At 39.6% G+C, this 144,179-nt stretch overlaps 1 protein-coding gene across 1 annotated transcript; it reads left to right on the top strand.

Moving 5' to 3' along the window:
* Positions 1-56,704: 56,704 nt before the first annotated feature.
* RAB30 (RAB30, member RAS oncogene family) lies at positions 56,705-132,650 on the top strand. The gene is made up of 5 exons (XM_033119523.1): positions 56,705-56,911; positions 111,431-111,531; positions 114,567-114,650; positions 120,198-120,381; positions 125,489-132,650. Exons 2-5 carry the CDS (start codon positions 111,439-111,441, stop codon positions 125,737-125,739), a joined length of 612 nt encoding a protein of 203 aa, XP_032975414.1. The 5' UTR covers positions 56,705-56,911; positions 111,431-111,438; the 3' UTR covers positions 125,740-132,650.
* The last annotated feature ends 11,529 nt before the right edge of the window (positions 132,651-144,179 follow it).

Below are 144,179 nucleotides of genomic sequence, written 5' to 3'. Positions count from 1 at the left end.
TGAGACTCAAAAGACAAGGGAAAAAAATGAGTGTTATCCTGTCTTTTACTGAAAAGGCCCAATTTTGAGAGGCTGAGGGGAGGGGTCGTCCACATGCTGGAGCCATTTAGCTCAGGTTTCAAGCACAAGGAGGCCTGAGATTCTGGCTGCTCTTTAGTGTTGGATTTGCAGGGGCCAGGGAAAAGCCTTGTCATAAATATGAATCCTAAATGAAACATATGCATCCCTAGGACAAACTACATCAGAAGAAGACCGATTCAAAACGAGGGGCCTCAAAATGTGAAAGCTGCCCCAGCTCATGGAGGCTCTTCTAGGTCTAAGAATAAAGAGAAGAGACGTAAACTACAGTATAGAGATATCTTCGTGCCTAGAGGACTGAGAGGAGAATATTCTAGGGATTACTGTTGTCTTTCAAAGGATAAACTCCATACTTAGGTAACTTGAGTTTGTTGTTGTCTGAAGCTTACCGGTTTGTTTACAAAGAGCTTTCATGCATAATCATTGACCTAATCACAACAACCCTGTGGGGTTTTTATGTCCCAGTTTATAGATGAGGGTTTAGATGTTCAAAGAGGTTAAAAATATTTAAAGTCACCTATAAGAAGTTCCAGGATTGGGACCAGAATCCAGGTTGTCCTTCACCTGGTCCAGTACAGTACTTTTTTTTCCAACTAAACCAGTAATCCCAAAGTGTCATTATGGTTTTTATTCCCACTAGAATAATCAAATCACAGCCTCAGCTCTGTTATCTTGCTAATAACTCAGAAAACATATGCTGAGTCTGACCGTGACACAGGCTTAGGCTAGATGCTGGGAATAAAGAGATAAATGAGTTACAGACTTTACCCTCAGGGCCCCCAAGTCTAATCGAACAAGCAGTCAGGTAAAACATGCAATGTAGGGCGGGAAGTGCTATAATTCAACTAAGAATTGGAAATAGAGGATTAAAGAAAGATTAAGAATATTTGAGATCTTGCTCCCCAGCACATATCATTAATTGGGCTCAAATAAACTCTTACAAACCACAAAAAAAAGCAAAGAAAAAAAAGAAAGTAAAGAGAAAGATCAACTCTATTTGCAGTGACTGGAGGATGGTATCCCAGAAAAAGTGATGATTAAGTTGAAACTTGACATATAAGTAGGAGTGTATTTTGTGGACAAGGGGAAATAGCATTCCTGGCAGAATGAACAGCTGGTCTAAAGGCATGGAGATGTGAAACAACAAGACTTCAGTGTAATCATTATATGCTAATGAGTACAAGAGTTACACTTCCTAGTGTAGCTCCTTCCATCAGTAGCGCCCACCTCAGCAGTTTGCATCAGATTCCATTCATTCTTTTCATTCATTTAGCAAATATTTGTTGAGCCCCTACTATACAGTGAACTCTGTTCTAGGGGCTGGAGATATAACAAAATAAGCAAAATCCCTGCCCCTAAGGAGCCTACATTCTAGTGAGAAGAAACAGGCAATAAAAAAATAATGTGTTAGGAGGTGACAAGTGTTATGTAAACTGATAGCTACCATAGCATAAAATCTCAGTTTCAAAAATACATTATTTAGGACTTGTTTGGTTACATGTAACAGAAAAAACAACAACAGTAATATAACAGAGACTTGCACAATATAAAGTTTATTTCTCATGTAAAAGAGATAGGTGGTCCAGGGCTGTTATAGCAAGTTATCAAGTTGTCAGAGACCCAAGACTCTTCTAACATTCTATCCCACTATTTCTACAGTGTGGATCTAATCCTCATGCACTAGGACAGATGCTGGATCTCCAAGAATCACATCATCATCTACTGTGTTTCGCCCAAAATAAGACCTATCCTAAAAATAAGCCCCAGTTAAGATCGTCAGCCAGATGGACTCATTTAGTATGTTACAACGATGTTCTAGAAGAAGACGACATGATTGTATTTGAATAAATGTAGATTGTTGTACATGAAAAAATAAGACATCCCCTGAAAATACGCCCTAATGCATCTTTTGGAGCAAAAATTCATATAAGACCCAGTCTTATTTTCAGGGAAACACGGTAGACAGCAGGAAGGAGGAATAGAGAAGGGTGGGCCCTCTTCCGTCTAGAGAGATATATCAAGTACCATACATCATTTCTACTGCTGTGGCCCTGCCTAGCTACAAGAGGAACTTGCAAAATAGTTTTTTAGCTATGTAGTAAAGAATTCAGGCAAAAATGAGCACTCTGCTTTCAAAAGGGGGAAATAAATATTAGGAAGTATAATAGTCAAGATCCCAATGATAAACAAACAGCTGGTACTTCCAAAACTAAGGAAGGCTTATTTACAAAGGGACTATTATAAAAGTAAAGATCAGGGTCCCAAAAGGCACAGTGCAGTAACCTGGGGGTTAGCAGTAGCTATGTTTTTACCAACCCAAGGTCCAAACGGACAAGGGGAGTGATAGGTTTCAGAACCCAGAATGAAAGAGGAATGTGTAGATTTGGTGCCCTCAAGAGGAACCATGACTTTGTTTGAGGGACTCAGCCAGCCTGAAATGGCCCTGCAAGGAGGAAGCCAAGAGAATAAACAGCCTGTCCTCCCTCCACCCTCAGGCCAGGGCTTTCCTTTATCCTAACCTAACCGAAAGCTGGAAGGCACTGAAGCCCTAGGCATGGAGTGGGGAAGGAAAGTGAAAGTGGATCTAAGAGGCAAACAGGAAATATTAAGCACAAGAAGTGGTGTCAGTCACAGGGACAAATCTGGAAACACCAGACTCCCTTTCCACCTTGAGTTTTGTATCCAGTCCTAATTCTCACAGGTCTTCTTTTTCTCTATTCTCTCTCTCATGATCCTTAGGCCTCCTCCCTGCCTGCACCTAATCATGCTATTTTGACTTTTTCTGATTATGGTTCTACCTTTCCAACCCTTGATTAGGTCACTTCCAACATCTTGATCCAGAACTTGTGAAAATTAATAAAGGAAACCTCAACTAACACTGGAGTCGGGAAGGCCTGTACAGGGAACTGCCAGGTTCTACCACTTCCAGTGTCAATTACCCTAAACAGGAAGACCACGTCAATTACAGCCTCAGTTAATTCAGTTACAGACTCCAAAAGTAAGAGACTACCTTGCACTCCCAAATAAGAAGTGCAGATACTTACTGGTACAGAAGGAGGGAAGAAGATTTTTCTGTTGCCCAGCAACAAGCCCAGCCAATGGAAACGCTGTAGCTTAGCCAATAAGATGTCATTGTCACCTGAACTCTTACTTTGCTCCAATTAACTTTTATTTTTCTCTTACTGATGACTTCCTTGTCCTACCCTCTTTTCTATAAAAGCGTTCCATCTTGTATAACCCCCTCAGAGTATTTTTCCTACTTGCTAGATGAAATGCTTCCTGGTTCATGAATCATTTAATAAATCCAATTATTATAGATCTTCAAATTTATGCAGTTAAATTTTGTTTATCGACACACTAAATACTCTCTTTTCAGATATTATTCTCATAGGGTGTGCTCCCACTTCAATCAATGCCTATCCCAAGAATAAGAATAGTCCAAGCTTCTTAAGATGTTATAAAATCTGAAATACAGAGAGTTCATGAACAATGATGCAAATTCGCTTTATGGATCAGCACTCCAAAAACATGAATAATTCAAAATTTTAGTCATCCATTTTGCACCTACCATTTTATTCCTAATCTGCTATCAACTGGAATGTTCAACTGGTCTCTTTCTTTGTGCTAGTTTAATTCCAGGGGTCTGCTAATAATAGAAAACATAAATACTTCCTCAAACTCAACGATTACTATCTTGATGTTCTCTGTTGAAGATACTGATAATCAATTTAATAAATAAACCCTGGGAACAGGGCAGTCAACCAAGGCACAATATCTTAGTATCAGATGAACATTCAGGCAAATCGGGTAACCACAAATCCTGGGAGAAAAAACTTGGATGTTAAGCAAGGATTGAACATTTCTGAGAGTTTCTTTTTTCGTGGTGTTTTGTTTTATTTGGTTTTGTGGGGTTTTTTTGTTTAGTTTTGTGGGGTTTTTTTGTGGGCAGTCTATGCTTTAGTAAGTACAGCCTCCACCACCAAAGTTGTTTCTTTTTCCTAAAAACAACAAAATGAGTTTTAAAATGTTTAAGCAAACTCTGAGATCATAACTATTCTGTTCCTATAGAGAAACCACTATTAAAACTTCTGTATTAATTTACTCACAACAGAATTAGTAGAATTGGTTTCAATACAGTCCCAACCACTTTGTGTGTGACTTCAGCTCCTAAGCTTCAGATTCATCATCCGTAAATTAGAGATAAAAGCACCCACCTTTCCGAAGGGTGTAAGGATTAAGTGAGATAAAGTTTTTAAACCTTGAATCACAATGCTTAGCATTTAGTAAGCACTCAAAAAATATCTGTTTTTCCCTTTGTCTTTCATTAAATTATCATTTGATGTAAATTCTCTAATTATAACGCATCCCCTTCCAAACGGGTCTGGACAGATAGACTTTGAAGTCCTGAAACAAACTATTGGCAAACAATAATATGAAGTTTAAATTTTCCATTATTATATGTCAATTATACCTCAACAAAAAAAGATTCCCCCGGACATTCTTTCTCTTTATTAGCATAGTGCCTAGCAATAATAGGTGCTCAAAAAATGTCTGTTGAATGAAAGAATGCATGATTAACCAAATTCTCTCTTTCCTCTTTATTTTGGGGCTGGGGTGTAATGTTGAGTGTTACCTCCCACTTTTATTTATTTATTTTTGATATTCAATATTATTTTATATTAATTTCAGGTGTACAGCATAGTGGTTAGACATTTATATAATTTAAGATCCTCCTGACTAGTCTAGTCCCCACCTGGCACTATACATAGTTATTACCATATTATTGACTATATTCCCTATGCTCTACTTTACATGGCCTTGACTATTTTGTAACTACCAATTTGTACTTCTCAATCCCTTCACCTTTTTCATCCTGCCCCCAACCCCCTCCCATCTATCACCTGATACATCTAGTACCCATCTGACACCATACATAGTTATCACAATATTATTGACTATATTTCTTATGCTATAACCTACTAGTAGTACCCATGACTACTTTGTTAAACAAATTTGTACTTCTTAATCTCTTCCCCTTTTTTGCGCACGCCCCCAACCCTTCTCCCATCTGGCAACCATCAAATTAGTCTCTGTATCTATGAATTTGTTTCTGTTTCGTTTTTTGTTTGTTTTGGTCTTTAGATTCCACATATAAGCAAAATCACATTGCATCTGTCTTTCTCTGTCTGATGTACTCCACTCAGCAAAATACCCTCCAGGGCCATCCATGCCCCACAGATGGCAAGAACCCATTCCCTTCCATGCCTGAGCAATATTCCATTGTATATATGTACTACCTACTGTATCAATGCATTCATCAATGAACACCCAGGCTGCCTCCACATCTTGGCCATTGTAAACAATGCTGCAATGAACATAGAGATGCACAGGTCCCCTCTAGGTAACATTTTCAGTTTCTTCAAATAAGTACCCAGAAGTGGGATTACTGGGTCCTTCTTGCCTCTTGTTATAGCCTTTGTTTTAAAGTCTATTTTGTCTGGTATAAGAATTGCTACCACAGCTTTTTGTTGTTGTTGTTTCTATTTCCATGAAACATCTTTTTCCATCCCTTTACTTACACTCAGTATGTGTCTTTCAATCTGAAGGGAGTCCCCTGTAGGCAGCAAATATAAGGGTCTTGTTGTCTTATCCATTCAGCCACCCTATCTTTTGATAGGAGCATTTAATCCATTTACATTTAAAGTAATTGCTGATAGATATGTAGTTATTGCCATTTTATTATTCATATTTTTGGTCTTTTTTCTCCTCCTTCTCCTCTTCTTCTTCTACTTCTTCTTTGAGAAGGCCCTCTAAGATTCCTTGTAATACTGGTTTGGTGGTGATGAACTCCTTTTAGTTTTTTCTTGTCTGGGAAGCTCTTTATCTGTCCTTCGATTCTAAATGACAGCCTTGCTGGGTAGAGTAATCTTGGTTGTGAGTCTTTGCTTTTTATCACTTTGAATACTTCCTGCCAAACGCTTCTGGCCTGCAAAGTTCTATTAAGAAAACACCTGACAGTCTTATGGAAGCTCCCTTGTAGGTAACTAACTGCTTTTCTCTTGCTGCTTTTAAGATTCTCTCTGTGTCTTTAATCTTTGCCATTTTAATTTTGATGTGTCTTACTGTGGGCCTCTTTGGGTTCATCTTGTTCTGGACTCTCTGTGCTTTCCAGGCTTGTATTTCTATTTCCTTCACCAGGTTAGGGAAGTTTTCAGTCATTATTTCTTCAAATAGTTTCTCAATTCCTTGCTCTCTCTCTTCTCCTTCTGATACCCATATGATGTGAATGTTGATATGTTTGATGTTAGCTTCTTATATTCTCCTCATTTTTTTTTTGGATCCTTTTTTCTTTTTGCTATTCTGATTGGGTGTTTTCTGCTACCTTATCTTCTAAATTACTGATTCAATCCTCTGCTTCATCTAGATTAGAATCAACAGATTGTTGATTCCCTCTAATGTATTCTTCATGTCAGTTATTATGTACTTTATCTCTGACTGGTTCTTTTTTATGTTTTCTGTCTCCATTTTTTATGTTTCCTACCTCTTTGTTAAAGTTCTCCCTGAGATCACTGAGCATCCTTATAACCAGTGTTTGGAACTCTGCATCTGATAGATTACTTATCTCCATTTTGTTTAGTTCTTTTTCTGGCACTTTGTTCTGTTCTTTTATTTGGGATATGGTTCTTTGTCTCCACATTTTGGCTGCCTCCCTGTGTTTGTTGCTATGTATTAGGTAGGGCTGCTATGCCTCCTGGTCTTAGTAGAGTGGCCTAATGTAGTAGGTGTCTTGTGGAGTCAGTGCCCAGTAGTTCAGTTTCCCTGGTCACCTCAACCAGGTGCTCTAGGTGTCCCTTTTGTGGGTTGTGTGTGCTTTCTTATTGTAATTGAGCCTTGGTTGCTATTTGCACATAAATGGGAGGGATTGACCCTCAGGCTGATTGGTTGTGAGGACTGGCCATGACTACACTGGAGGAGCTGTTGTGCAGGGGCTAACCCTACAGAGTAGGATTCACTTTAATAGAGCTCTGGTGCCTGCCCTATCTGCCGTTTGGGTGTATCATCCTTGGAGGCAGCCAGGTGATGCTCCCGCTTGGTCCAAAGCTAGCCACCAGGTGTGCCAGCACTGGGGCCTCCTGGGAAAGGCCCCATTGCAGGCCTACTTCAGCTGCAGCTTGTGTTCTGCCCAGGGTCACCTGGATGAGCCACATAGCAATCTGCAGATGGTTGCCACCCACACTGGGCTTGGAGGTGCCTCAAGAGACCCAGGGGCCAACTGAGGCTGCTCACTCAGAGGTATGGGACATACCGAAGCCAGATACTGCTTCTTTGGGTTTTGTGAACCGTTGAGATATTTTAGGAAAGTCCACAGCATGAGCCAAGACAGGCTTTTTGAATAGAAAAGCCACTGGAATCAAGTTGGGTGGGCCACATGTTGGGTAAGGTGGGGCCTCAGGGAATCACCTCAGTGGGGCAAAAAAAGGGTGTTAGTTAGATTGATGGAAACACAGATAAGGTGGCCACCTGCATCTGCACACCAAGAAGGGGGAGGGCTCAACAAAGAAACAATGGCATCTGCCAGCTCCTCGTCCAGCAGAAAGCTGCCCCTCCAGCCTTCATCCCAACGATAATGCAGTTCCCCACCATATGTCCCTGCAGCCTCTCCAGCTGCTGCCCCAGCACTGGAGCTCAGAGCAATTGAGTCTGTCAGAAAGTATGTCCATATATAGGTCCTTTAAGAGAAGTGCCTGGGAGTGCAGCTGCCCCACATATCACTCAGCCCCAATCTCTGCTGGTTTTCACAGCCAGAAGTTATGGGGACTTCTCTCCCTAGCACTGAAACCTTGGACTAGGGTTCCTGGTGTGGGGCTGGGACCCCTCACTTCTCCAGGAGGACCTCCATAGCTGAGATATTCCTCCCAATTTTTAATGGCCACATACAGGTGTGGGACCAGTCCGTTCTTCATCTCTGCCTCTCCTACCAGTCTCAGGGTGGCTTCTTCGGCATGTCCTTACTTGTAGGGCTTTGGTTCAGCTAGACTTCAGGTGATTCTCAATGATGGTTGTTTTGTAGTTTAGTTGTAATTTTGATGTGGTCATGACAGGAGGTAAGCACAGCATTTTCCTGCTATACCATCTTGACCAGAAATTTTCCAGAATTCTCTCTTCTTTGAAGCTCTACATAATGTTATTTGTGTTACTTTCTCATTTTTAAAAATAGACTTTATTTTTCAGAGCAGTTTTATGTTCATAAAAAAACTGAGAGGAGGGTGCCAAGATTTCCCATACACTCATGGCCTCCACACATGCACAGCCTCCCCAGTATCAATATTCTCCACCAGAGTGGTACATTTGTTACAGTGGTGAACCTACATTGATACAAAATTATCACCCAAAGTCCATAGTTCACATTAGGGTTCACTCTTGGTGTTGTACATACTATCAATTTAGACAAATATATAATGACATATATCCACCATTACAGTATCATACGAAGTAATTTCATTGTCTTAAAAGTCCTCTGTGCTCTTCCTACTCATCCTCATTTCCCCTTAACCCCTAGAAACAACTGATTTTTCTCATGTATCCATTGTTTTGCCTTTTCCAGAATCACATAGTTGAAATCATACAGTATGTAGCCTTTCCAAAATGGTTTCTTTCACTTAGTAATATGCATTTAGGACTCCTCCATGTCTTTTGATGACTTGATAGCTCTTTCTTTTTAGTGATGAATAATATTTCATTGTCTAGATGTACTACAGTTTATTTATCCATTCACCTACTGAGGGACATCTTGGTTGTTTCCAAGTTTTAGCAATTATAAATAAAATTGCTATAAACATAGGTGTACAGGTTTTTGTGAGGACACATCTTTTGAAGTCCTTTGAGTAAATGCCAAGAAGCATGATTGCTGGATTGTATGGTAAAATTATGTTAAGAAACTGCTAAATGGTTTTTCAACGTGCTGTACCATTTTGCATTCCCACCAGCATTTGTATTCAGCCGCTGTTACTCCACATCCTCACCAGCATTTAGTATTGTCAGTGTTCTGGGTTTTGGCCATTCTAATAGATGTGCAGTGGAATCTCATTGTTGTTATAATTTGCATTTTCCTGATGACATATGATGTGGAGTATCTTTTCGTATACTTTGTGTTTCTCTTTTGACACATTGTTTTACATTTTATTTTAATGATATTTATGTATTTCCTTTATCCTTGCTATTAGCTTCACCCCCTGTGACGTATCCCCTGAAGTTAAGGATACTTCAACTTAATATATAGTGTTAGAAGTCATTTGTCCAAAATCTGCCAGGATTATTTCAGTTTTATTCTTTTTCATAAAAGTAACATGTTATTTTTCTACTACTATAATACTTTTCACATACATTCCCAAGTCTAAAGAATAGTAATAGTAATAGTAATAGTATCCTGTATCAGATGTATTTCAATTTTTTATGCAGATGAGTTCCATAGTTATACTGAACCAAAATATGTTTATTTTTTTAAAGCTAATAAATCCAAATGACAAAAAACAATAAAGGAGTGTAAAGCCAAATTACCTTAGCAAGATAACTCATCAAGAACCACAGTGTATGTTTTACAATCAATTTATCTTTAATTAAACATTACACAGGTACTTTGCCCACGTTAACTAGTCTTCACTGGGACAGTGGTTCATCTGGCATGCTGGTTAAAGATACACATTTCTAGGTTTAATCCTAGATAGTGTCATTCAGTTGGTTGAGGGTAAAACCATGGAATCTATTTTTTAAAAAGTATCCCAAACAGGAATAAAACTTTTCTGGGGTGACTTTTAAAAATGATTTTGCTTTATAGCTTTGTTTTGTTTTCTAATTTTTCTACATTGATTGTGTGTTGCTTTTTTAAAAAGGAAAATAAAATAATACTTTACTTTTATTAAAAATAAATCTTCCAGTCTATGTCCTGGGAGAATAGCTTTGGGCTATGTCCCAGCATAGAGTTTGGAAGTTTAACTGACTCATTCCCTTGGATGCTGAGGCAGACTTAGAGTTAATTCTTGAAAAGAATCTGTAGTCCTGTTTTGGGGTATACTTGTGGCCTACTCCCCTTTTAGATTACTCACAATAAATTGACAGGTTTCACATTATTTTATGAAAGTTTCAAGCCAATATCAAGATTCAGGCCCTCATAGGTGATTCCACAATTAACCTAAAAGCTTTAATTGAAGGAGGTGGGTCTGAACTAGATGAAATAGGGAAAAGGCAGTGGTGTTAAGGACCTTGACTAAATGAAACAGGTAAGAATAATATAGAAATGTGTATAGATTGGTGTGTTCTAAAATACTTGCTTAGAAATCATGATCTAACTTTTTAATTTTAAAAATTTTATGTAGTTACAATGATAAATTAATGCATGCTCATTAAATACAATTTTGAAAATACATAAAAGGATAAAATGATTAATTGCCCATAGATTACAAATGAAAAACAGCCACTGTTTTATTTCAGTTATTTCTATCCAGGTTCTTTTTTTGTAGTATACATGAACTATACTGTATTTTAAACGTCACTCTGTGGTTTGGCTGATTTTTATTAATTTATACACTAAGACAGTAATGCTAAAACTTTTCACCATCAAGGACTTTTTTGTGTTGTTGTTTGTACACAGACTCCACCTTCCTGCCATCATGAATTCCACATTTTGAAAAATGTTGTTAACCACACTGTTGGTTTATGTTGGTTTCCCCGTCATAAAATTGCAGTTATAATAGTACTGTCATGAGGGTTAAATGAAGTAATGTTTGCAAAGCGCTTATACTCAATTAACTCATAACAAATTAACTCATAATAATTATTTGTTTCATTATTTTTAAATAGTCAAAATCATCTGTGACTGCCCACCAGAGCTGATCTGTCACACTGAGTTGATCATTACAACCCAATATTTAATATGTGAGTTGGTCTAATGGGTCTCACTTGAGGCTGAAAGCTGTTCTGGAACCTCCATTACCACTTTCATAGACCCTTTAAGTATCCAGAAACCCCACATTATGAGTTAGCCTTATGAAGAAAGTGTTTGTTAAGCTAAGGTAAATTTACTGTAATGCCAGTCAAAATTATCATCAAGTCTAAATAGGTGGTATCTAGATTAATGGGAGTTCAGAATCCATTTGTTTTATGTTAAGACCTTGGAACTAGAATAATTTTCTCATTAAAAACTTTCCTTGAGATGGAGATTCATTTTGGATTTTTTTTTAATAGAGAATATGTTCTGCTTAAAAATATAAACCTGTGGAACTTCTAGTAGTTACAGTTACATTGTTTACTTCAAGAAAAGTCGGTGTCCATAACGATTTCAATAAGAAATATTATATCAGAGGTATCAACCATATTCTTAGCCACATCCTCAAATGTCTTAAACAGCCACTCATAGCAAAACCTACCAAGCAAGATGAAATGATAACGTTACTGAATCAGAGTTAAATACAATTGAAGTCCAGGGCTTTTACAATGAGTCTTTCTGTATAGTGAGTCTGCACCTTCAGAGTATTTTGGTACCATTAATTTAATGGATAGAACCACAGACTGTCTAGAACAAAATGCTGTCTGTCCCTTATCATGGCTTTAAATCAGAGCTACCAACTTGGTGTTCTGAAGAGTTATTCTAAATGTTCTGTTTTAAGAGAAAATGTTATTGCCAAAGATACCCCTTTATTGTTGACAGAGAACACAGAGTGCTTTCAAATGTTCCTAAAGATAGATTCATACTCCTTCACAGTACACCTGGGTTCACACAAGTTGTCAGAACTCAGTGTGCAGCTGAGGTGTGTAGGCCCAGTGGTGATAAGGGAAAGATTTCCAGCCCAGCCATCTCTAAGAGTAGGATAATGGAAACCTCGGTGACTTTGGATAGTCCAAAGTTCATAGTCCTATGTCACTTCCTGGGTAGGATGACCTTGGGGGAACTGAACATTTAGGAGCCCCAGTTTCTCAGTATAAATTAGGTCTATAAATGATACTTCATAAAGCAGTTGTAAGAATTAAACAAATATAAAAGAAAACAAATATAAAAGGGGTTTGCCAAGTGAAGTCTCTAGGAAACAGACTATCGAGTCCAAAGGGACCTTTAAAAAATGTCATCCGCTTCACACACGGGTGTTTGTTATTACAGAGTCACTAGTCCTGAGGGAACCAGACCCTGGCAGTAAAAGATGCCTCAGTTTTCCCCTGGTTCCTTTGCATCATATTGGGTTGAAATTTAAGCCTATGTGCAAAGCAGCCAACTGTTTTGATCAAAGAATAGGTAAGGGATACTTTTCTGGGGAAGTGTGGTAGTTTTTTTCTGCTTTGGTCAAAGGGGTTAGAAAGAGAGACTTGAAGATATTTCTTCAGTTCCTGCTATGTGCCAACTATGGGTGAGAACAGTATGATGCAGCGGATATGAGCATAGACACTGGTACCAGATTGCCTGGGCTACACCTTTTACTGTGAGACCTATAGGGATGTTGGTTTCCCCATCATAAAATTGCAGTTATAATACTACTGTCATGAGGGTTAAATGAAGTAATGTTTGCAAAGCGCTTATAGTCAGTGCTACGTGTTTGATAAATTCATTTTGATTGTGTTTAGTGTTCATTTCATCTATGTAGGTCTTGTTTTTTCCACTTGATTATAAATCCCCATAGAGTAAATCAATCTTGAAGAGGGAAGGGGAAATTCACATTTTCCCTTGTGTTAGGAAGTGTCCCTATACCCACTCTGAGTTAGATTGTGTTTTATATGCTTTACACACATTTCATTCTTGCATTTTGAGATAGATGTTATTATCTTTTTACAGTCAAAGGTGTAACAGTTCAGCGAATACAATATTGGAGACAGAATTCAAATCCGGTCTAATGGCAAACTCCATACTCATATACTTTAATAGTTATGAGGATATACAGGGGAGAATCCAGTGCTTATTGCATGATCACATTCTGCTATTATTATATCTCTTTTTCTTAATTTTTAAAAAAAATTTTATTGGGGAATATTGGGGAACACTGTGTTTTTCCAGCTCCAAGTCAAGTCATTGTTTTCACTCTAGTTGTGGAGGGTGCAGCTCACCGGTCCATGTGGGAATTGAACTGGAGACCTGGGTGTTATGAACACTGCACTCTAACCAACTGAGCCAACCAGCTGCCCCTGTTACTATCTCTTATCAGTCACCCTAAAATGTTTAGTGTATGTTTCTGAAGTAATATGAGGACATATAGTCAATACCATACCTATGGATCATAGGCACAGAAGCATTCATCCTACTTCCCAAAGTAAATACAAATTTATGTCAGAGAAAAAGAAAAGAATAATTAACAATTATATTCCCAGGTGGAGAGTAAAGGAATGGAAGAGATGAAAAGGAGGAAGAAGAGGAAGGGAAGGGAAGGTATTGTGCTGACTAGTAAATGTTATAAATTTAATTTACAAGACTGATGAACACAAACATGAAAATGCAATAAACTAATTTACAAGACTGATGAACACAAATATACAAGAAGCAGCCCAAGAAACATAGAATTAACTTCTGCCTGGAGGAAAGAAATGGCCAGCAGACAAATATGTCATGGGTCATCAGGAAGCACCCATGTGAACAGACTCAGGTGCACCCCCAAGGACAGATGAGTTTCAAGTCATGTATTAATAAAATGAGTGAGGAGAACACGGGGACCCATTGTTATTGCTTCTGAGCTTCGGGTAAGGCTGACAAAGCAGTGGCTTTTGGAGTTGATTTTTGAAAAATGCTGTTCAGAATACTTGTGAAAGATTGTTCCATAAGACAATAAGTAATGAGAAGGAGAAAGGGGATGGATAGGACAGATATTGAATAAGCAGGAGAAAATGAAAAGGGAAAGAGACAATAGAGTCAGTAGAGAAGAATATTAAAGGCACAGGTTTTAAAAAAAAAAATCACACCATCAGTCAGATATTTTAATTTAGCCCCTACTACATGCAGAACACTGAAACGATATGCTGAGACTACAACAGAATAATAATAGATACTATCATTTTTTGAATGTTTACAAAGTGTCAGGTAGTATGATAACAGGTTACATACTTTTTTTCTGTTTTAATCTTAACAATAGCTCTCAGAAGTGAGGATTCTAGCCTTCAAAGTTTAATCACAGCTAGTTAGTGGCAATCAGGGATTTCTAAACCAGGTCAATCTAAATTAAGATAATGTACTTTCCATCTATGAGATACAACAAAAGCAGTCATAAGAGGAAAATTCATAGCAATGTCAACCTACCTCAAGAAACAAACAAACAAACATCTCAAATAAACAATCTAATTTTACACTTAAAGGAACTAGAAAGAGAACAGCAAACAAAGCCCAAAGTGAGTAGAAGGAAGCAAAGAATAAAAATCAGAGTGGAAATAAACAAAATAGAGTCTAAAAAACAATACAAAACATCAATGAAACAAAGAGCTGGTTTTTTGAACAGATAAACAAAATTGATAAACCTTTAACCTGACTCACCAAGAAAAGACAGAGAGCACCCAAATAATAAAATCAGAAATGAAAGAGGAGAAGTGACAACTGACATCACAGAAATACAAAGAATTATAAGAAAATACTAGGAACAATTATATGCTGACAAATTCAACCATGTGGAAAAAATGGATAAATTCCTAGAAACATACAATCTCCCAAGACTGAATCCACAAGAAACAGGAAATCTAAACAGACCAATTAGTAGTAATGAAATCAAATCAATAATCAAAAAACTCCCCAAAAACTAAAGTCCTGGACCAAATGACTTCATAGGTGAATTTTACCAAACATTCAAAAGAGAATTAACACCTATCCCTCTGAAGCTATTCCAAAAAATTCAAGAGGTTGGAAGGCTCCCAACCTTATTTTACGAGGTCACCATTACCCTGATTCCAAAGCCAGACAAAGACATTACAAAAGAAAAGAAAATTGTAGGCCGATATCACTGATGAACATAGATGCAAAAGTCCTCAACAAAATATTAGCAAACCAAATTCAACAACACATTAAAAATATACACCATGATCAAATGGGATTTATTTCTGGGATGCAAGTTTGGTTCAATATCCATAAATCAATTAATGTGATACATCACACAAACAAAATGAAGGATAAAAATCATATGGTCACAGCAATAAATGCAGAAAAAGCATTCGACAAAATCCAGCATTCATTTATGACAAAAACTGTCAGCAAAGTGGGAATAGAGGGAACATACCACGACATAATAAAGGTCATATATGACAAACCCACAATTAACATCATATTCAATGGTGAAAAGTTAGAATTGTTTTCCTTAAGATCAAGAAGAAGACAAGGATGTCCACTTTCACCTTTTTTATTCAACATAGTATTGGTGTTCCTGGCCACAGCAATCAGACAACAAAAAGAAATAAAAGGCATCCAAATTGGAAAGGAAGAAATAAAACTGTCATTATTTGCCGATGATATGATACTATACATAGAGAACCCCAAAGTTTCCACCAAAAAAGTATTAGAACTGATAAGTGAATTTAGTAAAGTAGCAGGATACAAAATTAATATTCAGAAATTGGTTGCACTTTTATTCACCAATAACAAACTACCAGAAAGAGAAATTAAAACAAACCCATTTAAAATTGCACCAAAAAATAAATTTATAAAATACCTAGGAAGAAATTTAACCAAGGAAGTAAAAGAACTATACTCAGAAAATTATAAGACATTGAAGAAAGAAATGTAAGATGATACAAATAAATGGAAGCATATACTGTGCTCATGGATAGGAAGAATTAACATCATTAAAATGTCCATAGTACTCAAAGCAATGTATAGATTCAATGCCACCCCTATCAAAATACCAATAGCATTTTTCACAGAACTAGAACAAATAATCCTAAAATTTATATGGAACCATAAAAGACCCCAAATAGCCACAGCTGGAGTTGGAGATATCACAATACCTGATATCAAACTATATTACAAGCCTAGAATAATCAAAATAGCATGGTACTGGCATAGAAACAGACACATAGATCAATGGAACAGAATTGAGAGCCCAAAAATAAAACCATGCCTTTATGGTTAATTAATCTATGACAAATGAGGCAATGGAGTAAAGACAGTCTAGTCAATAAATGGCATTGGGAAAAGTGGACAGATACACGCAAAAAAATGAAACCAGGATCTCATATACAAGAATAAACTCATAATGGATTAAAGACTTAAATATAAGACCTGAAACCATAAAACTCCTGGAAGAAAACATAGGCAGTAAACTCTTTTACATTGCTCATAGTAATATTTTTTTCTGATATGTCACCTCAGGCAAGGGAAACAATAGAAAAAAATAAACAAATTGGACTACATGAAACTAAAAAGTTTTTGCCCAGCAAAGGAAACCATCAATAAAATGGAAAGACAATCTACTGAATGGGAGAAGATACTCGCCAATGTACATCTAATAAGGGGTTAATATTCAAAATTTATAAAGAATTCATGCAACTTAACATCAAAAAAACTAAAAATCCCCAGTATGGATACTCCTCACCGTGGCAGTCTCAGAGCTGAAGCCAGCAACATGGAAACACCATCAGCTACAGACAAAAATAAGCCTCAACAAACACCAGCCAGTCTGCTGTCTTGCCCTGTGCAATGTGAGCTCAAGACTGAAACATCAACTCATGCCTGAACTTCTAGTCTGCTCCAGCGTGCCCTGCAAATGTTGGACTTATGAGCCCCCACAATGTCACTGAAGTAAATTGCTCTGTCCTTATACAAAACAAAACGAAACAAAACAAAAACCTAACAATCCAATTAAAAAATGGGCACAGGACCTGAATAGACATTTCTCCAAAGAGGACATACAGATGGCCAATAGACATATGAAAAGATACTCAACATCACTAATAACCCAAGAAATGCAAATTAAAATCACAATGAGATATCATCTCACACCTGTCAGGATGGTTATCATCAATAAATCATAAAACAAGTGTTGGTGAGCATGTTGAGAAAAGGGAACCCTCATGTACTGTTGATGGGATTGCAAATTGGTGCGACCACTATGGAAAACGGTTTGGAGGTTCTTCAAAAAATTAAGAATAGAACTACTTTATGACCCAGCAATTCCACTTTTGAGTATTTATTCAAAGAAATCCAAAACACTAATTCGAAAGGATATATGCACCCCTATGTTTAATGCAGCGCTATTTACAATAGCCAAGATATGGAAGCAACCTAAGTGTCCATCAATAGATGAATCGTATAAAGAAGAGGTGGTACATACAGAGAGTACCAAAACAAAGTATACACATTTTAAGAAAGGGAAAAGCTGTATTAAAATTGTAATACTCAATATATACTGATAACAAAAGACGAATACAATTCAAATGTATACCTTTTTTTGGCACCCCTGTATATACAATGAAATATTACTCGACCATAAAACAGAATGAAATTTTACCATCTGCAACAACACGGATGGTCCTGGAGGTATGACAGTAAGTGAAATAAGTCAGACAGAGAAAGACAAATACCATATGATCTCACTTACATATAGAATCTTAACAAAATAAATAAACAAACAAAACAGAAACAGACTCATAGATGCAGGAAATAAGTTGATGGTTGCCAGATGGGAAGCAGCATGAAGTGAAAGAGGCGAAGGGATTAAGAAGTACAAATTGGTAGTTACCAAATAGTCATGGGCACATAAAGTAAAGCATAGGGAATATAGTCAATAATATGGTCATAACTATGTATAGTGCCAGGTGGGATCTAGACTCGTCATGGGGATCATTTCTGAAATTATATAAATGTCTAACCATATGCTGTACACTTGAAACTAATATAAAACAATATTGAATGACAACTGTAATTGAAAAATTTAAAAAGGGGGGGAAGGGTGAGGGGGAATTAAAGGTTCAAAACTCCAGGTATAAAACAAGTAAGTCATGGGGATGTAATGTACAGCATAGGGAATACAGTCAATAATATTGTGATCGTGTGGTACAGTGTCAGATGGTTGCTGGACTTACCATGGTGATCACTTCTTTAGGTATATAAATGTTGAATAACTATGGTGTACACCTGACACTAATATAGTATTCTATGTTAGCTATATACTAATAAAAATCTTTAAAAAAAAATAATGTATTTTCCTTCTCATCCCTCCTCATCTTCCCTTTAATTTTTAAAGGATTTTAAACAATACATTTACGCCTATTGTTAGCTATAAAAAGATTACATATTTATTGTAGAAAAATTGGAAAACCCTGTTAATAAGATAAAAAAAAATAAGATTTTCCAAATATATACTATTTTAAAGAAGTACAAGAAAGACCATCCTGAAACTGATACTGAACATGTTTGGACGATCCTGTTCTTGCTCTCACATCAACAGTGTCATCCTTTTAAAAAAATGCCAGTTTGATAAAGGGAAAGGGAAGCTTTGTTATTTTAATTTGCATTTCTCTAATACTATTGAGGTTTCATGGTCTTTCATGTTTTTGGCCTCTTCTACTTTGTGTGTCAGACACTAATATCTTTTCTTCAGTTTCTTTGGAATGTCTGTTTCTTACTGATTTGTCAAATTATATTTAGAATATTAACTTTGTCTACTATATATAGTAAACATTTTTTCTAGTTCCTCTTGCTTTGTTTATAGTACGTTTTGACATAAAGAAGCTTTTCATTCTTACGCAGTCAAATCTACTAAACAATTCCTTTATGTTTTCCTCTTTTGCTTTCTTCCCTTTGGAAAGACCTTCTCCACCCCAAGACTGGCTTTAATCTTCCAATGGGCTGGGTTTTGAAGGAGGCAAGGGGTGTGGATTGACTCAGAGGAGGAGGAATGATTTAGGGACTCAAAGTGAATGCAGTGATGAGGCTGATGCAGCCGGAAGTACAGATGAGGCCCAGGGATTTGCATGAAATTGGATTGCATGAGTCCCTAGAAGGCAGACACAGACAGGACAATATATAGGCTTGAGGCCCTGAAACCTGGACTGTAGAGCCTGGTATTGATTCGTTAAACAGGAAATAGAGACTCATGCCAACTTTTCCCCAAGGGGAATCCCAGGTGGGAAAAGGACATTATGTAAGGAACAATTTGGTAGAAATTGCACAGATACAGGGAGCCAGAGGGCTGGGATGCTATTGGCGCAATCCAGGCCCCAGGTGATGACATACTAAATTGGCAGAACTGGCTGGCTGCAGAAGGAGAATGGAAGAAGCAGGTCCAAGAAATGCTTTTTGAGACTTGGCACACTAGGAGATACACAAAAAATAGAGGTTAAAATGTTTCCGGTGTTTGGAGAAGGAGGTGAAGTTTCTGTTTCAATGACAGCAGCAGGGAGATTTGTAAGGATAAACTGGTTTCAGGTACAATGCAGGTGAAACCTAATCATAGTGTTTGGCTGTTCTAATTTCTGGGCGCTGATGGAATATCCACAATCACCTATCCCATGGCAAAGACGAGAGAGCAGATCACTGGTAGAATGAAGAAAGCTTAAGACAAGGCAGGAAACTGGGGGGCTTGACTCTCTTCCCCAACACATTACTCTGAGCAAGGCCTGTGCTTGAAGGAAGATAAAGCAGCTTGCTGTCTCCTTAGGGATGTTTGGAAACTGACTAATTAATGAGCCAGAGCCTAAAGGGTGTAATTTTAAGAAATGACAACTTCCATGTTGGTGTTGGTGCTTGGGGTGAGACCCTCTAAGTAGGGTTGCCAAATAAAACACAGATCTCAGTTACACTGGATTTCAGATAAACAGTGAAAAATAACTTAGTATAAGTATGAACCAATTGTTGTATGGGGGATATTTATAGTAAAAAATTATTCATTGTCTATCTGAAATTCAAATTTACGGTGTCCTGTATTTTTATTTGCTAAATCCAGAAAGCCTGCCTACAAGGGGAGACACCAGAAGTCTCCAAGAATATGGCAGTTTGAACTAGCAATTTGTGACCATTGGAAAACTGAAAACATGGCAGGAAATTTCAACTTCCCAAATAAGATGTAAATCAAGCAGCAGGAAGAGATGACCAATGCATAATAGATGAATTAATCAATATGTGTTTCTTGAGCACCTGCTTTGTACTTTGCTGGGTACTTTGGGGGCTTCATCAGGAGTTTTAAATTAATTCCTTTAGTCATTCATTTAACAAGTATGTATTGAGAACCTACTATGTGCTGGTCCAGGCGTTGACACTAAATTCTCAAATGAAGAAGACAATGTTGGAGTTCACAACAGTAGGGGAGACTAGAGTAACTCAGTCTAGTCTCCAAAAAATATTTGGAGACCAATTCAAGATGGAATGGAATTGGGAATTAAAACTGGTTTGTAAAAGCACAGGGTGAGCTATCTTTATGGCTTAGTTAGCTTCAAGAAGCGGCTGTAGTGCAAAGGAAGTAGTGATCAGCTAAAGGTCACACATTAATTAAAGGATAGGTGCTTTGAGCCAAGCCTTGAGTCATTCTAGAACTCTTTCTATAATACCACACTGCTGCTTCTAAGAAGAGCTCATAAAATATGCCAGTTGTTTTCATTGATATGAAGATGAAAAAGTCTGTACTCATTGAACGAATATTTTCTGAAAAGAAAGTGCTGAGCAAGAACTTTCTTCCTGCAGCCTCCCCCTTTCCTCCAAGTTCCTGAACCCTTTGGAAGAGGGATTTCTTCTGTGAGAAAGTTGAAAGTGCAGGTGAATTTTCCTGATGAGGATAAAATATGGTGAAGGGTTTCTTGCTTGACAGATCTGGGAAAGCTGACCTAGAACTTCCAACGTCAGGGCTCTCCTTTACCTCTCCTTCTACCCTGCAGTGTTGGTGGCTCAGCATCTGATACAAGATTGGCTGTGAGCTCATGAGATCTCTGCAGCCCAACTGATGGGAAACCTAGCACCTCACTAACAGCATTGTATCTCTGTTCTTAGGGCACAAGTAGTACAAGGCCAAAGACAATAGGACTCACTGGTATTTTTAAGAGTACTTCACAATTTATAAAGAGCTATAATCCACCTATTTCTCTTGTTGTTCGGAAAAATCCTGGGAATTATTTTTCGATGGAGAACCCAAATCTCAGAGATGATAGGTGATTAGTCCAAAGTTACATTGCCTAAAAATGTTAGGGTCAGGAACAGGGGCCACGGTTCTTCTCGTCTCATATCTCACACTCTGTTCATATCATTCATAGTCATTGTCTTCTAGGAAATTCCTTGGAAACATACAAATAAAACCCTGCTTCTGGGGACCATCTTCTGAGGACTTGAGCACTTAGATAAGAGAACTTAATTATAAAGGGATTTGGCCTTAATTCTAGCCCTTCTTATTTCATAATAAAAACTACCATTTACTGAGCACATCCTGTGTACCATGCATCATTGTGCCAAGCAGTTGACAGTCCCATCTATTTCATCTTCTCCACAGTCATATGTATGTATGTATACATATATGTATATACACACATATATGTGTATATATATGGCTTATTCAGCCCCATGTGCTAGTAATTGATTGGGCCAGAACGCTAGCATTCGAGCCTACGAGATAAGCTGCTGTTATCTACTTTAATATTCCCCTTTCTAGACTGGTGTTCCTATCTTTGAAATGCACAAAGTGACATGCTTTCATTTTTAAAATTTCAAAGTTCTTTCCTACATGTTTGTTCTGTCACAGACATAAGAAGAAGAAAACAAACTATGATCCCCAAAAGGAGACTCAAATTTGGAATTAATTTCACTAGTTGACCAAGAACAATCATATGTGGATCATGTTTATGTTTCTGTTGTACGTTAAACTAAGCTCCCCAAAGCTTTAATTATTGACTTATTTAGGCTTTAAATATGTTCCTTTTCAAAACAACATGAGTCCTGTTCATCCCGAACAATGTTATAGCCTTTCTACTGCCTCCCTTTAATAAGGACTCTACCATGCCTCAATGAGGTGTGAATAGCTCCATTTTTGATCTTTGGGTGAAATGTGCAGGGTTGACATCTCAAGAAAGGCTCAGTTATTTTGCTTAAGACATACATCCTCTGACCTTTCAGGGAGAAGTGCTCGGGGTTGATTTTCCTGAAGGTTTGAGATGAGGAAAAAAGTCACAGTGAAAAGGGGGACCTGCAGCAGGCATGGGAGCTGGCATAGCTCCTGCCAGGGAAGATCCAGTACAGAGTCCCTGCATTCTCACCCACTCCACGGTCGTTGATTAGCAAATATTTACTAAGCACCTACAATGCCTATGTGCTAGCTGTATGGGACTCTGGCACATGGGAGTAGACAGGCAAGTGAATAGATTATTTCAGTTTCCTCTTTCTATACAAAATGCCTGCAGAGTATAAAGGGTCAGTACCCAGCTTGAAGTTCTAGTCATAGGTCCTAATCTGCAGGTAGGGGATCAGTTTTTTGTTTTTTTTTAAGCTCACATATTTTGAGTGAACTTTTTTTTTAAGTTCTTTTTTTTTTTAAGTTCACATACCATTTGCCTGCTGATATGCTAAATATTTTTTATATTCATCATCCAAGGCTCTGATTCCTTGTCTCTGAAATAGAGGCAATAATGGTAGCTACCTGGTGGGGTTATGATGATAAAATGGCTACAATTTATTGAGAGTGAACCCTGTGCCAAAGACCATAACAAGCATAGTAATTATTTCATTCAACACTTACAAAAACCACGAGGTGGGTTCTCTTTTTAGCCACATTTCACAGATAAGCACACTGAGGCTCAGACTAGTTAATTGCCAAACTCACAAAGAAAAATAAGTAACAAAGTTTGGACTCTAATCTAGGTTGGTCAAAGGTTAAAGCTATGTGCTCAACTACTGATCCATGGTGCCTTCATAATCAAAGTATAAGAAGATTCTGATGCACCGTTTGGTAATGGTTGCCCTCTGTTGGTTGTTTCTAATCCATCTTGCAACACTGTAGATAAACAGTTTTAAAAATTAAAAATTTTCTCTGCTAAACCACATTGGACAGATTTATTTTTGACCAAACAAATAGAAACACAAGGTCATCCCTTGGGGGCTTAGAAGCTAAAATGAATACATTTCTACTGTATGCTCTCTTTTTGCCTTAATTATTATTTTTATTTCAGGCTTTGGTGACATTTGGGAGCAATCTTGAAGGGCAAAATTTACCAAAGGGAACACATAGCCTGAACTAAAAGTGAGAGGGTGGAGAGTGGAAAGAAAATTAATATTTATTAAACTCCTCTATATGCCAGTCATCTTAAGTGTGATTCACTTAGTTTGCTCAAAGAAATTTTTGAGTACCTACTGTGTGCCTGAAAATATGCTGATGATGATCTATCAAGTCTTACCATACAATTGCAAAATGAGGACACAAAGCCTCAAAGAAATTAAGTGACTTGACCAAGGTCACACATCCGGTTGTTGACAAAACCTCGTTTTAAACTGTGGTCAGCCTGCATTCATTATATTATATTGAATGTAATTCAATAGAATTATATCTGTTATAGTCTATTGAAGATGTGCTATTTTCATTGTACTTTTCTGCTTTTTCCAGGTGAAACTGGAGAAGGAATTATCTGGGATTCTAAGCTGACAGGTCCGAGATTTAAGCCCCAGGTGATAGACTCAAACTCTATTCTCTGTTCTCCATTGTTGGGCTCCCACTTCCAGAGAAGCTGTGAAATTAGTGGAGACCTATCAAATATTTCTGCAGGAAATCTTTCTTACAGATTCAGGAAATTAAGCATTGCTTTAAGCACTATTTTGGAAAATCCCTGGTAACTTTGAGTTTGATTTTGAGGAAATGCCTTTTAGGGCTGCCTGTTGCTCTAGAAATTCTTTAACTATCACAGTATTTGCACATCTCAGAGGCAGGTCACTAGCGTTGGTGGGGACACATGCTTCTTTACTGACGTGCGATAAAAGTCCAAAGGGAGCTAGAAACAAGAGGCATCTAGTAAAATGTTTCACAGGCTAAATCACAGGGTCAGTCTCACGTTGGCCCCTGTCAGCTGTGTGGAGAGGCCCATATTTGAGAACGTCGTGAACTATGAACTATTCTCCTGTGCATTGGAAAACCAAACATCAAAGAAAACAGCTTGCTCTTGAATTCTGTGGCTGCCATGTCTACCATCACTATCCTGCTTTTCGTTCTTAAATTGTTGGTATGATGAAGACACACATCAAAGTAATTTACATTTTAGAAAAATAAAACAGCAGGTTCTATCTAGCATTTACATTTCATAAATACCTGATTGCTTAAAGAAAATCGTCTAATTCTTTACGTCAATAAATTTTCATTGATGACTTATCATGTGCCAGTCATTGTGATAATAGTTAATCAATAAAGTGATGAATGGCTCCTGTTTTCGAGAAGCTTCCTGGCTAGTGGGGAGACAACACAGATATGCAGAATCCTACTCAGAATACAATGGGGTATTTTTCACAATGTAGGTACTCTCAAGGCAGGCTTTGGGGAGTCGGTGCCAGATATATCCAGGCTCATATCGCTTCTGCTTCTTAATGACACAGGGACCTTAGCCAGATACTCAGCCTCATCAATCATCAGTTTATTAATAGCTATTTGTTAGAAATAGAAAATGCTCTGTTTCGAGCATAGGACATAGGACTGTTTTGAGATGTAGCACAATGCCAGTCTCATATATCATCAAGGTGATTGGCCATAATTTGCTTACCCATTGTTCTGTTAGTTTTGAAAAATAATACATGTGCCTGGTGGGAAAAAAAAGTTCAAATAATACTGAAGAGTATCAAGTGTCACTCTACCAAGTGTCCCTTGTCCCTAGTTAGTCTCCTCCGAGGGGACCACCCCCTTCAATCCTTTGTTTACCACTCCAGAGATAAACTATACTGAATACATATTTTAAATTTTTTATGTATTTTATGCTTTTAAACTTTTATGCAAATGATAGCATCCTACATGTACTGCTCTGCACTTTGCTTTTATTTTAGAGATCTTTCTGTATCAGTATACATAGATTGCATCATTCTTTTTAATGGCTCTGTAGAATGACATTTTATTTATACACTGCAATTTACATAACAATCATCCTATTGATAGACATTTTGGTTATTCTTCACATTTGCTGTTACAATGCTGCAATGAATAGTCTTCACATATAACTGTAGGGTAAATGGGGTGCTGGGTCAAAGTTATGGCCATTTTTGATAGATATTGTCAAATTGTTCTCCAAAAAGATTGTACCAATTTGTATTCCCATCAACAATGTATGAGAATGTTTCCCCGCATCCCAGCCAAAAAATGTAATGTCAACTTTTTTGATCTTTGCCAAACTGATGAAAATATCTTACTTAGTTTTGTTTTTCAGATCTTATTTTAAATCAAGTTGAACATCTTTATCATATGTTTAAAAGCCACTTATAGATCTTTTTTGTTCAGAAAGTTTGCCATCACCTAATCCAATCACAGAAAATTAAAGAAGCTCATAGAAGAGGGTGGTTAACATAGAATACCCTATTTGACATTGAGACAAAAGATGAAGACAAGATCTGGGCAATAAAGATTGGTCAATAGGGGCGGCCAGATGGCTCAGTGGTTACAGCATGGCACTCATAACACCAAGGTGGCCAGTTGGATTCCCACATGCACCAGTGAAAGGCAAAGGATTGAGCTTGGAGCTTGGTGGCTGGTTGTATCAGTGGTTGGAGCGCAATGTTCATAACACCAGTTCGAGTCCTACATGGGCCAGTGACCTGTACCCTCCACAACTAGAGTGAAAAACAACAACTTAACTTGGAGCTGAGCTGCACCCCCCACAAACAGCAACTTGACATCCTGGAAAAACACACTATTCCCAAATTGAAAAAAAAGAAAACAGAGATAAAAGGAATATTCCCCCAAGAAGTAAGAAAATTAAACCTTATTAAAAAAAAAAAAGATTGGTCATTAAAAATATTTAGGCAGGAGAAGTTGAGTCATAATCAGAACTGTGTTTTGAGAAGTGTTTAGACAGTATGGCACATGGCTTGGAAGTGGCAAGACAGGAGGGAGGGAAATAAATCTGTTAAAAAGTTGTTGCAATAATCTAGTCAAGAGACAAAGTATTCTGAACTAAGCCATTGCCAGAAACAATGGTGATGATGAATACAATTTGGAAAGTATTTTAGAAACAGAATCAACAGAACTTGATGATCCAATAAATGTCTGATACGAAAGAAAGAAGTACTTTAGGCAAATGAATGGATTGAAAAGAAAGGGAACACATGGTAGGGAATTGGCCTCTAACATTACTATACACCTGCTAAAAGTAAGGGTTTTTGTTACATATATATAGGTTGGTGCAAAAGTAATTGCGGTTTAAAAGGTTAAAAAAAGGTGAAAATTGAATAAATGAAAATGATACACATACACAGGTTGCATTCATTCAATTTCATAGTAACCTTAATAGGGGAATATTATAATCTATTTAAATATTAATGAATCAAATTAGAAAAGTTAAGTAACATGTGCAAAATTGAAAAAGCCATTGAGTTGTCCTGATTCAGATCAGAATTCAAAATTAGACATATCTGACTGCAAAACCAATGCTCTTTATACTATTCCAAGTTACCCAGGATTAAAGAGAAGGTTTAGGGAGAAAAAATTATCTTACATCATGCAGGAAAGCAAACTGCCCACAACACTTGCAAAGCACCAGGAATTAGTCCCTGAGCTACCGTATCGTCAGTGTAGTTGAAATATGACCATTCTCAGAGGAACACATTATAACTCACAGCTGTCTCCATTCTGAATTGACCAGGATCACCCTCTTTACAGAATAAAACCTCTTCCTTTCCCCCCTGTCATTTCTCTGCAACTCATTTGGGAAAACATGTCAAATTGTATTAAGACTTTTAACACTGCAAATATAGTCATATTCAAATGTTACGCAAAAATGTCTCACCAAGAAGATAACATCTTCATTAAACATATTGACTGTTAAATTGGATTGGGATTGTGAACACATAATTAACATAACTACTTTGGAAGAGTAATGGGCTGTTGTGAAAAAAATTAAAAAGTCTGCTTATTTAAAACCGGATGTTATGTAGTATCTGCCGAAGGAGACTGTATCATTGTTTCTCCTGGAGAAATCATGTATTTATATTTCACTCAACACTAATCAACTCCTAGCTTCTTTCCATATGCATTATTATTTTATTTTCAGTCTTTTCATTGAATAAATGCTTTTATTACTGTAACCAGGTAGTGTTTGCTAAGCCTAGCAAGGTAATTGATTGGACAGCTGTTTAGTCTTTTGTTCCCAGAGCTAATTATACACTTCCTGTACTAAGTCCTTAATGAAGAGAGTAAAAAAGTAAGAACTAAGCCAAAATAAAAAATATGAACAATAATACCTACCTATAAATAAATGAACATCAATTCCCCAGGTATTAAATTATGGAGTAAAGGTAGAGAATTGACATAATAACTCTTCAGAAAATAACACAAAAATACAAGTTTCAAGTTTCTCAAATTTGGACCTGGATTAAGAGTGAACTTGGTGTCAGATCAGGCGAAAACAAAACAATGCAAAACAAAGGACAAGAAGGTAGTGGAGATTAGAAACCCCAAAGGCTATGATCACCTTGACAAATATCTGAAGAGTGAGCAGCGTAAGAAGGGAGATCAGCCTTGTTCTATATGAGAATACAGACAAAAAACTAGAGGGCGTATCTGCCAGGAAAGAGACTTTCTAAGAGCTGTCCCTTTGTTTAAGCTTCCCAAGAGAGGGGAGTGAATCTTGATTATCCATGTTTCTTAGGGCCCTACCCAGTACTTGACAAAGAGCAGGGTTCGTGGATTGAATTGAAGATATGAAATGGAGTGCTAGTGGAGATAATGAGTTCTTTATCACTGGATGTGGTTAGAAAGTTGGAGTGAACCTGATAAAAGATAGCTTTAGAGTAACACTTGATCATATTTGTGGTCCTTTCTAACCATGATTCTTATATTCTAAGATTTCCAAGAAGTTTGCAAATCTTTAACACAATATGATCAACCTGTTCTCTACCACATATTTTACCTTCAAAATGTATTTCCAGTATATCCACTTCTGTCCATGTCTTCCGCCATTCTCTTAGCCCAAGCCACCATCTTTTGGAATCTGGACTATTGTACTGAACTCCTAAAAAGTTTCTTTGGTTCTACTTTTGCAGCCAATGGAATCTTTAACATCATAATCAGATTAGACAGCCCTCCTGCTTATAACTCCTTACTGGAAAAAAATGAGAGAAATAAAAAGTAGAAAGGGGAAAGGTATTTAGGTATTAATTTTTTTAAAGTTTCAAATACTTAGGAACAAATTCATGCCAAAAAAAAATGTGCAAGATCTCTACACAGAAAACTATAAAATTTATTGAGAGAAATTAAAGAATTAAATAAAGAGAAGTTTATACTATGTTCATAGATTGGAAGACTCAATGATTTTAAAGATGACAATTCACCCCTATTATCTGTAGGTTCAATGCAATTTCAATCCAAATCCCAAAAAGACTTGTTTTGTTTCATTTATGAAACTCCATGCTGATTCTAAACTTTATAGGGACATGGAAAGAACAAGTAAATACGAGCCAACATACTTTTGAAAAATAAGTAAAAAAATATAAAGAAAAAGAACAAGGTAGGAGTAATTGCTCTCTCAGATATCAAGACTTATTATGAAGCTATAGTAATTAAGTCAATATGGTAATGCTGCAAGGAAAGAAAAAGGACCACTGGAATAGAACACAAAATCCAGAAACACACTGCTACAATAACACTTGATTTATAACAAAGGTGGCACTTCAAAACAGTGGGGAAAGGACAGTTTTTCAATAAGTGATGCTGGGTCATTAGATATCCATTAGCTATAAAAAAGAAAGACAACATACAAAACTCAACACCAGGTAGATTGTAGCTGTAAATATGAAAAGCAGAACAATACAACTTGTAGGAGATACATAGGAGAGTATGTACTTTGAGGTAGATGAATAGTTCCTAAACAGAACCCCCAAAAAAGCACAATACAGGAAAAGACTGAACAGTTGACTACATTAAAATGAAGAACTTATATTTATCCAGAGATAGCATTTGAAAAATGAAAAGACAAAACACAGATTGAGAGAAGATATGTGCAACACATATAATTTACTAGGACTTTTATCTAGTTATTTAGGGATAACACTTCCAAATCAGTAACAAAAAGTCAAACAAAATCCAATTTTATAAATGGACAAAAATCTTCGACAGGCACTTCATATAAAAGGATATCTAAATGGCCAATAAACATCAGTATTCAGGGAAATGTTAATTAAAACCATAACGATCTACTACAACATACCACTGAAATTTTAAGTATTAAAAAAGAAAAGAAGGAAAATGTTGTGGACAGTTCATACATTGCTGAAGAGAGTGTAAATTGGTTCAACCCATGAGGAAAACTCTTTGGTATTAGTTATAGAAGTAAGGGGCATATACACATACCTATGACCCAGCAATTCTGCTCCTAGGAACGTACCCAATAGAAACACATGCATACCTGTGCAAACATGTTCATAGCAGCATGCAGCATTATTCATAAGAGCAAAAAACTGGAAATAGTATGACCATAAACAGTGCAATGAATAATAAATGGCATATTTTAATTACAGAATACTATACAATGAAGAAATAAACACATAGCCTATTGAGACAAAGAAGTCAGATATAAAAGAATGTCACTGGAGCATTCCATCCTCGAAGCTCAAAAACAAGCACAAACTAGAGTGTTTAGGAATTCATTAGTATACAGTAAAACTATAAAAGAAAGCACGAAGGCATACTATGAAAATTCAGGATGGTGGTGACTTTTGAGAGGTGGTTACTTTTTGGGAGGGAGGAGGCCAAGGGACTTTGGGGATGCCCGCAGGCTCTATTTCTTGGTATTGGTGGTGGTTACGTGAGTGTTTCCTTTGTGATCATTCACTAAATGACACATTTTGTTTCGTGGACTTTTCTGTGTGTCATGCAGGGTGGCATGTGGGGTCTCTAGTCCCGCTCCCCTTCTAAGAACGCAGGATATGGTGAGGCCAAAAAGGAACACCCACAGAGCCATAGATAGGGGAGTCATACCAGAATATTCTCGCTGGCGGCTGGGTTGGAGACACAGGAAGCAGGAACCACACTATTCGTCACAATCCGCCGTCATCTTCTCTGCCAACCAACCTCACTTGCTAGCTGCAATCCGCCGTGCTAACTGCAATCCGAGCTTGCTAGCTCAGCCACCATCTTCTTGCTAGCCCCCATTTTCTGCTAGCATAGCCATGGCAGTTATATTAGTGGCCAATGGCTCACTGGTTACAGCTGACAGCCAACTGGCCACAGCTGATGGCCATCCAATCACAGTTGATGGCCATTTACTACCCGAGTGAGCACCTCTTCACATGAGGGCGAGATCCTGGAAACTGCACTCCTGGCTCTGTCCCCACAATGTGTATGCATTATATTTCACATTTTGAAGAAAAGGTTTACAAAAAAACCCCTCTGCTCTGGAGGGAAAGCAAATACGGCAAAATGTCAATAATTGTTGCAATCAAGTGAAGGATGTATGGGTATCATGCTATTTGTTCAACTTTTCTGTAGGTTTGAACATTTAAAACAAGTTACAGGAAAAACTCTCTTTTGCTCTAACTTCCCCTGTGGCCATTGCCCCATGTCGTCCCCTTACCTTATGTCAAAGCTTCTTGAAAGTGGTGTCTACTTTCAGGGTCTCCAGTTCCCTTCCTCCAACTCTCTCCTGAACAAACTCCCACCAGGGTTTTGCTTCCACTACAGCAGTGAAACTATTCTTCTCAAGGTGACTAATGATCTCTATGTTACAAAGTCCAATCATCCTGCCTCAGTCCTCAGCTTTACTTACCATCTGTAGCATTTCACACTTTTGGGCTCTCTTCTGCCTGACACATTTCCCAGTTTTCTCTTGCTTTTCTCTTCCTTTTCCAGATGCTTCTCGTCATTCCCCTTTCCTGGTGCTTTTCATCTTCCCCGACCTCTAAATATTGAAGTGGCCCAGGGCTCTGTCCCTGGAGAGCACATGGACACTTCAAATCTTTACTTCAATGTAGTTTTTTTTTCAGGGAGGCCTTATTCAGCCACTCTTATCTAAAACAGCAACCCAACACTTCTTAACGCCTTTTTCAGTTTGTTAAAATATGCTCCTTAGCACTATCTAAAAATGCTATTTTACATATTTATTTTATCTACTGCCTGTCTTCCTGCTACAATGTAACTTTGTCCAGAGCTCAGAATAGTGCCTGGCACATATTAGGCACTCAATCTGTGTTTGTTGAATACTTAATGAATTGCACTTAAAGTAAAATCCATAGTCCAACCTTACGAAACTCTGCTTAATATGTCTTCTGTCAGCCTCTCCACTCTCATTTCATACCCCTTTAATTTCTCTACACATACCAAGCCCTTCTCCCACTTGGAGGCCTCTGCTGAAAAAGATTTTTCCTGGCTCTTTGCATATTTGGTATCTCAGGCTCAATTTAAATATAACCTCCTCAGAAAGGCCCACTCTGACCACTCAGCTTGCCTTCCATCCTACCCAATTACTTTTTTATCAATAGCCAAGACATGGAAACAACCGAAATGCCCATTGGTAGACGACTGGATTGGTAGAAACTGTGGTACATTTATACAATGGAATATTATGCAGCCATAAAGAAGAATGAAATTTTACCATTTGCAACAATATGGATAGACCTAGAGAACATTACATTAAGTGAAATAAGTCAGACAGAGAAAGACAAATACCATATGATCTCACTTATATGTGGAATCTAAAGAAAATAATAAATGAATGAACTAACCTTATTGTTCTTATACATCACAATTTTCTTGTTCATTTATTTATTTATTTATTTATTTATTTTTAAAGATTTTATTGGGGAGGGGGAACAGGACTTTATTGGGGAACAGTGTGTACTTCCAGGACTTTTTTTTCCAAGTCAAGTTGTTGTCCTTTCAGTCTTAGTTGTGGAGGGCGCAGCTCAGCTCCAGGTCTAGTTGCCGTTACTAGTTGCAGGGGGCACAACCCACCATCCCTTGCGGGAGTCGAGGAATCGAACTGGCAACCTTGTGGTTGAGAGCCCGCTGGCCCATGTGGGAATCGAACCGGCAGCCTTCAGAGTTAGGAGCATGGAGCTCTAACCGCCTGAGCCACCGGGCCGGCCCTCTTATTCATTTATTTGATGACATATATATGTGTTTATATACAGAGGGTACCAAAAAAATGTGTACACATTTTAAGAAAGAAAAACTGTATTAAAATTGTAATACTCAATATACAGTAGTACCTCAGTTTTCGAACATAATCCGTTCCAGAAGACTGTTCAAATTCTGAAACGATCAAAAACTGAGGCACAATTTCCCATAGAAAGTAATGCAAAATGGATTAATCCGTTTCAGTCCTTTACAATCAACCCCTAAAACAGCAATTTAGCATGAATTTTACTATCTAATGATACCATAGATCCTTGTGCTCGCTTCGGCAGCACGTATACTAAAATGATACCATAGATCCATAAAATGATACACAAGGAAAGCAATAAACACAATATAGTGTACTGTAAAGGCAATAATAAATAAACAAAATGTAAAAACAGTACTGCAGATGATAAAAATGAAAATGTAATTTTTTCTTACCTGCAATGATGATAGTCATAGTTTGGATGGTGGGTCCCCTTCAATAATCACAATAGGTGACTGTTCTTCAGGTGTTCTGTAGCCCTCTTCCATAATCACAATAGGCGAGTGTTGCTCAGGTGTTCTGTAGCCCTCTTCCATAATCACTGTAGGTGACTCCTTTCCTGCCATTCCTCCCCTTGATTTTTTTACACCACTGACACCTGGTTTAAACTCACTGGATCTTCTCCTCACTAAAAATTTTTCAACTGACATTTGCTTTTTCCGATGTTTTAAAATTTGCTAACGTGAGACTTAGCATTATCATCGAAAGTGTTAGTGGCATGACTTACAGCTGCCTTATCAGGGTGATATTTTTCAACAAAAATTTGCACTTCAACCCATTTTGTACACATTGCTTTGATCAGTGCAGTAGAAATACTTTTTCTTCCCTCCTCCTCCGAAGACAATTCCTCAGCGGCCGCCTGTTGCTGCTCCTTCAGAATGTGTTGAAGTTCTCCTGTGGTGAGTGCAGTCTTGTGGTCCTCCACTAACTCTTCCACATCATCACTGCTCACTTCCAAGACCATGGACTTTCCCAGAGACACAATTTCCTTCTTCACCTCTATTGTTGTTCTGTTAATGATTCTCTCGGCTTTGAAGCTTTTATCCATTCCTCACAGCAAGGGGTGATTGGCAGAGGGCTCCTGAGATGACATGAACACAGATTGATTGCACACAGTCACAAAAACAAATTTGCAAGAGGGCTACTTAGATTAGATGAACACAGATTGATGCATTGAGTTCCACACAGTCACAAAAACAAATTGGTTGCAAGAGAGCTCCTGAGATGAGTTGAGCACAGATTGATTGCACACAGTCACCAAACAAGCCCAAATATCATCTCGTGTTGCGCGGGTGCTCAGGACTCAACAACCGACAGCTAGGCCTCAGGAGCTTGCACTCAGCAGAAGCCATGTGACATGTTCAACTTCCGAGGCGTGTTCAAAAACTGAAGCATTTACTTCCGGGTTTATGGCCTTCGTAAACCAAAATGTTCGTCAACAGAGACGTTTGAAAACTGAGGTACTACTGTATACTGGTAAGAAAAGATGAATACAAATCACATTTGACTTCTGCAATTACAAGAAGTGCTCAAAGTGGTTACCATCAGCGTCCAGACACTTCTGATTACATTGAACTACTGCTTGAGTAATGTTGACCAAAGTGTCCACTTGTATAAATTTTTTTTGCACCTCAGTGTGTATATTGTTGAGAGGTGGTGTCTACCTACCCTGGTGGGACGTAAGCTTCATGAGGATAGGGACCTAGTCTATCTGTCTTTCCCACGGATATTTCCCCAAGATCTAGCACAGCCCTGAAACATAGCTGCTGGTCAAATGAATGTCTACAGAATGATGAATGAATAAACAATTAAGCAAATAAATGAAGAAGACAAATTTCTTAGTGTTTAGAGCAGGATTCAAATAGACACAAAGAAGCAATGCCATCACTATCCAGGAGAGGACAAAGGACATTTGTCTTGATGCATCAGGAGCCCAAGAATGACATACTCAACATTCCTTCAGAGTCAACTTCCTTATGAGATCCTTTTTCCCTCTGAAGAGTCTGACCACTTACTGAGAGATAAAGAGCAAAAGTGGAAATAGTCCACCTGCACCAAATGTGCTCCTTTTGATGTGCTAAGAAGAGATGGCCTGAAATGCTTGGTTATGGACAGTTAAGGACGACTGGCCTTTGAGATCTAGTGCCATAGTCTGTGCTTGAAACAATGATGCTGTGTGGGAAGGAGTGAGAGGGTGGCTTCCTGGTTGGGGGCAAAGTACACTGTGTGTCCTACCCACTTCTCCATTTATTTTATTACCATTATATGTTTGAGAGCAGATTTTACAGCAAAATTAAGGTCAGGTTTAAAGGGAAAAAGAAAACACAAAAGAGAAAAAAATGCAACTTTTCATGGGGAAGTTAGAGGAGCAGAGGGCCAGATCATTTTTCTGAGAAGGATGAGCCACTAAGGGCCAGGCATTTCACATAAATGACACCACTAAGTTTTCATAACAACTCTTCATGGTAAGTATATCATTCCCATTTAACAGGAGGTTTAGAGATACGAAGGATTTGGTCAAGCTCATGTAGAAAGTAAGCAGCATCCTGATTGAAACTTCAGTCCCTCTGATGCCAAAGCTCATACGTTTCCCACCATACCTGGTAGTCGGCCCCCCCCCTTCCTCCAAATGAATAGTCCTGGATCCCCAGAGCTGTGAGGCCTCAGATAATCAGCACAGAGTTCCATGTGATGTTCGAGGTCTGACAATTAAGTTCGCAAACTTGTTGCAATGATGTTGCTAACCTTTTTTGATATCTGAGGGATTATTCATTATGAATTTGTATCAACTGGACAAACAGTTAACCAAGTTTACTATTTGGAAGTGCTGAAAAGGCTGCGTGAAAAAGTTAAGAAATCTCAACTTTTTGCCAACAATTCATGGCTCTTACATCACAACAATGCACCTCTCACACGGCAGTCTATGAGGGAGTTTTTAGCCAGTAAACAAATAACTGTATTGGAACACCCTCTCTACTCACCTGATCTGGCCCCCAGTGACTTCTTTCTTTTCCGGAAGATCAAGGAAATATTGAAAAGAAGACATTTTGATGACATTTAGGATGTCAAAAGTAATACGATGACAGCTCTGATGGCCGTTCCAGAAAGAGTTCCAAAATTGCTTTCAAGGGTGGACTAGGTGCTGGAATCAGTGCATAGCTTCCCAAGGGGAGTACTTCGAAGGTGACCATAGTTATATTCAGCAGTGAGGTATGTAGCACTTTTTCCAGAATGAGTTCGCAAACTTAATTGTCAGACGTCATATTTCTCTCCATTTTCGGTGACTAGTATAGTGCCTGGTACATAGCTGGCTCTTCAGTAAAGGTCTATTGGATAAAAAAGAATGAACAAAGGAGATGTCTGAAACAACATAGCTTCCCTTGTGAATTCCATGCTGAGAACCAAAAACACTTAGAGCGCTCCTGAGGGTCTTCTTCCCCACTGTAGTTCTCCAGGGAAAGGATGTCTCTTCAAGAACAACGCAAAAGACCTCGCAAAAAGAGGCTGCCGTCAGTCTGGTGTTGTGCTTCCTCTGCCCTGATCTGGGAGATGCTCTGTTTCGTTGTAAAGCCCCTAGGATTATCCTCTGCTGGTGTAGTAGTTGCCAGTAACCATAACTAGCATTTATTGAGCAAATAGATACTCTGTGCTAGACACGGTGCTAAGCCTCTTTCATATTTTACTTTAGTTAATCCTCAAAAGCTGGGAGAGAGAAATCTGTCATCTCACTTTACAGATAAAGGAAAGGAAGTTTAGGCTGGTCTACAAAAATCAACTAACAATTTGTGTGGCGAATACTGTAAAGTCCCTTCCTTTCTCTCTTCTTTCTTCTGACCTTCTCTTTCCTTGGTAAGATGTAAAAATATAATGCTGACAGACTCTCAGTTGTTAGAGTATCAGGAAAAGATTTGCCTAGTCAAAAGACTCAAGAATCCATCAGACAGTGCATGTGTCCTGATGAATGTGGTAGGACAGGGCTGCTCTCAAAAATATACTGTTTTTATGGAAGAGAATGTTTTTAGTTTGATGTCAAAAGCCCTGGGTTTGAGTCCCGTCTCCATGACTGTCATTAACCTTGAAGAGCCTCAGCTTTCTCACATGTTGTCACGAGTGACTGCTAGGCTCACAGTCTGTGCTGCAGTCTCTTTCTGCAAGTCAGGAGGACTAACCCTCGAGAGATTCTCAGACCCCTAGGATCTACCTGGCACTGACTGAAGCCTCCGCTGTAGCCATGACACAAAGGAAGAACAGAGCACGCAAGATCTTAAATGCCTTTCAATATGCTCCTTACTCAAACATCAACCTTCAACACACCAAACAGTGAAGCACACACCGTAATACAATAATTGGGTAAAACAGAGTAACGAACCAGTCCCAAAGTCAGAGTCCTGCTGGAGTGAAGAAGGGTGACTGGTCCTGGAGGTCGGTCCAGCAGAGAGAGATTCAGTCCAAACGGAGCGGAGCAGAGTGGCAGCATTGTCACCTCTCAGTTGAGACCAACTCTCTGAGCTGCAAAAGTCCTCAGTTCTTATGCAGCTCTGAGTGCCTTCCTGACGTCACCTTATTGGGGCAGCCAGCCGGCAACCCTGACATCTTCGTATCTTCAGTAGCAGACCTTCGGGGTATAGCGGATTACACCCAATTACCAGGGCAACCAGGTGGCTCCCTGGGCATTGTGTGCTAAGTTCTTTGTGCATGTCCAAAATGGAATTACTCTTGCTCACACAAAACTCATTCTAAGAGATTCCAGGGGCACTGTACCATGTTTCCCCAAAAATAAGACCTATCCCGTAAATAAGCCACAGTTAAGATCATCAGCCAGACGGACACATTTAGTGTGTTATGACAATGTTTCAGAAGAAGATGACCTGACTATATTTGAATAAATGTAGATTGTTGTACATGAAAAAATAAGACATCCCCTGAAAATAAGCCCTAATGGAGCAAAAATTAATATAAGATCTGGTCTTATTTTCGGGGAAACATGGTATGAAATGGGGTAATACAAACCTTTTCTGGATGGGCTTGTAGTAAGGGTCAAAAAAAGGAATGTGATTTGAATACAGTAACCTTTCTATAAACGCTTATTATTCTTCATTTTGGAGATGAGCTGGGCTTCCCTAGAACACTCAAAGATCAGAGTCCACCATGCAGCCCCAGTAGAGTGTTCCTTGCCATCAGAGCTGGCGACAGTGAGCTTGTGTCCCAGATTGGACACGACAGTGTGGAGACTATCAGGACTATTCCTATGCAGAGTTTCAGTTCTTCCTTTTTATACAGACATTTGTTTACAGTAACAAAGAACTGGAGGCCAGAGGGTTTCTGAGGCACCGAGACTTGGGTTCCAGAGCAGTAAGAAGCGGGGTGAAGGAGACAGTCTGAACATGGAATATTTCTCCGTTTATTTACGTCTTCTTTGATATCTCTGAATAGAGTTTTAGTCTTCTTCCTGGAGATAGTCTCATCCTTTGTTACAGTTTTCCTAGGTACTTGATATTTTCAATGCTATTATAAGTTGTCTATTTCAGATACCTTAAGAAACGATTTATGGCTGGTATATAAAAATGCAATTGCTTTTGTACATTAGTCTTGTACTCAATAAACTTTCTAAGCTCTTATTATATCTAAGAATTTATATGTAGTTGTTTTGGGATTTTCTTTCTTCCTTTCAAATCCTTAATACGTTTTATTTATATATTTTTCTTGCTTTACTGAGCTGGCAAGGACCTCCAGGACAATGGTGAATAATATAAGCCTTATTCTCGATCTCAAAGAGATATTTTCCATCTTTTAACAATTTAGTATACTTTTAAGTTATCCTTTATCAACGTAAGAAAGTTTTTGTTTCCATAAGTTTTTAAATAGGTGTCCTATATCAGTTTAAGAAGTTCTCTTCTATTCCCAATTTTTCAAGAGTTTTCTTTTTATGAATGGATGTTGAATTTTATAAAAATATTTCTGCATGTGTTGAAATAACTATATGTGTTTATCTCATCAATCAGTTAATGTATAAATTACATTTTTGATATTTTTAAATATTAAATCAATCTTATATTCCTGATATAAATACATGGTTATGATGTACATTTTAGATTTGGTTTCCTAGTATTTTATTTAAGATTTTTGTATCCATATTCAAAAATGAAATTGGCCTATACATCCCATTTACCTTTGTGAAGTGGGTTTTCTCATCAATCTTACAAAGTGGGTTTTCCTATCTCCATGTTACGGTACTTGTGACTCCTAACAAGTTGAACAGCTGACCAATGTCACATAGAGCTAGTTGGTGGCTATGCCAGGGCTGGAAATCAGGTCTGTCTGAACACAAAGCCTGTTTGTTTCCTCTAAGCCACATAGCTTCTGTGGACATTTTTTCAAGGCTTCAAAACCAATTGCCCCGTTCCTGAATGTTTCAAAAACAAGATTGAGGGGAGGAGCGTGATAAGGGTAACAGCAGCTGGTTTTGAGAGAGGCTGTGCTAATACCCTGATTCACCAAAGTGAACAAGAAATGATTCATCTGCATTTGAGGAGAAAATGTGAAGCCAAGAGGCTAAGCAGCTACTCATGCAATTCCACAGGGAATCAATTTTGCAAATAAGCACGAAAGAGAAAGAGAGGAAAACACGGTAATAGTTGCTAGATAAAAAATATGGCGTGAGATCATTCAGAGACCAAGAGTAATCCAAATGACGGGAATTCAATTTCTCAAGATAAAAATATGGCTGCAGCCAAGTACTGTAATGTCCAGAAAATGTGTTAGAGTGAAGGAAACTCTTGATTATATAGAGACTAACTTGAGAGAGAAATCTAAAGTACACATTTCAGTTCTCAGATTTAAATAAACAGAAACACCTCATCAGGATGGAGGAAGGATTCCCAATGCAGTATAAAAAAAAAGTATTCGTACTTGTTAGGTATTTTTATAAAACTTAGAGAAATGTGTTGACCTGATTTATCAGGCTATAGAGCATGAGGTACAGTGGGGGTGGTATCTCCATTCCTTGAGGTATTCCCAGTGGTGTCTATGAAAAGTTTTGGAAACTGGAGTGTATATCAGTGATTCCTGACATTTTCTCAGACTTTACCTAAAAAACTTTTACAGATATTTGCTTATACGCTATCTCACAAAGTAATTTTTTTCTTAAGTCAATGAGGTTAGTCACCCTTTTTATTGTACATCATGTGTCAGACACTGTAAACAATTTATCTCTCCCTTTTCTAGGTTCTTGTCAAACTTTGTTAGATTAGTCAGGGTACACTTACTGTTAAACAAACAACCCCTATATCTCAATGACAATAAGAGCTTATTTCTAGCTCACATCACAGTCCAATGCAGGTTGGAGGCGCAGGGAGGAAGGGAGAGGCCCTTGCATGTAATGGTTCTGCTGGATCCTCTGACAGATGAGGAAAGAGAACATGGAGAATTTCAAGGGAAAGTTTCATGGGTCAGGTATGGACATGGTGTTGACCACTTCTGCTCGTATTTCATTGGCCAGAACATAGAAATGTGGCTGCAAGGGAGGCCAGGAAATGATCTTTTGTGTGCCCAAGAGGAAAAAGGAAATGTTTTGGTGAACAACTAGTTAGCCTGCACCACACTAGTATATGATGACAATTAAATAGATTTTTGTAAAGAGTTTAGTTCAGCATCTCTGTGCACATAATGAGGGTTCAACAGTATCACGTTAAACTCTTCTTCTCAGTGGGGTAGGTACTGTATCAATCATCCTTATTTCAGAGATGAGAAACAGACTCCAAGAGGTTTCTGCTTCCCCAAAATTGCATCTTAATAAATAGCCGAGCTGGGATTAAATCTAAGTACATCTGACAAGGTCCATTTTCTTAAAAATTAGAATGTGTTTGTTGGAGGCATTCAAAAAATGTAGGTTCTATCTTGGTACAGACAGGCCACACTCTCAAAGGTTCAGCTGCACTCAGCTCTTCTGATTTCCTTGGAAGTCAACTGTACTCTTTCCATTTGTCACTGATAAATGAATCTGGACCAATCATTGCTAAATATGGGATTGGTTATTACCATTTCATCCCTACAGGTTCTGTTGCTTAAGCTACAGATCTCCAAAGTGGAGTGTGCTCACACTAGAGGCATGCAAGACATCCACTGAGGTGTGGTAAGAATTTTTGTAATTTCAATATAGAAAGAAAGAAAATTAACCTCTATTAATATGGATTGAACTTGGCATCCCCACACTGTCCCTATTTGATGATTATTTGTCATGTGAGGTATGAATGGAGGTTTTTTTCACTTTCAGTATTTAGTGACATGTGGCAGTTCAAAAAAGGATTTATGGACTTTTTTTTAAATCTAATTTTCACTAAGCTAAATCTCACAAAATGAGCAACTGGTTTAAAAAGATTGCTGAAAAAAACAACCACCTGTGAATTGAAGGACAAAAAAAAAAGGCAGAACTGATACTTCTACTTAGTATCAGTCACTTTATGAGATTAAATACAATTATGATTTAATCAAATCAGAGAAGCTGAACAACAAAAAAATTCCAGACTATTAAGTAGCCTATTTGAAATATTAATTTATGTCCACTATTAATAACAAACATAGAATCCTAAGTATGTATTTTGCCTTGAGGTGAAATAGTTTATTTCAACTTCATTTCATCTCTTAGAATTCTTGATTTTACCTACATTTCAAAATGGGCATCATATACTAGTAATCTCTCTCTCTCTCTCTGGCATATACACTCTCTGTGTGTGTATATGTATATATACACAACACACACATACATATACACACATATATATAGTTGTCCACAGGAGATATAGCCCAAGACCCCAGCTGATGACTAAAACTGCAAATGGTACTGAATCCTATATATATATATTATGTTTCTTTCCTATGCATACATAAAGTATAAAATTTAATTTATAAATTAGGCAAAGTAAGAGATTAACAACAATAACCAATAATAAAATAGAATACTTATAACAATATACTGTAATAGTTATGTGAATGTGGTCTATCTCAGAATATCTTATTGTACTGTAGTTATCCTTTTTGTGATGATGTGAGATGATACAATGCCTTGTGATGAGATGAAGTGAAGTAAATGATGTAGGCATCGTGACATAGCGTTAGGTTACTACAAGGGTTACTTGAACAGAAGCACTGCGATACTGGGACAGTAGATCTGATAACAAAGCCGGCTACTAAGCAGCTAATGAGGGTGTAGTGTATACAGCATGGATACGCTGGACAACGGGATGATTCACATCCCCAGCAGGATGGAGCAGAAAGGAGCGAGATTTTATCATACGACTCAGAGTGGCGCACAGTTTAAAACTTATGAATTGTTTATTTCTGGAATTTTCCATTTAATATTTTCAGACCACAGTTAACAGCAAGCAACTGAAACCATGGAAAGTGAAACCATGAATAAGGGGGTTACTGATGTACTGACTTAGACAAAGCCGTTCCTCTATCTCCAGCTAAGGGTTCTGGCCTCTGAACACAGCTGTGACTAGTACATAATGACCCTGCAATGAGTTAGTTGCTATTACTATATTAGGTTCAGTCCCAAAGCCCAAGAAGGTACAGATGATTCTGATGTAGAGAGACATTATTTATATAATAACCCCCACCATCTCACCTTAAGTAAACAACATAATCTGGTCTCTGTGGAGACAGTTTCTTTGCTACTATAACATTTGCTGCAATTATAATGCTAGATCTAAAAGACAGTCATATCGACTTGAGGAATTCCAGAAAGCCCTTCTTCTAATCCCTGTCTTTCAGTGTGACTTGAGGAAACCCAGAAAGACCTCTTTTAACTCCTTTACCAGCAAAAGCCCCTACCTCATTCCCGCCTGAAGCCCCACTATTAACATTCATTTCTGGGAAGGGGACTACATTTACCACCTCCCCCCACCCCGAGTTTACCTTCCCTGCTCTGTGCTCTCAAGCACCTAGTGTAAACCTCAATAACAGTATTTTGAATGTAGATTTGTGTTTACGTGTCTGCTTGCCTGCTGAATAACATGCTCTGGTGGGGATAAAGGCTATCTTATTCACAGGCTTTGGAATTAGTGCTGACTATATGATCTTAGGCATGTAACTAAATCTCTCTCAACCTAGGGTCTCATCTATAAAGTGGGAAAATACTTCATAGGGTTTCTGTGAACAGTAAATGAAACAACATATTTTAAACAATATTTGGCTCACCACTATTGTGCCCCGATTCCAAACCCACACTCCTTAGCTTAAGCCATTTCTCTAATAGTTCTTAGGAATGACAGAGCAAAATGCTATTCACAAAGACATCTGCCCCTGAGTTCCTGCCTATACTACATGTAAGTTTGGTGTTTGAAGAATAAAAATCAATTTCCTGAAAGAACTCAGTGGGGGAAAAAAGAAAAAAAATATATATATATGTCAAAAAATTGTATACACATTTTAACAGATGTTATCAATGCTCAAGCAGTAGTTCACTATAATCAGAAGTGTCTGGACGCTGATGGTAACTACTTTGAGCACCTCTTGTAATTGCAGAAGTCAATCGTGACTTGTATTCATCTTTTGTTATCAGTATATATTATTACAAGTAATTCAGTTTTTTCCTTTCTTAAAATGTCTATACATTCTTTTGGCACCCTCTGTACATACCGGGGGTGCCAAAAATATATATATACAAATGGACACTTGGTCAACGTTGCTCAAACAGTAGTTCGCTGTAATCAGAAGTGTCTGGATATTGATATATATACAGAGGGTGCCAAAAAAAATGTATACACATTTTTAGAAAGAAAAAACTGTATTAAAATTGTAATACTCTTGGGGCCGGCCCGGTGGCTCAGGCGGTTAGAGCTCCATGCTCCTTACTCCGAAGGCTGCCGGTTCGATTCCCACATGGGCCAGTGGGCTCTCAACCGCAAGGTTGCCAGTTCGATTCCTCGACTCCCGCAAGGGATGGTGGGCTCTGCCCCCTGCAACTAAGATTGAACACGGCACCTTGAGCTGAGCTGCTGCTGAGCTCCCGGATGGCTCAGTTGGTTGGAGTGCATCCTCTCAACCACAAGGTTGCCGGTTCAACTGCCGCAAGGGATGGTGGGATGTGCCCCCTGCAACTAGCAACGGCAACTGGATCTGGAGCTGAGCTGCGCCCGACACAACTAAGACTGAAAGGACAACAACTTGAAGCTGAACGGCACCCTCCACAACTAAGATTGAAAGGACAACAACTTGACTTGGAAAAGAGGCCTGGAAGTACTGTTCCCCAATAAAGTCCTGTTCCCCTTCCCCAATAAAATCTAAAAAAAAAAAAAAAAAAAAAATTGTAATACTCAATGTACACTGATAACAAAAGATGAATAAAAGTCACGTTTGACTTCTGTAATTACAAAAGGTGCTCAAAGTGGTTACCATCAGCATAATTTTAATACAGTTTTTTCCTTTCTTAAAATGTGTATACATTTTTTTGGCACCCTCTGTATATATACATATATATATGGCTCATTTTAGGTGTTCAATGGAAGTTATACTGTTTTCTCCATCCCTCCCACCCAGCACAATAATACCTTTTCAGTGTATATTAACTGAAAGAATGATGAACCAATTAATTTATTTTGTTTAAGCCCTGGGATTCTCTTATAAAATGTGAGTTTTCATAGAATAATAATGAGTAACTTTTCAAGTGTTTACTATGCCTCAGGTAGTATGGTATACATGCTTTATATATGTTTAATCTTCACAACAATATGAAGTAGGTACTACCTTAATTCCCATTTCACACATGAGAAAACTGAGGCCTAGTTATCCACAGTTGAGTGGTAGAGCCAAGATTAGAATCTGACTCTCAGGCCTATATTCTTAACCGCCGTATTTACTGCAGAGGAATACTTAGAGTGTAGGACTAGATTTTCAGTCATGCTTAGGACTAGAACAAAGCTGTATGTATTTGGATTTAGAGTAAACACTGCCTTGCCTAGGTCTTTCGCAAACACTTCATGGAGACCATCCTGTTCCCTCATCTGGAAGACTGCGCCCTCTGAAAAGCAATGTGCATAGCAGTGCCAGGAATCAGATTCTTTGAAGTATACAACCCATGAAATCAACCTGCCTGGGCTCTGGCCCATCTGCCCACTCTGAGTCAGCTGGCAGGCAAAAGGGCCAGAGGCTCAGATGTAATCAGTTCCTGAACAGGCTCAACCACGCCACCTCCACCTTCCTCAGCTTTCTTTATCCTTCCAACCTGATTTCACAGAAAACTTGTTTGCAGGGAAAGGCACCACTGTTCTCAAAAATGGCCCAGTAACTCCCCTTAATCTCTCTCTTAGTAACTCCTCTCCAGGGACAGTCACTTACTGTGCAGAAAACAATGATTAAGGATAATTAATGCTAGAAGCTTTGGTAGCATATTGGAATGAAGTACAGACTTTGGAGTAAAATCAGCCAGAGTTGGACAAATCGTCTGATCTCTTTACATTTCCATTTTCTTATTGATAAATTAGGGATGACAGTATTAACAGTATTTTATGGAGTTGTTATAAATATTGAGAAACTTCTGAATAAAACTTTGCTTATAGGAAGAGATCAAATGTTAGCTATAACTGTGTAGCCTGGGGTAAGTGAAAAATGGAGACTCTCTCACTTGCCACCCAGAAAGCTTTTGTGTAAATTAAAAAGCCCCTGGCACAGAGGAAATGCTCAAAACATTACTCCATTTGATCAACAACTCCGTTTTCCAGTTTAATAACAATAATAGTAAACAACTGGAGTTTCTTCCATCACAAGCCTGGTGAGATGCAGTCTTGCTGTCATGTATAAAAGGGACACTATTGGAGAAGAGGGAAGTTTCTAGTTTTTAGGATTATATTAGTTCCTAAGGATTTTATATCAAGGTAAAGGTAGAGTTTTCACATTTACTTTTCCTTTAACCAGTTTGACCCTCAAAACTTCATGGGGGTAGTTCTCATGTCATATTTGGAATTATTTAAAATACAGTTGAAACTTGAACAATGCGGGTCCACGTTATATGCAGATTTTTTCCAATTGACCTGCACAGTTCAAACCCGTTTTTCAAGGGTCAACTCCCCGGTTGGGAATCCCTGTGTGTGGAGAGCCAACTGTAGTTATACTTGGATTTTACTCCGCGCAGGAAGTCGACACCCCTGCCCGGCATTGTTCAAGGGTCAACTGTATTTGTTTTACATGTCATTCCCCTCCACTCTGAGACAAGAACAATTTTTCATCATCTTTGTCTACCCAGAAAAAAATTCACTGATGAGGACACTGGCCTAACAGTATTTTAAGCGGGTTTCTGAATGGGGAGAGGTAAAAATAGAAATAAAAATCATTCCATCTAGAAAGCTAGAGATATATTACATAAGCTAAGCTTTGGGACAAATCTTAATTTCTTCATCTGTAAAATTGCGTAATTCCTCCTTCAAAAACCTTAAAAAGATAAAGTATGTGATATTGATCCTTTGGTTGTAGCACATTAATGAACCTAAAACATGTTGAATACAATCTCTGCTCATAAAAAGAAAACTGAACATGACCATTAGTAAATAGGAGGCATAGTGTGATTTTCCATAATCTATAAAGGACCAAAAAAGGATGGTAGCATTGTAAGTTAGTGGAACAATTCTTCTAGGGTGATCAGATACTCAGAAATGTTTCAAGGGCTGAGTTCTTAACCTGGAGGCACATGAAGGGATTGCAGAGGGGCTGAAAACATTCCAAATATAGATGGTTAGGGTGATGAGAGGGACTTGGCTGTTTCTTTTTTGTGTATAATGGAGATGACATCCTAGATGGGTCCATAGCTTTTCTAACATTCTAAGTGGTCCCTGGACCCAAAGAACCACTACTTTAGGGCATGGGAAAAATCCCTATTCATTCGACAAACATCTGCCAAATACTACAGAGAGGTATTAAGTTGTCTGTGCCCTCAGTGGAGAATATGAAAAATAAATATTCTGAATTATTCCAATGATTTATGACATTGACATAATTTTTCTCCTTTTTGCTTTCAAAACCAGCAGGCTCCCTTTGTGATGTCTGTACATATGTTTACCTCAATGACCTGAAGAAGACAGACATATATAAAATGCCTAGCACATAGCAAGCCCTCAAACTTTAGTTCATTTTTCTTCACTTTTCAATTTAACACCACACATATCTTCTTTCTTCCCCTCTTTAGCGATACTTTTAACATGCACTGAAATGAGATCTTGCTGTAGGAATATGTATGCTCCGCAGGATGGGAGTAGGAGGCATGGTGTGATTTTCCCTTCGCTACATCCATTATGACGGCACTATAAAAGTCCTTAAATGATGTAGGTCAAGAACCCTATGTTAAAAGTTCTGGCACATAGAAGGTACTAAATGAAAAGTAGCTAATAAATAACAACAAACAAAATCAAAATCAGAACAACAGGTGCACACCCAGAGGAAGTGAGAGTAGAAGTAACACTGGTTAAGTTTTAATAGGTTTCAGTCATAAAATGTGAGAACTACAAGGAACATTAGCATATATACAGTCATTCTATAAATGAGAAGGCTGATCATCAGAGATCTGTCATCACCGGAGCCCAGTTCAGATCAGCCTTCACTTTGCAACTTCTCACATCAAATTACATGAAATTTTAAAAACTCATAATGCTAGCTAGAGTTTGGTTATTGTTATCTACATGTGTGTATGTCCAGTGAAAGCTAGAGGGCAGAAACTCAGGACACACACACAGACACACACACAGGTTTCACCTCTAGTTGGAGAACACTGAAGTGGACTTTAGAGTATACTCAATCCAACCTTATTTTTTATAAGTGATGAAATTGAGGCCCAGAAAGGGGAAGTGACTTTTCAAGACAAGTTACTGGCAGAGTCAGTACTAGAATCCCAGTTCTGTAGCACCAGATAAAGACAGATAAAATTTTACATGAAGGGCATCCCTCTTCAGGGCTTATATACTTTCTTTGGTGCCCCGTTATCTTTGAGAACTCAGGGCCCTTAATACTACTCAAAACACAACATACTACCCATACCTATCCTTGCATCTCCATCTGCTGACTTCCTCCTCTTTCTAAACACAAACACACACACACAGCCTACATACACACCACAGGCACTCTTTACTTTTCAACAGCCCGATCTACAAACTAAGATACAGATGACTGACAATGGTGTAATGATTTAGCCCCTCTTTGGATATCAGTATTTCTAGAGGCTTATTGGAAAAGGTACTGTCCCAAATACCTGTTTTGGATAAAGAAGTTATACACGGAACATTCAAACATGACTTTCTGAAAAATAAAATTATTTACCACACACACACACACAAAGAGGACAGCACAAGGACATTTTTGAGGTGATGGAGCTGTTCTATACTGATTGTGCTGATGATTACCTGACTCTATGCATTTGTCAAAACTCACAGAATTACGTACCAGAGAGTGAATCTTGCTGTATAAGAACTTTAAAATTAACAAAAAAATTTAAAGGGGGGAAAAAAGTAATTTCATTACCCATTAATACCCCTTTGCTTTCTTGCACAGAGGCAGCCACAACACAGTAGAGGTCTTATAAAGAATGACTTTCTAATGGTGAAGATTTAATCGCTGAGGTAGACTTCATTGGGGAGATATTTTTGGAAATGATGGTTTTTAGTCTTCTTAAACCAGGAAATCTCCTATCCACTCCAATATATTATACTGAAGCTTTTCTGGCTTACGGATCTATTTTCCACCTTTCCCCCATAAGACTGTTATGGGAGTCTGTGTTTAGTTATCTTGGTGTCTCCAGAATCTAATATCTGACATCTAGTGGATACTCAGTGAATATTTGCTGAAGAAATGAAAGTCCTGTTTTAAGCACAGAAGATGTGAAAATAAATGTTATAGTTCCTGCTCTCAAAGGAACTTAACTAAGTGATCATGTACTCGCAATGTAGGTAGTAGTACAGGAACATAACGGAAGTAAAAGGGGGCAGAAGGGAGGGAAAAGATTGAGTGTAGGCTGGTTATGGAAGCCTAGAAGCCTTCAACCTACCTTATTACGAACATCAGTGGTGTAGTGGGAACAGGAGACCCTTTAACGTCCCTTCATAGAACTGTGGCTGATGATGAGAAACCTTACTGGGTGACAGGAAAACAGACTGGATGGAGGTAGTCTATCTGAAAATGTGTTACCTAATTGCAGTTTTTTTGAAAAAACAAATTGAGGATGGAACAGCTTTTGATACACTTGCATCATCTTAGAATCTGTTACATAATCAAGTTCCTTCAGAAATTGGTTAAGATGTTAAATTTTGTTATGTATATTTTACAATAAAAAAATTTAAAAAAAGAAACAAAAAATCAGGTCCCAAAGGAAAACTAATTAATGTCACCAAAAACAAAGTCGTTCTGGAGTCATTTGACAGTCTTCCTTTAGAAGATACACCTAAGTGTTACAGTAATGGTTTTACGGTCATGGTATTAAACACAGGACATAAAGCCCAGCTATCAATATTTTATTCTCAAATATCATGGTCCTCTCTGCACTGGCAATCAAGGATTCCAATTTAGTCCCCTGTCCAGGCCTTACAGGATTTCTTCAAGCAATGTTCTATTTTCTTCATTGTCTGGGAACAGTCCACTTCATTAGCCCAATATATCACAAAAGAATCATGTGCTGAGGGGTGGGATAAGCCTATTATTATTACGTAAGACTAAGCAATCCATTCAAGTTTTATAATAATTTGACAACATGCATGCCTACTGTGTATTTGCCAGGCAAAAGAGTGTATGACCTACAGGTAATAACATCTGGCTGCCAAAGGCAGCTTACTCAATCACGAGCCAGTCATTTTGCAGCTTTGTGCTAAAGGGAATGGAGAATTAGAAGGTAGAATCAAGTTGTTCCCTAGACATCTGTAAGCAGCTTTTGGGAAGCATTGTTTTCAAGGTGGCTTTCTAATTCTCTCCATTGTTCCACAATGTCACTGGTTCTACCTTTTCGGGTCAAGTACTAAATGATGCAGTAGATCCATAATTATTTTCAAATATAAAATTGTCATGTGACATGCACAAGAACTGCAAATTAAAAAATAATACTGGAAATGAAAATTATTCTGTCAAGTCTGGGACACACTGTCACTGTTTGTTTCTAAGTATCAAATTACCTAGATGACTATTGTGGAAAGAACTACAGGTTGACCAACCCTTACCTAAGCCCCTGGGGCTAGGTATGATTCAGCAGAGATCCCTGGTTTACAATGGCAATAAGGTCCATATACTGTGTATTACGGATCATCCCCAGCACGGTCTAGAGCAGCACACTGTAATCAAACAATATTTCTGCAATGAACTGAATGAATCCTCATACCTAGCAGCATGGGTAAAGCCTATAAATGGCTTCAAATCAGCATAGGTCAGGCCACGTTAACTTCCCAAGTACCCCATTTTCTCACCTGTAAAATGAAGTTCTATTAAACTTTTTTATGAATTGACCATGAGTGCTTCTGAGTCAGAACTGAAATATTCTGTATATGTATCACGCACTAATTTAGACATATTGATCTGAGGCTCCCCACGTGGATCAAAAGGGCTTGAAAATACTATTCACTTTAATATTTTCTTAGTCCAATGTTTTTGACTAAACAAGCTACCGTGTTTCCTCGAAAATAAGACCTAGCTGGACAATCCGCTCTAACGCGTCTTTTGGAGCAAAAATTAACATAAGACCCGGTCTAATGTTAGATTAAGACCGAGTCTTATAGTAAAATAAGATCGTGTCAATTTATACTAATTATTGCTCCAAAAGATGTATTAGAACGGATTGTCCAGGTAGGTCTTATTTTCGGGGAAACATGGTATGTGAAAACATACCCACTCGTATTGATGGGGGGAGAAGGGAAACTTAAAAAATCCTTTTAGCTGTAAATTACCACTGCAAACCCCAGAAACCTTGAAATGTTTTTCTTAGAAAGATACCAAGCATGAGCACATTGTGAAGCAGAGAAAATTGCAATATAAACTTCAGCTTATTTAGTGTTAAATGTATTTTCAAACGATTTTTTTAAATGTGCTTTAAATAATTATGGAACTTTCGTTTCACCATATTGCCTTAATTTCATATGGTTATTTTCTCTCTTTGGGAAAGATGGGGCAAAGACCATATTTATAGTTGGCCAAATAAATACTTAGGTTTGGGACATTTACTTCGTTTCCCCTAAAATAGACTAGTAGCAGTTCTTGTGCAGATTTTAAGTCAAACCTGGGCTCTATTTTTAATTCTTCCACTTAATCGGTGACGCTGTGCCTTAATTTAAAAATGGGATTCCTACCCTAAGTGCTGTTGAACGTAAACGGTAGGTAAAATATGTATTTATGGCAGTATTTATTAGTGAATCTATTACGATGTTCTTTCATTCAGTTATTGAGCTCTTACTGTATACCAAGTGTAGTCATATAGACAACCTTGGTACTAAACACTTTCAGACAATAGTAAAGCAGTCTTTCCCTGCCTGCCCCTAACAAGGTAATTTAGTACTTCCTAAAAGTATGCGTCTCCATGAGAAATATGAGCCTTAAATCCACTTTGATAAACTTGACTTTGAATTGTGAGGCAACACACCAAAAGTTTTTCAGTCCTCAGGTCTCTAAGAATCTTAATCAGGCCATCGATATACAACAGTGAAAAAGATCAAGTTCCTATCATTAAAAAACTTAACCAGGGTTCTTTATCAGTTCATAGATAGAATTCAGGGGATCCGTGAACTCAGAACGGGGAAAATTACATCTCCATTTTCAGTAACTTCTGATATAATTTGAATGTAGACAACAGATCATAGTAGTTAGCAGTAAATGTGGCTCACAGTTGGTTTTCATGCCTGTTGCAGATGACTTGAAATATTTGTTCACCACTGTTGAAATTAGGGTCAGTGCTACATCTTGTTAACTGAGTTAATAAAGCTGTACAGTGGTGCCTCGCTTTTCGAACGTCATCCGTTCCAGAAGACTGTTCGAGTTCTGAAACGTTCGAAAACAGCCAACAGCTAGGCCTCAGGATCTTGCACTCAGTGGAAGCCCCGTGACATGTTCGACTTCCAAGTGTGTTCGAAAACCGAAATGTTCGCCAACGGAGACATTTGAAAACCAAGGTAATACTGTGTATTTCTATATCAAAATTTTTAAATTTTAAAAATAATTTCATTGGCTCACTTTGCAATATACTGTACTTTATGCATTAAAAGTTTCTTTTGAAAAGTGATCCATAGACTTCAATAGATTGACAAAGGGGTCCACGACACTAAAAAGGTTGAGTCGAATGGTGTCCATAGTCATAGTCACCATTGCACCACCAGGGCCTTGTACTTGGAACTCAATACAAACTTACAGAATGAAATGACTTCAACTGGTTGAAACTCTGCCCCCCAAATATTGATACTTTGGATATCCATGTCTAGAGTACTGTATTTTTTTTAAAATATTTTTTTAATCAAATGCTTTAGATGAAGACATGGATCATGTAACTTCCCTAAGAAAACTTTATTATACCTTACTTAAGCAATACTTGTTCATGTGGTTGAATTATTCTTCACTGAATATACGTACACGGAAACACTAAAAAGTTTTGGCACCTGTCTTAGAACTGTATCAAGAGATACTGTACACAATGGAAAGACTGAAGTAGGAACACAAGATAGAGGCCTGTATTTACAGGTCTAACTTTGGCAAATTATTTCACCTTGGTACTTCCAAGTAAAATTAGCTGGAGAGGAATCACCCAGTGAGTTTATTAAATGGCTATATTCACAATATTTATTAGATTGGTGCAAAAGTAACTGCGGCTTAAAAGGTTAAAAACTGCAAAAACTGCAATTACTTTTGCACCAACCTAATATTAATATATTTGATTAAGTTCATCTTCATGTAGTTATTCTTGTAAAGAAATATTTTCTAGTGAGACTTTAATTATCCAAACCTATAAAAATTGAAAAATAAAAATCAAAGGATGAAGAGGGCAGACTCTTCTAGTTAATCATTAACTACGGACACCTGGATTTCAAATCTTGACCTTGGGATATTTACTGCATTCATCTTTAGTAGCATATTAAAGCCAGCAGCTAAAAGTATGCCAATTTGTTATAAACACAACAGTGGTTAAGTAAACAGTACCAAAAACATATTTTTGTTGCCTGAATATTAACTCAAATTTTTAAAATATGAAATATTAAAGTTTCCAGAATGAGTTAAAGATGTTCCTTAGGGTAATTACAACTACTGAACCTTGTATGGCAGGCTCTTCTATGTCCAAGTACAGAAATGTACATTGTAGCAAACTAAATGTTATTTAACTCAATCTAAGGTGAGGCTTGAAAACATTTGTTGCTAAAATGTTTTTCTTTTTCCCTCTTAAGTTTGCTTGTCTCAACTCTGTGATGAGGTTAGAATAATTTTTAATGTAACTGCTGGATCTATGTCACCTTTGGGTTGCTGGCATTTCATTTCTGAGACAGGTAAGAAAATTGATTCTATTTTGGAAGAGATATAGAAAGGCAGACAGAGTTGTTCTCTCAAATTTCACAGCTTGGAATATAAAAGCATTACGTTAGAACTTTGTAAGGCATGAAACAGTGCTAAGTTTTTTCATAATTTATATCATTTTTAGAGGATTAACTAGTGACCCTGAATTAAGACAAGGCCTGATTTTCATAATCAACTGTGAGGCTTTTCCAAGCTACACAGGTACACAAGCAAAATCTATTATTATATATGTATTTTTTACTTTCTACCACTCCAGGCACTATCATAATCTCTTAGTAACATAACTCAACAACAGGAATTTTTCGTTCCTTAGGTGGTAAGGGCTGAAAACGACGGTTGCCGCCCTGTATCAAACTATATTTTGGTAAGAACTTAGTCATACAAGTTTGACTTAACAAAGTGTTGAAAGAGTACATCTGAGGTAATCTGTCCTTGGGGTCCTAACTATTCTTGGGGTTACTTTCTAAAATCTTAAATAAAAACCCCACCACAAACTTACCTCTTCCAAAGCTCTCTGCTAAGTGCTTTATATAGTTTAATCCTCTCCCACACCCCTATGAGGCTAGTATCACTGAGGTTTAGAATGTTACTAATTTCTGTGATACTGTCCAAGAAACTCAAGATAGATTTCAAACTAAAACAGCAGGAATTCAGAAGCCACTGATATTCTGCAAAACACTTGATAAAGCCAGTCTTCATCAATAATCTCTAAGAGGACGTCGCTCCTTTAAAATTTTCAAATGCTTCTTTCGGGTTGTCTTTATTCTTAAGCAGATATGGATGAAAGCATGTTAGAATTTTGAATAAAAACCCCCAATTTAGTAACTGCGTCAAATTTGGAGCTAAAAAAGATACTCTATTACATGTCATACATCCAAATATTCAATACCAAGATATATCAATACTTTTAAAAATTCAGAATTTAGGAAAAGGCGTTATTAAACTTATTCTCAGAAAATTCTAGTATCTGGTTGCCTGTCTAGAGACTTTTTTTAAAACTATCTGAATAGCTTTACCATAATTTTGTCATAGCATTGAGCTCTTACTGGGTGTCTCCTATCGTCACTTTCTTAGTATTAGACTAAGCCCTCACTGTAAGAACTATCCAGCTAAGTCATTGTGGTATTCCTAAGGCTAAAATGGATTTTCTTTTTCCCCCTAACCACTCTGTATAAATTGATCTGTAGGTGATTTCCTCATTTACACATTTTCAGAACACATTTATGAGTATAATTAGTAATAAACCTAAAATCTTTGCCAAAACTTATTACTAGTGTTACACACCACAAAAAAACAAATACAGGATGTGAAGGACTACTCTACCTTACCCATGTAGTCACCAATAATTTAAAAAATAAACAACAGCTGGTTCAATTCAGCAAGGATGGGTGGGCAATAGCTATGTTTATAGTTCTATAGGTGATCCTGACACTTAACCCTGTTGAAAAAAACCCTTGCTCTAACAGCAACCGACAAAATAATATTCTTTAATGAGCTACCTATAATTACAATAAAAATCAATGTCCAATTCTCTTGAGAGATGAAAAAAGTAGTTTTCTTTAGCTACCTAAGGCATTCCTAATTCCACATTTCAGTTTTCTTAATCCAGTGTTTTCTCTGGGACACTGAGGTTATTCTTTCAGAAGCTGACATCAACTCCTGAAATATTAATTTTGTAAATGAAACTTCTAAAGCACAGAATTTTTTTTTCTAAAAGGGTTAAATCAGAGTCTTTTTGTAGATATTAGCTACATCTGTTTCATTTCTGTATTGTTAGATGTCCATTAGATATAAGGCTGGAAAAACTTCAAATTACCCAAACAGATGACAAATTACAGAAATCACTGCATTACACAGCTCTCACTTCTCACAAGATTTCTGAGAAATCTGTTGGGATCTCCCTCACCCCACATACAAATCGGTCTTCCATAGTAACTCAAACGAAGGAGGTTACTGCTTATATAAAGAAGTATCTTATAAAATGAACAAGATTCACTATAATTTTGTATAAGACACAAGAACACCCTGAATAACCAACCCCTAAAAATAAAGAGTTTGAAACTAAGCCTAAATGTAAAACTGTCTATTCTACTAAGCTTAAAACACTTCTATAGCTATATTAACAGTCAGAATGAAAATAGTAAACATTTTGTTCCTTTTCCCATACTTACCATTACTTCCAAAGGTGTTTTTGAATAACAGATTTGCATGAGCCCTTCCCATTGTTGTGTTCATGAATAAATGAGACCAATCCGATTCGCTTTGTTTAAAAATGAAACAAACCTATTCACCTTGTGACTTGTTCACAGAAACATGATATACAAGATCATTCTTCATAAAACTGTTTTTTGCAGTTATCATCTGCATACATCTGAGACTGTTTCTACCATGTTTTTATCATTTGAAATCATTGTGCCTAGCCTTTCTTTCATAGGAGAATCCATTTATCAGCTATAAGTTTATTAACTCCTAACAGGTGAAGCGCATACTTACTGACCCAAAGTAACTAGTTAATTTTGTTTTCGGAATAAGGTGCAAAAGGGAGAAAGAAAAACAGGACAAAATATATCAGCATTTTTAACCCTTCAGACACTCTCAGGAGAAAAAGAAATCCCCCATCTTTCCAGTGTAGACAGACTCTGAAAAACAACAAAGACACAGCATTGTTTTAGTAACATAATTAGAAAAAAAAAAAATACAGTTCATATGCAATACTGGGCCAAATAACATAAAGACCAATGATTTCAGTTTTAGTTAGTTAAAAAAACATTATTTCTTAAAGTAGTCGTAAATATAGAGTACCACAAATTAAAACACTAAATGTATTTTTTAAGTAAGTTGGCGATCCATCCCAATGAACATCCTGTCTGCAGTATTTTAGCACACGCTAGGTGTATCCAAGAACCCCTGCTACTCCAGAACCGATCGCTAGCCATCAACAGGCCTATTATCAGTAATATCCCCCTTCAACATGTCCCTGCTTTCGCTGGTATGAAGATGTCGTTTTAAACCGGGCGTGTTACTCCTTTAGGCCTCTCCTTAACTGCGGGGCCAAAGCACCGTCCGTCCCTTTTGAGGTTTGGTTACCTTCCATCATCGATTTCTTTGGCTCCTTTTGCAAATCATTCTGCATGAAAAACCAGTGAGGGTCCTAAACCTTGGGGAGGGGTAAGGTAGGATGGAAAATAAATTCAGGTAAAAATAAATTTGGGAGAGACAGCACAACTCGGTGGGTAAAAAACATCTCCGACCAAAGGCGAGAAGGTCGCTGCCCGGGGTCCCTGCACCTTTACAAAGTGGCCAATCTACCCGACCGCCCTGTTAGAGGGTCTGAATGTGCTCAGAGCCCAGATGTAAATAGACTCCCTCAAAACCTTACTTAGAAAATGGACCAAGAAGTGTAGGGGGCCACAGCAACCCCTGCAGGATCGTAAGGCCGAGGCCCACTCGGCCTCCTGCTGCCGCCTCCAGCCAGACCCGCCCTACGTCTGTCCCCAAATGCCGCCTCCACCCTCCGGTTCCCAGGTTCGGGCCGTCGGCTCCCCGACGGGCTTGTCCTCCACCTCACCGTCCCCAATGCACCACCACTCGGCTCCCGTGTACCCTAAAAACCTCAGCCCGGCTCCGCGGAATCGTCCCAGCACTCCTAACATGGCGGCCGAGCTTCCCTCACTCCTTTTGCTCGTTCTGGGCGCGTCCGACCTCGGTGCATTTTGGGCATTGTAGTTCCGGCAATAGCCTCAGGGTCCCGCCAGGCTCTAAGAAGACTACAATTCCCAGAATGCAGAGCTCCTGAGCATGGCTATTGGGGCCTTTTGGACAGAGGAATGATGTCATTGCAAAAACCCCACTGCATTCATTGTGCTACGGTTTATCCACCCCCCTGCTGCTGCTGGGCTTGCGATTGCCGCTCGCTCCAGCTGAGCTAAGAGTAGCAGCGGCACCAGGGCAGGGACTGATTCCAGCCCTTGGACTTAGGACATCGCAACACCTTCCGTTACGTGCGTGACTCATTCGCACATCATTTCTGTTTATGCCTGGGGTGGGGAGAAAAATCCCAAACCAGGTGAGTTGAAGTGATTTATTCAAATGATTCTACCAAGTTATTCCTCCCGCTTAATTCTCAAGGCTTTCTTTTGGGAAGATGGGGGACGGGAGGATTCGGGGGGTGCTCGCAAGCTCTGCTAAGCGAAAAGCTCTGGGCAATTTGGGTCACTGCAAAGAACAACTCGAGCAACCTTCCCCCGCCAGAGGACCGATTCCTGCCAATTCTCCAGTCGCAACTCCCCTCAACCTTTCGGAGGCTGAGAGAGGGGGCTGGGCTGGGGAGGATGTTGGGAAGTGCTTTTGGAAAATCAGAAGAAGGCAGAGGGGGGGAACTGCAGTCCTGTCACAGACGGCCCGAGTGCTGAGGTTTGAGTGGGAAAGGGTGATGCGTGGGGAGAAATGGAGACAGTGATTTGATGTGGTCACACTACTTTAGAACATTTCTGTGTCTCCTGGGCGAACACTCACTATTCATTTTTCAGATGAGCGTGCTTCTGAGTAGGTTAGTTTTGTGGAGCTCTATTTTGTGTGTGTGTGTGTGTGTGTGTGTGTGTGTGTGTCGTTTGTCTCGCCTTTTCTGCTGATTTGAGGTGACAGTGTCCTTTAATGGTGCACTCCGTGCCAGTCAGAAACATTTCACGTGTCTAGAGAAGCTTCTCTCAGGCTGCTGGAGGCAGCATTTTCGTTTAGTGTTCTCCCGACTGCAGGATTTCAGGATTGTTTGGAAGTGGAGCCGACAGATTTGTGCTTGTATGAGTGTTTTAAATTACATTGCAATAGGCTCCTTGCCGCTGGCAGCGGTACCATAATGAGCTGCTGTTTCCTGAGGCACAGTCACCAATCACAAATAACGGTTTGGAGAAGGGATCATTAAGGAAACCTGGGTTCATTTTTCCCTGCATTAGGGAAAGTTAGAAGCACTGTTAACCTTCATTTGCCATTACTGACGGGTACCCACGGAAGAGTGATCCTGGCCAGGGAAATCAAGGAGCATCGCAGTGGTTTTTTGGTTTTTGTTTTTAAACAAAGTGGCACGTTTAACTGGACAGAAAGCATTCTGACTTGTATGATGTTGGCTCTTCTTGCAAGTTATTAGGATGATAGTGCAATGAATATGTTACTTTGAGATAAACAGCTGGCTGATTCAAGAACAGATGGGGCCAGTCTTAGCTGAGAGATCTACAACCTGGGAAATGAATGGACCTGGGGTCAACCACACCCCCTCTTGGAACGTCAAAAGAAGGAAAAATGCTGTGTATTTTACACTTAAATTTAAAATAACAAACCATTTTATAGCCAAGTTAGGCATTGGGGGAAAGTCATCACTGGTTGTCTTCTGCTGCTGAACAAATTTTGTTCATTTTTAATTCAGACACTTAGACCTCCAAAGTTGCAGCTGGGTGATGCTTGGTTTAATGCTGCTTGTTACTGAATGCAAAGGACCGTCCATTGTATGGGCTTTGTAGTAGAGTGATTTATTGGAACTCGATGAGCAGCTTTTGGATTTGGGGGAAAATGGACTGCCTGGCTTTGCCTCTCCCTATGTCTCTCTGTTGCTTACTGTCTGCTCTTTTGGGCACCTTACCCTTTTACTCTGTACCTTCCTTTCCCCAACCCTCTATGTCTCTTGAAGTTCTTTCAGTTTATTTCCCTGTTTCTCCATTTACAATTCTCATTTTTCCTCTGTGTTTCAAAATCTTCCTCTCATCACCAGTAGATCACATCTCTTTCTCTAAGCCTCTTCCCAATCCCTGAATATCCTCCTCACCCCTTCTTTACCTCACCTAGAAACTCCAGGCTGTGTGTAGACTGTGTGGGTATTTAATTGACAGACTCCTCTTTGAGGAGGCTTTGTTTTCTTTTTCTTGCAGGTGGTTTTTGACAGGATGGGCAGCAATGAGCCTGACCCCTTGGCCTGGTTTGTGGCTTGTGTGACAGACGAAACTTGGCCCTGGAAACATATGGACAATGAAATGTTGCAGTTGAGCTCATGCGAATCGTATTGTTAAGAACTGTATTAAGAACTGCCAGTGGGATAGCAAAGTTTTTAAGTGCTTTATATGAAATGGTCTCATGATTCCCAAAGAATAAGTAGACTTCCAATGGTTTCTGCCTCATTTCATACTTTATTTTTCTTATCCCTGCTCCAGTGAGCGGTGGGAAGGCTCTTTCCCCCTCCCTTTTCTGTTGATTTGCAGAGGAACAACCCAGGTGGCCCAACTGCCCATTTGTTTTTTTTAGACAGACTTGCAGTGACAACATCTTTCCCTCCTGTGGTTTCTTCTCCTTCGTGGATGAAAGAAGTTTGTTATTTTATACCCTCCTCTTAAGGAGAAGGGTGTGGTGGTAGTTATGTTTGTTTAACATTAGTGCTTCTCTAGGCATGGAAAGTCTAACTGTTGTCCATCTGGAGGCAACGAGTGTGACAGGCAGATTCAGAAGCTGTCGTCCTAAACCTCTCTCTCACCACCTTCTCATTCCTAATTTTCTTCTTCTAAGATGCTCCCTCTCCCACCCATGCCTTGTAGTGTTTTAGGGAGGAGAAATGATCTGAGCTGTTAGATTTGGCCCCATCACTGCTGTCTCTGTGACCTTGAGTAACTATGCACGTCTTACTGCCTCGGTTTACATATTTGCAAAGGGATAATGCTCCTTGCCCCTTGCTTTACTTGGCAGAATGAAGAAGAATGAGGGTGGAGAGGTGAGCAGAGGCTAGAGAGGGGGCAGTTTTCTGAGCCACAGGTGAATTTTGGCCTTTATCTTAAGGGCGACAGGAACCTAATAAAGGGCTTTAATTAGCTAGATCAATTACAGATGTATTTATTTAAAATTTAAAAATCACTATGGCTGTTAAGTGGAGAAGAGTTCAAGTGGAAAACCAGGTCTCCACTTAATTTTTAAAGACATTGAAAAAATATCTTTACTATAGGAAAATAACCATTGTCAACAGCTCACCCCCATTTTATCTTTTTTTCTAATTTTGCTTATCTTTAAAGTTCAAAAGTCTGAAATGAATTGATTTAGGGAACGCTATCCAATTAAAATTATTTTTGAGGAACTAACTGGAATCAGGGAAGTACAGATCAAAAAGAAACAAGATCTGATATACTTCTAAATTTCCCTAAAAGTCAATTTCCCTTAAGTGAGGAGTGGCCAAAGCAAATGCGTGAAGACCAAACAGCAAGTCATTTTTGTTGTCCCGGTGAGCAATGATGGTGTCTTGAATCTAGGGTGGTGGCAGGCAGCTTGGAGACAAGGGAAGAGACTGGAGAGACACTAAGTTTGAAGATTATAATTGATAAGGTTGTTGATTGATTGGATGTGGGGATAGGGAGAAGAGAGAGTCGAGAAGACTTGAGTTTTTCCTTGAGCCATTGGGGATACCATTACAGAGAAAGAGAACACTGGACGGGGACTAGATTTTTGCTTGTTTTTTTTGTTGTTGTTTGTTTGTTTGTTTGTTTTTGTTTTTTGGGGGTTTTTGGGTTTTTTTTTGAGAAGGAGGGAATTTTGGACATGTTGAGTTTGAGGTTCCTGGAAGACATCTAAGATCTTTTTCTCACCCTGTCTGCATGGATGCAGCATGGTAGAATAGAGAGATCTCTGGTGTGGCTTTCTGAGACTGGATACGACTTATTTATTAGCAGTTTGATGTTGGACATATCACATTCTTTTTCTAACCTTCAGTTTCCTCCCCTGAAAAATATATTTATTTCATGAATTTATACTGATCACCAGCTATATGTGCACTGCACTAGGAAGATAGCATTGAATAAGATAGTGTTTGCTTTGGAATAATTTGCTTCAGAGAGGGAGGAAAACATAATCAAATGATCACATACGGAGAGGTATACAGGTCTTGCTAGGAGAGCACCGCCCCAAAGGAGGGTTTCATTTTTCTTTCCTGCGGGGGAGGGGTAGTATCAACAAAGTGGCTGGTGACTTTGACCTGAGACATGAAGGCAAAAAACCTCTCCAGACTGTGTTCCCAGGCACCTAATAGAGTATCTAGCATAAATTAGGGACTCTGAATATTTGTTGATTGAGTGAACTAACCTAAGTCACTAAGGGCCCATTCAAAAGCAGGAATTATCAACACTTTGGAAGAGGGCAATTAGTAATGCAAATGTCAAGTGTAAAATCCTTTAAACACATCCATTAACATGTATTCCTGAGACCTGAAGCCTTTGAGGTGTTTTGTGGGTGACTTTTAGGGAAATTCAGAAATATATCAGATCTGGTTTCTTTTTGGTCTGTACTTCCTTTATTTAAGTTAGTTTCTCAAAAATAATTTTAATTGTTTAGAGTTCCCTAAATCAATGGGTCTCAGACTTTTGAATGTCATAGATAAGTAAAATTGCAAAAATAAAATAAAATAAAACGGGGAGGGGGAGACTGTTGACAATGATTGTTTTCCTAAGGATATTTTTTACATGTACCCCTTCGCTTTTATCTCATAAAATAAAGAGCATTTACTATCAAAACTTGTAGGAAGAGCACAATTTTAAAATTAAAATATATTTAGCTTTATAAAAAATTCTTTACATTGTCTTTATTTTTCTCAGTTTGTTGCAGAATAAAAACAAAAAAGACAAACAATAAAAACACCACAATGTTATAATCACTTATGGAGCCATTATCCTGTTTTCTTGGTTGTGGTGAAAATGTGGCTCATTTCCAAATAAAAACATTTCCAAGTATGGAAGAATTTTGTATGGACCATAGATAATGTAATTTCAGTTTTTTTCCTGTAGGAGTCCAACTATTGAAAACTAGATAGGCCTCTTCAAGATTAGTCTCAGGTAGGGGTTCTGAGCTTATCCCTGGAGGATCCTCAGGGCGACCATGAACCTGAGATTGTATGGTAAAGTGTGTGTGTGTGTTCACACGTGCATGCACATATTTTTATATCGCTGCATGTGTGTCCTTGGGCAACTTAGTTAACCTCTTTGAAGATTGTTTCTTTGCCAGATTGTGGTGAGGTTTAAACGAAATAATATATTTTAAATGTCTGGCACTATGCCTGGTATAGCTGGTGCTCATGGTAGCTGTTTTTATGTATTGTTTTAAATATTTTATTTACTGGCTGATGCTTGCTTAGTACGCATAGCTACAAAATGAATAAAAAGATAACAATGTAACTAGATAACTGATGGAATGGAAAGCACACGACATCACCAATGTAAAATTTTTGCCAGAAATGTTTAACCGCAATTTAATCAGGAGGAAATAATCAGGCAAATCCACATTGTGGGACATACTGCAAAACAGCTGGCCTGTGATCTTTGAAAATGTCAATGTCATGAAAGACAAACAAAACAAAATAAAACAAAACGTATGGGTGATTGATCTAGATTAAAGAAAAGTAAAGAATTGTGACAACCAAATGCAACATGTAACCCTTGATTGGATCCTGGACTTTAAAAAAAGCAATCAAGGACATCTTGGGGACAATTGGGGAAATTGTAATGGGAGCTGCATATTAGAGCATCAGTAACAATGTTAGTTTTCTTGAAAGTGATAAGTATTCCGACTGCTTAACCTGCCATATTGTGGATATTGGTGTCTAGATCAGTTGCTGTTTCTGAATGTCATCTTTAGAGATGTCACCTTTAGGAATGTCACAGCAAAGCTAGAAGACATGGAGGGCTGCTGCAGAAGGTAGTGATTTTCTTGGTCACTGCAGGTATTTAATCAGTCTGTGGGCTGGAATAGCCTTTGTTGGGGATATTGCGAGTGTTCTTTGTGTCCTTTCTAAACAGGATCCTGTCTATTCTATACAGGTGCAAACTTCTACAGATGGCGCTCTATCTAGCTTTGGTATCTAGCTAGCTTTGGTATCACTAGAGGTAGTGATGCAGGTGGAGCTGCAACCTAGCTGGAGTGAAGAGGAAAGGGCACATAAATGTATACCTTAAATTTATTTTTTGATTCTAGACTTATTCCAGAAACATACAATGAACTATGTAGGAAAAATTCCCCTTAATTCCACCCCACAAAGATAATCAGCTGTTGAGATTTTGATGTGTATTCCTTGTCATTTTTTTCCCCGCATACATACTAATGATATGATTATGATACACATTGTTTTGCTCACTTTCTTTAACTTAATATATTTTGGGCATTTGTCCCATGTATTAGCATGTTGCTCTGACTTATCCAATTTAATGGCTATTGGGCAGTGCTGCAGTGAGCATTTGAAAGGATGATAGATTTGTGGGAATATTTCTGTAGGATACATTCTAGGGGTAGAAATGCTGGCTCAAATGGCACGAACAGTTTTCCTTTAATTGCCCCCTGATTTAAATTCTTATCAACAGTCATTTCTACACACCTTTGCCAAGTCCATTAGCCACTTGAGCTAAACTCACTAAGGGAAGGAAGTTGTGATGGGTGTATAGAAAGTGGACAAAAATGGAATCGCAGAGTTCCCACTGGTTTTTGTGATGGCTGAAATAAAGGTTGTTATGTAGATAACATGGAGACCTCTGGAAGAGACATATAAAGTGCATCATCCATGCCTGCAACACAGCATGATGTTTAAAAAGCGAACTGAAACAATAAAGCAGCCAAGAGTTTTCCCCAGAAAATTCGGCAGAAAAATTTTCTTTTTGAGTTATGGTTAAGTTCACTAAAATGCGGACACCATCAACCTGGAGATGAAAATAACCTCTTCTGTTCACTTCCTCTCCATGTCAGTCACACAACCACAGTAGAAAGGGTAATTTAAACTCCACTTTTTAGATATGTGAAGCAGGTAGTTAAAAGGCCTGATTGTTCATCTTTCTGAATATCACTAGAAGCAAGCCCAGGGCAGATTTTTGGCATTTTTCTATAGAAAAAGTGTGAGTTTAGCAGTGGCCATTAGTGACTCATACTGCCCCAGCAGAGACCCCCCAGGAAGAAATTGTAAAGGATCAGGAGCTGTGAATTATTTCCATTCTTTTAACCAATTATTTCCATTCTTTTGTGACCAGGTGGAGCAAACACAAATTTGAATTGTGCTAAGTGGGTAATTTATCTTTTCAAGGTGCAGTTTCATCATCTATGAAATGGGGATTATTAAGAGGCTCAATTGAGACTATTATATATATATATATATATATATATATATATATATATATATATATATATATACATATATATATATATATACACACATGGGCTTTGGCAAATTTAGCTGCTCATGAGTATGTGCTGTTGTGAAGGTGCTGCTGCTTCTGACTGAGCCAACTCACATTAATCTTTCCTTTAATCCCAATGGCATTTGTAGCCCAAAAGACATTGTCTCGTAATGCCTTATTGTTACTTCTTCAGCCCATATTTGTGAGCATAAACTAAATGCAAGGTGCTGTGCTGGGTGTTCCGATAGGGAAACAAAGATGGAACCTTCCAGGAATTTTCCTTCTTCCCCGCTTTTGTTCTAGGAGACAAATATCTTATAAAGAGCGTCTTCAACACAAGATGCCTCACAAAGGTGCTGTATGTGTGCTGCCTTATTCTCTCAGTCTACCTAGGTGGTAGATTTTAGCTCAGTTTTTCCATATAAATAAGGAAACAGTTCTTAGTGAGGTTAAGTAACTTGTTTTGTTTCTAAAAGTTACCTAGCTTAAATTTTTTTTTTGCAGATGGAGGCCCTAGGTAGATTTTCTGGAACCAAAACCACAGTGCTTCTCCAGCTACTTCCTGTTTTTGCTTTGTCTTCTGATCAAAAGTATAAGCTTCATGAGGGCAGGACTGGCTGGCGGCCTTTACTTCCAGGCGATACATTTTACCCACAGACATGGGGGAAGAGCTTTCTGTAGATGTACTGAGTTAGATGAAGATCTGATGTGAAATATCATGCACCTATGGGCGCCAGGTGGTTTACATGTTTTATTTGATTTTTCCCCCCAACATATTTTTAAAAATTTCAAGCATGTAGAAAAATTGCAGAAATGTTGCAGTGAACACGCCATATACCTTTCATCTAGATTCATTTGCTTTTTCTACACACACATGCACACACACACACACACACACACACACACACACACTTTCCCCCCCTAAACTACTTGTAACTCAGTTGCAGACATTGCAACATTTTATCTCTAAGCATTAGAGCATGTATCTCTTAATAACAAGGACATTCTCCAGTGTAACCACAATACCATTACATTGAAACAGTAATATTTTCAGATTTTCCCAGATTGTTACAATGTTGTTTATAACTCTGTTTTATAGGACCCAAGATCTAATCAAGGACTACGCAAGGTTAGTTGTGTCTCTTTAGTTTCCTTTAATGTAGCACAGTGCCTTTCTTGTTGTTGTTGTTTTTTTTATGACATTGGAATTTTGAAGATTCCAAGGTTGCTGCCTCGTAGACTGTAAAATGGATTTGTCTGATTGTGATGTCATTATGAGACTCAGGTTAAATATTTGTATTAAGAATTCCCCATCGGCAATGTTATTTCCCTCCCCTTGTATCATAGTATGACACCTAATGTCAATTTCTTATATCACTGGTGATGTGAGGTTTGATCAGTTGGATGAGGTGGTATTGCCAGATCTCTGCATTGTAAAGGCACTCTTTTCTCTTTGTAATTAATAGAATCTGTGGGGTGATCTTCTGAGATTGTTTGGATATCCTGTTCCTCAACAATTTATATCCAATTGTTTTAATATCTATTGATAATCCTAGTCTAGGTCAATTGGTATCTATACAAGGATGATTTTTCTATTTCCTTCCTTCTGTATTTATTACCTGGCGTTTTTGTTGTTGTTGTTGTTTTTAATTTTTATCGGGGAATATTGGGGAACAGTGTGTTTTTCCAGGACCCATCAGCTCCAAGTCAAATCGTCATTCTCAATCCAGTTGTGGAGGGCGCAGCTCACTGGCCCATGTGGGAATCGAACCAGCCACCCTGGTGCTGTGAGCACTCCGCTCCAACCAACTGAGCCAACTGGCCGCCCCTACCTGACGTTTTTCTGATAAATTAGCTTTCAGTACCCCTTCTTGGTTTTTTAAATTTTGTTTTGTTTTATTAGGGTGTTTTGTGTGGTGTGTGTTTGTGTGTGTGTGTGTGTGTGGGGGTGTTGGTATCACTTAGACTCCTGAGTTCTTCTTTTCCACCCGGTGTGTTATAATCCATTACCAAACTTCTGCCTTTTTTTTCAACCTTATGCTTTATGATACATAAAGTGTCCCAAATTTGACCACAGGGTTTCTGTCTTATGTTCCTTAACCCTTGCAGCATCCTGACAAAGTAGATGGGATTTTACCCACTTTATAATTGAGGAAATTAAGTCCCGGAAAACATAAGTAACTTTCCCAGAGTCACTTGGCTAGTTAGCAGATGAGGTCAGAGACAAACCCAGTTCTGACTCAGTCTAAAGTTGTTCCTGCTACTCGTGCTGCTTCCTGGCTGTCCAGGAGCAGAATGTCATCGGATGAAACCAAGTTAAAAACATTGCATCATTCTTGGTAATAATAGCAAATGATTGGAAACAACCCTAAGTATGCAACAGTGGGTTAAATAAATGGGTATATTTACAAAAGGGAAAGCTATTAAACTACAAACAAGAATTAGGGTGTTCTTCAAGTAATGGTACGGAAAAATCTCCAAGGATATGTTAAGTGAAAGAAGGAAGGGAGCAGAATAGTGCATATTTATGAAAGAAGTGGGGCTAAACATATTTCAATTTGCACAAAGAATCCTTGGAAGGATATAAAATAACAAAGTGGTTACTGGTACAGGGTAGTAGGAGTGAGCGATGTGTGTGAGTGTGTGTGTGTGTGTGTGTGTGTGTGTGTGTGTGAGATTTCTTAAGATTTACTATTTTATATAAGGCTGACTTTTAAAATACCTTTATTGAGATATGATTCACATGTCACATATCTCACCCATTAAAATGTACAATGCAGTGGTTTCCAGTATGTACACAGAATTGCGCAACCCTCCCCGGAATGAAGTTAGAACATTTTCATCACCCCCAAAAGAAACTCTGTACCCATTAACAGTCATTGGCCATCTCCCTCACCCCAGCACCCAGGCCCCAGGCAACTACTAATCTATTTTCTGTCTCTATATTTGCCTATTACAACATTTAATATATTAATAAATGGTCCTTTGTGATTGGTTTCTTTCATTCACATAATCTTTTCAAGATTCATCCATGTTGTCGTATGTATCAGTACTCCATTCCTGTTTTATTATCAAATAATATTTCATTGTACAGATAAAGCATATTTTATTTATTCATTCATCAATTGATGAACATGTGGGTTTTTCTACTTTGTGGCCATGATGGACAATGCTGCTATAAACATTTGCATACAAGTTTTCAGTGGACATTTGTTTTTATTTAATTTGTATCTATAGCTAGGAGTTCAATTGCTGGGTCACCTGGTCAATCTCTGTTTGAAGTTTTGAAGAACTGCGAAATTGTTTTCCGAAGCAACTACACCATTTTACACCCCCTCCGGCAATTTCTCCACATCCTTACCAACACTTGTTATTATCTGTCTTTTTTATTGTAACCTTTCTAATGGGTATATAACATTCAGTTTTGAACCCCATGAATGTATTAACAAAGTATTATCTATTCCCAAAATAAAATAAATTTAAAGCAAACATTAGAAAGAAACGACAGCTCAAAAAGAAGTTTCAGATTGTCAGCTGAAGGGTCAGGGTGTGGCAAGATGGCCTTGGGTTTGCATTGACAAGGATTTCCTTGTTCAGCCTTGTGTCCTGATGCATAATACGAGTACATCTCCATCTTCTGCTTTTTTGAACCAGCTAACTTTTCCTCCTCCAGTGCTCTCCCAGGTTCATTGCCCAGAGTGAGTATGTGGGAGAGGCTTGAGTATAAAGCGCTGGCTTGGGGATTTTCTGTACTTTTTTTTTAATGAAAGTTTATTGGGGTGACAATTGTTAATAAAGTTGCAAGGTTTCAGGTGTACTTAGAAGTGTCTCTAGAGAGAGTGGCTAGGACCACGTTGCTTCTTATGACCAGGGAGGTGCCATGATTCTATGGGCCCTGATGGCCTCACGTTGGTTTGCCTAGTACACATGGTGAGGGCATTAGACAAGGCTGCGTTAGCCGTTGGTGACTGGTCTAGGAGGCATCCGATGCTTTAGAAGAATCCTAAGAATGGGAGCCTACAAACTGGAGTTTGAATTTGTGTTCTGTCATTTTTAAGCTGTGTGATCCTGGGCAAGCCACCACTTCTCTGAGCCTCAAATTCCTCATCTGTAATAGAGGAGCCTAGTCTAAAGAATCTCCTCAAAAGATACATATTAATTACAAAAGAGGAGAGAGTAGCTTTACAGTGGACAAAGGTAGCAGACACCATTTTTACTGAATGATCAAAGTTAATTCCAGTGATGAGACAAATCAATATCTGAGAAGGACACATCACTTGTGTGACATTCCTGCCAAAAATGCATAACCTGAATCTAATCATGAGGAAATATCAGATAAACCCAAATTGAGAAACATTCTACGAAATAAATGGACTGTACAAATATTTCTCAAAACGTCAAGGTCATGAAAGACAAAGACTGAGGAATTAGTTCTAGATTAAAGGAGACTAAAAGACACAGAAACTGAATACATCACGTGATCCTGAATTGGATTGGACCAGAGAAAATTTTTTCTTTTGTCATAAAGAACATTACCGTGTTTCCCTGAAAATAAGACCTAGCCGGACAATCAGCTCTAATGAGTCTTTTGGAGCAAAAATTAATGTAAGACCCAGTCTTATATTACTATAAGACTTATATTACTATAAGACTGGGTCTTATAATATAATATAATATAATATAATATAATATAATATAATATAATACTATGTCTATAATATTAAGACCAGGTCTCATATTAATTTTTGCTCCAAAAGACACATTAGAGCTAATTGTCTGGCTAGGTCTTATTTTCAGGGAAACAAGGTATTTGGTCGACTGGCAAAATTTAAATAAGGATTGCGATAAGGGTATAGTGTAATACCAATATTAATTTTCTGACTTTGTTCATCATGCTGTGAAAATATAAGAGAATGTCCTTATTTTAAAGGAACCACTAAGTATTTAGTATTATTTATTTACAGAGAGAGACTACTTACAGAGAGAGAGAGAGAGAGAGAGAGAGAGAGAGAGAGAGAGAGAGAGAGAGACTGATAAAGCCAATGTGGTAAAATATTAACACTTAGGAATCTGGATGAAGGGTATATGTAAATTCGTAGTAATTTTCTTACATTCTTTTTGGTAAGTCTGAAGTTAATTCAAAACAAAAAGGTGAGAAAGGAGGGTGGGGAAAGGACAATACCTGGGACGTAGGGTTGTTGTGAGGATGAAACAGGCCCTGTGTGTCCAGTCTCAGCATGGCGTCTGCACGTGGTGAGCTCTGGACTGAACGTGAGCATCCTGGTGGGCCGGGCAGCGGGCGCTCTTAGCCGTTATTTGGGAGCCCAATTACAGCTGATGCATGGTGTAGGGTAACAGTATTATTCTGAATCCGAAATTGGGAATCATGGTCTGGCAAAGAATTTATTCCTTTATTTGTAAATTCATTTAATTCTGAAGTCTTATAAATACACACACACACACACACATCTCAAATCACATTTAGATATCCATGTAACAAATCATCTCAGTAGAGCATTAAATTTACACAAAGTCATGATTGTCCTGGGAAAATTAGGGGTTTTGGTCACTTAGGGCCATATTTGGGTCAGTATTAGCATTCAGGCAACTTCCTTTTACCTTTTCTTTTTCTTCCCTTCCCTCTCCTCTACCACACAACCAAGTGTCTGATTTTTGTTTCAGCGTACCATTTTAATCAGCCATGTCAAATGTTAGTTCTTCTGGCAGACAACAGAAACTTGAATAAGCTTTTTCTTCTGATACTTAAGAATTCTACTTCCTAAGAGTTAACTTTGAGAGGAATGTTTCTGGTCTGGAAAATTTGGATAGCAACCTCAAAAGGAATTCATGTCCTAGAGGGGAACTGAGAATGGGGTGGGGAGCTCAGTTTCCTTTGAGACAGATTGAAATAAATATTTCTGTCTGAAATAGTAATAAAGATCTATTTATTTCTTTCATCTTTTTGCTAAGAGCTTTAAAATATGAATGATCAAATTCAAAATAAATTTAGCCCAGGCATTAAAAAAACTTCAAGTAATCCTGATTAAGAAACATTTATGAGATCTTGAACAGCCTGCTTTGCTGAGTGAGATGATCCTTAGTATAACATTGAGGTCTGTCCTTTTGAAGTGACATTGCCAACTACTGGAGCTGCAACTCTATAGCTCAAGATTCCACATTCGGTGATACCAAGGTGGAGTCATTATTCCTGTTCTGGTAGTATCTGTTTTGACTGTTACTTGTCCTAAATTGTTTGGTCTCAGAATACTGTATGCTCTTGGCTTTTGAAGGTTTCATGGCCAGGAAGCTAAATGGCCTGTTTACATGTGCAATTAGTTACTTTTGTTAACATAACTTTATAATAATAATATTGGCAAACAGGTTTCGAGTTTATGATGTGCCAAGAGCTGTGCTAACTGCTTTACATAAGTTATACCACGTAACTGTGGCAAAAAAAAAACCATGAGAAAACTGAAACTCTGAGAGTTTAAATACCATGTATGAGATCCTATGATTAGTAAGAGGCGGATCTAGGGCCCGAAATCAAGACTGTCTTACTGCAAGACCTGTGCTTTTCTGCCATTTTTCAATTTGTATGGAAGATGATTACTTTTTCACCTCATGTCTTATTTACTTGATAGGTATTTATTGAGTGTCCATCACCTGTCAGGTACCTTGAGAACAACAGAGATGATTGAGACCTAGTCTCTGTCACGAAGAAATTCACACTCAAGTAGAGGAGATAAAACAGATATACCCCTGTACACCCATGTTCACAGCAGCATTAGTCACAATAGCTAAAAGGTGGAAGCAACCCAAGTGTCCATCAACAGATAAATGGGTAAGCAAAATGTGGTATGTACATGAAGTGGAATGTTATTCCGTCTTGAAAAGGAAGGAGATTCTGATACACGCTACAACATGGATGAACCATGAAGACATTATGCTAATAAACCAGATACAAATGGGCAAATGTCGTATAATTCCTCTTACTGAAGTACCTAGGGTAGTCAAACTCATAGAAACAGTAAAATGGTGGTTGCCAGGGGCTGGGGGGAAGGAGCAATCGGGGAGTTGTATAATGCGTAGAGAGTTTCAGTTTCACTAAATGTAAAAGTTCTGGAGATTGGTTACATAACAATGTGAATATATTTAACATTACTGAACTGTGCACCTAAAAATAGTTATGTGTATTTTACCACAATTAAAAAAAAACAAAACCCAAACAGATACGCCCCTCTACTATGTGATGGAAAGTAATTAGTGAGACAGGAAGAACAGATGAAGTCATAGGGATTAGAGGTGGCTTCCTCGACTGGGTAGATCTGGCTGGGCAATATGGTAGAAGATGGGTAAGATTTGTGTGGCAATAGGAAGGTGGGAAGGGCAACCCAGGTGAAGGGAACAGTGAGCAAAGTGTAGAGGCTACTTGGTGCTGCTTTAAGATCCATTTCTGGCAAGGAACAGATCTCAAAGTATATGGTTCTATAATTAATGGGTGTCCCAGCCACCTTCCACGTGGGCAGACTTAAATGCAAAGTCTAAGCCAAGTGCTTGAGGTCGTGGTATGCTGGACAGGGACTCATTCATGATTCATCAGTAAATATTTATTTAGCACATAGTGCTAGTGCTATGCTAGGCACTTTATGTATGTTGGCAGATGTAGTACCCACAACCCTGAAGTTGTTAATAGTCCCAATTAGCAGATGTAGAAACTGTGACTCAGAGAAGAAGTAACTTGCTCAAAGTCACATGACTGATATAGGTTGCAGGAGCAAGACTTTGCTGTGGAGTCCACAGTGTGTCCTCCATGCTACACTGCCTCCCCTTGGAGGTGAGTGAGAAGTGATGTTTGCCTTTGAACTCAGAGTCAAAATGGCATGTAACTGTCACCACTTGTTGTCTTCTTGCTGCTTTTGGGGCTACCTTGGTTGAGTTATCTTACAGTTCTGAGGCTTCTTCCTTATCTGTGAAATGAAGACCTTGTATTAGAGCAGATTATAATGTTTCCCCCAGATCTAAAAACCTGTTCATCTATCCATCCATCCATCCATCCACCCAACACTAATTTAGTATCTATTATATACCAGGTACTGTGTTGGTGGGTACTGCTAACTGAGATTTTGCAGAACACAGTTCTTGCCTGAAAGGAGATGGTAGGCTAGCGAAGGAGACATAACATAGATATTATTGTACAGTATGGTTCTGGTGCTGGTAGTGGTATGTACAGGAAGACTAGAGCATAGAGGAGAGGCACCTGACCCTGTCTTGGATAAGAGGATGTCAAGAGGAAATGATCCCAAAGCCCGGGAAGAAAAGAAGATCACAAAAGCCTCATCCTTCCTGTTGTCCCGGTGGTCATAAGCACACTACATATTTATTAGCTTTAGTAAAGCTTTGGTGAACTCAGAACTCTTTTTTATTTTAAGTCTTATGGAAAGTTTGCTTGAATTTGACCATTGTCAAGTACAGCTATTTGCAAAATATCTATTAGGTTTGCATTCTCTTTTAGATGGAGAAAGCTTGTAAGGTCAAAGAGAGACCTGAGAGTTTCTTCCTTCCCTCCGTCCCTTCCTCCCTGCCTCCCTCTTTCTCCTTCTTTCTATCTCTTTCTCCCTTTCTTTCTCTCTTTCTTTCTCCTTTCCTTCCCTCCTTCCTTCCTTCTTTCCTTCCTTCCTTCCTTCCTTCCTTCCTTCCTTCCTTCCTTCCTCTTCCTTCCTTCCTTCCTTTCTTTCTTTCTCTTTCTTTCTTTCTTTCTCCCTTTCTCTCTCTCTCTCTCTCTCTCTCTCTCTCTCTCTCTCTCTCTCTCTCTCTCTCTTTCTTTTAAAAAGAATTTAAGAATAATGAAGTAGACTATTAAGAGGCCCAAGAGCCAAGAGTTATCCTGAGATATTCATAACAAAAGTCACAAATGCTTATATTTCAAATAGGCAAGTGAAATGGTCAAGATATTGGATAATATATGTGATTTTCCCAAGATTACTAAGGACCAGTGAATTACTAAGAATTAGAATGTATAAGTATTAGAATTCCAATACTAAGGAATTAAAATGAGGGTTGAGGGGGAAAAGTTAGGAGCTAACATTTATTGAACAGCTACTATGTATCAGGAACGTTTACATTCATAATTTTGTTTTATCCTTCGCACAATCCTATAAAGTAGGTGTTCTTATCCTTTACAGACTAGAAACCGAAGCCGAAGAAGGTCATGACTTGCTTAAGGTCACAGCTAACCAGAGACTGAGCAGTGGTTCAAGCACAGGTCTTTGAAATCAAGGTCTTTGTCCCTTACACTACCCCAGGCTTCTTCAGGACCCTGGATTTTCTATTTCTGGAGGAACTGCACTGGAATACAGGGCCTCCCTCTCATTCTTGGAATCCAGGAAGTAGTCGGAGAGGCCAGCTCTTCATGTTTTCCACTATGTTAAAGGACAGCTCCCCCAGTTTCCTGTGTCTTCCTTCTGATTTGGTGGATCACCAGCTACCAGGGATAAATGGCTCTTACCAAAATGTTCTCCCCCGCCCCCTTTTTGCCTTTCGCAGGTAGTATACAAGTGTTTGATTTTGGCAATTTGTCTCCTAGAAATGGCTCATGAAAATCATCCGAGAATGCTGATTGAGACCAGCTAAGTTTATGTAGCTGATCCCCTCTCCTTCCCCAACAAAGGGTAACTTCAGCTCATTTACCCTAGCGTTTATCTTTGGGGTCCTGAGAGACCTTGTCTTCTGGCTCTTAGAAGCCTCCAACTATAAGATTCTGACAAAATCATGTGGAGTCTCAGCATTTTTAACTGGTGCCTCAGGCTCCCTCCTCCTCTCTCAAGGCCTTACTGTGGGCATAAGCTATGGTGTCTTGTCAGGAAGTGTTTTCCCAGCTGGTTTTGGAGGTAGGCCAGGCATCTATCCCAGGCCCTTTAACCCCCAGGAGAGTTCCCACATATGGCTGCATGAAACAGAAAAACTAACCTCCAACATGGGTTGAGGAATTATGGTACTGGGAAAAAGTCTCCTCCAGTCAGGCCATTTCTCTGCTCTGGTATTCCATAGTTCAGGCTACAGCAAGATGAACAGAGGATCTGGAGTTAGGAGATTGGAGCTCAAGCCTTGGCACAAGTCACAAATCCTGGGGCCGGGAGCACTTGACCTGTCTGAGCCTGTTCTTCTCTGTAAATGAAGGACTGATGACAATCCCAGCTTCATACTGTTGTTCTGAGGGTCAAATAAATAACTCTGTGTTATTACTTACTCAATGTATAGTATAACAGTGCTTTATAAGAAGCCTGTAGAATGTATTACAGATGTCAGTGCTTGTTATAAAACAATTTTGGCTCAATGAGAGACATTTCTGGAAACTGAGCAGGATGTGTGTTCTGTCATCACCGGCCTCCAGTTCCTGGCAGGTTTCTTCATTGCTCAAGTAGGCACTGATGGCATCATTCTCCTGTTTATTTTTGTAATCTTTTCATTTATCGTCCTATAAATACTCCCAGGAGCTTTGGCAATTCTTTAATATTTATCTTCGAAAACTCTGGTCAGGATTGTACACTTAATACCCAGAGCTATTTACCTCAGAGTAATTATTTGAATTCTTGGAGCTGTTTGTTGGTCCATTTCCCAATAAATCCTGAGACAGCGAAGCTGGGTACGTATGAAATTTATCTTGCTTGGTAGGATTCTGTATGTTTGAGAACTCCTGAGGGTACCTGATAGTAGGTAAACCCTAAGGCAAGGCTACTGCAACTTAGTAAATGCTTCTGGTAATGAAATGAGAATGAGGAGAGCTGTAAGTGGTTTATGAGTTTAGAGCCAGTATCCCTTGGAAACTGAAAAGAGTCTTTTGTGTATTGTCATTAGTTTGTTGAAATTATTACTCTGTTCTGAGAAATTTTCTAGGTGTTCCCTTGGGGATTGTTGCTTACTTCTGTCTTCTTGCCACTTCATATGGTTGCAGTTCATTCTTCTTAATTGTGTTCCTCAGAACTCTTTAAGTTGTAAATGAAAGAAACTCAATTCAAACTAAGTTGGGCAAAGAGGGAATTTATGGGAAGAATACTAGGGTATCTCATGGAACCATAGGAAGGATGGGTGCAGCTGGAACCAGGAGACATTAGAACAGGTAATTGCTCTAACAACCCCCAAATTTCAATGCTTACCACAAAGTTTATTTCTTGCTTGTACAGCAATTCAACATGGTGTTTCCTGGTTAGGCCCCCTTCTATGTTTCAGGGACGCAGGCTCCTTCTGTCTTGTGGATTCCTTCTTCTCTGGGTTTCTCAAAGTTCTCTCCTTCCAACTTGCAGATGGAGAAGGAGATTGAAGGATCTCATGTGGGAGATTCTCATGGGCCAGGTCTGGAAGCGGCTTATATCACTTCTGTGCTCATTCCATCAATTACTACTCAGTACATGACTCCACATAACAGTAAAGGAGGCTGAGATAATACGACCTGTTTGCCCAGGAAGAAGAAGAAATAGGTTTGGTAAGCAGGTAGATAATTCGAGCCACACAGAGACTCAAATTATGTTAAGATTCTGTCTCTTGCCTTTCCTTCTCTCCTACATGGCAGGGAGCATGGCCACAGATGGTCCCTGAGCTCTAACCATCACTGTTAACAGCAGAAATGTACACTCTCACTGGCTCCAGGTAAAAATTCTCAAACAGTAATGATTGTCTCAGTTTGAGTCATGTGACCACTCTTGAACCAATCGGTGGTGGGCAGAAGGCAGGGTCATTTAGCATAGACTTGGCCACTGAAAGTTCTACTTGGGCTGCTTTTAGAGGAGGCGGACTCATTGTGAGACAAATAGCCACTCCATTAACCAACCACTAAAAAGGCCTAACCTCTCTTTGTGTTTCTACTCCTGTGGAAAATTCAGTGCAATTGTCCAGTCATCTTTCCAACCCTTCTTACCACAGCTACGTCAAACAATTGTATTTCACTGAATTGATGATACCATCATTTCTAACATGTATAGCTATTCCATAGAACACGGAGGAAGAAAGAAAATAAGGTTCCACATAAACTATGACGCAATGCCAAGATGCCATCCATTTTAAGTGCATCCTAATTTCCAAGCTGTCAAAATGTAAGAGAAAATGTTTTTAGAATTGATAAAAGATGACATTTATTCGTCCACAATCAAGCTCTGTACTTGCATGCCTTAGTACCACTGCTCTTTTGTTTCTTTAATCCACCCATCAATTCAGAAAATGTTTATAGGCCAGGTAACAATGAATAAGACAGATGCAGGTTCTATCCTCTTAATGCTTACTGCCTCTCCCCCTTTGCCATTCTGGTGTTACGAAGTACCTGCTGTGTGCCAGGAAGTCTATTGGGCGCTGAGGACTGAAGAAGGAGTATGATGGGTTCCTGTCCTCAAGGGACTTATAGCCTGGGGTCGTAGAAGCAGTAGGGTGTGGGGAGATAATTATCTAAACAAATGAGTAAATAGGGCGGCTCAGGTTCTGTTATTAAAGTACTTATATGGCCCCAAACTAGAGGAAATGGTCCATTCTGCTTTAAGGAGTGAGAAAGTTTGTGCCGTGTTTACTAAGATGATTGTACACTTAAAAGAATAAACAGTAGTCTGTATTGAGTATTAATATACCATTTTCCTATACTTGATAGTAATAAGTAGGTCAGCATGTTCTCCAACGCCTATTTGAATCACCTCAAACTTCCTATTAAACTTCACATTCAAAAGGCACATGTGGGGCTCTTCTTTGTGCAAATATTAATGACTAGTCTGTGAAGCCTTTTATAATGACAAAGTCACTGGATGGCAGTTTTATCTTATGGTGGAGGCAGTCAGCATTTCTGTCATTAGTCACCTAGACTCCTTCTAGAAATTCTTTTTCGCCGTTTGATGACGTATTGGGCCCCAGTAGATGCTCTGGATCACATGCTCCAGCAGGAGAGGAGCAGGAGCAGCCAAGAAGGGCTGCTGCAGGCTTTCAGGGCCATGCTGGGTCCCCGAAGCAGGTGGGATTTGGAGAAAATGTGGGTGAGGCTGTTTGGACCAGGGATCAGAGAAGAGCCATCAGAGAGTCCCATAATCCAACTATGTATCTCGAAGTGCTAGATCCTTATATTGCAAGCAAGGATGCTATAAGATGATATAAGATTAAACCCATTTGTATTGGTTGAAAAACACATGAAAACAAGACTCTGGGAAATAAACGGTTTTTTTTTTTGAGGCTCATACAGAGGTCAGCAAAGGGCCTGTCTCTTCTGGCTATTAGAAAAAGCTTACCTAATGAATCAGGAAGGCAATCCAAACTTTATTCTTCTCTGGTTTATGAAAAGCCTGGAAGTGAGCATGGAGGTATACACGATTTTTTTTTTTTTAACTTTCCAGGTCATTGTGTCTGGAGCATGGTGATTGGGGTGGGGGTGGGGAGTGAGATGTGTGAATCCACCTCATCATTGGGTATGGGGGGCCTTCGGACCTCTCTGGTCAGCTGAGAAGAAAGAGAGCTCCACGTAGCTTCTTTCAAGGAAAGTGGAGAGGGCAGAATCTCTAGATCGACTTTGCAATTTGTAAGGACAGTCTGACGGAGTATGAGGTTGGGGTGTGCTGTAGTTGGACTGGAGATATTCAATTGAGGGACGGCAGAAAAGCAACCGCAACCCTCTTGAGGAGAACTCCTTGTAGGCATACAGAAAGAGGTAGAGCACAGGGAAGAAAAAAAGAAGAAACGAAACCCATCCCTTGAAATCAGCCAAAGGTATATCCCCAGGAATGATTTATGGGTGTACAGAGAAGGAGCATTACAAGAATAATTGCAGGCTGTTTATTTTGGGAAAGTCTGTGTAGTGAGAGTGGAGGCAGGGCGCTTTATGCTCTCTTTTACCTTGCTCCAACTTCCATTAGCGTTAATAGGATCATATATTCTAGGCTTTCATTGGCTGGCTGCCCTGACATAAATGTTTGCAGTCCTTGTTTTGGTATTATATATTCTTAACAACAGAGGGAAAGAGAAACAGAATGTTACATGCTAAATTATTCTATATGCCTTATTGTGGAGGGGATTTATTCCCTTGGGTCTATGGCTGTTAAGATGATCTGTTCAGATGATCTGTGTTTCTGATAGCTACTTCTAGATAGCTTTATAATTTGCCCTAGGGATTTGTTCAGGGGATGGCCAAATGCGTTTTTTATTTTGTGGAACAAGGTAAGTCTTAATCCTGGTTGTCTGAGCTCTGGGCTGGTACAGGGGCCCCTGTCATCCAAAGGAGCCAGTACCGCTGTGTGTTCCTCTTGTTGTGGCAAGTTGATCCTGGGGGCATTTATTAGGCGGTCATTTGATACGCATTGACCCAATTTACCCTCTTCATGGGGGATTTAGTTCTTAGGGTTACTGCTGCAGAATCCACTTATTCAATTAAACAAATAACAATTGAGCTTCTACTGTGTCTTGAGTATTGTTAGGAATACTCAACACACAGACTTAGGAATATTCTGTGCGAAGAGCCAGAATCAGACCGTTCATGGAAACCTAGCAGAATTAGAATGCTAAAATTTCCGAGTTTGAAGGGAATTTAGAGATAATCTCACCCAGGGCCAGCAAGCTTGTTCTGTAAAGGGCCAGAGAATAAATGTATTCATTTTAGGGGAACACAAACAGTTTCTGACGCATATTATTCTTTGTTTACTTTTACAACCATTTAAAAATGTGAAAATTATTCTAAGCTGGAATAAATTATTCTAGGCTGGATTTGGCCCATGAGCCATAGCTTGCCAACCCCTGATCTAAGCCATTCCCTTCCTTTTTTTCTTTAACTTAAGGGAAACTGAGAGCCAGAGGGTGAAATGATCCCTCCCCCACAAGGTCACACAGCTGGTTCTTGACACTGCTGGATTGGTGACTGAGTAAAGGATCCCCAAACTGCCTAGTCACTTTGCAAATGTATAGTTTTGGTCCTAGTTTTGGGGGAAGTATGAATTTTAATTAATTATTGAATTATTATGTGCCTACCACATTCTAGGCACTGTACATGGAGTTGAGGATGCAAAGTTAGCATGGCAAAGTCCCAGCCCTCAATCAGCTTAGTTGTTGGTGCAGGCAGATAAGATGGCATTGTGGAAAGTGGCACATGGAGACAAGTAGGGGGTGCTGTGGGGCACAGGAAAGCACTCCGCCCTCAGTATGTGGGATGCTTCTGTGGGTGAATGAATGAATCCGTTCATTCATTGAGTCTCCCCCACTTGTGTTTCGGAATCCACTACCGAACCTAAAGGAAGGGGACCGTGGCCTGGCTTCCTCCACACTTGTTTGTTTTTCTCTCTAGGGACTCACACCTCATATACAGCCTATATATGCATGGGTAGATAATGAGATTAAAGGAACTAAAGTGAAAAAATATTCAGATGGCCACCTGAGAAAGATGGTTTATTTGGCAGTTGCTTTGTTGTATCACTTTAAGCAGTGGCACTGAGACACATATGAAATTATATAAGATCAATCATAGAGCCTTTTAATATTCTAGAGTTGGAAGGGATTTTAGAGCTCACTTAGCTGTACCCTTTCATTTAGCAGATAAAGAGCATGAGGCCCAGAGATGTTAAATTTCTTATTCTGGGTCACACAACTAATTAATAGAATCTCAGGGTTATAAAGGATTCTAAAAGATAATCTAGTAGAACCACCCAGATAATAATAAAGAATAATAATCATAGCCAACATTTATTGAAAGCTTATTGACATGTATAGTAATTATGTATTACCTCATTTAATTCTGACAGTAACCCAATGTAATAGGTACAATTGCCATCCCCAGCTAAGGAAATTAATTTTGAACAAATTAGGTAAAATTTGCCTAAAGTCACGGAGCCAGTAAGTGGTAGAGCCAGGAGTCAAGTCCATGCTCAAGTGCTTAACTTGTTCAGAGCCCTTTACTCCAACTTGCCTACGTGTTTGGACTCTGCTTCTCTATTAGTTTATGAGCTCCTTGTGGCCAGGGGCCATATCGTCTTCACGTGTGTTTCCCCATTCTGGGGAATTTGCTCAACGGATGTTTGCACAATGAATGAACTGATGAGTCAATCAACCAACCCATGCTTTAATCAGTTGATACTTTTAGTGATAAATGATTGGGAACTCAGTGGCTGAGCTAGATTCATGCCCAGGTCTGCTGGTGTCTTGTCCTATCGCCAACTGCATGTGGTAATATTATGCAGATGTGGGCCAGGAAAGCCTAGTGCTCTGCAGCTGTCTTTGTGGTGTCACTGAACAGTTTTGAGAATTAATGTGCATAGTAGAATTCTCTTTGAACATCAAAGTTTCCTTAAAGACGTGACAGCCTGATTGGTTTCTCTGAATCTGATGAAGTTTGTGGAGGCAACTGGAAGATTCTCTCTGCATGTGGTACCTTCTTTTTTTTTTTCCACAACCATTTTAATTTAAAATTATAGTTTCAAACCATAGTCTGAGGCATCCTGAAGTTTGTGAGCTAGAGAATTGAGGGATTCTGTAAGGAAGAGAGGGCACGGATTTGGCTTTGAGCAAAATAATGCCTAAAACAAGTATCTTTGCTGCATTATTTTTTGGTTCTGACAGATGAGAACAACTGACACATGAGATGTACAGTACCTTGTGAAGTTTTCTTTCCTTTCTTATACAAGTTGAATGTTTTTCTTACCTGATAATATTAACACATGGGCTCATTTGATTGCAGTTTTTTGACATCAAATACATTTTGACAGATTTGTAGAAATTGTTCTTTAAAAAAATCCCCTCTCTACCTAGATTACTGTGTTTTTTGTTTTGTTTTGTTTTTTTTCCTTTTTAATATAAAGAACAGCACAGGCATTGTTTGCCCTTCACTGTAAGCAGAGTTTCTCTGTATGGCATAGAAAAGCTGAGGGTCTTGGATTTTAGCTCAGAAAACTACATCCTTTGAACCTAGGCCCCTGGGTTGGTTCATATAAGTCAATACACAGCATTAATAATTGCTGCATATCACTTGGAGGAAAATCCAAATTAAATAACGGAGGCTTTCATTAGATTGTGAAAAAACAGATTTAAGCTCTATTGGTAAGAATCTTGAGAGATTTTCGAGGGGAAGAGATGTAATACAAGATATTCTTCTCATTTGTAGGCGTTTGAGAAATCCCTTAAAATAGAAAACACATGAAGATTGTTTTCTAACACAAAATAATTCAAAGACCTGCCCATGTTTCTTGCCAAAGCTTTTTCCTTTTCAACTTTCAGTCAACCCACCCCTAATTTTTTTCTTTCTGATTTTATCAGGGAGAAAAACTCAGTGAATACTTACTATTAATACCAACTTTTAAACATTTCTTATCTATTAATGAATCTTTCTTTTAACTCGTGTCTGCCCCTGGTTTACTGCAGTTTATATCTGTTTCACCTCCCCCTTCAGCAGTAGTAGTTGTTTTTGGTAAAAATGGGTAGGAAGTGGAGGATGGCAAAAAGGGTAAGAAGGATCTGTTCATTACATGTGGCTGCTGTGTTACCAGATAATTATTTGGTGTGTTACCTGATAACTGTGTTCTGGAGATAGGTATGCACTTACTCTTTTTGTTTTGAAAACTTTCAAACGAATAGATTAGTGCAAAGGACACTCAAAAACTCTTAGATTTCCTAATTCTTAACATTTTGCCACATTTGCTTTATCTTTATGCAGATTTATATTTTGTGTGGGGGGGCAGACATCATGATATTTTATCTCTAAATATGTCAGTATTTATCTCCTCGGTATAAGGACATTCTTCTACATAACTACAGTAGCATTATGATGCCCTAGAAGTTTAACATTGATTCCATAATATACAATGTATTTTTACTTCTTGCCTTCAATCACTTACCTTTTGCTGCATAACAAATCATGCCAAAACTTCGTGGTTTAAAAAACAAAACAAAAAACGACCATGATTCTGTGGGTTAACTGGATGGTTCTTCTAATGTGCATGAGCCTCAGCTAAGCTTGACTGGGCCCCCTCAACGTCAGCAGTCAGCTGCTGGATCCACCAGAGGCTGGCTGTTCTAAGTTACCCTTATTTTGGATGGCTTGTCTCTGCTCCAGTGGGTCTCTCATCCTCCAGCAGAATAGACCAGGCTTGTTCCCATGGCATATAGGCAGATGCAAAGAGAGAATGAAAGTGTGCAAAGCCTTTTGAGGCCTAGGCTTGGAGCTCACACAGCATAACTTCTGTTGCAGTCTAGTGGCCAAAGCCCGTCACAAGCTCCTATGATGAGAGGAGCTGTAAAATCATATTGCTCAGGAGCATGGAGACAGTGGCCTGAACAATTGCAACATTTTTGCAAACAATCTATCATACCCCAATTGTTCAAAGAATATTATAATAATGTTACTTTTATAATGTTAATAATGTAATTGTTGGTTTGTTTTTAATCCAAATCCAATCAAGGATTACACATTAAATTTAGTTTTTATGTATCTTTAGTCTCTTTCTAAGTCTCTTGTAATCCATGTTTCCCACTTTTATTTTTGACATTCATATTTTTAGGAGTCCAAGTTGGTTTTCTTAATAATATCTCACAACCTGAATCTGTCTAGTTATTTCTCCATGATTATGTGTGGATGAGACATTTTTGGCAAGAATTTTAAACAGCGGATGTTGTATACTTCCCATTGTTTCACAAGGAGAGGTGCATAATACTAGTTTATTCCATGACTGGTAATGCTCAGCGCAATCACTTGGCTAAGGTGGGGTCTGACAGATTTCACAGTCGTAAAGGTGCCAGTTCCTGGAGATAGTTTTGTATGAAGTCTGGACATTTGGTGCTAAAGTTCTTTAAATCTCGTCAACGTATATTTATTAGATATCTACTGTGTATCTAGTCTTGAATTTAGTACTATGGAGGATGTACAAGAATGGTAAGCAATGTTGCCTGTCTGAAGGAATATATAGTTTTCTTGAGGTTGAGGTACTCTTTTTAAAAACTGAACAAAGAGTATAGGAATGGTGATTCTAAGCTAATGATTGGTTTATAAACATTTTTTATTGAAGTGAACACACCAATGGAAACCTGCACACAGATTAAGAAACAGAACGTAAACACATCTCAATAAGCCTGATTGTTAACTGGATAGAACTTATATCCAAATGATGGTTGTCCTTTTCAATACCAGTTTATGAATGGCTGAAGAAAATCAATATTCTTTTAAGCTCAAATGGTGTTATGTAACGATCCCTCTCTGTATTCATCAAGCTTGAGTCAGGATACCATTCGCTGTGCCCGTATATCACAGTCTCCTGCTGTCACAGTGCAGAAGGTGACTTCTCTTTTCCCAAGGGTAGCCTTTCCCTCTGTATTCCATCCTGTCCCTCTGGACTTACTTCCTTGGGTCTGGTTCTCCTAGTTCTTTCTTGTATCTCCCCTGTCTATCTTCTGTCTTCAGCTTCTTCTCTTCGTTTGGCTCCTGCTCCTCACCTTCTGCACTTAGCAGCAATCCTCCTGCTCTTCATCAGGCTGCTGTTCTCCCCCTCTCCTTTGTATCGCCAAATGTCTTAAAACACTGTGTCCTCTTCGCCTTTACCCATTCACCCAAATGCCCTTTGAGACTTGATGTCCTTTCCCACAATTCTAGTGAAGTTCATCGCAAACTCCTACTTATTACATCGGCCTTTGCTCTCTTAGGTTCTACTCCCTTTGGAAGTCTTCTCATCTTTTCTTTGAGACTGTCTTGTCCCTAGGCTTCCATTTGTGGTGCGCTCTTAGTCTTCTGTCAACTGCTCCGTGCACGGCTCTCACAGTTTGACTTCCCACAGGAAGAACAACAGTAATTCCGACTTCTTTTTCTCTGTCTGTATGAAAATGACATTTCTTAGGACCTTTTTGCATGGACAGTGGGTCATTATGTTGGCACTTTATCTGCAGTTTGAAGATTGTGGTTTTAATGGCAAAATCTCAATTAAATTGATGTAAATCCTCTGCAACCTTAGTTTTTTTATGCTGTGCCTGGTAGGCACTCAATAAATGTTTGTTGGAATCATTTATTCATTCGATTATTCATTTATATGTTCAATAAATATTACTAAATGCCTAGTCAGTGAATTGAATGGTTTATTCAATTTAACAGTAGGTTACATCTTTTTTCAAATTATGTCAACCTGATTTTCCTTGTCTTTTTCTTTCAACCTTTGTTGAAGTTTGTTTATTTGCTTGTGTTTTTCTAATTTGAGCAATGACTGGCTATATGACTCTTGGATAAGTTATACTTAACCTCCAGGAATGTTTCCTAATTTTTAACATAGAGATGGTGATAGTGCCTCCTTTCTGGGTTTTTGTAAGGATTAGATGAAGAAATACATGTAGATCACATAGCCCAGGCTAGCGTATAGTAATGGTTCAATATGTGTTACTTATTATTATTCTTACTATAAGGTGTCACACACTGGAGTCTGGTCCTCAAAGCAATCATCCTGAGCTAGGAATTATTTTTCTCATTTTTCAAAGAAAGAAACCTAGACCCAAAAGATTTACATATGTAACTTGCCAGATATCACAGAGCTAATAAATTGCAGGTTTGGGACATCTGATTCCATAGTTTGTGCCTTTTACCTACTCCAAAAGCCTCACAGCATCATGACACTTAGAAGGCAACTAGGAGTCACTTGATAGTGACTGAAATAAGCAAATTTTCTCATTTGCCTTTTAAAAGGTAGGATTTACCAAGGAAGTTATGCCCTGTTGTGGAAACTCCAGCCCTGAAAGTTAGAGTAATAAAGATTTTATCTTAAAACCACAGAGTTCTAGGGTTGAGGAGGATTTTAGGTTTGGAAGGATTTGCTCACCCTATTACTGAATTCTCTAACCATTTAGCCAAGGGCTCGTCTGGTTTATTCTTTAACTCTTCCAATGACAAGGAAGTCATCAGCACCGGGGGCAGCTCATTCCATTTTCCACAGCTCTGACCAGGCGGCAGGTCTTCCTTACATCAGCTGAAGTCTTCTGTGTCTGCCCTGATGCCTAACTCTTGTGCCCTCCCTGCATGCACCCCTTCTTCCACACGGTAACCAGAATTATCTCTTTAAAGTGCGAATCAGATTATGTCACTCCCCTAATTAAAACTCTTCTTTGATTTCCCATTGCCCTTATGACAAAATCGGAAGTCTTCTGTGGTCAACAAGGCCCTGCCTCATCCCAAACGTTCCTTCGTCCTCGTTGCTCACTTAGTCTTGGTCTTTGGTGGCCTTTCTGCTCTTCAGACGTTCCAAGCCTTTTCCTGCAGACAGCCCTTGCACTTCTTGTTCCTTCTGCCTGTGCTCTCCTTTTCCCAGCTTTGCAAATGGCGGGCTCCTTCTCATCATTCAAGCGTCAGTTCAAATGCCACTTCCTCTGAGAGGTCTTCCCTGATCTCTCATCTAAGGTCCTGATCTCATCACCCTGGACCCATCTCTCAGATCCCCTTGTCTTTTCTCCTCATGAGAGAAGACTGGACGTAGGCTACCATGTTAGCTGTAGTCTCCTCTGCAAAGTGGCACAGTGGCTGCCCATAGAAGATGCTCAATAACTGTCTGAGGAGTAATGAATGGCCTCATGATTGACTGAATGTAAGGGTGTTGGAGTCGTTAAAAATGGATTTGAGTCTGAGTTTTGCCACTTCCTGTGTGACTTTGGGGAGATTACGTTACCTCTCCGGGCTTCAGTTGCATCATCTGTACAATAGCAATCTTATCTAGCCCACAGAATGTTGTGAAGGTTAATTAATAATTGGATATATATGTACCTGCTGTAGTACCTGGCACATATGAGGTGTTCGGTCCATCTCAAAGCCTGGTGCTTAATTCCGAACATATGCAGAAGAGTTCTGATTAATGGAACTGTTTATATAGAGTGCCTGTGTGTACAGGACCTGTAGCCTCGGGGTAAGACACCTGTGACTTCCCTCAGGTAATGCTTGCCTGGCGGGGAAGACAGTGCCAACCCTGGATATCCGTCGTTGCGCTGAGTGGTGCTCAGAGTGATAACCCAGCGGGGCCAAGCCTTTACTGGGCTGCTGAACATTCACTCCAAAAAAAATACATGATCGGACGTGACTTTGTGTGGCCCATCTCTTGTCAAGATGTATTGGGATGCTCTGTCTAGACAGTTGTCTCCCCTGGGAAATCACAGTTGCTCTAAGAGGAGGCACGTGGTCTCCTGTTAAGAATACCAAACGGGCCTGTGAGCTGTTTTGTGGAGAGGGGTGGAGTGCGCTGTGAGGTGTGTGGGCCTGTGAAGCGGAGCCTGCAGGAAGGAGCTGTCAGCTTCTGTACACACATGCATCTCGGGATCATGGTGGGAGACCCCTCCTTCACACAGGCAGTGTCAACGCAGCTCATGGTCCATGGGAAGGAGGACATGTTGCTGTCAGCCTTCCCAGAGCCAGTGATTGTGTGCCTCCCGCTGAGGAGTGCTCCGAGGGATTGAAAGGTAATCCTGAAACATGAATTACCTGCTGGGAAGGGAGGCAGAAGTCTCTATTCAGCTTGCTGCTTGGCATGATGGCCTGGGGGAGGGGGGGTTCCCCCATAGGCTGTTAGGGTGAGTGTTTTAACATAGGGGCTCTAGGATGAGTTAGACTTGGGTTCAAATCCTTGCCATGTCATATCCTTGGCTAAGTTATTTAACATCTAGTCTTAGTTTCCTCATCGAAAATGGGTATAACAATGATCCCGCTCTTATCTGGTGGCTGTGAGGATTACATGACATAGTGCAGGCAAAAATCTTAGCTTTGTTCCAGGCCCATAGCTGATGTTCAGTAAGTGGATGCTTCATTTTATTAGGCCGGACAGGTCAGGATTCTGATGCGCCTCACCCATACTGAACTTTGAGTCTGGGATCCCCACTTGCCAGTTGTTTGCCTTGGACAAGTTATCTAACCTCTCTGAGTCAGGGTTCTTATCTGTTACGTGCAATTGATAATTACCACCTCCAAGTGAAGGTAGAATGAGATCAAAGCTCCTGACTCGTAGTAAGTGCTCAAAGTATTCATTTCCTCCACCTTTGGTTGTGGAGTATCTGAAATACGGCCTCTTTAAGCTTGTTAAGATTCCTCACTAGCCTTGTATACAGCTGTGTTCAGACAGCTTTGGCAGAAGGAAAGAGGCTTTTTTTTTCCCTTTTTTTTAAATGACTGTTTCATAATCTGCTGGCTCAGATCTGCTGCTACCACACCCTGTGTGCCTCTCAGGGTCCCTGGGTCCTATTGCAATTAGCATGTGCCTTGCCTCTCACCTAAATGACCCTGGAAAGTGGCTGCTGTGGAAGGCTACTGCATGCAAAATGGATTCTCCTCCCTCCTCTTTGGGGTGAAGCTGGCTCAGGGATTCTTAGCTGCAGGAGGAGGGGCTGGCAGGCCTGAAATGCAGTTGGACTTAGCAGCCAGGAGTTTTCTGGTTTTCATTAAAATTCTCTGGCTGTCTTTCGGGATTGCTCCATTGGCTATGACTCCGCTGGAGCTGGTTGTGCTGTTCTCTCAGCTACACACACCCATCAAATCACAGTGGCCCTGAAGATGAGAGAAAATTGAAAATGGGAAACAGTCTGGCTAAGGGGTCTCACTCAGCAGTCTTTGTGTAAGGGACCTCCATCCACAGCCGCCTAGTTTGAATTCTGTGAAGTCTTAAATACAGATGGGGAGGCAGACAGAGCTGAGCTGGGAATGGGGAGCAGAGAGAATCCTCTTATAGCTTGCTCTTGATGACAGATTTGTTCTTGAGGGCAGACAGGTTTCCTGGCAGCTGTCAGGGGGTCCCCGAATGTCACATTCATGAGTGAAATCAGTCTGATCTAATCATTTTCTGGGGTGCTGATCCCCTTATATGCCCAAGGGCATCGGGGTTGGGTGGCAGGTCTCTGAAGGTGACAGACCGAATTCAAGTAATGAGGATTCAGTTTTTAAATGTTAGTTTCTAGTACCTGAAGAAATCTTACTTGAGATTAAAACTTGAATCTGAAGATCTAGGTTCAAATTATGACTCTGCTATTGACATGCTTTGTGACCTTGAGCAAGTTACCTCCTTAGGTCTCAGCTTCCCAGCCACGTTGTGACGATTAAATGAGTCTAAATTATGTAAAGCTTTTGGCATATCATATGTTCTCAGTAAATGGAGGGATTGATAGAAATTGCGCTAGATTTGACCTATTACTCCAGCTCACCAAAATATATCCCAATTCTGTCATCCAGAACATTTGTTCTGCCTCCCTCCTAGCTTTGAGTCATTTAAGAATTTGAGGCAGATGTGTTCTGTAGGGCAAGATGAATCTTCTCTCTTTGGAAAAATACATCAAAACCATATTATTATGTTTCCTATAAAAGGCTTACAATGTCAGATATTCCATCTCTGCGTAACTTAGTAGGCAACAAAAAGGATTTTTGATATCATTCTTGATGGATAGATTGTGAGAAAGCCATTTTAGTTGATCTTGGGTATAAATATCTCCTGATGATACTCCCCAAAGAGCATTACTGAGGCTTCCATTTGCCTTGAGTAAACTCTATTTCCAGTCTTTTCTCTTTTCACTCTACTCTTCAGACCCCGTGTTCTAGGCACTGTGGACTACTCATGTAAAAATAAATTAATATGAAACACATCATGCATACCAAAGAGTATGTGAAATATATATTTACAGCTTAAAGAAGAATAATAAAATCAAAATTGTGCATCCACCATCCAATTTATGAGATTGAATATTATTGGTACCTTAGAAGCTGCTTCTGTATTCTCTTCCTCCAAATCACGTCTCCTTATTTCCTCACCAGAAGCAATGATATCCTGAATTTTCGGTTCATCATCCCCTCATTTTTCTTAATTACCCATGTTTATATTACTACACTATTTATTGTTTAGTTTTTAAAAAACAAAGATGCAAGCATAAATCTAGCAAGCTCTGTGAGAAAAGGGTAACATGGCCACTCTTAGATCTGAAAATAAGCTAAACCGACTTGGGATCATAGTCTGGCTTTAGCATTCCTGGAAGTTACAAGAGGTCCTAATGGGAAGTCAGTGTGCAAGGTGTGAGAGAATCCTAGGACATATAGGGCTCACCACTACTGGGGCATCTGACAGGGCTGTAGGATGGGCCAGGCACGGGACATCTGGTATGATATGGTCACAGAGAGTGGACTACTCTGTCTCTTCTACTCCTAGTCTCTCTATGGCCTATCTCCAGCTCTCAGGGAATAGGTCAAAGCAAGAATCATCTGTAGGATGAAGTTAATGCCATCAGCTATCCCAGACAGATAGCGGGGACAAGCAGATCCTTCATTAGCGCATGGTCAAGGCAAACGGAATCAGAAGAGTCTGGACTAAGATTACCTGCCATTGTTTGTCAGGTTAAAAAGAGAGTATATAGTACCACCTATGGAATATTTTTACCCAAAAGTCAACCCCTAAATCCTCTAGAGCTAACTTTGATTTATTGAAAATATGGGGGAAAGTTAAATTATACTCTAAGGAAGCAAACAAATTCATTGTTGGACAACGGATTTGGTTTCTGCAAGAAGTCACTGGCATGAAAAAAATAATAATGTGGTTTAAGAATGATAACCCCATGTAATGTATGAACCTTGTTTTGATTTGTATAATCTATGAATTAGTTTGCTGCAGCTGCCATAATAAAATATCGCAGACTGGGTGGCTTAAACAACAGAAATTTATTTTCTTATAGTTCTGGAGGCAGAAGTCCAAGATCAAGGTTGCTGGCAAGGTTGATTTCCTCTGAGGCCTCTCTCCTTGGCTTTCAAATGGCTATAATCTTCCTACCTCTGTGCATGGTGGTCGCATGGTGGTGCACATGCAGCCCTGGTGTCTCTCTCTGTGTGTCCTAATCTCCTCCTCTTATAAGGACACCAGTAGGGTTGGATTACAGCCCACACTAATGGCCTCATTTTAAGTTAATTACATCTTTAAAGGCCCTGTCTCCAATTGCGGTCACATTCTGAGGTATTGCAGGTTAGGGTTTTTTTGTGCGTGGGGTGGCACACTTTAGCTTATAACAGTCTAATTGTAAAAAAGCATTTTTCGAGATGATGGGAGAATTTTATTATGGACTGATATCAAGGGATTATTGTTATTTTCTAGGTGTGATAGTAATACTGTGATGTTAGAAAATGGGTAATGTATAGAGATGGGTTCTGAAGTGCATAGGGGTGAAACGATATGATGTGGAATTTGTTTTAAAATATTTAAACAAAGAAAAAAATAGAAAAGAAAAGGATAGATCAAGTAGTTACAGGCCAAAATGTTTATAGTTGTTGAATCTGGGTGATGGGTATTGGGGTTCTAATTTTAAGTATGTTAGAAAATTTTATAAACATATGTTTATAATATTTAGAATAACATCACCAAAGAGGGTTTTGGCAGTGGGGTTGCTGGTGATGAGCATCTTCAACGTGTCTGTTCCTGGAGTTATGCTTCTCTGGTCTGGTTGGCTTCTTCGTGTGGAAGTCATCATGGGGTCCTCCATTGCCTGTCTCTACTCGATCCTCTGATTCCTGGATATCACTTGGTGAAAGACATCCTCCAGGAGCTTCTTAAGAAAATGTTCATGGAATGTGAATATCTGAGATCCTATATAGCTGAAAATATCTTTGTTCCATTCTCATACTCAAGCGATAGTTTGACTGGGTATTACATTGTAAGTTGGAAATCATTTTCCTTCAGGATTTTAACGGCGTTGCTCCATTGTCTTGTTTTCCTTGATGCTGTTGAGAAATGGGAAGCATTCTGATTTCTGATTCTTTGTATATAGCCTGGTTGTTTGATTTCCCCCTCTCTGACAGCTTGTAGAATCGTCTCTTTGCAGTTTCTGAAATTCCGCAGTAATTTCACACTGTGCTTGGTGTGCTGAGCCCTTCAACCTGGCAACCTGCACCCCTCAGTTCTTCAAAGTTTTATCAAATTATATTGTTATGATTTTTCTTTTTCTGTTATCCCTTTCTTGGGAATATCTCTTATTCAGATATTGGATCCCTTGTACTGCTCCTCTGGAATATTAACTTCTTTCTCCTGTTTTCCATATCTTTGTCTTTTGATTTTATACTCTAGATTTCCTCAACCTTGTCTTTCAATCCTTTTATTGCATTTTTATTGTTTTTGCTATTAAGTTGTCAATTCCTAAGAGCTCTTTTTTGTTCTCTGAGTATTTCCAGTTCACAGTATCCTATTTTCGCTGCATGGATGCAGTTTTATTTCATTTTTGGTGAGAATATTAATGGTACTACTCCCCTACCCAGTGTGGTATCTGTTTCCTTCAAGTTGCTTTTTTTGTGTTTACTGTGGTCTGTATCTTTATTAGAGGCTTTCCCAAGATGTCACTCTGAATGTGATCCTTGGCTGTGTTGTTCCCGATTAAGGGGGTGGGTAAAAAAAAGCTGTCAAGACCTTGATATTATGGTAAATGAAAGAAGCCACTCACACAAGACCACATAGTGTATGATTTCATTATGTGAAATGTCCAATACTCGTAGACAAATCTATAGGGACAGAAAATAGATTAGTAGTTGCCTGAGGCTGGAGAGTGAGGGAAATACCGAGTGACTGCTAATGGGTATAGGGTTTTCTTTGGCGGGTGATGAGAATGTTCTAAAATTGATTTTGGTGATGGTCGTACAACTCTGTGAATATACTGAACACGACCGAATTGTACACTTTACAAGAGAGAATTGAGTATGTGAATTATATCTTAATAAAGTTTAATATTATATCTTTATAAACCATCCCAGTGGTGATAGTTATATAACTCTGTGCACATACTAAACACCATTGAATTGTACACTTTAAAAAGGTGAATTGATTATGTGAGTTATAGCTTAATAAAGTTGTCAAAAACCCCAAAGGAAACTGAATATGGGGTGGAGATCATTAACTCTGAGCCTCATTGTAGCATGATGGCGGTGGGCTGTTTGGGGGAGCCCCCTAGGCAGCATCTTCAGGCTCTGTCTGGATTGCATTCACCTGAGAGGAGTCTTACACTCCTCTTTGCAGAGTGCAGTCTGCCTGACAACGTTCTGGTCGTCAGGAGGAGAGCGGGTATGGGGATGTGTGCCACTCCACCTTCAGGAGACACAGTGCCCTGTCTCTGTTATGTTCCCCTTTAAATGTGCTGGGTCTTTCTGGGCCAGAGACACACTTACTTTTTTATTATAAAAAAATACAGAGATTTTCAAAAGTAGAAAGGATAGTACAGTGAACCCCCTTGTTCCCATCACCTAGGTTCACCAGAGATCACTTCACGGACCTTTTTATTTCATCTGTATCCTCCAACTCCTACCCCAGATTATTTTAAAACTAATACTAGACATTTCTGTTTTATGCTCTCCAGACACTAAGCCTCTAGAATTCTGCCAGTGGGGAGGGGATCTAGGGATCCCCCAAATTCTTTTTGAGCAGCTTTCACTTGTGTCTTCTTCACTGGAGCATCCTGTACCCCTCCCTGTGCTAGGGACACAGTTCTGCCAGTCCTGGGCCCGGTAAGGATTCTGTGGTTTAAATTGGCTGAATTCTCAGCTTTCCCTGCATCTGGCTTAGGATTCAAATTTCTTGAGTCAACTAAGTCAGTCTCCTCTTCCCCTGCATTTGTATGGTTTTGTTATTAAGAAAAAAAAGTCTCCTGTGGACTTTCTGTGGGGTTTCAGGAGTAAGTGAAAGTAGATGCAGCTGTTCAATGCGCCACCGTCCCAGGAAGATCCACTGCTCTCTCTTTTTTTTTTTTCAGTCTTGCTTTTTCCTCCCCTGTTCTACTCAACCCTAAAACCCTATTTTATTTCTTTATATATGTTATTTGCCTTCAGAACGCTTTTCCAGTCCTCTGAGAACTAAGGGGAATCTCCTATTTTAGCATGCCTTTCTTCCGCCCTTGGGCCTGGGCAGAGTTTTAAGGAGTCCACGTTTGTGCCTTGCTGGCATTTTGTACTCACCTCTTATTATAGAATTGTTTGCTTGCACTTCGCATGCTGCATTGCAGTTTGTTTACCTGTCTAGTTTCCCTGTGAGACAGGACTTGTGAGTCGGACTATGTCTTGTTTTTCTCTGAATCGTGAGCACGATGCGTTCCTCCCAGTACACATTTGTTAACTCACAGACTGAAACATCTAGCACTGTGCTTCCAGAGTGGGGACAGACAAGCCTACAATGCCCCTTTCCTTCTCGCCTTTTACTGGCACCACTGTTTAGTAAATGTTAAGGAGCAAAACATGCCTTGTCTGCCGGCTGGTTGTTATGCAACGTTGTTCCCTTTGCTTTCAAGTCTGGTGTTTTTTACCCAGTCAGCAGGTTGGAGAGGGAGGGAGGGTGGCTCTTGGAGTGTAAACATCCTACCAAAGAAGGAATGGACTCAGTCAGAGATGCGTTGTTTCCCTCCCTTGATAGAAAGGCTTGTGGTCTACACTCTGCTTCACACTAGAGAAGGAGAGAATTTGTTCTGTTTCAACAGCTACCGTGTTTCCCAAAAATAAGACCTAGTCGGACCATGAGCTCTAATGCGTCTTTTGGAGCAAAAATTAATATCAGACCTGGTCTTGTTTTACTATTATATTATATTATATTATATTATATTATATTATATTATATTATATTATATTATATTATATTATATTATACTATATTATATTATACTATATAAGACCTGGTCTTATTTTACTATAATAAAATAAGTAAAATAAGACTGGGTCTGATATTAATTTTTGCTCCAAAAGACGCATTAGAGATGATGGTCCAGCTAGGTCTTATTTTTGGTGCTTAGTTCTGCATGATCTTTCCTTGCTTTTTCCCTTTGGACAAAATGCCAGGAGAATTTTTTAAATTGCTGATTATAGTATTTAAAAATCTGATGTTGAGGTATTATCTTTGAGGGGTCCTGTTGCAAATTTATAACTTTGCAAGGGTAACATTTAACCTGTTGTTTCTTAAAGTATGTTCCTCAAGATGCTATAATCCTCCAGGGGTAAAGAAATAGAGAACTAGCAGTCAAGCAAATTTGAGGTACTGGATTAAACAAAGTTAAACAGGATTCCTTACTTCAAGACTTCTCAGAGCCTTGCTACTGGGATTGTGGATCTCCTAGAGGGGTATGTAGTAGGCAGCATATCCTAAATTTAGTTTTCCTCCGAGACACAGGAGATTTTAGTGTTGTGTTTTGTGGAAAACATACAACTCTGGAAGCAGCCCCTCAGCTTAAACTCATCCTTTGAGGTCCAGTTCAAATGCCACTTCCTCCAAGGCTTTCCCGCCTTCTCCCAGAGATATATATATAACCGTTTTCTTCTTCTTTGAATTGCACTGCCTGCATTTGTCAAATTGTCTCCTACCTCTTCCCTACCCCCTAGCAATGCCTTGTACGAGTTGTATCACTTCCAGTGTTTCTGGGACATTGTCTTGCACAAACGTGCTCAAGAAATGTTTGCAGTACGGCATTGAGGCCTTAGCTGAGTCACCCTCATAGTCCAGAGGGAGCCAGCAGGGGTGGGAACCCAAGACACGTCTGGAGCTTGGGAGGGTCACTGCTCAGGGATATGCATGGGGGAGAGGGCTTAACGCAGGACATAGGGCCGGTGTAAGAGCCTGGTCCTGAAGGACAGAATAGGAAAGCAAAATCAAGAGATCATGAGAACATAATGTAAATGTACTGAAGGCTGGTTGTGTGCCAGACACCCTGTAGTCAGCTTTGACTACTTAACCCGAATCCCAACCTTTCCAGTGGGTAATATTCTTCCCATTTCATACATGAAGACATGGAGCATCAGAACGGTGAAGGAGAAGTAAATACCTATATGTACCAGGCACTGTGCTGGAAATACAAAGATGAATAAAATCCAGTCATTTCCCCTAAGGAACCCTAGTTGTATGGAAGAGATAGTTCTGTAAATAAATCATTATAAACAGTGGGCAACTGCAATGAATAACCTGTGGTCAGGGTATCATGAGAGAACCTACCCTGTGTATGTGGTGAAGGTGACAAACTGGGAAAGCTTCCAGGAGGAGAGTGATGCTTGAGCGAGGTGTAATAAGAGTGCAGGGTTTGAAGGGACCAAAATATTGTTACTGGAGTATGAAATGTGAGTTAGGTGAGAAGTGAGGCTGGAGAAGTTGAGAGGATGAAGCAAATAGGTTGAAGAGTTTTGATTTTGATTTTAAAAACCATGAGAAGCCATTGTAGGGTTTTCAGCAGAACGAGCTGTCCAGCACATTTTGGGTACATACCCAGGTGGTGGGTGGTAAGTCGTATTATTCCCATTTTCTAGATGGGGGAACTGAGGCTCGAAAGTGACTTCCCTAAGATTACTCAGCTTGTCAGAGGTGGAACAGAGCCACAATTTCAACTCAAGTCCATTTGAATCTTTCCAGTACTAAGCAACTTCTCAAAGTAACAATGGCCAACGATTGTATTGAATTTCCTACTGAAAAGTACTCTTACTCTCATTTGATATTTGAATGACACAATAGTTTTAAGACTTAATATGATAAAGAGCTAATACTTAGTGATATAAAGGTTCAAAGAAGAAAAGATCAGGGGGTACTTCCTGGGAGGGATGGCGTCTATGTTGTCCTGAAGGAAGAAGGAAACTAGAACAGATACTGGGAAACCAGGTGAGAGAAAAATGGGGCTGGAGGGGTGAGGTTGTGCCCCCATGGGATAGAGCAGGAGTGGGCTTGGGAAAGATGACACGGGCCACGTCCTAGCACAACCCTGGTCACTTGCTTCCTAAGATAGCCACGTAAAGAGGAAGGAAACAAAATGACCATATTCCTTAATTTCCATCTTCACTTTTGCTGAATATAAATCCACAACTGGCATTTAAAAGTCTCTTTACTGCCCTGTTGTAGTCATTGAAAAGTTTACTCTTACAGTGTTCTCCCTTACACTGCACCAATTAGTGCCCCATGCTCTCCTCAAAGCCACTCTGAATGTAAAAGGGCAACAGTGGAGGGTCCTACAGCTAGTAGGACCACAGCCAGATGTGCAATAAGTGATATTTGAGTGAAGAAAAGGCAATAATAAAAGTCTGTATGAGGAGCAGGACTTGCTTACATGGAAGAAAGCAGTGTGTGTTTGTGTTGTCTCTCACAAGTTCTCTAACTATTCCGGCTATCTCTGTTATAAGTCACTGCAGAGACTGAAGTTGGGTTTTTTTTGCAAATACATACTACTGTATTACCGTGTTTCCCTGAAAATAAGACCTAGCCGGACAATCAGCTCTAATGTGTCTTTTGGAGCAAAAATTAACATAAGACCTGGTCCTATATTATATTGTATTCTTTATATTATATAAGACCTGGTCTTGTATTATAGTAAAATAAGACCGGGTCTTATATTAATTTTTGCTCCAAAAGACGCATTAGAGCTGGTTGTCTGGCTAGGCCTTATTCTCGGGGAAACACGGTATATATATTATAGTCAGTGGTATGGTGGAAAGAGATGCACCTTTGAGTCAAAACAGACCTGGATTAGTATCCCAGTTTCTCCGCCTACCAATTCTTTTACCTAGAGCATATTATTAACTTCATTAAGACTAGTCTTATAGATCTTTGTTCTTATATTTATGTCCCTTCTCTTTGCCGTTATTAAATTTACCCTCATACCGGAAAATTCTCTGTGTCAAATAAGCATACTGCAATATTTCTTATCTGAAAACAAACAGATCCCAAAACATTTTCCAATTTTATCTATTAAATATTGCAAAATAAATTTATTATTTAATTTTAAACTCGACATTATATCCTCCTCTAGCTGTCTTCTAGTTTCTTTGTTCCTTTTCTCAGTAAAACGTAAAAGTTGTCCATAGTTTTGGTTTTGACTTCTTCCCCTCTCCCTAGCATTCTACCAGGACTGTTCTCGTGTCTGTGTCAACTAATGACCCTCATGTAGCCAAATCTAAGGCCAGTGCTTTGTTTTAATCTTACTTATTCTCTCAGCAGCATTAGACAAGGCCGATCACTGCTTTCATGGAAAGTACTTTTCTGGGTCTCTTCCTGTCTCTCTGTGCTCTTCTCCTCACGTCTCCTTCTCTTCTCTGCCTCTAAGTGGTGATGTGCCCCATGTTCTGAAGTGGCCCCCTTCTCTCTTTTATTTACTCACTTCCATAGATATCCTTGTCTAATCCATTGGCTTCAATAATATTCATTTGCCCTTAACTTTGCCTCTTTACCCTCAAACTTTCTCTGGAACTCCACGTCCAGTGAGGTGTCTAACAGGCATTGCAAATTTCACATGGCTGAAAGCGAACTCTTGATTTTGTCTCCACTCCAAACTTTCTCTTCCCTCAATCTTCCCCACCTCAGTAAGTGGGGCTACTATCCCTCCAGGTGCTCAAGCCGACGAATCGAGGCATTACTTTTGTTTTTGTTCTTTCTTCCCCATCGTCGCCCAATCCTTCAGCAAGTCCGATCTTCTTTATCTTCAAAACCCTTCCCAAATGTACCTGCTTTCCCCCATCTTTACTACCAGCACCCTAATCCAATCCCGTCATCTCTCACCTAGACTACGTGCAGTAGCCTCCTCCCCCGTCTCCTTTATCCACCACAATACCCTCTATTATAAGGACCAAAGAAATCTTTAAACAGGGTTAGTCAGTTTGCATCACATTTCTTAACTGCCCCCTCGGCCCCCAGGTGGCCTCCCATTGCACTGAGAATCAAACCCAAAGTCTGCCCTGGCTGATCAAGCTCTGTGGGACCTGCTCTACGTCACTCTCTCAGCCTCTTCTCATTGACCCAGCCTCACGGCTCTATTTTTGGTTCCTTGAACATGCCAAGTTCATTCTCACTTGAGGGGCTTTGCACTAGCTGTTCCTTTAGTCTGAAATGCTCTTTTTTTTCAATCTTCACGTGCTTGGTCTCGTTCTTATTCAAATCTCATCTTAAATATAGCCACCTCAGAGAGTCCTTCTCTGATAACCCAGCCTAAAATAGCTGTCTAGTCAACCTCTGTCCCTTCCTCCTGTTTTAATTCTCTGCTAGCCATTGTCACTGTCTGATATTTTTCTTGTTCATTTGTGTATATGCTCATTTCTCCATCCACTCATCCATTCCTTGCTTTATTTTCTGCCCACCTGGAATGTATGTTCTATGAAAGGGGCACTTGGCTTGTTCATCACTGTAGCCCCTGCTCCTGGCAGTGATTTACACGTAGTAGATGCTCAGTACAAACGTATGGAGTGAGTGAATACGTGGTTCTCATCGGTAAAGTGGAGGAGTTTATATACTTATGTCTCAGAGTTGATGAGGACTTGCGTTTTCTAATTTGATAAGCATGTAAAGTGAATAGTTCTCTGTCTAGGACACTGTGCTTAATAAATAGAAACTGTATTTTTTAAAAGTATCTAGATCATCATAGACATTCAACAAAGATTACTTCTCTTTCTTGCAGTCTGGGTCCCCTGAATATTTTATATTTGAATAACCTGCATTCTGGACAAAATGAAAAGTACTCTTCAGTTAGCTGTGACTCTCTATTTGTTTCTGAAGACAAGGTTTAAAAACTATTCAATGAATACTCAACATCAGCTAGTTTTAGAACCATTATTAATGTCATTTCTGTCTCCCTCCCCCTAATATACACAACACATTTCATTATAAGAAGGTTTGGCTTTCTCTTGGGAAATTATAATTTTCTTCTTCTCTTGGGTTATATGATCTTTGCCAATTAATTCTCCATAGGCTCAAAGTGTTTTGGGGTTTGATTTCCTCATCCTGGTGTTTAGGTTCTCTGAGAAGTAGTCCCAGATTCTGATCATTTTGCTTTTGCATTTATTTAATAAATATTTACATAGGGGGCACTACGTGCCAGGCCATGGGGATACAGATAGGAATGACAGGGGCCTCTGTCCTTGAGGTCTAGTGGGGGAAGCAGGATACATAAACCAGTGAGGACAATCAAATGTCCAATGGTGAGTTGTCTCCGTAGAACATAGTAGAGGCACAAAGGAAGGAGTGGCTAATACACGTGGAGGTGGAGGGAAAGTTTCCGAGATAATGTAGTTGCTCAGCAGGCAATGAGGAGAGTGAAGGTGTGGAGGGAACGAACCTGCCTCGGGGTCCACACTCTGGGAGCTGGTGTGGCTGCGTGATCACAGGGTGATGGTAAATCAAAGGTCACAAGAAACAAAGCCAGAGACATGAGCGGGGGCTGGATCACGGATGACTCTGTGTGCTCTGCTAGGGAATGTGAACTTTGTCCAACAAAACAACCACCCCAGGAGCAGCACCTAACATTTACTGAGGGTTTCCTATAGGCGGGTTCTCTTCTTCATGCTTTAGTGTGTTAATTCCTTTAATCACCACAACATCCCTAGGAGACAGGTACTGTTATCAGCCTTGTTTACAAATAACGAAACACAGTCACCCAAAGGAGAGAGCACTTGCCCAAAGTCACCCGACTCAGAAAGGCAGAGGCAGGACTAAGACTCAGGTCCTTTGGCTCCAAAGTTCACCCTCTTCACCAGAGCACCTTACTTCCTCTCAGGTGGCTTTGTGTAGGCAGCTGGGAGCCCCTAGGAGACTGAAGTGTGGGAGTGACATGGTCAGATTAGTTCTGTGGGAAGGTTGCCGTGGAGTCCCACTGCATCTTGTACAGGGGTTCGGGTCTAAAAGCTTCTAAGGCAAAGAGTGCACAGTTCCATATGCCCTTGAAGTGAGGCGTGTCCGAGTGAAGTTTGCCGCATCGGCAATGGCGTCTCGCGTCTCAGTCAGCCCGATGCAGCCGCTCTGCCCCTAGCCTCGGAACACAGGGCTGTCTTTGGTGGACACGCATGTAAGAGGTGACTAGTCGGTTGTTTGAGGCCCTGTTGTTTGAAAAGCACAAAAGTGTCACTCTCCTATGGAAACTGAGCCCCTCAGTGGTGACAACAGACTCAGCCACCCCTCTCACTTTCTCTAGACTTGCTTAATAGGCGGCAGAGCCCCCAAATCACCAAGATGGTGATTTCCCCGTTCCTCTTGCTGTCCTGGGAGGAGTGGCATGGATGTCAGTTAGGCCTGTGGGTGATGACAGCAGAGTGGAAGCAGGACTACATGTGAGTGGGGACACGGGAAGATGGCCGAGAAAGCAGGCAGAACAGGCCGCTGCTGCCCAGGTGTGGGAGGTTGGCCCTTAGGAAGATGGGGGCCAGGGGACTGGAGAGTAAGCCCGTGAGAGATGTCAAGTTTAGATATTCTGGACCCAGTGACTGACTGGATTTGTTCTCTTGAAGCTCCTTCTGATCTGAAAACTTAGTTCAGCATCGTATCTGTGTTTTCAGAGTCTGATAAAATCCCTTCTAATTTCCAACCATGTCTGCTTTCGTATTTAGTACCACAGTACTCTCTGCGTTGCTGGCTGCTGGCTGCTGAAATAGGCATAAGAGTCTTCTGCAGGTGTTAGGAACTTTGATGAATCCATCTGGCTGTCACAGTGGTGCAATATTTCTGTGTATTGTTATAAACAGATGTTAAATTAGGTCAGTTCTCTTGATAGCACTTGAAAACACCCACCATTATGTTCTCTTACAGGTCTTATGTTAAGTTCACTAATTTTTTTAAAAATTGAAATGATTTTTTTTTAACTACTTTAAAGAAAACAGTATTATTACAGCGATAAAAATAAAAACAAAAGAAAACCACCCAGTGACTAGGAAAAAGAGACAGGGAAAAGCACATCAAAATGTCAACAGTCATTATGTTCCTTCTGGTAATTTATTTTCCCCTTTACTATGTTTTCTAACTTTTTAAAAAATGTGTCTATGGCACATGCAAAATGTTTAAAAACTTATATAAAGAAAAGGACAAAACTTAAACAAAAATGAAAATAAATAATAATAAAATACTAAGGATTATAATAATGCCATAATCCTAACACAGCATATGTTCTTACTTTTGAAATGCCCTTGTTCACATACATGCTTATTTTTCATAGCTGCAGTCCTGACAAACGCAGCGTGTGTATCCTTTTTCTTTTACAGCCTGTTGTCAACATTATTTCATATTTCTACATAGTTTTCATAGTTGGCATTTCTAATGGCTGCCCTGCATTCCATGGTGTTGATGTTCCATACTGAACTATCCCTTGTTGGACGTTTGGATTGTTTCCACTTCTCTTAGATAAGACGCAGTGAGCATTTTTGTTCATTTAGCATTTCGAGTTGGTTCAGTTCTTTCCTTAAAGTGAATTCCCAGCAGTGAGCTCACTGCGTGAAAGGTTTGAACTCTGTAATGGTTTTGTTTTGTACCGAGTAAGACCATGATTTTAAAAGAGATGGTTCCTAGCTGTGTGTGTGTAGCAATCTCATGTTTCCCTCACCAGTATTGAGTCCCTATGACATTTTAACAAAGTGTGTTGTTTCTAAATGTCATGTTTGTTGAAGAAAATTAGAAGAGATATAAATACATAAAGAGGGGAAAAAACTATGCGTAATGCCCCCACCCAGAGGTAAGCATTTAAGAAATGTATTTCCTTCCGAGTATATATTTCATAACGTTACTTTGTGTGGCTTTACGAAAGTATAACCTCTTCTCAATGGTTGGATGGAGGTTTCACTCCTTTCTCCATTTTGGAGGTCTATTCTAAGGAATATGGCAATGAACTTGTGAACAAATCTTTGTGCACATCTTGGAAACATACCTTAGGAAAATTCCCAGAGGCAGAATTGCTAGGTCAAAGATTATGGCCATTGTTAAGTCTTTTGATGAGTATTAAAAACTTGCCGTTGAGGAGAGTTGCACCACTTTATACTTCACCCAGTTAGACGTTTATAGGAGACTGGCCGGGTGCGAGGTGATGAGAACCTGACCCAGGCTGGCACAGTAGAGACAAAGGTGGAGCAGACGGGGAAGTAAAGCTGCAGGCCTTGGTGACAGATGGCCTGTGGCATGTTTCCTTCTCTCTCTCTCTCTCTCTCTCTCTCTCTCTCTCTCTGTGTGTGTGTGTGTGTGTGTGTAGAATTTCTACCTTATCTTCCACATCAGAATTTACCAGGATATAGACAAGATAATTTACAGGGAAGCACTTAGCAAACATGAGGTGCTGTATAGATGTAAAAGCTTATTGATAGTAACAGTAACTAAGAAATCCCACCCAACAGGGCTGTTTCCAGGATGAAATGGGCTGGTGTATGTAAAGCACCTAGGCCCTAGACAAATAGTCATTCTCTTGAATGACACAGAACCTGGCACACACTTGGAAGACAATCTTGGGAGAATTCCTGTATGTGATCCTCATCCGTTTGAGTGCCAGAGCATGTGGACACGCACGCTTCCCTTTTCCTTTTCTCCTGCTTCCAGCGAGGAGGGAATCTGCTTAAACAGCTGATAAGGGTTCAGCCTAGAGTGACAGCATTCTGGCAGGGAAGGAGACACCTCTGTCCTTGGGCCTTGGGACCCTCAGGCAGGAGGAAGCCTTGAGCCCATTCTTGGGCTGCAGCCCTGATCTCTGGCTGCCTGGCTGGGATGCATTGTGCTTTCAGCCTGGGGGAGGAGACTGAAGGTGCTGATAAGGAGGCCCTTCCTGTTGAGCCAGACAGGCGCAGGAAGCCTTCTGCAGAGGAAAGATTAGACACAGTCCTTGATTTTGAGAACACAACAGGGGAGGGCAGTGGGACAAACACCCCCTCCCCCCAGCCCTTTGTGGGTGGTATTGTTTATTGTTGGAGGGGGACAACAGAGGGAGCTTGGCCCGCTTGTGCAGAAGATGGAAACAGCAAGTCGGGTCTGGAAAGGCCTTTTTCAGATCAGTTCAACAAACATGTTTTGCAAATAGAAGCTCTCCGTCTTGGAAAAGGATTAATGAGTGGGAAGGGTGCCTTTCTTTTCCCCAGAAAGAAGGTGCCAGTATTTCCAGGAGCATCCAAGACTCTGTCAAGCACCTGCGCCCTGGTGCTGTGGTAAAAAACAAATGAGCTCTGCCTGGGGAAATTAGCTCGAACTGAATGGGGCCCAAGTGGGCCCAGTGCAGTGGCCCTCCCTTCTCCTCTCACCTCTCTGTAGGAAACCAAATCTGTGCTCAGCACAGACACCTCATCGCTGGGGAAGGTGACAGAGCACCTCAACAGGATGATTCAGACATTTGCTTTGGTTAATGCTGGTGAAATGTTGTTTTGAGCCTTAATTGCCTTGTATGTCTGGCATCCCAAATCTATTGTGTATTTCTAGAAAATAAGAAAATATAAAAGACAACATATACAAAGCATAAAATAATAAGATATCTTATTGTCTTGCTTTTTGAAAATAATATTATGGGGATCTCAGGCCTACTTTTTTTAAATTTTATTTTATTTTTTACATATCCATAAAAATATTCCCAAGGGCTGCTTTTGACCTCTCTTCCATTGATGGGTCCACGCCAGCCTCCCTGGCGTTTCTGCCCATGGCCTTGCTCAGGCGGGATTTATCCTCGCAGAGCTTCTTTGTCCTAGCAGCAGCTCTGATTTAGAGTCGAGGGACCCATGTATGCTCTTCTGGCTCCGTTGCTAGCATGCTGCGTATCCTGAGGCAAGTTGCTTTCTTGACGTCAAATCCCTTTTCTGTAAAAAGGGGGAAAAAACACAGGATCCTCCTGCTTCTTTAGGAAGATTCTGCGTCAGAGTGCCATGAGAGTAATTTCCGAGCGGTAATACATGACACAAATGTGTGAGAGTTTTATTTTTATTAGTGACACAAATATTGTTCTCTCCATTGGTTTTGGCCGTCATCCGGTACTTGGTTTTGAGGGATGTGAAAGCATGAATCCACCATGTAGAGACTTACTGTACTGAGATATGGTTTAACAGAGAAGCGGTGTCACGCACACCATTAACTGGAAAAAGCAACCCTAGCGTCTGGGTGGGACAGTCCTTCCTTGTCACGTGAAAGGGTGCAGCACAGCAGACAAAGAAAAAGACAGAAAGAAACAGAGCACCCCAAACAGATGATCTAAAAAGGGCCTTTCTCACTCTATTAGGAAATGGCTTGCCTTTTGAGCACTACTGTAGACTGAAAGGGATGGCAGAGGATGGTTTCTTGACAGTTATCTTCTTTCCTAGAAAGACATGGATACTGCAGCCTCCCCAGAGGCAGCCTGTTGCTAGTTTTCTTTTGTATCCTTCTGGAGATACTTTCTTCACATAAAGATAAAATAAATAATTATATGCCCCCCCTTTTCATACACTACACACCATTTTCCTTCTTGCTTCTTTGACTTAATGCATCTTGCAGGTGCCCATAGACGTTTACGTGGTACATTGATGTATAGTTCCTAAAATCTGTATGTACAACCATTTTCCTGCCGATGGTTTAGGTTGTTTCATATTTGCTATTGCAAACATTGTTGTAATGAATACCTTACTCCATGTGTCTTTGTACACATGTATCAGTATAAGTGTAGGTTAGATTCCTAGATGAGGAATTGCTGGGTTAGAGGGTTTGTAATAGCCTTTTTCAATTTAAATCAATTTTGCTCTCTGTAGAGGTTATGTTGATTTACCTCTCACCACGTGTATACCAGTGCCCCATTTCTCCATACTCTCTCCACTATACAGTGAACCTTGCCAATCTGAGATGAAAAATGGTTTCTGGTTATACATTCATTATAATTTTCATTATAAATTATAATTTATAATTAAATTTTTGAATTATAGTTTGTCATTATGAATTAAAAATTCATTAGAGTTTGATTGACTCTTATGAATGAGGCTGATCATTTAAAAAAATATATGTGCCATTTTTATTTCCTGTCTTGTAAACTATCTGCTCATATCTTTTGCCCATTTTTTTCTATTGGGTTATTCAATTTTTCTTATTGATTTGTAGGAACTCTTTATGCATTTAGGGAAGTTAATCCTCAGTTATATGTATTTCTGATATTTCAGTCAGTTCATTTTTTATTGTCTTGCCATGCAGAATTTTTAAAACTTTTAATTAGTCAAATTCGTCAGTCTCTTTATTTTATGGCCATGATCTTGAGTAATTCTTAGAAGGTCATCTTAAAAACTTCAAGATTTTATATCTATCATGCTTTCTTCTTGTACTTTTATACTTTTATCTTTTTAAATCCAAATCTTTAATATGTCTGGAAATTATTTTAGTATAAGGAGTGAGATAGAGTTTCAATTTAGCTTATTTCTGGAAAGACGTGGTTTTTGAATCCTGCACTATTACTCATTAGCTGTGTAATTTTGAACAAATTAACCTCTCTGAATCTCAATTTCCTTATCTGTGTTATAATGGGAATAATAATAACACCTACCTAATGAGGCTGTTGAAACAGTTAACTAAGATTATATACAGAAAACGTTAGGACAGTTCCTGGCACATAGTTAAGTGTTCAAATCATGGTCCAAATACCCAGGAACCTGGGAAAACATAGCGTGTTCCAACAGAGAGGAGAGAAGTTCTAGGTGGCTAGGATCCAGAGTTCACCTTGCAACTCACTGGTGTGTCTCTAATGGTGAGTCATTTTATCACCTAAACTCCCAGTTTCTTCACCTGCGTAATGAATGATAAGAAGTAGCTCTTGAGACTGTTGGCAGGTCCAAATTAGATCACATCTGTGAAAGCATTGTGTAACCTGTAAGGGGCCATATAAAATGCTGGAGATTATGGCCTGGTGAATGCGGAGCAGCCACGGCACAGGTGGGTGTTAGACATCCCTGGCCAAGGAAAATAATTACCTTGCAATAACATGAAATGAGCTACTGATGTAAAGCAAGTGAGCTTGGAACAGTTGATTATAGTCATGTTTAGTAATTGCCTTCTAGTAATTAAGCAATAAGGAGCTTCCTGAGACAGAACCTTGTTAGAGTGAAAGACGGATCAAATGCTTTCAATTCAGTGTATACACCTTGAATACAGCAGTGGGATATGCAGACCTGAGTGTCTTGTTGAAGCGAGCTTCCTACCGTAGGGGCAATAGACGTGTAGAGTATGGCCCTGCCGCTGGGCAGATGCACTTGCAGAGATGTACTTGGAGGAACGTCCTCAGTGCTCTGACATTGTCCAGGAGGGAGACACTTCACTGCAGAGCCCCACAGCCAGTCTGAACCCAGTCCCCGAAGTCTGGCCCAGATTCTAAAGAACCCCAGCTCAGTAATCTCTTCTTCGGGTTCACTTGTTGCCCTGTTGTTTTCCTCTGATAGATTGTTTTGGATTTCTCAGTCATATGTTGTTCCTCAGGCCCTGCCCATGTCCCTCTGCAGATTCCGGATACTGATGGTCTCTGTAGACCACAAGTTCTGATTTGGGGTTTGGGGAAAATACCACTCTACAGAAAACAACAACCGAAATCTTTGTATGTTATGATTTTGATTTTTTGTTTTAAAAATCCATAAATCTACAAAATATGCACAGAGATATGAGTATATATAAATTGAAGAAAAAAACCAACAACTAGAAGGATGTATTCCAACATGTTGACTATAATTATCCCCAGGAGGGGAATGGGTAGGGAAAGAGCCTATGGGTGATTTGCTTTCCTTTTTGTTTGGCTGTATATTTTTGCCATCTGTATATATGACTCTTGTTAGAAGGGTTAAACAAACAACAACATTTGATTATTCTATTTTTAAGAGGGTCACCATTCCGTCTATTATCTTATTTGCCTCTCAAGCAACTCAGTGGTATAGGTTCTAATATTATCCCAGTTTTATGGACGAGGAAAGTTGACATAGTTAACTGTAGCAGAGCCAGGTCTCTTGATTTCATTACCATGCGGCATCTTTGGTATGAGAATGGGAGGGCACGCCGACCCGGGAAGGGGCTGTGGTGCCTATCCACCCCACCCCCTCGGTTTGCAGACCAAGGTTGAGACCCTGAAAGGAAAAAGGATCTGAGTGAGACACATGGTTTTTGAGCAAGGACAAGTTCCCAAAATATCATTTTCTTGAGCAAGGCTGGGGTCAGAATGCAGGGCAGGGATCTGGCCCTCTGTTTACCAGAAGCCTTGACTTTATCTGTTATACTGAGCCCAAAGGACGGGGGGTAAAGTGTTCTGAAGTACAACAGTAAATACATTTTTTTTTACTTTGATAAATGGTTTATGTTGCCAAAATCAAATTGCTTAAAATGGTTTTTCTCTTTTTAACTTTTTCCTAGTACATATTGTTTCCTGTATCATTTTTCACTCGTTTTTTTCTTCATCTATTTTTTCTTTTTGAATCTTATGCATATATCCATTTATTTAGAGCTATTGCAATTTTGATAGTTGGGGTTTTGCTTGTTTATCTGAGTAGTGTTCCTGTTTATATCCCCTGTGCCTGGTACTTAGTTACACGGGTAAATAATGGCAGAATTGGGGGTGTTGTATGCAGGGAAAAGTCTGGGTCCAGCTCCTAAAAGAGACCTGGTCTCAGAGGGCACAGTGAGGAGCTGTGTGTGCTTGTCTGATCTGGAAGCAATGTGGGTGTCTGCTTCTGGAGCACGGAGATTCTAGAATGCTGCAGTTCAAGGGGTTCTAGGGTTCCATTCAACTGAGCCTCCGGCCCTGAAGCAACACTCATCCACGAGGCAGAGGGCAGCAGCGTCCTATTTCCGAAGGAGGTGGGCTTTGGAATTTGATGGATGTGGGTTTGAATCCTGGTTTTAAGACTGACTAGCTGTGTGACTTTAGGATAATCTCTCTGTGCCTCAGTTTCATCTTCCCTAAGCTGGGGATGATTATAATAGTACCTACCTCAGAGGGTTGTTGTGAGGATTAAATGAGTGAATACATGTAGAAGAGAACCTGGCACATAATAAACAGTGACTAAGTGTCAGCTATTATTATTATTAACAATAATAGAATATGAAATTCCTAGAATAATGCTTGGCCATATTTGGGACATGTTTGCTCCCCAGACATGGTGTGATTTTGCTGCCAATTTAGGGCTGGTTGTAGCTCACTGGCAAGCTGTCTCATCGCATGTGATCGGTGATGCCTGAGCTGTTACCTTACGTACCAAACAGAACAGCTTCCTTGCAGTGCAGTTTCCAGAGAATCTCGTGAGCTTTTCATGCAGCCGTGTGTTTTCTATTAGAAATAAAACAGTAACCACAGCAGGTAACCTGGAATTTACCGTCCAGCCTTAGCCCCAGACAGCCAGCAGTTTTAAAGAGACTGAACACTTTTTCCCCCAGAGGTTTATTTAAAAAAACATTCAACAGAGCATTAATGTAATTTCTTCTAGAAAGGAGAAGGGCCTTAACTTGTATTCTGTGCCTCACTCCACGTGGGAGCCACATGAGACTTGACTGTGAGCGTGACTCTGACCAAGGAACTCTTTGCCTTCCTTTCCTACACATGCATCACTTGGGCACTGTGAACCTTCTCTTAGGAGCCCTATTTCTCAGGTCTTTATTTTTGGGTGTCCTCCTCTGGATTTCCTGCTTGTTTCTTTGACCTCTGCCAAAGATGGAGAAGTAAATGTGTGGCGCACAATTAAAGCACTGAAAAAGATTGCGGTTCCGTTCCGTGTTCCCTGTTCCTTGGCTTATGACAGTAGTGAGCGGTGGCCCATGTGTGGTCCACGGGGCCTCATGATTTTCTGCTGTCTTTGTGCCTGTCTCTGAGGTTTGTTTATTTTTCACTGTGTTAACAGACATTTTAAGTGTTAATGAGCATACCATGTCCCCGAGTTTTAATGCAGAGTTTGACCTTGATTCTTACGTAAACTACTGCAGTGTAGTAGAATGAGTTTTGGGTTTGAAGCTACAGGAGAAGAGAGAAGGAAAAATCACATTTCTTAAGTGCTCACCCATTATCATTCAACTCATCGTATGTTTCTTAAGCTCCTACTATGAGCCACGTATTGTGAAAGGCACTGCAAGGCGGTGGTGCAGGGACTTGGGTCTGGGACCCAGGCTGTCTGGGTTTGAATCCCAGTTCCACAGGTTAAGTGGGATCTTAACAACTTGTTATGTAACTTCTCGGAATTACTAGCGTAGAGCGAGATGAGGATGATGACAGTGGTAGCAATGCGATGGGTTGGGGTCCTGACTCAGCCAGACACGGCATTACTCTCACGCTGCTCATGGTCGCACATGGATGTGTGTGCACGCGTGCACACGTGTGTGTGTGTGTGTGTGTAGGGCAGAGGAGCTGAGGGATGGTGGTGGAGTGTGAGACAGGTGTATATGATTAAGCACAGAAAAGCATGGCGAGTATTACTAACAGAGGGGAAGGGTATTGTGGGAGCAGACAGCAGGGGGGTCCAGCCCCCGTCCCAGGTCAGAGAAGCACACTAGAAAGAGCGGTGTTTAAGCTGAGATCTAAAGGAGGAATAAAAGTTAGCCGGGCTGCAGGCGGTGAGGGGAGGTTGTGCTCTGTGTTCTGGGTCGGGGGAACAGTATGTGAAGGTCTGAAGGGAAAATCCTGTGGTGTTTAAGAAACTGAATAAAATCAGTGAGCTTAGAGCACGGGGTGTGAAGAGAGTGCTCAGAGACTGGGCTGGCAATAATAAAGGCAGAAACCGGGCCGTGGAAAATGTGTGTCATATGACGGACTTTGGGTGACTAAGAGCCAGGTACTGTTCTTGGGGGTTTTCATGAATTCCTTCAAGTATCCCAACTCTGTGATATAGGTTGTATTAGCCCCATTTTGTTGATGGGGAAGTCAAGGCTCTAAAAAGTTGCCCCCTACCCAAAGGCATAGACTTAGAAGGTAGTAGAGTCAGGATTTGAACCTAGGCTTTTCTGGTTCCAAAGCTCGAGTTCTTTTGTTGACACCATATCCTTCTGAACTTGAGATCCGACTGTTAGTTTCCTGACTTCGGGCCACCTTCTTAACTTCCTTCAACTTTAGTTTACTCACCTGTAAAATAGGTACCGTATTAATAAATACCAACGTCATGGACTTGCAAAAACAATGGAAATTTACTCAAAGTGTCAGTCAAGCACAGTGCCTGGAATTTAGCAAGTTCAACAACAGCCTTTGGATGCAGGTTCTTGACAGAGAAAAGTTTTTCCTTCACGGTCCCAGGAACTGAGACAGAACCTCATGATCTGACCCCTGCATGTGGCTTAGTTGTCAGTCATCTTCCAAAGATCAGTTGAAATCCACATAGAAATCTCTGCACACAGGAAATCTACTCCTGCAGGTACTTAACAGGTCCCAGTGCAGTGGGCAATCCTGCTGCCCTGCCACCCTGCAATTATTTTCACTTCATCTTGCTGGTAGGAGTGACCCTGAGGCTTCTCTAGCTCTCCCAAGCATCCTTCCCCTCATGGGCTTGCTGATGATCCTTTTCAAACTCCTCTAGGATCCACCAGGCTTGTTCTGCCTACACCTTATTAAATGAGCTCTGTTGCTGATTTGAAATGAATTGAACGTTGTTATTGTTGTTTAACTTTTCTCATGCTGGTCTTGAGGGCAGAGAGTGTCTCATCTCTGTATTTCCTATAGTGATGAGCGTAGTAATATCTTAGGTACTCAGTAGATTACAATTGCTTTTGCCAGGGTAGGGCTTTATGGCTATCAAGGCTCTTTTGTATAGTTTTTTTTTTTTTTTTTTAAATCTTCACAACAGTCCTTTGGAGTAGACAGAGCATGCAGTATTCTTTTTAGCACAATTGGAGAAACTAAGGTCTACACTTAAGCAATATGACCATTAATTGATTCTTTAATTCTAGAGTAGACATTTAGGTGTAGCTGTCCCCTGGGCTAGGAAAATAGAGCTGAAAGGCGTAATCCCTTCCCTCAAGGACGAGGCAGACATTTGAACAAATAATTATATAGAACAAGTGAAGTTTTAGGATAGAGGAATGATGAAAGTGTTTAACTTTATTTGGGGAAGATCAGTGAAAAATACAGAGAGAAAGAGATGGTTGCACGGGGCCTTAAAGGATTCACTTCCCGATGCAGAAAGGGTGGGAGGGAGGGCATCCCAGGCAAAGGAAACGACATACACCAAAGCGCAGAGGAATGAAAAGACAGGTACATTGGGAGGCCCTGCAGCATCAGTGTGGCTGGCAGGAGGTGGGTAGCAGTGGGGTGGAGATAGCAGAGAGAGGTGGAGATAACTGCCGCTGACTCCCAGGACTGACAAGAAACTGAAAGCTTCCTTTCTTCATTCAGTCTCCCAGAGCCTCGCCTTCCCAGAGGAATACACAGCCTATACATAAATCACTTTGAAGCTTCGGATGGACTTTCCTTTGCCCTGCCCCCATGCATCCCCAGCTTGTGTGCACATTGATTTGTAATCTCCTTACCATGCTAAAAGCAAACACATCACATGAGCGACCTGCAACCTGACCAGTTGGAAGAATAAGGGTCACCAGGTAGAAGGACATCTGTGTCATTAACTCTGTGGCGTGAGGTACCTGGGAAAGAATAAAGTCCATCTGTGACCAAACTGCTGTGTTCTCTCTTGTGGGCAGGGTCACCAGAGGGGAGCAATAAATTGCTGTTCAAATGAGTCGAGACTGTTGTTCCCGTAGGAGAAGGGCTGGCCCAGCTTGAGCTCCGTGGGCACGTCTGACCAGGCCCCATCTCACTCTTGTCTGTGTTTGTTTGCCTTGCAGCTGTGTAAATGAGTATGGAAGATTATGATTTCCTGTTTAAAATTGTTTTAATTGGCAATGCTGGTGTGGGGAAGACGTGCCTAGTCCGACGATTCACTCAGGTAAGTACGCGGAAGTCCAGGCTTGGCTTTCTTGGTCTGACCTGCAGGGTTAGGGGAACCTAATAGAATGGGTGATTGGCCCAGTGCCAGCCTCTTGGCTGCCAATTCTTAAGGCACCCTTTGAAAGCATCAGCTTTGTAGCCTAATCTAGAGTTTTTAAACCATCTCAAAGGAGCATGGCTCAGTATGTCACCACCACCCTCCCAACGCTTCTTGTTGCTTCCTGTAATGAAAGGGGCAAGTAGTTTTGCTTTCAGTGTGCAGTAGCAAAAATAGATGATTCGATTAAAAGATAGAGTATTAGTAATAATCCAAAGGTAGAAACAAATGAATCTGGACATCAAATTAAACCTAACTATTAATTTTTAAAAAACTCAAATACAAACTAAACCAATCAACTCCCTGCCTGTGCCCTCATATGTCCTCCGAATACTAAGTGAATTGTTTTGGTTCAGAACTAAATATGCTGATTTTTCTAGATCTATTAAATGGAAATGAAATGAGAACAGTGCAGGGCTATTTGAACAAAATTAAATGTTCCCTCCGAGTTGGGTCCTTATCATATAATCTAAGTACAAGTTTCCTTTGCGGCTGCCCTTTTGAGAATTACTGCAGAGATTATATACTTCTTTTTATACAGGAATGGGTAGGAAATCATTCTGAAGTTGACCTTCTTTTGTGTTTTCCCGGAAAAATATGAATGGCATCCTTTTCAGGATTATCATGCATGTATCTTGCATTTTCAGAAAGTGTTAGTTGGGAAAGTTGGGACTAGCTCTTCTATCTAAGACGTAGGGCAACCTGGTGTCATGGAAAGAACATTGGCTTAGGAGTCAAGACACAGGTCCCAGGGTAAGCTGCCCACCCTTGCTGGGCTTCCCTCCCTTCCTGCTGCACCTGAGGGGCCTGGTAATCTCCAAGGCCCCTTGCAGCCCTGTGCTTCTGTACAAAATTAGAGAGGCAGATTGGATAACACAAACAGCTTTAGGGCAGAGGGTCACCTTTGGAAAGGCCAGGGTTTTTCCCATGGTAATGAACACAGACTACAACTCATCGCTTTTTACTAAGCCTTAGCCTGGTGACATCGAAAGTAACAAGCTAACACATTTGGGCTCAGTCAGCCACCATGACGTTACATAATGGACCTCCAAGTGGTTTTACTTCCACCTAGCATTAGTAATCTTTCCTGCTTTTGACAGGACGACAAGACTGCAAGATGTAGAGAAGGTTTCAGTCCCTGTTTCAAAAACTCCCTTGACCTTGTCTTAGTTACTGAAAGATCCCTTAGAGATTATTCAGGCCACTGCTCTCATTTTATGGATGCAAAGCCCGGGTCTAGAGGGATGAAATGACTTCTTTGCAGCTCATGTCATGTGAGTGGCAAGGCTAGGATTAAAACCCAGGTCTCCTGGTTCTCAGCCTGATCGTTTTTATCTTCTGCATGCCCTAACCTCTGAGACCATAGGGGTCTTACTTCTCTCTTTAAAAGCTTAAACCTTGTCATTAGAGGTAAAAATGCTTCAATTTTTCAACACTGATTTTTACCAATAAGCACACCACTCCTTATTTTTCATTTCTGTCCACTTTTTACCCCTCCGAGTCCCTCTACTACCCCAAAAGTTCAGATTTCATAGGCAGAATTATGTTTGTTTTTGTTATTTAGTAGACAGTTAAAATGAATTAGATTCAGCTGTTTTTGAGGCATGAGGTTTAGGGAACAAAATGATGGGGGAAGGCATTGGGAAGAATTTGTTTTATGTTTTGGCATTTGTTAGACTGCGAAACAGCTGGAGCTATAAACGTGAAGTTTGGCAGCCTTGTGTTTGAGCCAAACCAAAATAGAAGAAAATTGATTCAATATTTGCAAGTAAAGTTATGAATGTTTATGTTTACATCTTTTGCAGACATGCAATGGAACATTTTTTGTTGATTTGAAGCTCAGTCTTTTAAGTTTAAACTTTAATTAAGTAATTCTTTTCTTAGAGAATGGACTTAATTAAAGATGCCCCAATCTTAGCTGCCAGAACTAATAAAGTCCCTTTTACTTTAATTTCTGGGAATTGTGGACTATACGTGAAAAGGGAAGAGAAACTCGGTGACCTGTTCTTTCTTGACAGAATTCCTTCCTACCTCTAAGTCCCTCCCTAAGTTTACAGGAAATATTATGTAACAGTAAATTACATTTCACATGTGATTTTGCTGAACTCTTTCTTGTTCAGTTTCCAGTGTGAGGTAAAGCTTTTTTTGTTTTGTTTTGAAATGCTAACACCAGCCTAAAACTCACTGAATTTGAGGCCCAGAGAGGGGGCCTGGTTTGCCTGAGGTCACACAGAGATCCTAAGGCCGCTGCCTCCTGGGTTAGTGCTATTTCTGCTATACTTCCTCCCTGAATGACTTTGCTTTCTTCACTTGTCTTCCCAGGATCCTTGGTCCTGATCTCATGTCCTTACGCATATGTATGTGTATGATACAACGGAGAGAAATAGTTACCGGGATATCCAAAAGCTTCCCTGTTTCATTCATGTTTATCATACGGAGTTCTTGTTGGTTCTTTCGCATTGGTTGCCCACCCCCACGGCTGTCCATGCCCTAGCTGATAGCCAGTTTTAATCTTCCTTGATTTCACCTCTTGTAGAGCACGTATCCGTTTTGCCCTCCCCGTAACAATCCCGCCCTCACCCCTATGGCTCCATGCTCCTCAGGCTCATCCTTGGGTCTGATTTTTGTTTCTTTCTTTGAAATCGGATCCCCCTGAACTTTCCCGATTTTCTCCCTTCACTCTCTGCCTTCCTCTCCCTTTCTTTGTCCCCTTTCTTTTTCTTTCAGAATTTCTCTCTCCCCTTTTCTCCTTCCCCCAAAACATATATACATGTGAAGTGAAATAGGACTCCCAGGACACTAACCACAGTTCTCTTTACTACCAGTGAACTCGGCCAAAGGAAAGGGCTGGTGATGGATAGTGATGGGGGAGGGGGGAGAATTTCATTGAGTTGAAAGATTCGCTTAATTGTTATTTTTCATTATTTTTTCTTTAGGGTCTTTTCCCCCCAGGTCAAGGAGCCACAATTGGAGTTGATTTTATGATTAAGACAGTGGAGATTAACGGTGAAAAAGTAAAGGTAAGGTGCTAAGTGTTCAATAAGGCTTTTGTGCTATGTGAGAGGCAACAGTGTTTTCATAACATTTATTATATCTCCTAATTGAAACCCACATTGAAAATAATATGCTCAGCCATGGCAGCTTATTTCTAAACAGAGTTCTTCTATTCCCTCTGTGAGGGCAGGAAGGGGTTCTCGGTGGTGTGTTTGTAGATGGGAAGACAGAGAAAGAAGGGCTAAGGCAGGTTTGTCCTGTTTTCTCTCATGCCAGAGGAGATGTAAAAGAAGGAAGAAAATTTTTTTTGCATCGCCTAAGTTGGGCCCATAAGCAGTGCTACATTTTCTGAACAGCAGCTGCATGAAAGATCCTACTGATTCCTGCATTTATTATGTATCATTTAGTCATATGAATCATTTACGAGAGTTATTCTGTCTCCCATCATACCCTTATTCCTAGCAAGGGAGAAATACTAAATGAACGAGGGGTTCAGAAGGCATCCATGAGGTCTCCCTTCCCATTTGTGGCCTCTGAATGGTCTGGTACCTGTAAGAACTATGGTATGTGCAATAACAAGAAAAGGGGAGAAAGTGCTTATCACATACCTAATATGTGTCAGTCCCTCTGCTAGGTGATTTTACATGTGTTGTCCTATTTAACTTAATCTGTACTGTAAGCCCTGTAAAGTAAAGTATCTTCATTTTATAGGTTTCAGAGAGGTTGCGTGACTTATTTTTCTGTGGCTTCACAATTAGGAAGGGAAGTAAGCAGGATGTGAACCAGTTTTGTGAGCTAGTGCACCCCACTGCTTCCCGGTCCCCCCTGCCATGAAAGAAGAGGTGAATGAGGGCACACTAAGCTCATCATCTTGGGGCAGGGAAAGAAGGAAGATGATGGAGAGAAGTATGAAGTGAGATTAAATTACAGGGAAGGAGGGTAGAGAGAGCTGCCTGTTCAGAGTTAGTGAAAGTCTTATGTCAGGTATTTCAGACCTGCGGTCCATGGAAAGAAGCCAAAACCCTGGCATCGGCTGCACAGTGAAAACTGTGGCATCAGAGTCCCACCTCGATCCCAAGCTGAGCATCCCAAGTTTGAGTTCCTGTCATTTGCATCCTTCTCCCCTATGTACGTGAGCTCCGGCCTCCACATGCCTCGGGAAGGGCAGAGAAGTGCTCTCTAGCATTCCGTAGACACAGACACAAGTGTTGAGGACGAGGCTCCTGAGTCGGCGAAAGAAGCTGTCCCAGTGTCTCTTCCAGCTCCAACTCCTCAGAGTGGTTCCTTAGTGTGGACATTTGCACCAAATACAGTAGAGATGGAGAGCTGGGGGCTCTGGAAAACAAGAGCAGGGAGCGAAATGCGTGTAAATGCCAACCGGAAAGCCCAGAAAAACAGTGCATTGGGGTGGGAGGAAGGAGATGGGAGTGTGTGCTCAGGAGGCGCTGGCAGGAAGAGCCCTTGGCAGCTCTATTGTTCCAGCAGAGCGGAAGTGCTTGCCACCCCCAGGAGTGGAGTCAAAATAAGGACTGTTTCAGGCATTTTACATACAGAGGTTGGGGTTTCCCAGTAATGTGCACATAGACGTGGGAGTTAATTCCTTTGACCAGACATGTTCATGCCTGCCCTGTGCCAGGCACTGGGAGTGAGTGCGAGCGAGTAAGAAATAGGCCCCACTGTGAATGGACAGGCTTATTTTTCTTTCCTGCATGGCCAGGTTTAGGTATTGCATGTTTTCCACTTTCGGCAAACCGTAGCCTCATTTTTAAGTGCTTACTACATGCAGCTAGAAAATCTATCTTTTTACAACCTCTGGCTCCATCACGAGACCACAGGCTCCCCGAGAGCAAAGCTTCTGTCTTACTCGTTTTTGGACTCACAGCCCAGTTCTGTCGCCATCACCTATTTAGGCCTCTGGACCTTCATCCAGAAAAAGTGCGAGTTGGCTAATCTCCCGAATGAAGTCCTCTCCAAGTTGCCTGTGACTCTAGCCATATCTGTAGAATCAAGGCACAAAAGGACCCTTTCAACCACATTAATCCAGGGCCTCATTAACACTTGGACACACAAGGCGCGAGTTCCTTAGCCTTTCAGCGGAAGCGATCAGACCTGCCCAGGCTTCACTAAGGAAACAGTTGTGGTCTCATTGTTGTCCTTGTTCTGGAACATTTACGGAACACCTCTTTTTGGTGATGTTTGTGTCTTTTTGCTAGTGGTTTGCAGGCTTGCTCCGAGCCCCATAAAGACACTGGAAAAGAGAGAGCCTGCCTAGCAAGTGGCAGGGCAGGACCAGGACCCAGGTCTCTCAGCATTTCCCCTACCCCTTAGCCTTCCCTATAAATCTCATTCTTTCTAGAATGGATCCCAGGATTGAAGGCAGGAAATGAAAGGTATTAGAAACATTCTGGTAGTTCTTAAGGCTTAGTGCCATACCCAGTAAAGGCAAAGCTGAGGAACAGGCCCTGGTCTCTGTATGCGTGCTCTGTATTATGAAGGTGACCTTGGGTAGAAAATAGAATTAAAACTTATATAGACTTTCCCCCTATCCATTGATAGTTTTTAGTCTATCGTAAATAAATGAGTAATAAGTAGAACTCTGAGCTAGTCTATAACATTTTAACTATAGGAGATTAATCATAATAGATATGGAAGATTGTTTCTGGATTTCTCTATAATCAGGAATATTATGCCTAGATAGGAAAGTCTTCAAAGTATGCACGTATAGTTGCTTGTTCGACCATCCATCCATCCATTTATTCGCCCATCCTGTATTACAGCAGATGCTTTGTGCCAAGCACTGTGTTAGGTAAAGCGTCTTGGCTCCCCTTTTAAATACCCTACTAATCATTATATGGAATTCGTCAGTCCTTGCTTTGTGATTCCACAAGCCTTTGTTCATTCAGTTAGCCATCACTCAAATGTGTTCGCCATGTACCACGTTCTGTATTAGGACGGTGCTGGGATCATAAAATTAAATAAGACACAGCCCTTGCATTCAAAGATCTTAGGCTAGCAAGAAGACACAGTAGTAAACCAGTGATCGCCATACATGATTGTGACGGTGAGGCAACAGAGGGGTAAGTAGTGGGGTGCAAAGAAGAAAGTAAGCAGCGTAGCCCCACGCTGGCGGTGAGAGTGGTAAGAAAGCCCCTAGCTGTGGCACTGAGCCCGTATTGACTGGCGTGAGACTAGCACCACGAGACACTTTCTCCTCCTGGCGTCTCTTTCATAGGACATCTCACATTTTACTATGGTTAGTTAACATTGCGTTTGTCTTTCCTATAGGCTGTGAGCTCTTTGAGATCAGGGATTGCGTTTTGTTCATCTTTTATCCTCTTATTATTCATCTTTTATTGTCCTCTTTTAATAAATAAACATATTTCATTTATTTATTATATTATTTATATATTACATAATAAAATAAATATATTTTTATCCTCTTTTATTCATCTTTTATCCTCCCTGTGCTTAGCACAGTGCTCTGCATCTATTAATGGCCTATAAATATTGAAAAGGAGCAAATGGGTTGCAGAGAGAATGGAAACCGACTCGAATGATAAAGGCAATGGAATATGGATATCCTCAAGAATGAACCATAAGGCTAGAAATACGCAGCCCTCATGAGAAAGCAGCATACATCTTGGCAAGGCCAACCAGTCACTAGTCTAGAAAATATTTCAACGGCTTTAGTTCTCAAAGCTGTTCTCAAAACATGCCAGTCACGAGAACATACTGATTTCTAATGATTGACAGTATTAAATCCAATCACAAGTGTTTTTAGCGGCTCCATGTGGCATAGTCTGTTGTTCTAAGACACACCCTGGCAGAGAGGAACCATGTCCCTAGGTTTGGGGCAAAGCAGAGACGTAGCTTTTGTCCTGGCCAAAGCCAGAGCATCTTTATGGTCTCCTTCTGCATACAGACTTTCATGTATATTATCAAAGACAGCTGCCAACCAGAGGAGAGCCTGTGTGCTGCTGATTGGTGGCTGCGACTACCAGTCACTCATCAGTTTCCTCAGCTAAACTGGTATGAGCAGCGGGTGACACCAACTGACTCGTCTTCTTTGGAGGCTGATGTGTATTTAAATCAGTCTCCGAGTGGCATGGAATGAGTCCTCAGCTAGGAATGAGAAAGCCTGGAGATGAGTCCCAGCTTTGTGAGAAACCAGTTAGGAGATGGAGTTTCCTGTTAATGAAGGGGAGGCATAAACTTGCCTAATCCATTGGGCTGTTGTAAGGATTTGATAAGACTGTCCATATTTGAACATCTTACTATTTGCCAGACGCTCTATTTGGTGCAGGGAAAACTGTGAGTAAAATGGACCCTGACCTCCACCTCAAGAAGCTTTCAGCTTAGTGAGGAAGACAGCTATGAAACAAATTATTACACATAAATAAATGATTCAAGTATGTCAGGTGCCATGAGGGAGAAATAAAAGGTGGGCTGCGGGAGAGAATATGTGTATGGGGGGGATGGGGTACCTGGCCCAGTCAGAAGGTTCCAGAAGGCCTTCTCTGAGGAAATGATGTTCTGTTAATGGGTATACATGCATGTTGTGACAAGTGAAATGTATACGATTAGAAGGGAAGGTTATGATTGTTGTTGTTTCTCAAGGGCATCTGATTTGTTCTGTGCTCAGCAGTCACTCTGGAGAACAGTTCTCTTGCAGTAGTCTTCTGCTCTGTACAGGGAGATTCAGGGAGGAGTGAGAAGTGTTTTGCCTTTTTCTTTGTTATTCGAACCAGTTATTAGGTCATAGAACTGGTAGATGACTTCAGAAAATGTGAACTTTCAGCAGGTTCACATGTTATTAACCTCTTTTCATAAAGAAAGCACTGAAGCCCAAAGAAACTCAAGTGACTTGCTCAAGGTCACAGAGCTTAAAAGTGGGGGAGGGAAATTATTATTTTCCATAGCATTGTTCCTGTTTACATTAACAAAGATAAAACCTTAATATAATCATTTGAATTTTGAACTGGAGAAGGTGATGAGGTTGGACTTTCTCCCTCTGCAGTTGCTGACTGAAATGCCGACAATCGCAGAATGACAGCGCGCCCTGTATCCAACTTTGATAATACAGCATTGTGGTTAAGAGTATGGACTCTGGGACCACAATGCCTGATTTAATTGGCTCTGGGACATACTGGCTGAGAGATGTTGAGCAAGTTTATTAATCTCTCTGTACCTCATGTGAGAAATGGATATAGTAACAGTACCTACCTCCTAGAATTATTGCGGGGATTGAGTGAGTTATTACACGTAAAATGCTTAGACTGCAGCACATAATAAGGGGCACATAATAAATGCCCAATAGGTTGGGGTTTTTTAAGAGTAAAGGGGAAATTAAGTAATCTAACAAAGAAATAAAACAAAACAAAAAGCAAACCCCTGTCTCTAACCAGACACACACAACACATTGAAAAAAAAAAAGATAGGTGCTTTTTTTCTTAGGGCCGAAAATAACCATGAAATTATTTGGGTGAAGGTGTTTCCACTTCTGAACGAAAGTAAAACAATGCTTTCTTTCCTTTCTGCTTCTCCAACCTGATCCTTCGCTTATGCTTTTACAGCTTCAGATCTGGGACACAGCAGGTCAAGAGAGGTTTCGGTCTATTACCCAGAGTTATTACCGAAGCGCCAATGCCTTGATCCTCACCTATGACATCACCTGTGAGGAGTCCTTCCGCTGCCTTCCGGAGTGGCTGCGGGAAATAGAACAATATGCCAGCAACAAGGTCATCACTGTGCTAGTGGGTAAGTGAGGACTAATGAGGAGGGAAATTGATTTGTGGGCATCAGAGAATGTATAATCACGTAAAGCTTGTGCCTTGGTACCTTCCAAGAACATAGTCTACGGCCATATCATTCCAGCAGTCAACATCTGGTTCTTCTGCAATCGAAGAGAAAGTGAAATAGGTCCTACCCCATGGTGATGGTTTCGAAAGTAAATATTCGAAAGAAAATATTGCTGATGGATTTTTTTTTTTTAAATCAATGCAGGCTCTAGGGAAGAATGTAGACTGCCATGAAAGTTATGTGACCTGCTAAACATTTTTTTAATCTAATTATAAGATCTAAGAAACTGCTGGTCTAGAAGTAAAATATATCTTTTAAGTTGATAAGGAATTCATTATTGAAGCCCTTGTGTTTTTTTGCCTAAAAAATGACTTTGGCTAATTTTTTCCCTTCTTACGTTTATGCTAACTTGAGAAATTCTAATTTTCAGAAAGGATCCAGTAAGGATTCAGAAAGGATCCAGTAAGTTATGTTTCTGCAGTTTGTTTCACTTTGTAGGAGCATAGAACCTGTGTTTAATTTGGGGGGGAAAGCAGAAAACAACCCATGATTTTCTGTGGTGACAAATACACCCATTAGGAATGGAATTGCAGTGAAATGGACCAGATCATTAAAAATTCCTCTAGTGGCGATGGAAAAACGTTAATAATATATGGCTGTTAAAATGTTTTCTTCCTAGAAGGAATATTGCTGTACATTCTAGCAAGACCTGAATTGGAAATCTGGGTAGAAAACCTTAGAAATATGAAGTTACAAATTATGCCTAATAGTGAGTTAACACTTTATAGTAAGTATTATAGCTAGCTTGTATGTGGCAGGAATCCTTTTAGGAACTTTATGTGTCATGATCCCTAATTTACAGATGAGGAAACCAAGGCTCAGAGAGGTGAAGGTTTTTGCCCAAGGTCACACAGCATGTAGGATCTAGTACAAATCCTGCATTTGTCCAACGTTAATGTGCTGCCTTGTAACAAATTGCTGGATTTTTCTTTCAGGGAGCTGGGTTAAGTATCTGCCTCTCTATGAGCTAATGCTCCATGCCCAGTCCTGAAAACCCTCTTGCATCCTGGAGAACCTTTGCCATGAAGCACCTGAAAGCCTCTCAGCTTTGGACTTGGGCTTTCTTTCTGTTCCATAGAAATCCTCTGAGAACTTGAGTCAAAGCATTATTACTTGGGAATCTATCTAAGGAATTACGGCACATTTGAGGGGAGATAATTAGTTCCGTGTGAAAGAGGCACTGGCTTTTTTATTATTATTATTTAACTTTTTACTATGGAAAATTTCAAACATAAACAAAAATAGAGAAAACAGTATAATGAACCCCTATATACACATCTCTCATCTTTGACAATCATCAGCTCATGGCCAATCTTATTTCATCTGTTCCCCATCTATTTTGTCTGCCCTCCCCTTCAGATCCCAGATGCTGTATCAGTTCATCTTTCAAATTTCAGTGTATATCTCTAAAAGTTATGTTTCTTTTAAAAAAGAGAACCTAACCACAATGCCATTTCACACCTGAAAATATTAACAATTCTTTAATAGCATCAAAAATTCAGACAGTGTTCAAATTTCCTTGATTGACTCAAAAATGTTTTAGTTTATTCAAATCAAGATCTAAATGAGGTCCATATGTTATAATTGCTTTTTTATGTTTTTTTTTAACTCTCCTTTTATCTGTAGGTTATCTCTCCATTTCTTTCTCTCCCCTGGAACTTATTTGTTAAAGCATTTGTTTGTCCTTGTAGAGTTTTCAAGTCTGAATTTTATTTCACCCCTGTGGGTGTCACTTGACATACTCCTCCATCACCTGAATTTCTTAGATTTGTAGGTAAATCTAGAGGTCTGGTCAGATTCAGATTTTTTCGGTCATTTTCTTTTTAGCAAAACACCTCATAGTTGGTATTCTGAGGTATAGTTCTCACAAGAAAGTCAAGGAAAATGCTTGGTTTTTTTCTTTTTTATTTGCCATTTTTCAAGGTAATGAGTTGGTGCCTTAGTATCTTCCAAAAGTAACTATTGAAGTTTGTTTATATTTTGAATATCATTATAGATTTAAATATATTTGATGTATTCTAGTCCCTTGCAATTTTTATTATCAATGCTCCAATTCTTCCAACTTTGAGAGTTGGTTCTTCAAATGGACTCCTGAGTCCTTTTGACATGACCCCAGAAATCTGATAATTTTCTTGTTTTCTGGTATGAAAAGTGTTCCAGACACATTGTGTGCAGTTCCTGCCCCAGATCTGGACTTAACCATTTCTTCAAGAAGCACTGTTTCTTTTTTTTGAAATCAAACCAACAAATATTTATTACTTATACTATGCAAAGCAGTTTTTCCTCTAAGTTCTCTTTGTAAACATTCTTAATTTGGTGTTCTTTCAGTATTCTGATTTTTTTTTTACTTTAAAAAAATATATTTTTTTTATTTTTCAATTATAGTTGATATTCAATATTATATTAGTTTCAGGTGTACAGCATAGTGGTTAGACATTTATATCTGGCACCATGCCTAGTTATTACAGTATTATTGACTGTATTTCCTATGCTGTATTTTATATCCTCATGACTATTTTTATAACTGGCAATTGGTACTTCTTAATCCCTTTACCTTTCTCACTCAGTGCCCCCTCCATCCTCCCATCTGGCAACCATCAGTTTGTTCTCTGTATCTATGAGTCTCTGTTTTGTTTGTTCATTTGTTTTTTAGATTCCATATATAAGAGAAATAATATGGTATTTGTGTTTCTCTGTCTGACTTATTTCACTTAGCATAATACCCTCTAGGTCCATCCATACTGTTGCAAGTGCTAAGATTTCATTCTTTTTTATGGCTGAGTAGTATATATATATACCACCTCTTCTTTATCTAATCATTTATCAATGGACACTTAGGTTGCTTCCATATCTTGGCTGTTGTAAATAATGCTGCGATGAACATAGGGGTGCATATATCTTTTTGAATTTGTGTTTTGGATTTCTTCAGATAAATACCCAGAAGTGAGATTGCTGGGTCATGTGGTAGTTCTATTTTTAATTTTTTGAGGAACCTCCATACTGTTTTTTACAGTGGCTGCACCAATTTTCAATCCTCCCAAGCACTATTTCTTTTTATTGGGAAGTTGTATTTAGAGGCCACAGCCAAGGTGATAATAATCCTCCTTGCTTTTAGGCTTGTCCATGGACAGAGCTAATGTGTGTGTGCGTGTGGTGAATTCTGTAGCGTCCATAGCGGTTGTACTATTAGACTCTACTAAACATTTGACTCTCAAGACAACCATAGGCCGCACTTAGCATCACATTCACTTAGCACCGGACAGGAAACATGGCGTAACAGCAGGTCAGCATCAGGCATTCCTCATAGCAGTCCCCATAGCTGTCCAGGACCTCCTGGGACAGTTCAGGTCTGAGGAACAAGGCTCGCTTTCAGGCAAGTGCAGGATCTGCCCCTGCCTAGAAGCCTCAGTGCCCCATCGGAGTCAGTCTCTTTTATAACAACTCCATGGGCTTAACTTTCAGGGTCTCTTCAAATGAAGCATCACCACACTCAGGGAAGCCCAAAGATACGGCTTTCCATTAGGTATTTGTAATTCATACATAGAATTCCCAGGCCAGATGGCATTTATCAATCAGGGGTCACTTTTACCATAGAAAAACGTCACCAAGTAACACAGTTGACATATCTATCACCTTGGTCGGGTTTCCAGGAGAATGAGATAGAAAATGTTTTAAAGATAAAATGCACCATGAATTATTCACACTGATACTTCCATTTATAATTCAGGATTCAGAAATTATACTTCATTAATCTTATATCTGTATTTCTTTTTTCCCAGGCCAAAAATCCCTGTCCAGTGACACTTCCCTAATTACTCATTTGTTTTATCCCCTAAAACATGCACAGCAGCCTCAGAATACTGTGTTTTCCCCAAAATAAGACCTAGTCGGACAATCAGCTCTAAGCATCTTTTGGAACAAAAATTAATATAAGACCCGGTCTTATTTTACTATGATATAAGACTGGGTATAATATAATATAATGTAATATAATATAATATAATATAATATGATATAATAGCGGGTCTTATATAATATAAGACCAGGTCTTATATTAATTTTTGCTCCAAAAGATACATTAGAGCTGATTGTCGGCTAGGTCTTATTTTCAGGGAAGCACGGTAGCAATAATAGCACTACCACTGATGAGATGATTACTGAAACAGTTCAAAGTTTTTTCCTTCAGTCCTTTTTGTTCTTAGGGAATATACCAGTGGGAAGCCTCAGTTAAATTACTGTATTTTAAACACACCTGAAAAAGTTTCTCTCTGTGTGGTTATGCCACTTCATGATAAACAGGTTCATTTGTGTTATTTTGCTTTCAATTTTAGGAATTGCTTTTTAAATTTAATTTCATATTGATTGTATAATAATTAATTGTATAATCTTGTAAGATGCTTAAGTCACATCTATAAAACAAGTTATATTTAGAGAGCTCTAGTTTCCTTCACTCTCCCGCAGTCTTGTTCCTTTCATGGCTAACCATTATCTTTAAAATTAAGATTTTGTTGTGCTCGCTTTGTCAGCACAGGTACTAAAATTAAGATTTTGGTTTATTCTCCCATTAAAAAAAATAAGCCAATAAATTGTGTGTATATATTTTTTCATCCTTTTTCTTAGATAAACAGTTGTGTATTACATACACTTTCTTCTACTTTGCATTATTTGCTTAACAATATATCTTAGTGTCTCATTCCCTCGCAGCATATAGAGATAATCCTTATTGCTTTTTATCGTGGCAAATAACCCGAATAATTATGAGTGTACCATACTGTATTCAGCCAGAGCCCACCTGATGAACATTTGGGCTGTTTCTAGTTCTTTGCCATTAAAAATGGCACTGGTATTTAAAAATAAACATTCTAGTTCTCACGGTCACATTTGCTGTGCTTTACTTGCCCACCTATCTGGTTTAACATCGTATATGGAATTGAATTTTGATATTTCTGAGACTGCAAAAAAGATCAAATGATGATTCCTTCTGTGATTTTTACCACTGTTTTAGGCAACAAGATAGATCTGGCTGAAAGGAGAGAGGTCTCCCAGCAGAGAGCAGAAGAATTCTCCGAAGCTCAGGACATGTATTATCTGGAGACCTCAGCCAAGGAATCTGATAACGTGGAGAAACTCTTCCTTGACTTAGCTTGCCGCCTCATCAGTGAAGCCAGGCAGAACACACTTGTGAACAATGTATCGTCACCCTTACCTGGAGAAGGGAAAAGCATCAGCTATTTGACTTGTTGTAATTTCAACTAAAGGCCGAGGCATGCAGAAACAAAAGCAATCAGCAGCTGCCCCGATAGGCCACGAGTTGCTGGGGAGATCTGGCGATGATGGTGGCTCCTGCTCTCGGACCTTCTGACTCCTGTGGCTCCTGAGTTTACAAAGCATGGCAGGCCAAGGGCCTTGCCCCCAGGCCGGCATTCACAGAACATGTAACAGTTTGACCCTTTTGCAGTCTGGAGTCAGAGCAAGGAGAAAATTGCACTACGCGCTCCATGACCTGCAGAGCATGTTGCTTTTGTTTTTTTAAAACAAGTAAAAGCGCATTCCTGAACACAGTCCAGGGGAATCCCTCCTGCACATCAGTGGGTGCATGTGGGGGGCTGTTCTTTAGGGCTTCTGGAGGCCCTGGTTTTCTTGTCCACCTGATAAACCCAAACTGGGGAGGCCAAGAACTGTCTCTGTGGTACGTGCTGATGACCCCATGGAGATGTTGAAAAGTGTTATTTCTCTTGTCCACAGGCACTTTCAAGAACTTTGGGATGTAAAAATGAAATGAAACCCTTACCCATGATCAACAGTTAACAATTATTGTTTTAATAATATATACAAGCTCCATGACTCCTTTTGGTGCTAACGATTCTACTATTTCACAGACCAAACGTTTTAGTACATTGATGTCGTTAAATGTATTTCATAGAAATAAAAAATAATAATAAGGGAAGCCCATGAATCAGCACTCTTTCTAAAAGTCTCATCGCTACCTTTTCTAGGGTAGATTGGTTAGAAAAGAGAATACGTTCCTTTCTTGTTCCCCATTTTCTTCTATTCTCCCATCTTTCCGGCCCTTTACGCAAATGAAAAACTTTGAAAAAAAATGGTTGATAATATTCTAATATAAAAGATTAGCTCTAAGACATGATGAGTGGTATGATAAAACAGACCAGATCTGACCAAAATACTGTGGATTAAAGGACTGAGAGTTGCAAACAGAACACAGTCCTTCATAGCAGGTCACGTCTTTTACTTTCTGGTTCTATCCATCTTGGACAGACCAAGGCTTAGGATTTTTGTAGACGTTTTTAGTATGATAAGTGAGACTAGCAACACATGGCAACTCTCATGAACCATTTTTGTATCTTCAATGGTAACCTTAGAAAATTTCTGCTTGTGGAAGCAGGTTGAATTGTCATTTGTCAGCTCCTTCTTGTAGTAATGTCCCTCTCAGACCATACATTCTTTCCTGTTTCTTTTCTCTTTTCCTCTCTCTCTGTCCTGGTCTCCCCCTTCTTTTCTTCTTCCCTCCCTCCCCTGCTCTTTCCCTCACTCTTCCCCATCCCCTCCTTTCCTTATATGCATGTGTTACTGCAAATCTCCAATTCAAATGGAGGTGTATATGCCTTTATTTAGCCAATTTAAAAACAGGACTCAAAATGGAAGAGGTGCTGCTGAATATGTTACTATTTCTTCAGTGCCATACTTTGATACCTTCCAATTTGTTCACTGATATAAATGCAAATTGGGAAAAATAATTAAACATGTATGATGTTGATGCTGTCAGATGTTTATAGAGCTTGCTGTTTAGCATAACTGAGAGATGAGTAATGGATTAAGGGTAATATATGTAACTCCACTGCTTTTGTAGATGGTGGCGATCTCAGTCCTGATACTTTGATGTTTGAAAGCCATTTAATTTTAAGGAAATGAGTCACGTAGAGACACGATTTTGATAAAGAATTTCTAGCATTTCTCTAGCAGGTTTCAGAGTGACCGACCATCTCTTGCTCATAGGGACTATACATATTGTTTAAGGAACTGATACTTTTGGTTTGACTCACTGTGTTTGTACCGATCCTATGGATAAGAGGACTCCAGGAGTTTGAATTGCTTTTATCTCACAATCTGCAGGAAAGAAAAATCATTTTAATAAACATCAACCACAATAATTTATACAGTATCTATTGCCTTTTCCTCCCCATCTTCCCCACTAAGGCAGCCAGTAAATGTACTCAGAAAACAAGTTGATCAAGGTGGGCAAAAGAACTCTTTTTACATTGCAAGGAAATGTCCCTAAGTTCAGATTTATTATCTTTCAGTTAGGGCAAAAATCCAGTTTCCCCAGTACACCAAGACCCAACTTTATCTCACAGCAGCAAGTGTGTTGAAAATAAAGTTGCTTTGTTACTTTAGAGGATAGGAATTTGTTAGACCGGACACATTTAGTTGTAAAATAAAAGCTTCAAGAGCCGCTCTTGCATTTTGAAATTCTTATTCCCTAGGGCTCAGCCGCCTCTATCTACCCTTGGCTGTACTCAGAAGGGGATTAGAAAGCTCTGCTTTTGGCCCCTTGCTACCCTTTAACTCCTCCCAGCCTCTCTGTAATTTCCAGACACCCGTCCATGGCCCATCAGCAGGGACACATGAGAATGTAGGGCTTTGTTTCTTTCTTTCTTTTCCCCTTAGCTGTGTGAATTCCAGATTAGGCCTTATGGACACTTGTTCACTGATGTATCTCAAGTTTGAGAATAATGCCTGGCAATATTGTAGGTACTCAATAAGTATTAGTTGAATAAATTACTTAGTGCCAAGAGGAACTTTTCTTGATTAAATAGAAATTTTTCAAATAGAACTTGAGAAAGGACATTAATTAAATGTGCTCTTCTTAACCCAGGCCAGAACCTAAACTTAGTGGTTTGCCCTCTAGTTCTAACCGTCGTGTCATTCTTTGCTGTGATGAGTCTTCTTCAATAAAAATGAATTCTCACTGAAGGGTGGATGCAAAAGAGAGTTGCTTTCTCCTAATTCAGTTTGGCTTGATCTGACTTATAAGACTTACCGGAGTTCATGTCTGCTTCCATTTTTGGTGTGATCTTTTTCTTCTTTTAATAAAATTGCTAAATATGTGGCAGAAGTTTTTGATTTCCAATGAAAATGCATCATAGTCACGTCATGGAGTCAGGTTTGGGAGAATGTGTGAAATCATATAGCTTGCTGACATTAATGATATTTTATTATGGCTTTGTGTAGACTGTATCCTCAAATGATTTTGTGCTTTCTCCTATACCTATGCAAGGCTTTTTATTCCTTTATATGCTTTTATTAGGTCTATTAAATTATGTTAACATTTAATTTTGGTTATACAGGACCAATGATCCTTTCTGTGGATTACTTGGATTAGGCCATAAACTGTGCCTGGCCTTTATTGTTCCCTTTTAGTCATTTCATGTTTGCATCTGTTCCTGAGTAAAGTGGCAAGAAAATAACTAAAAATGAAAGTCAAATGGATTGATTTGACAATGTGTCAATTTCTGATTTGGAGTTTGGTGAGAAAGGTAAAAACTACCGGCCAAAATAAGATATTTGGATTAGAATTATTTAAGCAGTTTGGACTTGTTGGAGGGAGGAGACAGAATTTAATAGAAGACTGGATTCTTCTTTCTTCTGTGCTTCTTTCTATATGCTTTTGGAGGACACTGGTGACTTCCATGGTTAGCTCAGTGATTTACCTTTTAGCTATCCCATAATTCTTCCAGATTCAGCATCCAGTTTTAGTTAATGTGTCATTCTGAGTAAGTACCAGTTTTAAGTGATTTTGAATTGGTCTTCTGACTAAATTGAAAAGATCTTTTTTTATAAACCAAGCCACGTGAATAAGATATCATCTTATTATATTCAGAAAAAAAACTTTTTCACTTTTTCCCCTCATATATCAAACCGATGGCTTTAAAGATAAGACATTTTCTATATCCTAATCCTGCAGAACTCTGTATTTCATGTTCATTAGTACTTTTGGGACCAATGCCCTGTTAGCCTCTGGAAGAGCTCCTCTAGGGTTTGCCCTTATTTCTAGAATTTTTTAACTGCAACTGGTTACTTACTTTCCTCAACCACAGTCCTGACGGATGTGTTTCAATGCAACTATACTAATACTTTTAAGACTTAACTAGAAAATCAAAAGCAGTGAAAAACAACCTTCCACCATAAGCAGTATAGTTGAACACTAATTCTGGGATAAGAGGGGGTGTGTTTTCTTTCTTCTTTTTGGATTTCATTTCTGTCACATGAGCCTATGTGTGTTTGGCAGGAAATCTGCCTTCCCTTACATTCTTCTCACTGGGTACAAAGCGTACTGAATTAAGTAGTTATCATCCCTTCAAACAACTAATTAATATATAGTAATGTTAGACCAAGGGAGATGACACTTCATCTTTCCTAAGTCCATGATGTTGAAATGTTACAATCATTCTTGGAAGCCATACTTTGGAATGAAAAACAAAATGGAGGCATAACAAAGATGGTGAATGAATTTAAAATTTAAGACATTTGAAGAATACGTGAAGGATTTGGGGCGATTTAGCCCAGGAATGAGAAAGAAATGTAATTAATACATTAGAGAAAGATTTTGTGGGTCAAAGGGGGTGAAAAGAGGTCCACTAAATAGAGGCCATAGGACCACAGATTTCTTAGGGAGAACTTTCTTAAAAAGACGGTTCACCATGAAAAGGGCTGCTTTGGGTAAGAGTTTCTGTCAAGCAGAGGCTAAAAAAAAACCTCAGCAAAGATGATGTGGAGAGGATCCCAGCGTTGGCTGGGGGTTGGACCAGATGACCTATTAACATTCTATTTTGTAGTACTTTACCCCTCATAACATTATAACATGTTTAGTTAAATATTTGTTGACCCAGAGCTAATGATTTTTTATTTTTTAAGGCTTTGCTTTTCTACCAAAAGTGCATCCTACCTTCCAGGGAGGAGGTTAGTTGTATGTTTTTAGGCTAAAAGACTACTTGCAATCATGCCCTCAGCTGAGATTGCTTTGTCAGTCCATTTATTGATGTCCTGTTGAAATCACAAAATAGTTCTTCAGTTAAACATTTTTAAAGTGTATTGTTTTAGTAGAAGTTACAGGAAATCGTGAAAATTGTATATTTGTCACTTGCCAAACATAGGCCAGGCTCAGTTTAGTGAATAATTAGTGTCTCTTCAGGATAGGCCTTTTAAACAGGACAGACTCTTCAGTGAAAGATCCCATAAATACACCAACGTGAAATTTTGCAGCTCCCATCAGAGACAGGCAGGTGGACCACTGGCATAAGCAGTTCCCAAGATCTATTTTGGAAAAATCTCAAATGCCCTTTGGTCAGTGGGTTTCTCTTGAAGAAACACGATCTGAAAATGAATTTTAACAGAACTGAGGCCAAATTGCTTCATATAGAAAGTAATAAAACACAGGTCTTTGAAAATCAGAGATGACTATAAGCGGCATTTGCTGATAAATCTCATGATCCAAATGATTCCACCTGCAAAATAACATGCATCCTTGCTAGGCTGATAGATTCATTGGCCTTGCATCACTGTGGTGAGAAACACTCGAGTTTGGGTGAGACTTCCTTGGACTCCTTTGGCTAAAAGGTCAGGGCATAAAAGCGAGCTACCTCTTCTTTAATTGACGACCTGAGGTGCATGAGTCAACATTCTACTTTCCCATTGAGTGAAAGCATGATTTTTGGAGATGTTGTGTTCTAGTTCCTGATGGAATCCTTGGCGGGTTGTGATTCTGACACGTAATGGAGTGATGTAGGGAGATGTATAGAAGGGAGACCGTAGGCTAGGTGTGAGGGGGCCTAGTACTGCCATGAATTAATCAGCTGTAACTTTATGCAAAGCACAATCTCTTGAGCATCAGTTTCCTCATCGATGAGACAGACTTATAATACCTATCAGGATTATAATGAAAATTAGATAAGATACATTGAAAGTACAGTGCTTAGTAAACAATAAGCACTCAAATATTAGTTCTTTTCTCCTTGATTAAAAGCAGACTTTGGATGGTCTGATGCAAATATAGATCCTTAGGACTAAACAAAGAACCCTTCTTGACTTCTAAGAGCTCCATTTCTGAAAGGGTCTTAAAAGGAAATCACTTATTTGATTCATCAGTCTGCCTTTGGACGTTACTGTTACCCAAGAGACTCTTCATTTCTTTACATACTTCAGGAAAGACATATTCTCTCTCTCTCTCTCTCCCTCCACCCCCTCCACAGGCAATTCCAGGGTTGTAAACTCCTCATTATCAACAAACTTAACCTTATTATTGAAATACCTCACAGTGCAATTTGAACCTCTTTCTTCTTGATCCTGTTGTCCATGGGAAGGAAAATGGGTTGATTTTATTTTCTTTTTAAGTGGCTGTGTTTGCCACTTATTATTGCCCTTTTGCCTCACTGTTTTTCTTTAATGACAGTCAGAAAAGATCATTAAGGTGATAATAATTATTCCCTTGGGGAATGTCAGGCTAGGTATTTATAAACTCAGCTTCTTATTGGTATGAGATTTAGATCATAATGTTGCTGTTGGTTAACTCTTCAATTATCCATGTATTTCTCTTCTTTATGTAACATAATTGATAACAAAGTGTGCTTCTGAAGAATTATTCTGGTAGTGTGACTCTTATTTCTTTTTCTTGGTAAAAATGGAGTCATAATACTAATTTTGTAATCTGCTTTTAGTATTTACTTTCATAGATAGTATTGTTTAATAGACATAATTACCAACCTTGAAATTTAGCAGGGTTTCTTTCCCTTTCTACATATGCACTAAAGTCTGAAATAAAATCTGGAATATCATATGCTTAATAAAGCAAAAATTCATGTACAGAATAATAAAAGATAAGAATCTGGTCTATTAGAATAATTTGTCACTCGTTGGTTGAATGGTGCATAGCTTTTGTTTAAGGTTACATAGTTATGCTTCGATTAAAGAACAATAACAAGACTTGATAACCCTTTGAAAAACAGCTGCTAAACATATTGCTTTCTGGAATGTAATCATTAGGAATAAATATTCTCTAATCCTATACAATTGCAGAATGCTAGTGGAACTTTCTTGTAGGCTATTTGACAATGAATGTTAATTGATTTAAATAAAAACAAATTGTTTTTTAATTCTCTTATCCCTTTAAGGTGTGTTGAGGCTTTCATGTCCCTGTTGTAGAAAATTTCAAATGACTGGAATGTTGGCTTCTAATTTCTGCTCACTGAAGTGTTCTCTAGACATACCAGATGGTTGGAGCTCCTTTGATGATATGTAAGGGAGCTACATAAATGTATGTATGTCAATACATTTACATAAACGTCTGTGAGTAAAATTGTTTTCAGCAAAAAAACTCTGCTTAAATTTCACTTAATACAGGGGTAAGAAGAGATTTTTGGTAATCTAAAGGGAAAAAAAGTGACCCCATATACTGTATTTTGCCGTGTGTAATGCACATCCAAGTTTTTGGCCCAAACTTTCATGGAAAAAAGTCTTTCGTTTTAATTTTTTAGTACTACCCCGGTATAATGTGCATCCTTAATTTTCCCTCACAAATTTGGGCAAAAAAGTTGTGCATTACATATGGCAAAATATGGTGTATTGTTGCATACACTTTAGTGCATGACTTTTAGTATAGGGATGAAATCAAATGCAAAGTCTCATTCTGGAGGTCTTTTCAGCAGCGAGTGAAAATATTTAGAGAAGCTGTTTTACGAAGACTTTGAGAATCCCTGATTTCCCCGTTTCCTATCTCTTTCCATTAAAACATGAATCTTTAACATACACATCATTTTAATAAACATGTTTATCATCAGATCTTATGAACTCAATTCTTAATATTTGGCTGTTGGTTTTAAGAATAGGCTACCAGTAATACCTGAATCCACTAGTATGTAAAATCTAACCAGCAGCTTCAATACAAACATAATACTTGATTTTAAATGTTAATATGCAGATATTAACAGTACACTGCACCATGTCTTATGTTATCATGTTTTTTTCCCTTAATAATAAGCCTGATAGAAATATAAGCCCATAATGACCTGAGTGCAATTAGCTGAAAACAGTCTGTAGAAAGGCAATAGTATGAGAACTTCAATCAATATTTTAAAAGAGGGATAGGGAACTGGAATCTAAACAAAATATTTTAAATGAAGTTGCCTCTCTTTTTTAAAAACTGAGATATAATTCACACATCATACAATTCTGTGTCTGGTAGTTTCGCTGTAGCATTTTCTGGTAGACATCTTAGCCACAAGCATTTTTTGCTGCAAACATTGTTCCTGCTTAACTAATTGTCCATAAGGCAATTTTGCTGTAAAAAAAGATAAAATAACTGGTTGACAGGGTTTTTTTGTTTGTTTGTTTTGTTTCATTTCTCCATTGACGAATCAATCAACCATTGTAAAAAAAAAAAGGTAAAATAACGGGTGACTGTTTGTTTGGTTGGTTTCATTTCTTCATTGATCAACTTCCTTTTAAGCTAGTCATCAGTTTGTTTCCACTTCCCCATTGACGAAGTTCTCTCAGTTACTCCTATTTTTGCAATATATATAAATCTTAGCTAGCCCTTGTATGGTCTATACAGAGACAAGTAAAGATGTCTACAGTGAAAATACCTAGAACCATACAATTCACCCCCTTTAAAGTGTCCAGTTCAGTGTTTTTTAGTATTTTCACAAAATTGTGCAACCATTACTACTATCTAATTCCAGAACCATCATTCCAAAAAGAAACTCTGTACTCATTATCTGTCACTCTCCCTCTCTCCTCTCCCAGCATCTGGCAAGCACTAATTTACTTTCTGTCTCTACAGATTTGCCTGACCTGAACATTTCATATAAACAGAATTATACAATATGTGGTCTTCTGTGTCTGACTTCTTTCACTTAGCATAATGTTTTCCAGTTTCATGTTGAAGTATGAATCAATACATTCTTTTTATGGCTAAATAATATTCCATTGGATGTTTATACCACATTTTATTTGCCCATTTATCATTGATGGACATTTGAGTTGTTTCCACGTTTTGGCTGTTATAAATAATGCTGCCGTGAACATTTGTGTACAAAGTTTCTGTGTGGGCAAATATTTTCATTATCTCTCTTAAAAGCAATTAGTCTAGCAAATCAAGTCATTGCGTTCATTTAAGCAGAATTTCTTGAACTCCTACTTAGAGAATGCAACTGATTTTAGATCAACTGGTCAAGTAGAAGACCCCTGAATAATGGCTAATTCTCCAATAAGTCCATAAGAATTTTTCTATGAGCCTATTATTTAGTTATGATAATCAATTTTATGAAGACAGTTTCAGTATTATAGAAATTGAGTTATCATAGATAGAATTTATAAAGTCCTCTATTGTTTTAAAGGACAGCTACAAATCATGCTGGAGAGGAGTACTCATTCAATCTTCTAAGATTCAATGAAGGAGCATTTTTAATATACAATTTCCTTTATATACCGACTGTCTTTTAAAGTTTGGATTTTCCTTCTTGAAAAAAGATTGTCAAATAGCGAAACCACCTGACTGTCCATTGTAGCTTAAGTGTTTATTATTAAGAAGCAATTCATACTGAGAGTCAAAGTAAAAAGAATGTATTTTGTGTGCAATGGATGAATGTATCAAAGACTTTTTATTTGTAACAGAATTTTTTAAAAAGATGAATGGAAATTGCTTTCCCATGTACTTGTATATAAATAAACATTTCCTGTTGCCCCCATTTGGTGGGTCATATGCTATCAAAGTATGTAAAAAGCCAATAAGCTTTAAGTACACTAATGTCTTTCAGCATGACGTGTGATGTGCTCTGGATTTGGACATCTGGAGACCTGACTTTGTTGATTCTCTAACTGTTTAACCTGAACAAGTCACTTAGTCTGCACCATGGATTTCTCCTCTGTAAAATAAGGGACTAGATTGAATAATTTTTAAGGCCTCCTCCAATCACAACACTAACTAAGAGTAGTCAGGATGTGAAAATTATGTGCTAAATATTTCCAATGGTGAGAAAGATGCTTTTTCTGATGATATGTTGGAAGGAATATTACACTGGGAACCAGGAGTCATAAATTCTAGTCCCAGTTCTGACACTGAGGAATGATGTGACACTAGATATCTTTTAGGTCCCTTCTAGCTAAAACACATGATATGGTTCTATATTCTTTAGAGATATTATCTTTCATAAATAAGAATGAGATTACTTACTCATCACTAGTAAGGCATTCATTAATTTATTCACCATTTATTGAGCATGTACTGTATGCCACGTGTGGGAATCTGCTTTTAGATGTCCCCCACCTCCACTGAAGGAGTCATGGATTTTCACCTGTTTTTGAAATTCATCCCCATCCCAATCCTTTCCTCTGTCTTGGGACAGGCATTTAAGAGATGAATGTCTTGGATTAAGAGTGAGTACAGTGGGTCATGGGGCACAGTGAGTAAACAGGATGACAAAGGAATTAAACCTATGACTTTGGGCTCCCTGGCATGGTGTTTTTCAGTTAATTAAGCATAACCTTAAGTGATGTTATCATTTAGCATTTATAAAAGTCCTGGGCTTTGCAAAATCACTTACTATACTATAATTTTATGTTACTATCTAATGACAGCTTCTCTGTAGTTGATATGAGACTTTTGCTATTTTAATAACACTCAACAAAAGGATGTGTTTGCAGAGATTTCTGAATTTACACACGTTGTGGTTTGAAGTGTCCTATTATTAATATTAATTTGAACCACATGAAATTGTTGTTTTTGTAGGTCAAAATCTGCCAGATATTGGCGATTTCATGTGATTCTGACACAGTAAGTCCTAAGCAGCAAAGACTGGGAGGAAAATACCACTACTGGAGGAGGTACTTTGACTCTTATATGTTTTCACTTTATTTTGTTTAGTGTTTTGCCACTAAGGGAATTCAGACAAGTTATTTAATCTTGCACAGTGGTTTTCTTCATTAGTTAAAATGGGAGAAATTGCAAACTTGAAATAGAATTTTTAAATGCTTCTTCATGTACAAATCACTACAGATCATTGGAAATAAAGTATAAATGTAGTTTATTCCCCAAAATAGCTGAAGGTTTAGATCACTGTGCTTCTCATTTGGGGAATATAATGCTTCAGATGCATAAGTCCTTGGCAAATTGGAAATCGGTGTTTTGAAAAGCCTTGAAGATCACTACCATTAGTTGACTCAATTATTCCACATCTGCTAACCACAGACTATACCTGATATATGCTATCTATATACCCCCAAATACCTCTGCAACTGAAAAATGAAAACCAGAACTATATTTAAACCACAATCATGTGCCCGTGCTTTCGGCCAGGTGCTCGCCTCTGAATATTTCAAGAACTGAAATACCTTATTTCCATTACTTGCAGGAATCTACATGTTAATAACAGAAGACATCCTGTCTACATTTTCATATGTGGAATTTATTCAGGCTTCCCAGAGGATAGTTATATATTCATATCTAGGTAAAAATAAGCTTGAAGAAATAGGCTAGTCTTTCTGACTTGGATCTTAGAGATGAAACCATAAGAACTAACAACTTTATGTGGCCTGATATTGTACAAAGTTTATTGATGCTTCGAAGGGGTGAGGGAGTTCTCTGTGACCTCTTTTATAAGGGCATTAATCCCATTTATGAGGCCTTTGCCCTCATGACCTAATCACCTCCAAAAGGCCCTACTTCCAAATACTATCATATTGGGGATTAAGTTTCAACATATCAGTTTGGGGTTGACACAAACATTCAGTCAATAGCAGATGGTATCTAGTTAATCAGGCTGATTGGCTACTAAAGAGTTACAGGTTTAATACCAGAGGACCCAGGTCCACTTCCCTGTTGTTATATAAGGAAGAAATACCTCAAGATCAAGAAGCTATAACACATTGTCAATTTAATGACTCCAGTTAACTTAATCACATCCGTTCAGCTTGCTCAAATTAATATTTGTTCAAATGCTTTCAGTCAGGCCCTTCATCTGGTACCAGCCAAACTGCAAGCCCCAAGACAAGTAATCTGGCTGAATTACAGCTATTTTACCAAGCACATGTACCTTAAGTTTCGATCTTCAAAGACTGGAAAAATGCTTCTCCAGCCACTGCCAATTTTGGGGTCTCTGTTTTAGTGATCTTGGGTAATATCTATTTTCATAATGCTTTTGGTTGGTTGATTTTGTAATTACAGATGCTCCTCAATTTAGGATGGGATTACATCCCACTAAACCCATAGTAAGTTGAAAATGCATTTAATACACCTACCTATTGAACATCACAGCTTAACCTAGCCTGCTTTCAACATGCTCAGAACACTTACATTAGCCTTCAATTGGGTAAAATCATCTAACAAAGCCTATTTTATAATAGAGTATTAAATATCGCACGTAATTTGTTAAATATAGTATCCAGGAAATGCTGGCAACACAGTACACTGTTTACCCTTGTTACGGTGAGGCTGACCGGGAGCTGTAGTTCACTGCTGCTGCCCAGCTCATGAGAGAGTGTCTTACCGCATATCACCAGCCTGAGAAAAGATCAAACTTCAAAATTTGAAGTATAGTTTCTACTGGATGTATATCTCTTTCACCCCATCATAGTCCAAAAAAAAATCATAGGTTGAAACATCATGTCAGGGATCACGTGTACTTTGATAAACTAAGCTTATGTGTTGTAATTCTTCAGGTAAAAACAAAAAGAAACAGCATTTCACTTCCAAACCCAGGAGAAATAAAAACAGGAATGATAAAAAATAATCAAGAAGATACATTGAATAGGGAGGAGAAATAGGAAGTATGAAATGATAAACCCAAATATATTTTAATTATCACATTAATTGTTAATAGACTAAATGTTCCAGTTAGAGCACAAATATTGTCAAATTGGACAACAAAACAAAATCCAACTATGTGAGGCTTACAAGCACATCTAAGACATAAAAATTGAAAAAGAAATGAAGAACAAAAACTTCTTGCAAATACTAACCAAAACAAAGCTAAAGTTGTATAGCAATAACAAAAAGATTTTAAGACAAAAAGCACTAATAGTGATGAAACAGGACTTTCATGATGGACCTTTCAGTCCATTAGGAAGATACAAGATTGAATTTGTACCTAATAACATAGCCTCAAAATAAAATAAAAAATGTTACCATTTTTTAGAGAGTAAGAGGGGAGCGGGGTGGTAGATGAGGGTAAAAGGAATCAAATATATGGTGATGGAAGGAGAACTGATTCTGGGTGGTGAACACACAATGTGATATACAGATGATGTATCACAGAATTGTACACTTGAAACCTATATAACTGTACTAACCATTGTCACCCCAATACATTTTAATTTTAAAAAATGACAGAACTAAAAGGAGAAACATACACATTCACAATCATAGAGGGAGATTTTCAAATCCCTCTCTTACTCATTGACAGAACAGGGGAAAATCAGTACAGATAATTTGAGCAACATGATGAACACACCTAATGCACACATAAAATTCTGTGCCCATTAACTGCGGAATATGTGTTCTTTTCAAGCACACCTGGAACATTTACAAAAACTAAGTATAGATTGGGCATTAAACAAGTCAACAAATATAAAAAAATTGAAATAATACAGAATTAAGTTTTATAACCACAGTGTAATTTAGGTAGAAATCATCACTGATCTTCATGGACAAACCACTTTACTTTACATGGGCCCATGAATTTTATAATACATTTTTAAATCAAATTGTTTACATAGACAAGGGCCCATCAAAAATTATTTGCTCTGTAGGCAGCCCTGATCAAAGCAAAGAAGAAACTAAGAAACCATGAGAATGGTATCTTGAACATAGAGGAAGTGCAAAGAGAGGAAATAATATGAAGAATGACAAATCTGTTGGATTTGAGGTTTATAAAACCACTGACACGAAGGCCACTAAGAGTGGGGGAGAGAGAACAGATTGCAACAGGTTGAATGGTCAATGGTATTAAAGTTAACAGTGACTATTTTTTTTAAAGGAGCCCAGCTATGAACCAGAGTAGCTAGCAGGGAGGTAGCAAGGAGTAGTACACGGAGTATTAGAACGAGTAATTGTAATTGACAGTCAAGAAAATACTTGAATACATAATGATAGAGAGAAGGTAAAAGAAACGCATTCAACACTAGTGGTAGTGTGGGGACAGAGTCCCGGAAAGCAGTTTCCAGGCTCTCAGCTTCACGTGGAAAGGTGCTGGCTTGGTTATTAGATGGCCATCAGCTGTTACCGGTTAGCCATTAGCCACTAATACAACTGCCGTGGCTACACTAAGGGGTTGATTTGTTGGTTGGCAGAGTAGTGGACAGCAGATTGCGACTCCTGTTTCCTGCATCTCCAACCCAGCCGCCAGAGAATATGACTCCCGTATCTATGGCTCCATTGGTGTTCCTTTTTGGCCTCATCATATCCTGTGTTCTTATGAGGGGAGAAAGAGTTGAGACCCCACATGACAGGTAGGAAACTAAAATACTGATTCTTTACTCTTAAAAAGTAAAAACAATGGTCTAATTTTTTCATAAAGTCAATGGGGTAGAGAATAAGAGGTAAACTTTTAGAAAAAGAGACAAGAGCCATAACCAAACACCATGGATAAACCTTAATGAAATCCTGATTAAACGTCAACAATTATAAGACAATTTAGGGACAAGGAGAGAATTTTGAATATGAGCTGAATATTAGATGATATTGGAGAATTACTGTTATTTTTTCCTTGGTGTGATGATATTGTAGTTATGTAGATGTCTTTAAAGAAATTTATGTTGAAGTATTTAGGCATGAAATATCCTATCTGTAGCTTACATTCAAATAACTCAACAAAAACTATATATATATATGGCTTTATATATACATATATATAAAATATTGAAAGCAAATACACACATATGTAAAAGACAAAATGTTAAAAATGATTGAATCTAAGTGATCTGTATAGATGCTATATCATTATACTATTCTATTCTTCCGACTCTTCTGTTTGTAAATTTTCAAAATACAAAGTTGGGGAGAAGGAAAGAGCCTACAGAGTGAGGTGGTTAAGATGGGTGTAATTGATTAACAGCCAAATACTAGAAAGATTATGTGGTGACAGAGTCCCTGAGAGCAGCTTCCAGGCTCTCGGTCTCACGTGGAAAGGTGCTGGCTCGGGTAGTAGGTGGCCATCAGCTGTGACTAGTTGGTTGTGGATCGTGTGGCTCCTGCTTCCTTTGTCTCCAACCCAGACGACAGCGAGAATATAGTGGTATAACTCCCCTATCTATGGCTCCGTTTGTTTTCCTTTTTGGCCTCACCATCTCCTGTGTTCTTGTGAGAGGAGCGAGATCAGAGACCCCGCATGACACATGGCGCAGCTAGCATGCTATGATGCCGGCCAGAATTTTCAAAGGAATAATGTACTAGTTTATACGTATGAAAGCTCAGTTTTGCGAGCAGGGTATGGTGCCGGCCAGAACTGTCCGAGGGATGGTGGAGCAGTTTGTGCGTGTGAAAACACTCAGTCTCAGGAAGTCCATGAGGAGTGGTGCCCGGAGCAGAAAACACAGTCTGCCTGGGAGAAACGTGATCCCTCAGTCAATTGGTGGTCCTCTCAAGCCTCCGGATTGCAGGCCAACCTATTGGCCAAAGCAAGCATCATCTTCCTTTTGGTGGTCTGCTGCTGCTGTGGGCTCCTAGAGATGTGGACATCTTACCCTGAGGCCAAAGTAAGCATCATCTTCCTTTTGGTGGTCTGCTGCTGCTGTGGGCTCCTAGAGATGTGGACATCTTACACTGAGGCCACCACCCACTCAGACACCTGACATGGTGAGCAGGATTCCGGCCAAGTAGGAACGGTGTCTGACTCTGGGCAGGAGGACATGTGGCCCCCACACAATGTGCAGTACCCAGTGGCCACTGTTCTCAGGAGTTGGACCCTCAAGGAGGCGTGGGAGGACATGGATGGCTCTCTGGCCAGTGTGGAGAGGGCCCTGCAGGTTCTAGCTGAGCGGTTGCCGGAGGAGGTGGGCTGGATGTTCCTTGCCGCGTTGCGTTGTAGCACAGAAGACACGCTGAATGAAATAGTCCAGGTGCAGGACCAGCAGTCCTGGTGGGAGGTGCTGGAAGCTTGGGTCCTTCTGTTAGAGGAGGAGTTCCACAGTGGAGACTCTGAGGCAGAGGTGGACATCGCGAGTGGAGACAGTGTAGCTCCCCACCCCCATGCCTGGCCCATCGGCCCATCGTGAAGCGAAAGGTAAAACACGAGCAACATTTTGGCCTCGGGGGCATTGCTGCCAGCAACCCAATTGTGACTTGAGTTCACAACCTACACCCCTTACACTCCCACTGAGTTGCAGGAGCTGAGGAGGCGGTGCAGACAGCGCCATGGAGAGCAGATCTGGGCTTGGCTACTGCGTTTATGGGATGAGGGGGCAGACAGCATTCTCTGCTCCCCAGGTGAAATGGAAAAGTTAGCCTCCGTGACAGTGCATCCGTCCCTGCGACAAAGGTTACAGAATTGCCATAGGTTGGCCCAAGACCAGGGAAACCACATTCTAATGGAGCACTATGCACAGTATGGGGAGAGGCTGGCGAGCTGCCTTTAACTCCCCAGTATGGCCTGTCAGGAAGCCAGATGGGACCTGGCAAATGACTGTGGACTATAGGGAGTTACATAAGGTGATGCCACCTTTGCACGCAGCAGTACCTTCAATACATGATTTGATGGATCGTCTGACTGTCCGCCTGGGGACATATCACTATGTAGTGGACGTGGCAAATGATTTTTTCTCCATTGACGTTGCAGCCGAGTGTCAAGAGCAGTTTGCTTTTACTTGGGACCGCCGGCAGTGGACTTTTCAAGTCCTTCCGCAAGGATACTTGCACAGCCCCACTATCTGCCACGGGCTCGTAGCCCAGGACTTGGCACAGTGGGATCACCCGTCCTCTGTGGCCTTGTTTCATTATGTTGATGATACTCTACTAACATCTGATTCTCTTTCAGATTTAGAGCAAGCAGCTCCCTCTCTTCTCCGCCAGCTGAAGTCACATGGCTGGGTGGTGAACGAGGAAAAGGTCCAAGGCCCTGGCTTATCTGTCAAGTTTTTGGGTGTTGTGTGGTCGGGTAAGATAAAGGCCATACCTGAGATTATTGATAAAATACAAGCATTCCCCAGCTGACCAAGGTCTCCCAACTGCAGACATATTTGGGTCTGTTGGGGTATTGGCAGGTGTTTGTACCCCTTTTAGCACAAATGGGAAGGCCCTTATATAACATGATATAAAAGGGGGCCTCATGGGATTTGACAGAGGCTATAGAGAAAGCCTTTGTTGCCACAAAAAGGGCAATGCAGCAAGCACAGGCTCTACAAGTAGTAGACCCTGGTCGCTCGTTTGACCTTGATGTTCACGTAACCCAAGAGGGGTATGGTTGGGGCCTCTGGCAACAGCAGGACTACCTCCGGTCACCAGTGGGATTTTGGTCCCAATTGTGGAAAGGAGCAGAAGTCCGCTACTTTCTAATAAACAGCTGGCTGCTGTGTACGCAGTCCTAGTGGCCACAGAAGCCATCACAGGAACAGCACGGGTGTTGGTTCGAACAACCTATCCCATCCAGGGGTGGGTCTGTATGGGGACTCAGGGACCCAAAACAGGGGTGGTACAGACCACCACCCTTGCCAAGTGGGGTGCCTACTTGGAGCAACGTAGCACCCTTAGTTCAAGCCCTTTGAGCACAGAGCTACAACAGGTCCTGGGGCCTGTGGAGCTTGTAGCCCAGGCTGAGCCAAGCACTCTGCCTAGAGGGGCAGACTTGGAGACCTCGTGCTACAGAGAAGGACAACCCCCAGTACCTGAAGATGCCTGGTATACTGATGGCTCTAGCTGGGGAGACCACAAACCGGGAAAGGTGCCAGTGGCAGCGACCCTCCTTTCCCAGAACCAAAAGCTAGCATGTATCCTCCCGGATGGAAGGGATTTGCCATTGCTGGTTCCTATGACTACTGTTTCTTTCCGCCTATAGGTTCCTATAGGCTAATACGGCATAGGGCCCCTTGCAGAAGACGCTTGTCACGTAGATTGTGAGGCGAGACCTTGGGTAGTATAGTGTAGTGACAGAGTCCCAGAAGGCAGTCCAGGCTCTTGGCCTCATGTGGAAAGGTGCTGGCTTGGGTGTTAACAGCTGATGGCCGTCAGCTGTTACCAGTTAGCCATTAGCCACTAATATAACTGCTGTGGCTACGCTAGGGGGTTGGTTGGTTAGCAGAGAAGTGGAGGGCAGGTTGCGGATCGTGTGGCTCCTGCTTCCTATGTCTCCAACCCAGCCGCCAGAGAGAATATAGTGGTATGACCCCCCTATCCACGGCTCCATTGGTGTTCCTTTTTGGCCTCACCATATCCTGCATTCTTGTGAGAGGAGTGGGATCAGAGACCCTGCATGACAGATTAGCACTAAATAGACGGTGTGCATCATTTTCTGAGATTAGAAGAAAAAAGCTATGGGTGAGTAGATACAGGTAAGTGGGTAGGCATGGGTGTGGGAAGCTGAGGGAATACCAGCTGATCTCAATCTTCTCCATGGAGGAGCCAAGAATAGTAGGTTGGTGGCATGAAGAGATTTGGAATACTTGCTGTGGGGAATGGCAAAGGGATACATAAAATTTCA

Source organism: Rhinolophus ferrumequinum, chromosome 11 (genome assembly GCF_004115265.2).
Source record: "Rhinolophus ferrumequinum isolate MPI-CBG mRhiFer1 chromosome 11, mRhiFer1_v1.p, whole genome shotgun sequence".
NCBI classification, from domain to species: Eukaryota; Metazoa; Chordata; class Mammalia; order Chiroptera; family Rhinolophidae; genus Rhinolophus; species Rhinolophus ferrumequinum.
This window is presented reverse-complemented; position numbering and strand designations above follow the sequence as displayed.

Coding starts and splice junctions, on each gene's coding strand:
- RAB30 (XM_033119523.1), top strand. CDS start 111,439: ATGAGTATGGAAGATTATGATTTCCTGTTTAAAATTGTTTTAATTGGC. Junction 111,532..114,566: donor TAGTCCGACGATTCACTCAG/GTAAGTACGCGG, acceptor TTTTTTCTTTAG/GGTCTTTTCCCCCCAGGTCA. Junction 120,382..125,488: donor GGTCATCACTGTGCTAGTGG/GTAAGTGAGGAC, acceptor CCACTGTTTTAG/GCAACAAGATAGATCTGGCT.